The 118145-nt window shown below is 36.7% G+C and overlaps 6 protein-coding genes, 1 long non-coding RNA gene, 33 other non-coding genes and 1 pseudogene across 48 annotated transcripts in view; 38 read left to right on the plus strand and 3 right to left on the minus strand.

Moving 5' to 3' along the window:
• LOC114538525 overlaps positions 1-2282 on the plus strand; it is a 9029-nt gene extending 6747 nt beyond the window's left edge. The window contains exons 3-4 of the mRNA XM_028559695.1: positions 1194-1639; positions 1894-2282. Of these exons, the coding sequence (XP_028415496.1) occupies positions 1194-1639; positions 1894-2188 (741 nt within the window). The 3' untranslated portion in view covers positions 2189-2282. The remainder of the gene's footprint in view (positions 1-1193; positions 1640-1893) is intronic.
• Positions 2283-27070: 24788 nt separating this feature from the next.
• On the plus strand, positions 27071-27615 carry LOC114538526 (annotated as a pseudogene).
• A 15288-nt stretch (positions 27616-42903) lies between these two features.
• On the plus strand, positions 42904-44469 carry LOC114538527. The gene is made up of 5 exons (XM_028559696.1): positions 42904-42968; positions 43096-43646; positions 43729-43912; positions 44022-44237; positions 44458-44469. The coding sequence occupies exons 1-5, from the start codon at positions 42927-42929 to the stop codon at positions 44467-44469; spliced, it is 1005 nt and encodes a 334-aa protein (XP_028415497.1). The 5' UTR covers positions 42904-42926.
• On the minus strand, positions 44306-46451 carry LOC114538523. 2 transcript variants are annotated; one of them, XM_028559692.1, is made up of 4 exons: positions 46183-46451; positions 45724-45936; positions 45333-45618; positions 45121-45261 (listed from the first exon to the last, which is right to left on the minus strand). In XM_028559692.1, exons 1-4 carry the CDS (start codon positions 46397-46399, stop codon positions 45219-45221), a joined length of 759 nt encoding a protein of 252 aa, XP_028415493.1. In that variant the 5' UTR covers positions 46400-46451; the 3' UTR covers positions 45121-45218. The 2 variants fall into 2 exon arrangements, with proteins under 2 accessions (XP_028415492.1, XP_028415493.1); XM_028559691.1 differs by having other exon boundaries at positions 44306-45618.
• A 22228-nt stretch (positions 46452-68679) lies between these two features.
• Trnak-uuu lies at positions 68680-68752 on the plus strand. Its single transcript has one exon. It is a non-coding gene; the product is annotated as a tRNA-Lys (tRNA).
• A 279-nt stretch (positions 68753-69031) lies between these two features.
• On the minus strand, positions 69032-78744 carry LOC114538521. 7 transcript variants are annotated; one of them, XR_003688764.1, is made up of 10 exons: positions 78706-78744; positions 77562-77629; positions 74528-74595; positions 73765-73832; positions 73003-73070; positions 72241-72308; positions 71478-71545; positions 70714-70781; positions 69951-70018; positions 69032-69253 (listed from the first exon to the last, which is right to left on the minus strand). It is a non-coding gene; the product is annotated as an uncharacterized LOC114538521 (long non-coding RNA). The 7 variants fall into 7 exon arrangements; XR_003688765.1 differs by lacking the exon at positions 78706-78744 and adding an exon at positions 77906-77986; XR_003688766.1 differs by lacking the exons at positions 77562-77629; positions 78706-78744 and adding exons at positions 72585-72689; positions 76047-76080.
• On the plus strand, positions 69062-69134 carry Trnak-uuu. Its single transcript has one exon. It is a non-coding gene; the product is annotated as a tRNA-Lys (tRNA).
• On the plus strand, positions 69445-69517 carry Trnak-uuu. The gene has a single exon. It is a non-coding gene; the product is annotated as a tRNA-Lys (tRNA).
• On the plus strand, positions 69827-69899 carry Trnak-uuu. Its single transcript has one exon. It is a non-coding gene; the product is annotated as a tRNA-Lys (tRNA).
• Trnak-uuu lies at positions 70210-70282 on the plus strand. The gene has a single exon. It is a non-coding gene; the product is annotated as a tRNA-Lys (tRNA).
• On the plus strand, positions 70590-70662 carry Trnak-uuu. Its single transcript has one exon. It is a non-coding gene; the product is annotated as a tRNA-Lys (tRNA).
• Trnak-uuu lies at positions 70973-71045 on the plus strand. Its single transcript has one exon. It is a non-coding gene; the product is annotated as a tRNA-Lys (tRNA).
• Positions 71354-71426, plus strand: Trnak-uuu. Its single transcript has one exon. It is a non-coding gene; the product is annotated as a tRNA-Lys (tRNA).
• Positions 71737-71809, plus strand: Trnak-uuu. Its single transcript has one exon. It is a non-coding gene; the product is annotated as a tRNA-Lys (tRNA).
• On the plus strand, positions 72117-72189 carry Trnak-uuu. The gene has a single exon. It is a non-coding gene; the product is annotated as a tRNA-Lys (tRNA).
• On the plus strand, positions 72500-72572 carry Trnak-uuu. Its single transcript has one exon. It is a non-coding gene; the product is annotated as a tRNA-Lys (tRNA).
• On the plus strand, positions 72879-72951 carry Trnak-uuu. Its single transcript has one exon. It is a non-coding gene; the product is annotated as a tRNA-Lys (tRNA).
• On the plus strand, positions 73261-73333 carry Trnak-uuu. The gene has a single exon. It is a non-coding gene; the product is annotated as a tRNA-Lys (tRNA).
• Trnak-uuu lies at positions 73642-73714 on the plus strand. The gene has a single exon. It is a non-coding gene; the product is annotated as a tRNA-Lys (tRNA).
• Trnak-uuu lies at positions 74024-74096 on the plus strand. Its single transcript has one exon. It is a non-coding gene; the product is annotated as a tRNA-Lys (tRNA).
• Trnak-uuu lies at positions 74405-74477 on the plus strand. The gene has a single exon. It is a non-coding gene; the product is annotated as a tRNA-Lys (tRNA).
• On the plus strand, positions 74787-74859 carry Trnak-uuu. The gene has a single exon. It is a non-coding gene; the product is annotated as a tRNA-Lys (tRNA).
• On the plus strand, positions 75169-75241 carry Trnak-uuu. Its single transcript has one exon. It is a non-coding gene; the product is annotated as a tRNA-Lys (tRNA).
• On the plus strand, positions 76299-76374 carry Trnak-uuu. Its single transcript has one exon. It is a non-coding gene; the product is annotated as a tRNA-Lys (tRNA).
• Trnak-uuu lies at positions 76675-76747 on the plus strand. Its single transcript has one exon. It is a non-coding gene; the product is annotated as a tRNA-Lys (tRNA).
• Positions 77059-77131, plus strand: Trnak-uuu. Its single transcript has one exon. It is a non-coding gene; the product is annotated as a tRNA-Lys (tRNA).
• Trnak-uuu lies at positions 77438-77510 on the plus strand. The gene has a single exon. It is a non-coding gene; the product is annotated as a tRNA-Lys (tRNA).
• On the plus strand, positions 77821-77893 carry Trnak-uuu. The gene has a single exon. It is a non-coding gene; the product is annotated as a tRNA-Lys (tRNA).
• Trnak-uuu lies at positions 78204-78276 on the plus strand. The gene has a single exon. It is a non-coding gene; the product is annotated as a tRNA-Lys (tRNA).
• Positions 78583-78655, plus strand: Trnak-uuu. The gene has a single exon. It is a non-coding gene; the product is annotated as a tRNA-Lys (tRNA).
• A 212-nt stretch (positions 78745-78956) lies between the features above and the next one.
• Positions 78957-79029, plus strand: Trnak-uuu. The gene has a single exon. It is a non-coding gene; the product is annotated as a tRNA-Lys (tRNA).
• A 300-nt stretch (positions 79030-79329) lies between these two features.
• Positions 79330-79402, plus strand: Trnak-uuu. The gene has a single exon. It is a non-coding gene; the product is annotated as a tRNA-Lys (tRNA).
• Positions 79403-79703: 301 nt separating this feature from the next.
• Positions 79704-79776, plus strand: Trnak-uuu. The gene has a single exon. It is a non-coding gene; the product is annotated as a tRNA-Lys (tRNA).
• Positions 79777-80081: 305 nt separating this feature from the next.
• Trnak-uuu lies at positions 80082-80154 on the plus strand. Its single transcript has one exon. It is a non-coding gene; the product is annotated as a tRNA-Lys (tRNA).
• Positions 80155-80464: 310 nt separating this feature from the next.
• On the plus strand, positions 80465-80537 carry Trnak-uuu. The gene has a single exon. It is a non-coding gene; the product is annotated as a tRNA-Lys (tRNA).
• Positions 80538-80845: 308 nt separating this feature from the next.
• Trnak-cuu lies at positions 80846-80918 on the plus strand. Its single transcript has one exon. It is a non-coding gene; the product is annotated as a tRNA-Lys (tRNA).
• Positions 80919-83940: 3022 nt separating this feature from the next.
• LOC114538528 (cell wall protein DAN4-like) lies at positions 83941-85646 on the plus strand. Its single transcript, XM_028559697.1, has 2 exons — positions 83941-84456; positions 85105-85646. Exons 1-2 carry the CDS (start codon positions 84051-84053, stop codon positions 85644-85646), a joined length of 948 nt encoding a protein of 315 aa, XP_028415498.1. The 5' UTR covers positions 83941-84050.
• Positions 85647-92856: 7210 nt separating this feature from the next.
• On the minus strand, positions 92857-94851 carry LOC114538520. 2 transcript variants are annotated; one of them, XM_028559690.1, is made up of 4 exons: positions 94583-94851; positions 94124-94336; positions 93733-94018; positions 92879-93661 (listed from the first exon to the last, which is right to left on the minus strand). In XM_028559690.1, the coding sequence occupies exons 1-4, from the start codon at positions 94797-94799 to the stop codon at positions 93619-93621; spliced, it is 759 nt and encodes a 252-aa protein (XP_028415491.1). In that variant the 5' UTR covers positions 94800-94851; the 3' UTR covers positions 92879-93618. The 2 variants fall into 2 exon arrangements, with proteins under 2 accessions (XP_028415490.1, XP_028415491.1); XM_028559689.1 differs by having other exon boundaries at positions 92857-94018.
• Positions 94852-95720: 869 nt separating this feature from the next.
• Positions 95721-106370, plus strand: LOC114538529 (acetylcholinesterase-like). Its single transcript, XM_028559698.1, has 8 exons — positions 95721-95882; positions 98294-98366; positions 100225-100380; positions 100516-100589; positions 102643-102853; positions 103834-104669; positions 105586-105686; positions 105787-106370. The coding sequence occupies exons 1-8, from the start codon at positions 95862-95864 to the stop codon at positions 106082-106084; spliced, it is 1770 nt and encodes a 589-aa protein (XP_028415499.1). The 5' UTR covers positions 95721-95861; the 3' UTR covers positions 106085-106370.
• A 2857-nt stretch (positions 106371-109227) lies between these two features.
• LOC114538538 lies at positions 109228-109353 on the plus strand. The gene has a single exon (XR_003688770.1). It is a non-coding gene; the product is annotated as a U5 spliceosomal RNA (small nuclear RNA).
• Positions 109354-109599: 246 nt separating this feature from the next.
• Positions 109600-109721, plus strand: LOC114538537. Its single transcript, XR_003688769.1, has one exon. It is a non-coding gene; the product is annotated as a U5 spliceosomal RNA (small nuclear RNA).
• The last annotated feature ends 8424 nt before the right edge of the window (positions 109722-118145 follow it).

Here is a 118145-nt window from a genome sequence, read left to right on the forward strand (position 1 = left end):
CGGGCTGATCGAAAACCGCTTTTGCGTGTCTCGCTTTACTATCAATGGATTCACCGTTAAAATTATCGCAAATTATTGCCTGTCAAGACGATGGTATACTTGTCGAAATTGCTCTGGTTCTTCTGAGTTTAGTTCTTGAACAAGATATGCGTAAGCTCCTTGACGATGTCGTCTCATGATCCATCGCTTCGTCCACGTACGACGATTCAAAGCTCGTAATCGTTGACGACGGCAACGCAACAGCAACAAAAATAACAACACCTCTTTGTCTTCACTTTCATCCATAATCTTGTTTGTGGATGTTTACTTTCGTATATTTACGCATGCGCTTAAGACAATCCATAAGCAGATAGCTCTCATTTTGCCGCACACGGAAAGATTTTGGCACGCGAGGCAGAATTTATCATTTAACATGCGAGATATTTGCCGTAAGTGGCACGAATGACGAGAGTCGCCGGAAAAGTCACCCGCACACGAGAGCAACTGCCTTACGCCAAATGGCAACGAATGACTTTTTGGTATTAGAGCATAGCTCTAGTGTGCGCCGGCCTTTAAGATTAAGATGCGCGCGAGATTGGCAAAAACTTTAGTAACTGTAATTACTTTAACGTTCTCTGGTTCTTCCACCGTTTACGTGGTTCTTTTTGTGAATTAAATCAATTTTATGCATGCTCAGATGCTGCTCCACCTGCGAGAATGGTAGAAGATCTTGTTTTTAAAGATCTTGCGTTTGCCTATGCGTGCACCAAATGTTTTGAAACTTTGACAGCTTGTGCAACACAGTCCACTGATATTTTCACCCAGTGTGATTAAATTGTGTTTGCAATGAGTACTTTTTTTGCGCAAGCCCTATTTTGGGAGGCTCTTAATAAAAACGATTGAAAAAGCTGGATCTTAAAGAATTTTATAGTGCTAGGTGTGCCAGAGAACGTTAAAGTGTTAGGGTTACTAAAAGTTGTTGAGAAGAGTATACTTTTTTTATACAATGTCGTCCTAATACTTGTACATATATTATTTCATCATCATCTGATATCATCATCATTCTTCTGACGATGACTATAATTTAGTCGAAACGCAGAAATTTATATTTTTTCAACATGTTTTCTTTTTACAGTCACGGAGATTCTATTGTTTTATATTTTATCAAAACGTACAAACAATCAGGATTTTTGAAATATGGTTTAATTTTTAAGGCAATAACGTTAAGCCCTGGTATGACTTCGACAACCTACAAAAGGTCATGTCTTGAAATCAAAACAAGTGCACCCAATGCATTGAGTGGTCTTTATGACATTTTGGTGGATAACACGGTGATCGCAGTCTACTGCGAGATGGCGAGGGCTGGTGGAGGATATACCTTTATACCGCGCGAGGCTGTTAGGCGATCAAAACTTCCAAGCCTGATAAGACAAATTTTCAAAAAAAAGACAAAGGTCCTTTTTCGTTTTCAAAAGAAAGATGGCCTACAACCATTCACCGTCATAACCCAACTTTCACGCTATTCCAGACAGAAAATCGGGGTACTGATGCACAACTACGTCGGCTATACTCGTCCACTGAACGCTGGTCTTGGTGATTATATCTATGTTGGTATATTACCTGCATCCATAGCGCGAGCCAGGATTGTTCAAGGATTCAGGTATCATATACATGTAATTTCATTCCATACGTTTTAAAGGAAACAATAGTCAGTAGACCTAGAATTTATGCATTTCGTATCTTTACTGAGTTAGGAACTAACAGTACAAAACGAAAGGTAGCACTTGATCATTCACATATTATGCACTAGTGACGGTTACTCTAGGCATTTAAACAGTTATTCGAATTAATGTCAAAATAAAAAAGAGTTAATTCGAGGTTCTAAACTGCCTTTCTGAAAAATATCGCTTTTAGATCAAATGGCAGAAGTGTAAATTTCACAAGCTGTGGCTCTAGTCCAAACTCTTTTTTTGCGTTCTTCCCAAACCATCGCGAAATTCCCATTAACGGTTATCATAGTGGGAACCTTGTTTATGAACAACGTGGTGTCGCAGTAGACTGGCGTAACACTGGAATTCCCTCTTACGGTCACCGTCAGATGCCCAACAACTTTTTCTTCCTTACCGAGATTCATTTTGGAGGATGTGGCACGTACACCTCAAGTGATCGCTGGACAGATGCCTTTGGTACTGCAATTGGCCTTCGTTAAGGAAAGAACTCTCATTGTTCTAACCTTTATTTTTTCATAATCTTTTTCATCACTTATAAGGGGTAGATTAGAATTATTTTGGACGAGATTCTTCAGAAACATAAATCATTTATGTAATATTTTTGAAAAATACATCTGGCAAACAATTTACGGGATTATGTAGTAATATTTGGCTTTAGTTTTGGATCGAAAAGGAAGTCTGCCCTTTGCAAAGAAAATATGCGACGATGGGTAACTATACGCACCTATCTGCAAGAATGCTTAAAGTTAGACAATTTTCGTGCAGGTTGATCGATATGCGGAGTTGGGAAAAGGTGCAACTTCGTTTTTATTATTTATCTAGTTTCCTGTCATCTCACATTATACCATTAAATATCGATGGCTGAGGCCAATTGTACTTGATAAAACTCTTAACTATGTTTTAACTACTTAATCCGAAGGTAGTTAAATTCTAGTTAACTTTAATCACGTAGTCAAGCTGTTTGTGTATAAAAAGGTATTTACCGTTAACTGTAGCTAAAATTTTGTTAAAGGTGTCGTGACTATCCAAAAGGGCATAATTAACATTTTCAAAACATAGTTAAAAATGGCGTGTTGAGTCTTGAGCTGTGAGAAAACATTAAAATCAAGACATACCAAGCTTTTCAACAGTTATCGACTCAGAAAAGGCCCCCTCGAAGCTTAAACTTCATATGCTTTTATTTTTGTCATTTGGGCAGTGAAAAAAGATATTTTTCCTTCGGAAGACGTTTTGATCCTAGCAAAGATTAGTAATCTCCATTTTCATTTGCAACCTGTAGATTACTCAAAAGAACCTTTTCATATCAACAGCGCGTTTTTCAATTTTCAATTTTATTTTGAGACCGGAAAATGCATTTTTAATTAGAACCTTTTTTCGTTGTGTCTTGAAACTGGGGAAGTTTTTTACTTCCCATTTTAATTTGAACCACCGCGTATGGACTTACCAGGGCACGGCGGAAAACACGGATACAAGATAGCGGATACCGGACACCGGATACCGGATACTTAAATAAATTAGAGAGTAGTACAGAGATTATATTTGCAATTAATGTGCACCGATTTTAGTTTACAAAGAAGTTCTATGCTCCTTCATTGTTTCCGAAAAAGGAACCAGTCTTACACTTTTTCATTCACGGAAAAATATCTTTATATATAATTATAATCACAGGTTTGCCAGGTAGCAGGTTCATTAACTTGCCTTGAATTTACGTTTTAGTTATTCATTCGCCTGAAATTGCACTCTTTTTTACTTACAACGAACTTCTGTTCCTTCTCTTTATTTTCGAATTAAAAATCCTAGTCCTAGTCATTGCAAATCGAGGCTAAAAACAACGATTAATTAATTATGATTAATGGATTATGTCCTCAGTTGATTTACCCATTTGCATGGAAAAGATTTTTACCCTAAATATCTGATGAACAATATTGCTAAAATCACATTGGAGGAGTGTACATCTCAAAGTAGGAAAGATATTCTTCTGATAATTACATTGGCAGTGTCATTGTTGATTTAATAGCTTTCACAAGGTTCAATGATGTCTATTTTATCATAATGCAGAATTTTACCTAAATATTCAAAGAAATACTAGCATTAAATGGTCATTCATAATACAATGTTCTTCATGAAAACAAATTGGTAATTCCTAATACTGACAATCAAGGGCCAGTGCTTGTGTCACTACCTTTATTTTCTCAAGGTTTGTTTTATGATATTTGACCTCAGTTGATGTAACATTTTACTTCACCATGATTTTCTGAATGAATAATTGCCAAAACTCCTCATTCTCATTGCAGTGTACATCTCAAAATAGGAAAATATTCTTCCATAATCCATTACATTGAAGGTTTAATTGTTGATTCAGCAGTTTTCTCAAGGTTAATTAAATTATATTTGGCATCATTGAATGTAGAATTTCACCTCAAAATTCTAAGGCATTATTAGGCATATAGGCATAAAATGGTCGTTCAGAATACACTGTGCTTTACAAAAACAAACAGGTATTTTCCAGTAGTTTTAATGAAGGACCAATTCTTATTTATCTGCCTTTCTCAATGTTTGTTTAATGATATTTGTCCTTAGTTGATTTAGCCATTTGCATGGAAACGATTTTCACCCTAAATATCTGATGAACAATATTGCTAAAGTTCAACATTTAATAATTAGCCAAAGGCCATTTTCAAAAGGTGTTTTTAGCCTCGATTTGCAATTACTAGGACAGGACGTACATTACTAGGTATGTCGCGACGATTTATTACTAAAACTAATACGATTCAAAAGTAGAAACATCGAAATACATAAAACCCCCAATATCTCTAGAATAAATCGTAAAAATGCATTTTTTGAACGTGTCAAAGTGATGAACGATGGAATTTTTGAAAACTGTATTGAGCCACCTTAACCACTATAGGCCACCAGTGCGGGCGGTAAAAGACTGTTGTTTTTTTATATCACTTAATGGACAGAACCAAAGTTGTCTCGCAGATAAACCACCTTAATTACTCTTCTTTATACTCTTTTGATATTAAAATTTAATATAAATGTAATAGTAGTGGTTCTAGTTTCATTAGTGGGAACTGTTAAATAAAATTCGTTTAATTACATTTTGTCTCCTAAGCTAGTGTTAATGTTATTCTATTTAAGAATTAAATTTCGGCTACGCCTCGTGTTTTACAAGCTTCTCTCGTATTCTCCCAACATTCCCCCATCGTGCATTATTACACCATAAAGGCACGCGACGAGCTTTTTTAATTCTTTTATAATATAAGAAGAAATTATAGGGCAACAACAAAATTTATTTATTTGATCAATAATGAAATTCTCCTTACATGTTATTTAAGATGTTGCTTAGCAACAAAAACTTCAAAAGCCAGAAGCGTGCATTATGGCCTCACAATGCACGCGCGGTAGCCAATCAAATTGCTCGTTATATCATACTTATATTATAATTTAAATTAAATTAGTGCGGGACTATGATTTTTGATGTCACGGACAGGGAGGAGGTTACGTATAAAAATATGAATAAAAAATCTAAATTTTTCCTTTTAAAAAATTTACACAGAGTATTTGCTTGAAAACACGTGCAAAACTGACTGCTTGATATGCGCGTGCATATCTCATTGTGACTGCCTAGTGACGTAACTAATGACGTCGAGTTTCTCATGCACTTAATTTTTGAATTGTATCACAGGCAGCCCGGTCACTGCTGTTACGTCATGCTATTATATATGTATATAATTACAATAAGGCTGGCAACTCTCTCGCAAAAAATATAATACATACATTAATAACATTGCTTAAAACAAAAATACTACGCTAGTTTCTTAAAAAAAACTACATACAAAACACCTTGGATATGTTGACTATATTTATCTGTCATTTTTAGACTTGAAAAGAACTCTAAAATGCTGAAATTTTGCGAATTAAAAGTGTGTTTTCGTTGAAATTTTGCGAAACAGATGCGGGATGCAATTTACTCGACAAACGTCATCATCGGAGAATTCGTCGGCAAACTTCTGATTGGCTGTGGCAAGTTCGGAAAATTACGAAGATCTTTTTTCTTGATTGAGTTGACCTTCGTAATTTTCCGAACATGCCACAGCCAATCAGAAGTTTGCCGACGAATTCTCCGATGATGACGTTTGTCGAGTAAATTGCATCCCGCCTCTGTTTCGCAAAATTTCAACGAAAACACACTTTTAATTCGCAAAATTTGAGCATTTTAGAGTTTTTTTCAAGTCTAAAAACGACAGATAAATATTGTCAATATATCCAAGGTGTTTTTATGTAGTTTTTTTTTAAGAAACTAGCGTAGTATTTTTGTTTTAAGCAATGTTATTAATGTATGTATTATATTTTTTTGCGAGAGAGTTGCAAGCCTTATCGTAATTATATACATATATAATAGCATGACGTAACAGCAGTGACCGGGCTCCCTGTGATTGTATTCGTCATTCAAACCGGACACAAATAGCCTTTTCCTGTTGCAGCAAAACAGCTTTCATATCTATTTGTTTACTCCGAAATGCGTTTATGGAGTCAGATTCGATCTGGAAAAGTAATCTAGATTCTAATATTGTCATAACCAGTTTCACACCCTCGATATCTGAAGCAAAAAGTCTGTTTGCATAGCACATACCTCAGATGCTGCAGTGGGTCCTTCGGCACTTTTTTCAGTATTTGTATTGTTCGTTCTCGTGTTGTCATGCATATTGCTCTCCGTTGCATGTGTTCACTAAAGTTTTAAATTTGTTCTCAAAATAATGTTCATAATCTGCTTGAATTAAAAGTTTTTTAGATTTAAGGCCATACCACTTAAAAACAATTCCCAACTCGTCAGACTGAAATAACTTCACATCTCCCCCACGTGATTCCCATCTGCCTTCGGCATTCAGGGTTTCTTTCACAAAACACTTCAACTCAACCAGTGAAGCATTCTAGCGATACTCGCCATCGTACCTACGTCAGCATGCCGTTTCCCAATTGATGAAATAAGATTTGAATAATGACTTACTTTCGCTTTGAAGTAATATACCACAACATTTATAATATAATTATCAAAAAATAATAGGCATGGGCTGCATGATTAATCAGCCTATTAAATCAGTCTATTTAATAAGTGTTGATCAACCACTGAATGTTCAACAATTAATTGAGCTATAGCTAATAACAAATTTTAGTGCTCACAATTAATCTAAGTGACTAATCAACAATTTTAGTGATCAGGGGCTGGTTGTTTGAAGGCGTTTAAGTTGCTAACCACCGTTTAACTCGCTATCCACCGTGTAAAATTTAAACGCTTGAAAAATCGCGTTGTTCGTAGCCCGTTTAGCGCTATCCAGCGATTCGAGACCGTTTAAGTCGCTATACGGCGGATAAATTGTTGTGTTTTTAAGATTTATAAAAATTATTTATAAAATGGCGTTGTATAGATTACCAGGCATTTATATTTACGCCCTTCCAAGAGTAAATAGACACGCTGATAGGAATTTCTGACGTGAAATAGACGACGTACTATTGTATTATAATGATAATGAGTTACGACAACGCTACGCTTCGGTAGTGAAACCATTAGATATATATAACTCGTCTCGTAGAAGATGACATACAACCTCAAACAAACCGTAACCATCCTGTTTCCGCCATACGACAAGTGTTGATAACACTTAGATTCCCAGCCTCGGGAAGTTTCCAGCAAGTTACAGGGGACACAGTCGCCGGTTTAGATACGTCTACTGTGAGTAGAATTACTCGTCGGGTTACCGTAGCTTTGTCATGGAGAATAGATCAATTCATAAGATTTCCTAATTCGCAAGAAGAGCGCGATGCTACAAAGCAAGGCTTTTACGAGATCGCTAATTTTCCATGTGTGATCGGTTGTATTGACGCGACGCACATCCGAATAATTGCTCCTAGTGACAACGAATGGGATTTTGTTAATCGCAAGACATCTCTGACAAGTATAATATGGCTAACCATGATCGATCTTTAATTTATAATTTAATGATCCAATTTTAACATGAAATCACAAGCAGTGTATATGTCACTCAGTTATCTCAATTTTCTTTTGAAATAAAGCCACAAGATTTTCTACATTATAATATTATTACCTTTATGATTACATAAGGTGTGCTCAATATGAAAAAAATATTACCCTATATACTTAAGTATGAAATCAAGAATAAAACACAAACAACTAATAGTAATGAAGATTAACAATGATTTAATTTAAGGTGGCTCCCTAGAGTTTTAGAAAATAGTTGAATGCAGATTTGATGATGTAGATTTAAGCGCCAAAAACACTTAAAAGTTAATGTAGCATTGACATACAAGCGAATATATGTAGCTATATTGCCACAATGAAATTAGAAGTATTAGCGCTTTAAGCCTTTATATATATTTTCTAGTGTATTTAACAAGTTTCTATAGTAGGCCTTTATTGTAATACACACTTTGATAACTCAACGGTTTATTAGAATTTACTTTTCGCACTGTGTATTCTTATTCTATTATGCACATTTATTAGATTATTGGAACAACATACTCCTGCTCTCCCTTACTCGATTTTCTCCCTCCCGCTTTAATATTCTCCCATGCGCGCTATCGAGTGTTTAGGCCGCATAAAAAATTCCTTGATTCTCATCTTCGCCCTACCTTATTTTTTATAAATATATAAAAGTACCGCCCAACAGAAAATCTCCCGAAAACCATTATATTTTAACTCAATATATTTGATCAGTACAATAATTTCGGATTGGCATTTTGGAGTGTGAAGGGATTGTGTGTTCGCTAATTATTCTTGCTCTCTTTATACCCACGTTCGAATGACATTTTGCAGTATCTCTCAATACTGATCGCGTAAGCCAGACTAGGAACACAATTATATTTTAGAGGGATTGAGAATTCATTTATTACAGACCTTTACCAATATCACCGAGTAATAATCAAAATGCTATTATTGCCTTTTCATTGTTTGGAGGATTAAAATACAATTTTTGTAGCATGGTAACTACACGAAAAAGGCTTATAATTTTTATGGCCTTAATATGGCTTTGCAAAACAACTCCAGTCTCTGGAACTTAAGCATTATGCTGAATAAGTGTATATACATGCGGCCGAATAAGTGTATACTTTACAGTGAACTTCAAGCATGATTTTAGTTCTTCAAGAGACAAAATAATCGCACCTAAAAGCTTTTATTCATAGATTGCATGCAAAACCAAAATGGATTTAGAAAGCGTTTGTCGTTGTATTGTAGCTATCTCTAAATTGCTTTATGTACGGGTTACCCGTCTAAATAGAAAATTTTTTCTTCGTATCAGTCGCTTATTATCGTACTGTTTTTACTTACTGCGTTGCAGCGCTTTAGTCAGCGTTTCACTTTCCATGTATAGAAATTCGGCTCTGACCCGATGGGTGCTACTAATTCTAGCTCATCTGCGCAAGAACTTACTAAGGAAAGTTATATTCAGCGTTTTGGTGAAGAGAATTCGCAATGGCGAGGAGAGTAGCTACTTTTGTGAGGAGAACTCACAATGGGAAGGAGAATTCTCAAAATAGGCGCATGACAGGGCGGGCCGCGAAAGATCGTTATAAGACGAGTGGGGTATGTTAGCAGACCGTAAAGAAACTAAAGGAAACTAATAATGATGAACCTAAATATATTAATATAGTCGCCCGTACGCTTAACGATCTTCCTTCCGCGGCCACTAAAAGAGACACCTATTTTTTATTCTATGACGCACGTTTTAATTAAAGATGATGTAAAGTCCGTTCTGCGCGTATATTCTGCGCATGTTTGTTTACGTTGGTTATATAATCTTTACATGAAGTATGAATCGTTTTAAATTTCTTATTTTCTTCTCGCTCGACCGGCTGTGATGAATATGCTTATTTTATATTATATTTTGAAGAAAATGTTATATTTTGACGAAAATATAAGGCGAAGCTTGTAAATAAACCGGCCGTTATTTAAAACTTTATATATTTGTAATTGTAGGACAAGCGAGAAGGTAACGTCTGTAGCGACGACAAATAGCCTCACCATCTCGTGTCCTCATTCAACAAATAAATTCTTGGAGCATTCCTTTCAGCATAATATTGCTTTTTTCTAGCAACCTTATGATAAGATAAGTTATCTTCGTCACTCGTAATTCGAGCCTCTTCGCCTTGCGACATAAAATAAAATGATTGTGCTCCCGAACTGCCGTTTGTAATACAAGGCGCTAATATCGCAAATATCATTAACATTCCAAAAGTTTCTCCCCCACTGATGGAATGTGTTGCTGCGCGGAATATATGCACAGAACGGACTTTACCTCATCTTAAATAAACCGCTACGAGACATCGTGTTCGTGTCCCAGATCCAGGTGCGAGCTACTCATTCTTCAAATCTTTTTTTCTAGCCTATGTCATTTTTTTCACTTACTCAAAAGTGCATATTTTAAATATTACATCATGTGAATTTATAATGAGGACATACTTGTAATGCTCAGACAGTACACACTTGAACGTCAAGACCACACAGGTCACAAGTAATGAATTGAGAACGACTGAAGTATTGACCATGGAACTCAATATAGACACTTTATTCTAACATTGTCTTTACATCATTATAATAGTTTTCATTTTTCAATATTATCCGGTTATGACGAGAATGCTTCATACCCCTCCCATTGTTTTGAAGACTCTCCACACATTTTTAATGCCTGGCAACTACACAAAACATAAACCCTTGATATGACTTGTGATATAACAACAATGTCCAAAACATGAGATTGAAGAGCTAAATAGGTGTTTTTCAACAGAAAAAAATATTTGCAGCAAAAGGTATTTACTAGCTTGAGATTTAAAAAAAAATCGATTGAAGGAGAGGTTAAGGTTTCTGTTTTATTGGGCTTCAAAGTTTTTTGTCACAAACTAGAAGATTGAAAGCAATTGTTTTCTTTTCACTTAGTAACCCTAAGTGGATGTTTTCTATAAAAAATTATATCCAATCACGTTGAACTCGAACGATATTGAGTAGAACTTTCAAATACGGACAGTGATACAGCTATTTATTCCACCGACAAATCGTTTCGATAAGCAAAGACATAAACATTGACATCGTATCGGCATCTTGATCTTAGCTGGTGTTTATTCAAAATGAATTGGCTTTTGTTTCTTGTGGTTCTCTTTTCCGTCACTCATGCAAAAGGTATGCTAAAATATTAAATCTCGTGAATTCTTAATCTTTACAAAACAAAACAGCTTATACTTCATATTATTTCAATTTTAGGCGTAATGAAAAGCGCGCCAATTCATCGATATTTGACAAGTAAAGCGGTGATGAGTATGTTTCTTTTTTATTACCTTTAATCATAAATATACCGTATTCTTTATAGCCTTAATTTAGCGTACGTTTCTGCTTCAATAAAGACTGTTGCCAGTGCCCGACTATAAAGCTGATTGTAGCAACCAACATGCATGCACCAATGTAATGTTTTCTTTATTGTTATACTTTAAGTCATTTGTCATTTGATCATCGCTCTGCGGAAAGAGTGCTCGAACTTTTTCTACAAATACTATAGCCTGCATACGCTGGTATTCCCTGCATGTATGTGCATTTCTCTAATTAATGTTATACCATCTTTATATCTCTTCACTTTAGACTTCAAAGTGGATTGTGACAAATGTGTCAACGTCTGTTTCTTGAATTACCATTGTGAAATGTGTTTGGAAACAACTTGTTCTGACGAGAAATGTGCTTGTAACGCTGTGTTTAAGGGGGTTAGTATTTGTTTGTAGCCTCTTTTGTTCGTAACAAGTTTAATCGTCAGGAAAATCAATATTTTGAACACGATGTTTTTGAGTATTTTCAGTCTCAATCACGAGTTAATCAATCATACTATGAATTTCTTCCAGTGTGATAAAACGAGTGGTTGCAAAAGTGTCGTTTAATGGACAGAACCAAAGTTGTCTCGCAGATAAACCACCTTAATTACCCTTCTTTATACTCTTTTGATATTAAAATTTGATATGAATGTAATAGTAGTGGTTCTAGTTTCATTAGTGGGAACTTTTAAATGGTTAAATGGTTAAATTCGCTCAGTTATATTTTGTCTCCTAAGCTAGTATTAATGTTATTTTTCTTTAAATTAAACTAGTGCGGGATTATGATTTTTGATGTCACGGACAGGGACGAAAAACATCAGCACGAATTCCCCAATTTTTGCGCCGGATGGGGCGAGGATAGGTTATGAGAGACATAAAATTGGAAGCAAACTTCTCTTTGCTTTTGTTTCTCGCCTTTCTTCTGCCCTCCATCGCTTGACTCTCTTGCCAGCTGTTAACTTTTTGCACCTGCTGCCAGTGAACTCTATATATATTGAAGGCTCGCTCTAGTACATTGCGTATTCAAAAAGTGAAGCCAAACATGGCGGATCATGAGGGCTGCTTAGGTACCGAACCAGACCTCCACGCACGAGCTGTTAAAATTCAAAATGGCGGCAATGTGTAGGAGTTGAACTCGGTCAGTTTTGTAAACACAACACAAATATACGGCATAAGTTAACACTTTACAAAGAATAATATTGCCATGTAAGGTTGTAACAAATTGTATGTATTCATTTTTAAAAACTTCGTAATTTTAAAACTTTGTAACGTCCGAAATGTTTGCTTTTTGATTTTTCGTCATAGTTTTATAATTCGTGTTTTTAATTTCCACGCGCGGTTCGCGCATTTTATGCTTCGTGGGGGACTGGATTGGAACGATTTACAACAAAGCTGCATGGCTAGACTTCAAGAGAAAAGTGAGATGGCGATCTTTCTTTCATGGAAGAGAAATTACATCAACAGATGAAGCCAGTAATTTAGAAGCGCCTTATAAAAAGTCAGTAAAGGAACCACCGCCTTCGAAGATTCCTGCGATAGAGGTATTTCTGAGTAGTGTAGAGAAGGAGTTATTGGATGTGAAAAATGAGAAAAGAGTGACGGATAATTTAACGCGGTCCGAAAGAAATGCTTTGAATAAATTTCGTACTACAAAAGTCTCTGAACGAAATTTAATAGTGCGTATTCAAGACAAAAGCAATAACTTTGAAATTTCTAGAGCAGGAAATGGACGCTAGTAAAGTTAGGGAACAAATCGAGCGGGGGTCTTTTAAAATGTTGGAGCATGATATTTCGGCGGAGACTTGTTCTGTAATCTTAAAATGGACTGAAAAATGGAAATCCAAGGGTTTGTCTTACAGATGGATTGAATTTATTACTGATTTTAATAAGCCACACCCTGGTATTAATTATCCTTTAATCAAAACTCATAAAATTCACAGTCCAGCGCGTGTCATTACGTCTGGCTGTGGTACACCCACGGAAAATTTATCATTGTTTGTTGAAAAGTATTGTAAGAGCGTAGTTGATTCCATTTCTTGTCGAGTGCGAGATACTGCACATATGTTAGACATAATTGATGATTTAAATTTGGCGGGGGTTCAGGATGGGGATTTGCTGGTTAGTTTTGACATAACCAACATGTTCCCATCTATTAACAACCAGGGGCCGGTTGTATCAAGCTCTTTTAGCTTAAACGGTGGTTAAGTTCAAAATAGAAAGCAAGTCTATCGTCTTATTCAACAAGCAAACTAAATGTTTTTAACCTTAATACAAAGATACTGTTTACAACTACATATTCAGTGCATAATATTCAAGTTGACTCATTCAAGAGAGATGTAGGAGTGTTATTTAATTTTGACTTATCCACCGTTTAAGCTAAGCGGGCTTGATACAACTGGCCCCAGAGAGGTGTGGAGCGTGTTCGACGTAAATTGTGTGAGTATGCTAGTAATTTTGATATACCTGTCGAATGTATTATTGAGGCATTGGAAATTTGGTTGAATCGTAATTGTTCCACGTATTGTGGACAATTTTGGTTACAAGAGAACGGTACAGTTATGGGCCCTAAAAATGCCTGCTCATATGCGGATATTGTAGCGGAAGAAATTGATAAACAAGTTTTATGGTCGCAATCTATTTATTCCGAACTCAAATGCTGGTTTCGGTTTCGAGATGACACTATTGTTTTGTGGCGAGGTTCGGTGGAACGACTCCAAGCATTTTTTCATGACCTCAATACATTTGATAACCATCTTCAATTTACTATGGAAATCGGAGGAAAAAGTTTACATTTTCTGGATCTTTTGATTACTATAGTGGATAATAAGCTTTGTACATCTGTCTATAGTAAGCCCACGGATGTCCATTTATATCTCAATGCAAAGTCTTCGCATCCCAAATCTCAAATATTAGGGATTGCCAAACGGGTTGCATTGAGATTTCGTAGGATATGTTCCGATGAGGATGAATTTAAACAAAAATGTAAAGAGTACTATCAATATCTGATTGATTGTGGGCATGATGGTGAGCACGTTCGTAACGTATTTGAAGAAATTGGTGGTATGACACGTCAGGAAGCGCGCAGGAGTAAACGTAAGAACGAGGGTAGACCTTGCGTTTTATTAGCAAGTTCAATCCTCGAGCACCGGATATTTGCAAAATATTTCGTAGGCATAGAAATATTATTGAAAATGATGCAATTTCAAAGAGTTATTGGCTCCTTCTAATCCATTTAAAACTAAGGAGCTAATGGTTAAGGGTTGCTTTGCATGTGCGGCCAGGAGGTGTGATTGTTGTAAAAACTTCTTAGTCCCCAGTGTGTCTTTTCGTTCTACCATCACGGTAGGTCGTACAATATTTGTAAGTCGCTTACGTGTACCTCGCAGAATGTTGTTTATCTAGCCCATTGTGTGGCTTGTGATTTGCAGGGAGTTGGGTCTACAGCTAATTTTAAATTTAGACTGGCTAATTACAAGTCACATATTAAGCATAAGAAACGAACGTGTGGGATAGTGAATCACTTTATTGATTGTCATGGGGCAGGTCATTCGAGTCTTAAATTTATGTTGATAGATCAACATCATGAGAATGTTAGACAAAGGGAGAATTTTTGGATATAGGTACCTTAATTACCAACTTGAAAGGTTTGAATAGTAGCCACGATTTTGTACAACAATAGCATTTAGCCTTAGGTTTTCTTATTATTTATGCAAGTTTTTTACTATATAAACGTTAGCTGAATTTTGTATTAGGTCTTAGTTCTGATGAAGGTTGTGGAATACAATCGAAAATTTTATATAATTATAAGCTTTAATATTTATATTCAAATATACTTTGATTCGTAGTAGACTTTGTGTTTGATATATATATATATATATATATATATATATATATATATATATATATATATATATATATATATATATATATATAAATAAATATATATATATATATATATATATATATATATATATATATATATATATATATATATAAAACAAGCTACGATTAATAAGTTATCTTCTTGCTCAATTGTATTTGCAATTGATCATTGGAAGTCTTTCATTTAACTGTGTCTGAGGTAACTGAAGTATGCAATCCATGATGATGTACTCTTGAGGAAACAATGTTGTTGTATCGCGTGGCCGACCAAGACGGCAGGGTTTCACATCACCCGTGTTCAAAAACGTATTAAATGTTTGGTAGACAGTTCTCGGACTTACAAATAATTGTGACGCTATTTCTTCATGCTTTTTTCTAAAACACCCGCTGATATATCATTCGCCAGCGCAAGTCTTCCGAGTACGGTCTTGGCATTTTGAAAAATTTGACGACTCGCAAAAATCATGCACGTAAAACCCCACGCGAGTTGAAGCACAATTTGAAATCACGTGATTGATATTTAGATATTTAGTTATACTTGACATGACAATATCATTATAATGATTAATGATATTTCACAATATCATTATAATGCTAAATTAAATCGTCTGTCCTTAACTTAATTATTCCATTCTCACTGTTTTATTTTCCTTTCTTTGTACCTAAAAACAATATAGATGTAAAAGAGGTTGAACTTAATTAAAGATGATGTAAAGTCTGTTCTGCGCATATATTCTGCGCATAACAATGTTTGTTTACGTTGGTTATACAATCTTTACATGACGTATGTATCTGATTGTGTCGTTTTAATTTTCTGATTTTCTTCTCACTCGACCGGCGGTGATCTGTGATGAATATGCTTATTTTATATTATATTATATTCTAAAGAAAATATCATTATATTTTGAAGAAAATATAAAACGAAGCTTTATAAGGCGAATCTTGTAAATAAACCGGCCGTTATTTAAAACTTTATATATTTGTAATTGTAGGACAAGCGAGAAAGTAGCGTTATTAGATATTAGATACAGTAAAATATTACGTCTGGGTACCTTTGGGTGTATTCCATTTAGAGGGTTAATCCTAACACTGCTTACATTGTAAGCATCTGGCATTAGGTGGAATTGATTACTACAAAATAGTATGCAAGCTTTGACAAATTGTTCTGACTTACCCTCTCAAGAAAAAGAATGTCCCATTGTTTTCCATCAACATTATGTTTCACCAATACTTCAATTTGCCGTTTCTCTTTTTTCTATTTAACCCGGAAAATCCTAGTGATTGCAAGATATATGTGAGTTACTGGCCATGTAATTTCTTAAGAACAGTAGGTGCTTGTGATGATATTAGGAAGGCATTGATAAAAAATGTCTTAACATGGGATATATCTGTTGGATTTTGTCTGGGAAGATATAAAAAATTCCAACACATCAGGTGTCGCTATGAATAAAATTTTCCAGGTTTTTTAAAAACATGCCCCAAACGTTGAATTCACAAAAGTACGGTTATCCATTCCTACCATAGTATTATCAGTTTTTAATGATGGGATGTTGTATTTTTCCGGCCCACTATTAAACTCTTTCCTTACTCGTTTAAATACCCAACCAGCATGCTCTTTTATAGATTCACTCTCAATTTCTTCTTGGTGATAGTGGAACTGGAAGAACTAGAAAAATTCAATTCTTCACCCCGTTTATGTAGCTCATGCCATCCTGTTTTTAAAATTAAAGAACTCTAAAAGTGGTGTAGAACGTGATGCAACAGAACATATGTGCCACATTAGATGTTTGCAAACCATAAGAACCTAGAAGAGAAGACCACTTTTTAACTTATTAACGAATCATCACAAACTTCTTTCGAGGTTGGCCATTTTCCTATTTGGGCACTTTATTTGCTCGACGTTTTCATAACACACCAGAAAACTCGCTGGCAATTGCTTCAAAAAGCCAGTTAATTAGGACTTCATTCTGTTCAGTGTTTTGCTCGCTTTGTGGTGAAATTATTCTAGCAGCATTGAATATTTTCAATTATTTCGCACTCCGGTGTGTCCTCCGGTTTTGGAAAAAGAAAAAAGAAAAAACAAAAATTGAATAACCGCATTCAACTTTTGGTGATGAGAATAGCGTCTATAAATAAATTGTTTATGCATGTAACTATGTAGGTGCAGGACGCGTACATTTTGTGATCTTGCATATGATTGCATTAAAAATCTTTGACTGGTTGAAAAAGCTGACCAATGCATGCTTGCATTTTTTTTCCTTTTGTTTAAAATAGATGCAAAAATGACCTATCATGGATTCTCGGCTTCTAGACCCGGCCTCGAAAGGAAAACACCGATAAAAATGAGTCGGGTAATTTTTATAAAATTGCGAAAAAGTTAAAAACGTTATTTTGACCAATTTAGAAACGTTTGGCATGTGTTAAAAGAAACTATTTTAAAAGCTGCATTTAAAAAAATTCTTTGACAATTAGCGCAGTAAAAAATGCAAAGGGTTCAACTTTTAACCTTGGAAACAAACAACATCGTTTAGAGAGGCTATTGCGAATATCAAAAGTGGTTGTTCTCGATATGCAACACTCTTCTTTATGTTTGCACTGCTTGGAACATTGCGTAAGCAAAGGATACACCAGGAAAGTATGGCAACATTACGCCGGCCTTGAATCGTGTGAAGAGGACGTCCGCAACATACGCAGAAGTTCTAACAACATATGCTTTCAAACACCTTAAGCGTCAAGTTAAACTTGCCAAACGTTTAACCGTACAACAGGTTTTGCCCGAAAACAAGGATGTAATGAAAAGTTATAACCATGGTGAAGTAACAATATCAGCTGACACTTGCTAATGCATGTATCCTGTGAAAATGGGACTTCAATGTGGACACATCTTTAAACCCATAACTGCGTTTAACTTGTCTCGATTTGATCATTCGCATCTCTCGCCTGCAAGATCCTGGCCAAATCGGGGGAGTTCTTTACATGATCTTGCATGATTTACAGTAGCGTAGCCAACCTATCGATTTGTCCCGCTATGCTAATATTTTAGTGTTCACTGACTTAGAAAACAATAGATTTCTAAAGACATGATTTCTAAATAACTCGAAATTTACATAGCGGGACAAAATCGTCAGGCTGGCTACGCCACTGATGATTTAGATAAGATCTTACACATTGGCAGGTTTTTGTTAAAATCCTTTCATGCATATTGCTGTTGTACAACAACAAATTAAAAGAGAGCCATTTCAGGCATGTGATTAAGTGTAATTTATTTTAAATTATCATTTTACAATTGCGATAATTATTTCAATGCCCAGGAGCCTGGAAACGATCAGTGTGTGATTATCACTGAGCTATATTATAATTCCTGGAGGACTTGCTCTTGACCAGAAAGTGAAGCAAAAAACATATATTTTTTCGTATTTCCTCTAAAAAAAATAAAATTGTTTATCTTTTTCCAGAAGCGGCTTCTTGCTCTACATATGACGTTGTGAATGGCGTAATTCATATATCGGGAAAGCTATTTTTGCCTCAGGTGTAACCCTGGTTTACCCCCCTGCCTAAGTCATGATGTAGGAGTCGTGTATTATGATCTTGCTATTTTTCTAGATTATTTTGTTAAGGTAAAGAAGTGGTTTACCTATGCTATTTCAATAAAATAATTGTTAAATTCAAGTATAGAAGAAGTGATGCAAGTAATAAACAAAGCACTGTCATCAATGAACAAGGTAATAAGTTAGGTGGGCATGCAGTTAAAAACTGGTGACTTTTACGTCTTCTTCCAATCTTGGTAGGTTCAAAAATCATTGATAGCGCTGACCCAGTTTGGCAATTGACTCTGTTGCTTCGTACTATCGTAGAGCTGGTCTGTGCCCCTGAAATATCATTATCCCAAGTTGCCTATTTTCGGGTTATCATTGATGAGTATCTAGAGGAACGGTTTGAAATTAAGGCCAAAACGTCATTTTCTAGCACACTATCCAGGCTTGATTTTAAAGTTTGGGCCATTGATCAGAGTATGGACACTAAGGTTTGAAAGTAAACATTCTTATTTTAAAAGATGTGCCCGCCACAGTCAGAACTTTATTAACATTTGCCATACTATTGCGCAACGTCATTAATTATTACAAGCAAAAATGAGAAATGGTGCCCTTTTTGGAAGTACTGTTAATCTTGAGAATGGTATTGACTTTAATTAATCCTAACCTTTACAATGACAATATTAAAAATTCATTTATGATACACCATGCCTCATTTGAGGGAGTTATTAGCTCCATTAAGGGTGACCTGAATGGAGTTCATTATGAGAAAGGATTTTACATTGTCATTGGAAGTAGTAACGGTAAATTGCTTTTGGGAGAAATTGCAATGCTGCTTCAGCGCAATGCAACGGACGTTTGCTTTCTTGTGAAAAAAAGTGATGCTGAGTATAATGAAATGGGTTATTACAAGATATTAAATGATGGAAACCATGATTATGAGTGCCTATGTGCAACACGTCTTAAGACATACTCCTGTTTGCCACCTTACAGATTGTCTAGTAGCTGTAATGTTGTCGTTTTGAAGCATGCTATCTTGGATTCTTGAATGACAAGTGCATGTAACTATTTCTAAATAGCAATCTAGAATAGTGCTGTTAGTGCTATGTGTTCCAGGGCCGGGTAATATGTTGGATATTTTGTTAAAAACTATTGTATCTAAATGCATATATTAATTAATTATCTCAAATGATTGTCCAAAGCCTTGTTCTGTGTAAAATGAAAATCATTTATTGTATATATATTTGAACATTTTTACTATGCATTATTAACAGCTTTACGGCATTCAGATTATTAAAAAGTTAACATGGATGAAATATATGTTAAGATTGAAGAAGCTCTGCCTTATTTATCCTGCGAAATGGTGGAGAAAGTGAAGGAGAGACTATCAAGCCTTGGAGTTATGGATACGGGTGATCTCAAATTGGTTACAAAAGAAGACTTGTCTGTCGTCTTAAAACCCATTCAAGTTAGGAAGCTTTTGCAGCATATATATAAAGTTTTGTAACTTCTTTAACTCATTGTTTTTAGGATGGATGTATTGTTGTGCTATTATTTTACTTGTTAAAAATCAGCAGCTTCCTCCAGGGTATACTACACCGCTTATAGGTAAATAGGCAAATACCCAGGCCCAGAGGTTAATTATTGTCATGCAGTCACCCACCGAGAAGGACGGTTTGAGATTTCATGCATGGCTTTACCAGCCTTAAGTCCACGTTATTCTTAATCACCTCTGTGCACAAAATCATTGCACAAAGTTCCTGGATATTTCAATCGGGTGTCCCAAATCCTCAGTGGTTACAGCATTGTTATGTTTGTACCAAAGACTTCAGTTAATTGGTTCTATTCTTGGTTGGAATATTCAGAAGTCAATTTTTCGGCTTGCCAGTGTTTCTGTCCCATTTGAAATCACTATATAATTGTTTTAACTGTTGAATAATGAGAGTTTGAGAAAGTGAGGTTTTCCTAAATAACTTTTTTGATTGTTCAAAGATCTTGAAACCAAAATTTTAAAATTATAAGTTTCACAATCTATTGATCAAACTAAAATCACAACTTTCAATGGATGTTGTAACAAATATATCAGCATTTTAAGAGAATAATTATTTTTAATTCCAACAAGTTATTATTTGTTTTAGTTTGAGTATGATAATTTCGTATCTGCCACAAACATAACCAAGGTATCATTTACCTATAAGGGAATTGTATTCAAAGATCAGCATTGGTGAGTAAGCTGTGGCAACAGTTCAAACTGTTGTCATAGCTAACTTCGCCAATGATTGATAGCAAAGTCGTGTATGATATGATATGATCTTCAAATTACCCTGTGTAGTTCAGTGTTCGCAGTCACAAAAAGCGACTAGTAACTGTGATGTGTAGTGTCAGAGATTGACACATCCTCAGACTTCAAGATGCAGCACACCATTAAGTGACATGAATATACTCTCCACACAGACCAATATTACACCTTTAAGCAGTGGAAACAAATCAAATTGGTTGACAAACTTTTCCATTCCATGGAATAAATTCCCCAAACCTCTCCTTGACGCCTGTTCGAAAAAAATGAGACCTCGACCTAGTAATCGTCGTGAGATGATGCGTATCCTATGTAATCATATCCAACAACACTGCCAACGTCCTGGCAGCTAAAACGCTTTCGAAAATTGCCGAAATGGTGGCTGTCAAATACGACGATTCATTCTGCGATAACGTCGGGGGTACAGTTGTTGGAAGTAATTATGAATCATTGAGGAAACAGCTCGAAGAAAGACTTTACAATGTAAATAGAAAAGCCAAAGGGTCGGGCTCCCTCAACGACCAATTAAAGGCTGTCAGGAAACAGGATGGTGACACTGGTGGTGTTAAAGAAACGGGAAAAAGAACTTTAACATGTGATTCATATGGTTGCATAAATTGGCAACCGGGCTCCCTTCCTGACAAAGAATCTGAAGAAATTCAAAAACGCAAACAGGAGTAGCTAATTGAAGAGTTCCACAAAAACAATTATGACGAAGAAGAGGTTTATAAACTTATGAACGAGACATATGCATCACAACGTTTACTAATAAACCGAAGTAAACCAAACTCGCGGTCGATAATAGAAATCAAAGAAAAATGGCCGTACCTTTTCAAAAGGGATTTGATGTTACAGTACTTCAGTCAGTTGATGGGTTTCAAACTCATGGAAGTTTTGAAACAAAGTCTTGAAACCAAAGCAAAGGTCATATACAATTTGATGAGACAGGAGCGAAGGAACAAGAAGAAGGTGAACGAGTCCCTGTTGAAAATTGATCAAGCGATGAAGTTGGAAAATAGTGAAGTGCCGATTATGAACGTGTATCTGCTCCTTCTTGCTTACTTTGGTGAACCAAAAGATATGATGGTTAGGTTCTTTGAGGTGAGCACTTTGCCGTGAGATGGACCGCTTGATCCAGATTAAAATTGTTTTCTACTTCAGCCGTTCATAGTGAAACGTGCGGTATTTCTTGTTTCAATGTCATTAGTTCTTAGCCCGACTGACCACGAAACAAAGAAATACGCTATGTTTCGGAACGAAAGGCTAAAGTAGAAAACAGACCTAGGTTGTAATAGCGTAATATTAATATTCGACTTTGTTCCATTTCAGGAAACTGCTACTGAAGAGGATGTTATATCTGCTTCTGGTATTCCAGCAACACCTTTTATTGCCACTTTTGGTATGTGAAATTTGTTTCCAACTGCATCTCATGCATGGTTAAGTGAATTTGTTCACTTTTTATTATTTCTAACCCAGAATTGGCCCAGGCCATTTACCAAATTCATCATGGTTTGGCGTGCTTCATTGAGTTATTGAGCGCACGGGAGATTGGGCGAGCACGAAAAAGTTAGATAATCCCTAAGTTTGAAATGTTTTGGCAAATTTTGTAGAAATTTTTAAGGATAAAAACATCTTCAAAATTTCGCGCACTTTTTACTACGCACGCCAATTGATATTGAGCACGCACATCCACTCCTCAAAAACGTTCTTGCATACAGTTTATGTTATAATCAGGCTTAAAATATGTTTAATACACATTAACAATTGCATACTGCATCTTAAATAAATTAGAGGATGTCTTTGTTTGTGAAAGATGTGGTTTGGTGATTGATCAGGTCGTGGTGAACCCTTCTATAAACGGAATTGGCGAAGGAATTATGATGTTGTTTGCATCATAATTATTTCATCCTTAACATTGCTTACCCCAATGAAATTGGTGCGACACTGGAGTTCATTCAAAGGTAAATTAAAAAGATTACCAATGTGGAATAAACTGCATGCATGTATGCATTTTAAAGTGTCAATGGACCCTGTTGCAGGGCCCCACTTTAATATTTTACTCCTAATGCCAGACGATTTTACTTGTGAATGGGAGAGTTTGGTACGGTAATACACGCGCTCACCATAAAATACCATTTTGAATGAGTCTCTCTTTTTGGTCTTCCTAGATGTTTGGTAAATCTGAACCCAGACAAAGGGAGCAAAAAATCAAGAGTAAAGGGAAACACCAAGTTGTCAACCTAAAAGTACTTACATTGGTTAATGCATTGAAAGATTTTCAGAGTCAATAAGTATTATAATCTACCTTCGTAACGTTTTAAAATTTTAAGAACTTTTCCAAAAATTAACGTTGTTAGCGCACAGACCCGTCCTTCTTCTAATTCATATTAGAATTTATTAGGTTTAGATTTATGACACAAAGTTTTGCCCAGCTTCCTAAAAGAAGCATTGCAAAAACTTTATTTTATTGTTCTGTTGTATTCAATTTTCAATTTCATTGTCTCAGTCTAAGAATATAGACCTTTCTAAAAATTACGTCATATACGGAAAAATTGATATTACAAGAAATTTGATTTGTTGAGCATTTTTGCAGAGCCAATCAAATTTCATGTAACATAACTTTTCCGCATTTGACGTCATTTTTATAAAGGTCTATAGCCAATCAGAACAATGTATAGTTGTGATATACAGGGTGTATCAAAAAAGTAGACTCTTTCAAATTCAAACCAATCACAACCCATTTTACCAATTCCGTAAACAATGCACAAGGTTTTCTACTTAAGGGGAATAAGTGAATGTACGGTATTTCAATCCGTTACTTTTAAGTTCAATAAAATCGAGTGAAAAAACGCACCGCGCACGACAGCACAAAAAGAAAATAAAGTAACCTTGACTTGCGCATGCGCGTAATTATGCAATGAGCCCACATGTAATTGAAGTGCGTTTAAAAATTTAAAGTATGTTTGAACATATTTAAAGTGCGTTTGAAAAACTTTAAGTGTGTTAGAAAATTAATTTAAAGTGTGTTGGAAAATTTAAAGTGTGTTGGAAAACTTAAAGTGCGTTTAAAAATGTTTAAAGTGTGTTTGCACTTATTTAAAGTGCGTTTGAAAACTTGTGAAGTGCCTTCCGAAATATTTAAATTGTGTTTTGAATTTTTGTGGATTGGTATTTACGTATTTATATGGGTGGCCCCTGTGAGCCACCGTATTAATGTGTGTTAAAAAATTAATTTAAAGTGTGTTGGAAAATTTAAAGTGTGTTGGAAAACTTAAAGTGCGTTTAAAAATGTTTAAAGTGTGTTTGCACTTATTTAAAGTGCGTTTGAAAACATGTGAAGTGCCTTCCGAAATATTTAAATTGTGTTTTGAATTTTTGTGGATTGGTATTTACGTATTTATATGGGTGGCCCCTGTGAGCCACCGTATTAATGTGTGTTAGAAAATTAATTTAAAGTGTGTTGGAAAATTTAAAGTGTGTTGGAAAACTTAAAGTTCGTTTACAAATTTTTAAAGTGTGTTTGCACATATTTAAAGTGCGTTTGAAAACATGTGAAGTGCCTTTCGAAATATTTAAATTGTGTTTTGAATTTTTGTGGATTGGTATTTACGTATTTATATGGGTGGCCCCTGTGAGCCACCGTAAATTTGAATTGGAAAGGGTCTACTTTTTTATGACACGCCTTGCAGAGTGGTAATTGAACTGAGTGAAGTGTAATTTGGTCTTCTCTGAAACTAAACGTGTGATTGCAAAATCTTTTGATTTGTAATCACAAACTTGATTTTAGACTAAAATTGCTCAACATGATGTTTAATTTCCACTTTATTATATTCATTTTGAAGTCATACTCAGCAACTTTTGTTTACTCATGTTATATAGTTTAACAATTTTCTCATATTTTGAAAGTTGTCTTCAAAAACTGCGAGTATTCAAGTTAATCCATTTTCTTGTGAAAATTTAGTAAAATTTTGGGAAAATATTTATCTGAGCCTGAAGACTCAAGTTTTCTATTATTATTTTCCATCTGATTGGGTGTTTGAAGGAGGTGATTCCGGCACAATTTGCACTCCCTGGAGTGCGATTAGTGCTGAAATGGCACTACAAATAGCCCATCATATTGCATCCCACAACACAGATTTTAAAATGAATATAATGAATTATTATATTGAGTACTTGTATACTTTTATATGTATAGTGAGCGTTTTGCTTGATCATATCCCCGACTAAAGATATATGTACAGTTGTGTTGATGTTATGAATTAAATATACTAAGTCTTCTTAATCCTTGTATATCTAATCATTCACTGCATTACAACCGTCGGCAATTTCACTTTGTTTCATCAAAATCTTAAAGATTGATTGCTTAAATTAAAAAGACATTTTTACTGTCGTTTATGTAAAAATACGTGTATTTTTCCTGTCTGTAGATTTACAGTAATTTCTCTGCCGTCCCAGCTGCCAGTACATTTTACTGTATAATTACACATTATTTTTAACAGTGTAAAACATTAAATTTTAGAGGAGAGTGTGAGCGAAACAGTTTGAACTGGGTGGCCTGTGTCGTCAAGCCCGTGCGCGGGTTTAAAAACAACGTGGGAATATGGAAACGTAGTGTAAACGTCTTAGAGAGAGAGAGCGAGAATTGTGTATTGTTTTATGGTTTTACCTTATTACATAATATCAACAATAGCTTTTTAAGAGAATATTAGTGCACCGGCACGGGTTCGGTACAACATCAACTTGAGGAAAAATATCGAGAGAAGCTTTTATCTTTAGATATTAAGCGAGATGCAAAAGCATAATTCATTTGGGACGTTTTTGGAAGAAAAGTCGATTGTGTTCGTGAAAGGGGGCTGTCTGATGCAAAAGATGAGGACGGATTTTTTCTAATGTTTCTAATGTTCAAGTTTACACTCAAATGGCGAGGAGTTTCACTCCTGGTTTAAAGAAAAAAGGGTAAAGAGTTGAAAGTGTAATAAGTTCAGTCCGGCAACAAGCTGGTCTTGGATGTCCTCCGGGGAAATTTACGACGAATCATTCTGAAAGAACCAACCAATAGAGATGTCTGTCTTGGAAAAGGGGGAGTGCAGACTTCGCGACAAATATTCCCATATTCTTATTGATCCTAAACAGTTTTAACCAAAATAGCTGTTTCAGCAGAAGAATCAATGAAGCATGGATATGTTGCTGAGTTACCAGAAAAAGGCCACGACACAGTAGCCGTCCCATCTAAATTAAAACCCACGAATCCACGCGTTGTCAACCTATTTTCAAATGGCAAAGCTGAGTGCAAAGATTGCCCAGGAAATTCCTCGATGTCAATTCGCTCGCATGTTCTCTTAGCTTGCCAAAAGAAAGGACAACTTGCCAATTATCTGAAGTGGCTCGTTACTACCAAGCGAAAAACAGGAGGTGTTAATTACAGTAAAGCAATTACTCATGGAAGGGCCGGTAGAGGAGGACGCAATTACCGATCTTAACGTCCAGGTCTTCTTTCTAATTCACTCGACCGTGATATATGTCAGTGCCACCAGCTAGTACTATATCAGCTACCACATAGCCACTATTCTAATTAAACAAACGAGTCGCAAGAAGGGCATCTGCTACATCTTTTAATACACCACAGCAAACAAATTCAGTTGGTGTATATGACCGTACTCCACCATTTGTCAATGTCGCGACAAAGGTTTGTCTGATTATGGCCGTCACACCGCACTGATCGAGAGATTACAACATGCCACACAGAACTCCAACGAAGTCGAAACCCCAGCGACAAACGACGGCACAAGAACAGGCGAAAACGCTTGACGACAAAGAGAAATTCCAAGCGAAAAACCGCTCTTGACCGACGCGTAGTTGGCGCTAATCCAAAGCTTGATCGCCAATACTGTTCAACAGTCAGTCAACGAGATTTCCACTAACCCGGCCCAAGCAGCTGTCCAAGCGGTCACAAACACGCCTGTTTCTTCAAACATCCCCCTACCACAACCATCCTCCGACACGCTACGTCCCGATACCAGCTTTTCACTGATCGCTACACCGCCAGTTATCAAACAGACGCTGAACGATATATTCCACCAACGTAAACTCCAACCTCAAGCGCAAACAGCCTTCTATACGGACAGTCCTTTCACGACATCCGGACGACCAGACAGTCCTTTCACGACATCCGGGCAAACAGATTTTCAAGTTGTTTAAATTACTGCCAAAGAATTTGATTACGGATACGATCTTTCAAGTGTTGCTCAATGGCTTCACGACAACAAGCTCATTTGAACCTCGATAAAACAAAAGCAATGATAATAGGCAGTAATAGGAAGCTTAGTAATATTTCCTCGTTTTCATTATCTGTTTTTCATAATGATATCAATACCGTTTCTAGTTTTAAATACTTAGGAATAATGTTATCAACCAATTTTACTTGGACCGATCATGTTGAATATAATTCCTCCAAGATAAATAAAAACCTAGGTCTTTTACGCAGAATTAAACATTTGTTGCCACATGAGGCTCGTCTGCTATTTTACAATAGCTTAATTTTACCTATTTTCGACTACGGTGATCTATTTTGGGGCGACAAGGACAACATCGTTTTGATGAATGACCTTCAAAAATACTGCAGAACAAGGCTGCTAAGATAATATTAGACAGATCTTTGCATTCCTCAGCAAGTAATGCATTGTCAACATTGGGTTGGCTTAACCTAGAACAGCGTAGGATCTACCATCGTTGTATTTATACCTACAAGTGTGTTAATGGTCTTACAGAACATTCTTTGGATATTGTTACCCGTGGTCAGATTCATGGTTATTTTTTAACTCTGTAAATGAAGCAATCTGATTGGCTGAGAAGCGTTTCACAGCGGGCCGGAATTTTGCATCCGGCCCGCTGCAAAATGCATCCGGCCCGCTGTGAAAAATGCAAGAAAAACGACAAAACAAAAGCAACGTACGGCTAAAATGTGTGAAAACCTTTCGGGAAAAGGCTAAATGAATGTTAAAAATAAAAAACATACCCGAAAAACTTCTTTTTTTTGGATTTTTTACGCCTTTTTTCGCTTGTGAATACGTTGTTTTTTTAATCGATTCGCCGTGATTTAGTCGCTATGGTAACAATATTTGCCATTTCATTGGCTGTTTCCCGACTAGGATATCCTTATAAGGAGTTGTTGACGTATTAAAATTCTAAAATGGCTTGCAGAATTTAAAATTTTTATAGTTTATTCATTAATTTTTTGTGTTTTATTAAGTCAAAAAAGTCAAGGTTAAAAAATAAACACGAGACCTCCGGCACAGTTTTTTTGCATCCGGACCTCGCAGCCGGTAAATAACATATATATATCACACCAGAAACAAAGACACATTAAGACTACCTAAGATTAAACGTAATTGGGGGAAACAACGTACGAATTACCAAGCTGTTATTATAAGGACTGGAATGACATACACAATGATATTCGAAATGCTTCCTCATTATCAATTCTTAAGAGAAATTTATCTATATCTGTAAGAAATATTAAAGAGACTTTTTATCCAGTACATAGTTTTATATATTCTGTATAGTGATGTATATAATGTAGGACCTTTGTGAAAATCACTTTATAGTGACAAAGTTTTCCTGATTAAAGAATATAACCCTCACATAGGGAAAGTTCCTACCGTTTCCCCGTGTTTGGTATGTTCTGATCATTCCGCGGTTGTCGTGACTCCGCAGCGGCCAGTTAAGCCTGAGCCTGAGCGAAATGTTGTGTATTTTCGTGACGTCAGATATCACCGCAAAATAAGAATGGAGAAGAAACTAGAAGTACATGACTGGAGCCCGATTTACGATGCCAATATTGACGATGTCAATAAAGGAGTTGATTTGTTAAATGAAACTCTCTCTAATATGTTTAATGAGTGCTTTCCTTTGATCAAGGTTAAAATGTCGACTCGTGACCCACCGTTCATGTCTCCTCTTGTAAAGCATCTATGCAATTTACGGAATAGGGAACTCAAGAAAGGCGCGAATACTGAACTGCAGAAGAAGATAAATAAACTAATCCGAGGAAATCAAGTAAAAGCTATTCAAAATGTTAAAACTAAAGGCAAAGAAGGTTCTCGCAGATGGTCTGGAAGACGATCTAGGTCAGAAAATATCAGTAATATTACTGATCCAGAACAAATGAATTTACATTTTCAAGAAATAAATACTGAAAAAGAGTACGTGAGTCCTGTCCCATTGAGAATTCCTGAAGGAACTCGAATCCCAACTATTGATATAGAAGCTGCTAAAAATTTTATGAGGAGACAAACAAAACGTCAGCTGGTCCGGATGGTATTCCGTATTGAGTCTTGAGAGATTTTGCCTTTTATCTTGCACCAGTTATCGCAAATGTATTGAATTCATCTTTAAAACAGCAGTGCGTACCTACTATTTCGAAATTGACATATTTAAATCCACTGCCAAAGGAGTCTCCGTTAACTTCCGTTAAATCAGCTAAGACCGATATCATTAACTAACGATCTTTCGTAGTAATGATCTTTCTGATTATATATTGTATATCAGCCTTGTTGGATTTTAAACATTCCAAAATTTCATAATAATAATAATAGTAATAATAATAATAGTGGTGGTAATAATAATATAATAATAATCCAAGTTATACTGGTTGATAGATTAAATGGATTTTCTTGATGAATACATCAGTGTTAGGTTAAGCGTGTAACAGGAAGGGTCTTAATTGCTGCTTCATGGCTTAAAAAAGTACATATAATTTATATATATAGAAAATATTTTAACTTAGCCTCATTCAAGGCAAAGGAAAAGCTGCCAAATCTTCTAAGAGAAGGAGTTCTTGATTAATAGCTAGAAACTCAGATGGGATTCCCTATTTCAAAATATCCCACCACAAAGCACCCAAAGTGCTGCACCAATGTTAATGATGACACTAATCAAAGGGAGTGCTTCGGGTAGATTAATGGCATGCCAGATTGTTTAAATTTGAGATATCCAGTAGGTAACCAGATATTGTTACAGACATTAAAAATTTGATTTACACAAGGTGCAAAATAGAGTTTAAATAATTCAGTTTAGTAAACATAAACAATAGATTGATTATCTAGACTAAGAGATGTAAAAACACAACCCTGCAATTTATCAATAAAAAACTACAGTCCAGAACATTGATTTCACACTCAATATGTTAGTATTGGGTTTTAAAACAATATATATTTTACTTTGAGTGTATTAAAATCACCTTTAGCTTTGATTTTTATTAAAGTTTCCCATAGTCCGAACGGGCCAAATTACAAGCGAGCACAAAAGTACATACTATTAATGTAGCGAAATATGGCAGCAAATTTTCCATCAATACTTATATTTACGCTTCTACAGTAGTTTTGTTTCAATTAATGAAATGAATGAACATATCAACGACGAGACCAGAGATTTAAAAAATACAAGTGGAAACATTCTCGGGTAGGGAAGCGTTATCCCTGACATACTTCCCCCGGTAATTCTACATACCTCCCAAACAAGCCAACCAATTAGCATCTAGAAACCTATACGAATTAAGCGCTCTTCCTGGCTTTTCATATGTGTTTTTTTTACAAATGCTCGGTTCCTTGACAACTTTTCTTCAAAAAGACAAAGTTTTAAAGGCTTTTGATGGTTCGTGGATGTTTTTATGGAACAGAAGCTGGAAGAATGGAATCTTTCTTGTTTAAAAGCGACATTTCAAGGTGGGAACGATGTTTTAACATCACTTTTTTGTGTGTGTTTTTTTCTGGTAAAGAACATGACAGTGTAAAAAAATATATAGCTGAATTTGCTCGTGTTTTCAATACGTTTTCTTGTAAGGTTTGCTGCAATAAAAGAAAAACCTGGACTAATGTGTGTCGTTTCTTTGAGGTCTGAAAACATGTAAAATTAATCATGAAAATTCACGAAAATTTCAAGTGTTTTGTTATAAGAAAACGGGATTTATTAAGGCCATTGCACATAAGCGTTCATCGCCGTCATCGTCGCAGGAAATTGCGCATTTCTTGTTGACACATTGCTCAACGTTTATATCTGTAGTCATTTGTCGTAAAAACAATGAAAAAAATAATACTGCCGATAACGAAAAAGGTGCTTGTTGATAAATTGTTGAGAAAATGTATGGATAGTCTAAAGCCCTGGGCAAACTAGGAAACATTATTGCAGAAACATTTATGTTTCGCAATGTTTTCTTGCCCACCCTGGAAAACATTGTTGCGGAAGCAAAATTTGCTTCCGAAGCAAAAATGTTTCCTATCAAATTCAGAAACATTTCATGTTTCCCAAGTGTGATTTTGGTTGCGGAAACATTGTTTCCATAATTGCCCATATGTTTCCGCACTTTTTACCATATAGAGCATGCGCATAACACAAAAAAATGGCTAAAACAACACAAAAAATGGCTGAAAGTACAATAGCAGTTGTTGTAGACGAACATGGCAATAAAAAAAGGGTTAAAAGCGAACGAGTGTGGAAAGATACCGAAACAGAGAAACTGATAAGTTTGTACGAAGCAAACTATTTTGTTTGACATTGAATTTCATGCACAAGGAGCAGAGGTGTCTTTGACTGACCAGTTTGTTTATTGAGGAAAAAATCATCCAATCCCAGTACCTGCAGCAGTGACCATCAAAGCGATGACACAATTTCCAATTCTGATGAAAGTATGCAAATCATACAAGATCCTGAACCGTGTTGCAGTGAAGAAAGAAACGAAGAAATACTGATTTTTCCCCAATCCTCTCCCGAGATAACAGCAGAGTGGCCGGAGGGGAGTCAGACAACATAAATACATTTATTCAACAATCAAAGCGACCGTTGTCTAGATTTTAAACTTTAGAAAACGTTTCTATATTTGAGGGACTTAGCTACTTTAAGCGATTATACTAACGCTCGTAGTTACGTTTGTAAGGCACGACATAGCCAGCCGTCCCAGTTGTGTTTAAGTATGATTCAAGTTGCGCAAAAGATACTTGATGACGGTTTTTTGAAATTAAAAGATGCTTTTACAATGACAAGCCCTGGAATCAGTTACACTTCGTTGCATGCGCGCACGAAGTTACTTCAAATGCCGTTGGTTAGTATTGGAGTTGGAGACCGAGGAAAAGGCAATTATTGTATATATTTGGTCGAAAAACAAGCTACAGTACATTACAAAGTTTTAAGATCGCTTCTCAACAGTTTGATTCAATCTCAAATACACATGAACCAATTAATATAAGCAGGGGAACAGTAGACAGTTTGCTAAAACTTGCGGAGTCGGATGGAGAAAAGTGCGTCGAAATATGCGATTGTAAAAGCTACTGGTTTATCAAGTTCAAAGGCTAAAAACGTATTTGTTTCAATGACATGTCTTCCAGGTTGGTCAGGTTGAAAAAGCGCTGATCAGCTAGTTGTATTCGCGAGGCTATTGAGAATATCAAAAGTTAAAGATGAAGTTATTGCCCGTTCCCTTGGTATCAATGTTGCTACAACCGAAGTAGTAGCTCTGACAGTAGCGAAACTGACAGTAGGGAGGTTAAGATCTACTTCCACTACCAGTACCGATACGAAAATACATGACGTATTACAGTTTGGCAGCGCGGAAATTTTAAAGCGTTAAGATTGTGACTTCCGTAAGAAGTAAATAAACATGGCGGAGTATAGCGGCTGTATTCACATCAAAAACTCTAATCACAATCCTTCAGTCTCACCAAACAAAGCAGAAACATTATACAACTAAAACCTAAATAATATTATCAGAAAACTACTGCAGAAAATGACAATAATACAGTAAATATAATTCGGTACTTCGCCTACCTATCCACTTCCATTTTCAGCCCCAAAACGGTACTCGCGACTTCCAGTGTTGTCACGTTTTGGACGATTGTTACATCTGCGCATGCGCGTGACTGATTATTGGTATCGGTACTCGTAGCGGAAGCCGATCTTAACCTTCCTAGTGACTATTCCGAAGACGAATACAGAGTACCAAGTCAAACTAATCATAATGCTAAACCGTTGGGAAATATTGAAGGGTCAGTAGAGGGAAGTCAAATAGGCAATTGTTTAAATGATCAACAATTACTTACTGAGATCCTTTGCAGCTGTGACTTCAACTGGGTTGAATTTGTTCATATTGTATGTAATATTCTGCATTATGTATCACTTGGTGAAATTGAAACATTGGTCGATTGTTTTTCCCAAAGTTACCGAATATAAACATAAGTGAAGATCAACAGAATTTAGTAAATCAATCTAGACAAGCCTATTCAATACAACGAAGTCAAAAAGAAAAAGAAGATAACATAGATAATGGAATAATTCTGTCAGAATCAGATATAGAAGATCCCGATACATTGTGCCGAGTGCAAGATCCATTGGATGAAATAGGCAAAGCAGTCATTATGAAAAAGAGGGCATCCATACAACGAAAAGCTAAGAGAGAAATAAAGAAGCGTATTGCGGAAAGGCGGTTCCTACGAAGACAAAGAAGTAAAAAGATTGGAAAAATTCAAGCAGAATGCCCAGACATAGGAAATGCCATCGAGTTCGTGCGCAAGAGGGGAGTAGGCGCTGATTCGTGGCGCAGGACAGGAGTGTTAAAGTTTGATGGTAATAGGCGTGTTGGGAAGAAGGTAACATTCGTAGCATTCCAGCTCATCTGCAAGCTAAGTACAAACGAAATTTCAGTTATGGTACGGTAGTTCAATTGTGTGTTCCACTGAACAAGCGCTGAAAGTCCGCTGCAAGATACAAGGGACTTGCTCATGTTACCCAAAGGCGTGCGAGAAAGGGTTTTACACTGAAATTTAACCCAGACGATCATTGGAGTGCTGCACTATATAATGCTCTAGACGACATCCAGTACAGGGATGGTAAACGTATAATGAACGCTGGCCGTGACGACCAAGCGGGATTTCGCTTAGATACTATGACGACAAGCAAGCAACGTGGTACCCTTTGCCTGAATGATAATCCGCCGCTTACAACCAGGACTGATTACACTAACCCTTACCCATCAGTTCTGCAAACAACATGCTACAACTTCCCTGCTACATGTACTACCGGCGAGGTATGTGCTGGTGTAGTGAAAGCAAAACCGCTGTTTAACAAAAATCCTGCGCAGCATTTCTCAGATATGCTCATGCTTCAAGAAAAAGTGGAAATAAAGCCGGTGTTTACAAATGGAGACGAAGCTCAAAAAGAACGAGAAATCTTACTAGTATTCTTAAAAGGTACAAAAGAGGCGAAAGAGAAAGCGAAGTTGAAAAAACCTGATTTATACGGTGAAATCAAGAGAATATGGCAGTTGAAAAATAGACACATTGTCCAAGGATTGCCCATTCAGTACATCTTCTATTTCAAATGTTGCTATCAGCTTGGCTGTATACATCCTGTATGCAAAGCTGGGGCATACAAGAAGAATAATGACGTAATCGGCCTTATGGAAACAAAAGCTGTGAACAATGCACTGGCTCTTGCGCGGGCCACTACTTAAAGCCTTCCAAACTATTAAGTATTTTTGAAAGTGCATCAACGATCGCAAAAACTCCTGCAGGTTCTTTAAATGGGTTCCCGAAAAAGAAACAGATAACATGGTGCTCGGATTTCCAGACAGAAAACCAATCGGAAACAGCGCCTCTCTGTTTGCCAGCACCGCCGCAGAAAGGGGAATACACCAACAATCTTTTAAACGGCTAATAATAGATATTTTTACTTCATTTTAATATCTCTATTTAACTCATTTCGTTTAGGGGCCGTCGACAAATAGATTTCGTCCCGCATCGCGGACTTTGGCCGCGATTGTTCGAACCTCCTCCCTCCCCACCCCATCGCGGACCAGCAAAAAACGAAGGAGAAACGAAATATTTAATATGGTCCAAAATATAATTTGTCAAAAGTATTTTATAATTATACTGCAGTGGCTATTATAGGACCTATGGGCAAGAATATGTTGACCTTTAACAATACAATCAGCTTGTAATAAAAACTAATCTCCATATAGTTTGGTAGTTGAAAGAGACATAAATTTTAAATAAATACCTGATTTCTAGTCTATAAATGCAATATTTATTTCCCCGAAAGACTACGAACAGTTTATCATAAATTTCATAATAAGAAAAAGTCAACATGCAGTCAACTCATAATATTCGGCCGCGAATAATCATTTCATATTCCAGCGGCAACACATATGATCGGAATATAATCGGAATGGTTCGGGCATTCGTAAATTCGCGGGAAATTTTTTTACTCCTGGTACTCTGGTAATCCTGGATTTAAAAATCATTTTTATAATAAGCGATATTTTCCAAAATATGAGCAAACAGCTAACACTTTTTCGCACACGTGCCCCATGTAAAGCTCACATTATATATCGGTATTCGAAAGGCGAATACGAATGTTTCATCGAGCGTTACTGTTTACGTGTAAAAAAAGAACAAGGAAAAATAAATCACCAAAAAATTCACGCCGAGGCACAAACGACTTGGAGTATTTGGCTCTAAGGAACAATGAACGTCCATTTGTAAGGTACAGTTTGTATAAGATACCTTTTTAATAATTATTACACCTTGACCTAATCCTTGACCTTGTATTCCTTGTTTTACATAGCTATTGCAAATGATAGTAATATTATTCAAGAACATATTTGACTTTGCAGATTCGATCCATCTGGAAAAGCCATCATAAACGAAGGTGAGACACAGCCATCTCAAGTATTGCCATTGCCTGATTTTTTACGGCGGCAACCGCGGCGTCTGGATCAAAACTAGAACCGATTATCATAGAGGGACCAGGACCGGAAGAACCTACTTTAGCCGACAAAAAAGCAAGTCGAGAGGAACCAAGACGACGTGTCGAGACCAACCAAAGAGGGGCCAACTAGACGTCTCGGCCGGCAACCATTGTGGATAAAATTCCCGGAGATCACACAGACCGCAACAGACTTTCTCAAACAAGAATCCTTCGCAGCTCATAGCAGAAGACGCGAAAGTACCGGAACAGGCACCAGAGTGTCCCTTAAGGACTTACGTAAACATCTTTTGCATAACGTTCCTGGTCTTGTAAAGCATGGCATTTCGCTTGACACCATACACCACCTAATGGTGGCTCCGAAGAAGACCAGCAGTCGTGCGATCCGCTACAAAGGACTAATTGACACAAAAGTTGCTCCAAAGAAGAACAAATATCGAGAGAACTGTGAAAATCAGCATTTTTTGTTTGCTAGAGTTAATTGCCGCGAAAAGCTTTGTTCGAGGTTTCATGAAGAAGCACGGTTCTATTCTTCAGATGACATGAACCAGCTGCGTATGGGTCCTTCTCCAGCCGTTTCCAGATACCACCAACAGCCTCGTTTTTACATGCAAAACGACACACCAAATCTCTGGGACCACGATTTTTTTCATCCAGGCTACTTCATTACAACTTAATCAGGATACCAAATGCAGGTGAAGCAATCAGTATTTGTCAGCGAGCCTAACGAAGAAGTCGAACTGTACACGAGGATTGACCTAAATGATCAGTCGGAAGACCCCGATCCTGCCAATTTTCAAGAAAGTGCTGACAGTCTGGAAGGCAATAAAGATGGCATAGTACCAAATGACAAATTCAAAGACAAACTGAGTCGACTTCACTTTAAGAAAAACACCTATGGTCTCGCAGTGTTGGTTTTAAGAGCCGCTAAATTCACCTCATCTAGTGGACAAACTCATGCAAATGATCTTCTCCCCATTTTGGCCGCGCAAGTGAAAAAAGGGAAAACCGTAGCTTTTATCAAACGGTAGCGACTGGAATGTACGATCTGTCGTAAACTCGATCTATCTTTGCCGCTTGTGGAGGGATTCGGGCCTTGACATCCTAGGTGTTGTAAGTTACGCGGCTAAATACTCAGCTTATAACCAAATTGAACATTTATGGAGACCCATGAGTAAGAAGTTATCATCAGTTATTCTGCCATCGACACTGGAAGGAGAAGACAAAGCACCATACCAGCAAACCAATCTGGAAGAAGAAGAACGTCGCACTAAAGAAGGCGCAGTATTTGACAATGCTATGAAGCTTGTGAAAGATGTATATTGGAAGGGTGCAACTTTTAATGGAAGCGAAGTCACCACATTGGTCAAAGAGAGCTTGGTGAGGAGAGTCCATATCACGATTATAAAGATGTCCACAAGGTAAGCAAAAGTTGTCTCATATATTTTGATATAAATACACCCATTCGCTGCTTTACTCGTCTTGATTTGACCATTTAACAATTTGAATGTTTTATAGTCTAGACTATTTCAGGTCCAATTGGCCAATTCCGTATGAATAGACAAATGGTAACTGAAATGAGGTTTATGACTAAGCACATTGACCGAAAATCCAATGAGATCATTTTTGCAAAATGTGTTGAGCCATCCTGCCCATACTGCACTAAACATCTTGTTCGTGCATCAAAGATGTGGGATTACCTATTGCAAAGAAAGATGAAGTGGCCCAACCCAGTCCCAAGCATGTCCCACTCAGGTTATTTTATGACATATGACATTCTTGGAAATCTCTGAACTGGAGGAGAAGGCTCTTCCAACGGGCGAGGAGTTTGTCTCACTAAAGCTTGGTTTTATGAGATGTTATATCAAATTAGTATTTTTGATTTATATCTATTATATATATTATATATATATATATATATATATATATATATATATATATATATATAATATATAATATATTGTTGACCCAAGTTTGACGGAAAAACACACAAAAACACCAAATTTCATCACAACGAAATTTGGTTTGGTGTTTTTGCACACAAAAACACCAAACTTCATCACAACGGCACAAAAAAATATCCGGTTTTTGTTGGTCCAGTACTGATGCATCAACGAAAGGACTGGCAGGCCTAAACAAGGTTTTCCAACACTCTCATTGCGGAATGTCCAGCCCTCGAAGGAATTTTTGCGTCCGGCACGAATGGAGAGAAAGCCTTAATTAACGGTTAGCAACGTAACTTTCATTTTGCAGTGTTTTGTCATGTCAGAGGTAACATGAAACGTTAATTTGACAGTAGAGGCGTTTCGTCCGCTGCGAAGAAAAAGATCATGGATGAGATATTTGGAAAACAAGTACATGACGTAAAGTGTGAAGGATTGGTGGACTGCGACAACAGGATTAAGTTCCAAGCCAAACTGGAAGGGCGTTGAAACTCCTTGGAAGCCGAGTGTGGAAATTCCACTCGAGTTCGTACGTTCTACGAATGGTTTTGTGGGGAAAAGGTTTGTATACGGAAACTGAATTTAAAAGTTACTGGGTTTACCTTACAACCCTTTGAATAAAGTTGTAACCCTGAACACCTTCACGAAAAAAACATGCTCGAAAACAAAATTGCACCATCATGCTTTTGAAAATGCTGTTAAATTTATTTCGTTTTCTAGGCAGACGCGATGAACGAATCTATGATTAAAGCAATTCGGATCGAAGCAGGCCTTGGCTAGTCCACCTAAAGAGTACACCAACGACGATCCTGAAGCTGCCAACTTCATGATAAAACATGCCCTAAACTTCGATCCTAAGAAACCACACCAGGTTTATCTTATTTTGGGAAGAAGAATCGTATATAAAATAGACATCATCCTGGCAACTTTCTATTGGACTTGAACATGCACGCACCCAAAAGATTGGTCTAAGTATTTTGCCAATATATATATATTTAAAGACACTAACGTACCGGAACACATTAGTTTCCACTTTAAATCGGTAGTGGAGAAGTATAAGAGCTTTAAAGCTGAGATGCAGTAAATATTACCACTTGTGTGTGTATAGGTTTAACGTCTATGCTCATTATTGTTGCACATTTGGCATTTGAAAACAAATGTTCTGCTGCATGTATATTATACTTATGTTTTACTATAATTTTTTTATTCTATATTATGTAACACCTTATTAATATAATGTCTCTTAATTGGTTGGTAATGCGCTTATTATATCAAAATCAAGGGACTAAATTTGGACCTTGGTTATTTTTTTAATCATTAACGATTTGAACCTAAATGATAATCGATTGTATTATACGATTCAATTAGGCGCAAATAAACTAGAACAATGGGCGATGCAGAACACACTTGAGCTTAAAGTCTAAAGCCGTGGTCAAACGGCCGCAACATTTTGTTGCAACATCGTCCAACAATGTTGCAACAAAATGTTGCGGTAGTTTGACCATCCTTTTACAGAATGTTGCATGATGTTAGAACATGTTGCGTTGAGTTTGACTCCAGTCAAATTTTAACGCAACATTTTGTCACAATTTCTGGAGTTGCAATCGTGTGACCACTTGCAAACAACATTGTTGTCGTTGCGCATGCGCATCAGACGTTCTTGGCATGAAATTTGAATACAAGATAGCGGACGAACAAAATCTCGATACATTGATTTACGATGATAGCGAAGGTAACGTTCAGGGCGTTAATGATAATGCAGTTCAAAATCAACAGAGTACTGCAAAAACATCCAGAAAAAAGAAGCAAAAATCTAGGAAGTGGACAAGAAATGAAATAGACCGCTTATTAGCTTTGTTCGAGGAACGTGCATGTTTATGGGACTTCCAAGATACACAAGGCAGCAAAGCAACGTCGAATTTTTAAACGCCTGTTGTCCGCCATATTGCTCACCTAGGCAACATATGCCGGGATTGGCAACATATGCAGGGATTAGCAACATGCACTGTTAATTCTAGGGAGCAATTTTGACTACATCGTACGAGTTGAAATAACTCCCTCTTGGGGAGTAAAAAAATAGAGTATATTTCACTCCAAAACCGGAGTTAAATCTACTTCATTTCAGTTCATAACAAAACTTTTACTCTACTAAGAGTAAACATTACTCCACTGCAGGGTAAAAAATACTCCAGGAAAGGAGTAGAAATATCCGAGTACTTTTTACTCCTTTATTTGTACTCCAGGAGTAAATTTAACTCCAATTTACTACTCCGGGAGTCAATACAACTCTTATAAAGGAGTAAAATCTACTCTTGAAAAGAGATATAGACATATCGGAGTAATTACTGTATAATTACTCCATTATTTTCACTCCAAATATGCCTGAGTAAGTAGGGCATTTCTTGGAGTAACAGAACTCTCATTAGGAAGTAAAATCACTAAAATGTAACAGTAACCAATCCTTTATTCTTTGTGAAAGAAATAAAACGAATAGGACTGAATTCATGCGCAAATGAGGTTCCAAAGTGTTAAACTTTGTTGAAGAACAAGGTTGGCTAGTTGGGTATGGTCACAAGAGGCAATTTGGCCTTTGTCAAACGTTTGGGGTGCCAATTTTTTAAATGAATCCATGTATAGTCTTTCAGAGTAAAGAATAGGTTCGAAATAATTTCTAAAGGGGTTCTAAAATGTTCAGGAGGTCATCAAATGACTTGCTTCAATATATAGAAGACAAAAACAGACCATATTCACCAAAGCTGCCATTCACTTTCTTTTTTATATTATATTTGTAGGGTTCATGGGAACAAGCAATAAAACGAAGCACACCCGCAACCAGCTGCCCCGACAAAGTCAAGCCGAAGAAAATGAAAATGGGCAGTGGAAAATTACCAGAGTTAGCAGAAGGTGAGACAGAGGAAACCTGCAAAGAACATATCTCCCTGATGAAGAAAAAGATGAAAAAGTCAACAAATAGAAAAATGGCTTTGATAATGAATTTGATGGAGCTAACCTTTGCACATAGAAGGCAGTCCATTTTGTTGAAACCAACAGCAATTGATGCTCTGCTCAAAGAGTACCTTGCACTTGGTCTTGCATCTGAAGTAAGTATATTTCAATCATTGATATTGGTGATTAGTATGTGCCATCAATACCATGTTATCATACCTTTATTCATTTTATTGATGAATAAAAAATAAAAAAATGAAGTGTCAATTAAATAATGCGGAAACAACATTTTTATGTTTAGCTTAAAGCTGAATTTGACCAGGTGATGGCAAAGAATGGTTGTCTTAAGGATATGGTTGATCAATTCAGGGAAAACTGGTTGGAAAAGATCCTGAATTGGCCAACGAGAAATCGTGCTGTAAAGCAACCCTAGAGCAGCTAGAAGATGACGCGAATACAGATAACAATGTCATTGAATCAGGTATAATATGAATTGAAACGGTTTTATTTGGGGATGGAAAAACTGCAGTTGTTTATATAATATATACAATTACTTTAAAAGATGTGAGAGAAACTACGGCAGTGGTAGTTTTACTAATCCTAATGAAAGAGCAAGCAGCCACCACCGAACTATTGAAAATTTACCAGGTAAGTTCTAATATTTCTTTATTTTCTAAAAATTGTTGGCTTTTCAGTCTGCTTTCCCCAAAGAGATCTTCTGCCCAATGTTCACTTGTTGTAATATTTGATTAAACTGATTTGACTATAATTAAAATTTCAAACAAGAAGATGAATGCATTGATGACGAGATTAAGGCTTCGGTGACGCCAAGACTTGTTGGTGCGGGCCATGTTGGCAACATAAAGCCATTGTATATTGCTGGAGAGGGCAAAATCCTGATGCAATTAAATGGGTCAAGGACAATGGTAAATGCACTGGGCCTGCTTGTAAGTTGCTACTATGTCTTCAACATTTAGTACCCAGCCTCATGCAAGAACGTGTACCTATTTCTGGAAGCTGCTATGATGCAGAGGACCAGAGAAGCCAAGAAGAGGGTCGCTATCAATAAATTCTTGCAAGAACTGGAATGATATTTATTTAAATGAACTGAGCCTATGTCATTATGTAATTAACATTGGTAATACTGCTACCTTGACCCATTTGTACCTATGTATGATAAAATTGTTCATTAAGATTTTCTTCCTTTACAGTATTTGTTGTGTTTTACTATTTTTGCGTCCAACAATATTTCAGTAGTTTTCACCCCCCCCCCCATAAGAAATAAAATTTGCTCCACTTTTCGTACATTTTTTACTCCAAAATGAGAGTAAAATTGGCAAACTTAGAGTACTTTTCACCCTCGAAAGGAATACAATTTACTCCAGTTTTGGTATGTTTTTTACTCCTACATAAGAGTAAAATTAAACCAGAGTATTTTTAGCGCTTGTAATCGGTAAAATGTACTCCACTTTTGGGTTGATTTTTACTCCAAAATGAGAGTGAAGTTTTAAACTAGAGTGTTTTTTACTCTGGCAAAGGTAAATATTACTCCATTAATGAGGTAGAAACTACTCTAAGAATGGAGTTAAAATAATGGAGTAAAATTATACTCCCAAAACAGAGTGAACTGGTACCTTTATTTAACTTTTGCATATCATTATGAGTGTTGTAAATAGTAGTCCGAAGAGTGGTATATTCTTTGTTTGCAATCACGTGATCTACGGAAATTTGATTTTCATCTGACGGGCAAGTTTAGGCAAGTTAAATATGGCGGCTGCTCCAGAGTCAAGTCATTCGACATCTTCGACCACTTCCTCTTCTTTATCAGATTATTTCTACAAGTTAGAACCCAATGTAAAAGCGAGATACATTGAAAAGATCACATTATGTGATGGTATAGATCCCTATGCTATGAATAAAAACAGTTTTTCGACAGACTTCAAGGACCTACCGAATCTGGAATTTCCAGATATCTCGAATTATCTCGTTATCCAAACGTCCTTTTACTCAAAACAGCAGATGAAGGCTTTCAAGAGTCTTGAGGCGTACAACTTTTTTGTATGTGGATGGGTACACGGCACTGGTATAAAGAAATTAAAGAATGGGAACCAACTAATAATGGCAAGGGTACCGTACAGTTTTAAGTATTAAGGAATTTAATTTATATTGTATAATTTGGTTCATTTGCTCAAATTTTTTTTGTTTTGAACAGGTTAATCACTCCCAGAGATCTACAGAAACACCGTTAAAGACTTGGGTGATAATGAAGGAAGATGGTGAAGTACTGACAGGACATTGCAATTGCATGGCAGGGTTTGTAAAATCTATAAATTTCGTTTGCAAATTAGTGAGTTTGAAGTATCAGTAGTGTATTATTAAACACAAGGTTAAAACATTTGTTTCATATATAGATTGGCAGAGTCTTGCTCTCATGTAGGAGCAGTGCTATATTTCATTGAAACAGCCAGTGCGGACACGTGAAACTATTACCTGTACGATGGAAAAAAGCAAGTGGTTGATGCCAGCACCTATGAAAAAGGTTTGCTTCATAACAGCAATATTATTATTATAGTGTTAGAGAAGTGCATGTAGATTAAATAACAAATTGCCATTATATATGCAGTGCACATGAATAGTACTAAGCTGTATTGTATGTTTTTCTGCAGATCGAACCTGCATCAGTCAAAACAATGGACCTATCCTCAGCAAAGGCAAAAAAACAAAAGATGGATAATGCTATGTGTGGAAAGTCATCCCCTACAATACAACAACCAAAGCCACCATGCCCCACAGTTGCACATGGATCAATGGAATACCATGAGTTCTTTAAAACCCTGAATAAGAACTTTCCCAAAAGTGCCTGTTTAATGTCAAAACGACTCTATTATTCCTCATTTATACCTATGTCAGCCACTGAGGTATTACCAAAGCCTATTATGAGCTATGGATCAGAAGAATCATTAAAACTTGACCACAACCAATTAATGAATGAATGCCAGAAGCTAACATTAAAAATAACAGCAAAACAAGTAGCTGTCTTAGAAGCAGAAACCAGGAGGCAAAGCAACTCAAAACTATGGTTTACACATAGAGCTGGTCGAATCACAGCATCAAGACTTAAATCTGTTGTCCGAACAAATCCAGAAAAACCATCAAAGTCGTTGATTAAGTCTATATGCTATCCAGAAGCATATAGGTTTTCAAGTGAAGCTACCAGGTATAACTATTTGCAGAACAAGAATTTTTTATTGTAATGTATTGATTTTATATTTTGATAATTTTGCATTTTATTCCTTTAGATATGGTTGCAATCATGAGGGTATTGCAAGGAAAAAGTATGAAAGTGTCATGTGCCAACAACATGAAACATTTTCAGTATGTGAAAGTGGGTTAAGAGTGAACCTTAAATGGTCATTTATGGGTGCAACACCAGATGGGGTGGTCATGTGTGATTGTTGTGGTATTGGAGCATGTGAAATAAAGGTATACAACTCATTCTTTTAAAAGCTTATATACATTAGGGATGGTTGAATACATTGTAAGGTCACCCTCTCTAATGTAAATCACTCCAATCTTTTCACTCACTGTATAGTGTCCATTTTGCAAGAAGGAGAAGGAAAACCTGGTAGATTGTGCAGGTGACAAGGGATTCTGTCTGGTCAAAAGTGAAACTGGTATACAGCTGGACAAGAACCATGCCTATTACTTTCAAATTCAAGCACAAATTCACATTATGGAAATTGATTATTGTGATTTTATAGTATGGAATGAGAATGACATTTACATAGAACGAGTCCTACCAGATATTGTATTTTGGATAGTGTTGTACCTAAGGCAGAGTTGTTCTTTAGAAGTGTATCTGCCAGAAGTATTAGGGAGATTTTTCTCTAAACCATTTTCTGCCCTTGAGCTAAAAAATTCTGAGGAGTAAATATCACAATAACTTAAGATTTGTAATCATTTTGTACACAAATTTATAAATACAAATGTATGTTTAATATTCTTAAATAATTAAATTTAACTTACAGTATAACTCTTGAATATTTAAGTTATATCAACACTGCTAAATATTTTTAATATAATTATTTACATAAGGTAGATTTTCATTAATAATTCTTACTCCAATGGAACCACAGATTGACATAGGTTTGTCAGAGCACAACATACAACTCCAATCTTGTCAATCAATGAATGTTGTTCTCCAGGCTGTGTGTGCAAAAATTCGGTGGGCATTGCTCTACTTTGAAGGACTTGAAACTTGCGCCTTACTAACCCAATAACTCTTTCCACATGTATGCGGACATGAGCTATCTTTCGGGTTTCTTCCACTTCAAAAGGTGTTAGTTGTGACTTTCCTTTTGTGAAGGCTGGTATTTTAAGAGAGGCACAGTAGAGCCCAACATTCTCTTCAATGTTGAATCCACGATCTGCTAGTACAACATCACCTGGGAGAAGATTTTGAAGAATTTTGCTTTTCTCTGTTAGATGTTTGTCACTAACTCTTCCTCCCCAAGCATCTGATATGAAGGTAATATATCCTTGAGGTGCAATACCGATAAGAAATTTGACAGTATTGTGGTGCTTATAGTTTGACCAACTTTGAGCACGGGCTAATAAGTTAGATGGTCTCTCTACAAATACTTCGAAGCAATCTATTATTACAGCTATTTGGTTTCCAAAAGTGTTTCTGAAATCCATGGGCATTGTAGCCCTAAGTATTTCTCTCTCAGGCCATTCAATCAGAAACTGAAGTCTCAAGTGCAAAATAGATATCAATTTCTTGAAAACTCTAGATGCTGTCGCAGTGGATATTCCAAATCTGTATGCCAAGTCTTGGAGTGAAAGATTAAGTTTTAGTCTCATAAGAGTCAAGATAAGTTGTTCAAATTTAGTTAGTGCTGACCTGTCAGTGTGAGATATCCAAGCTTCACAAAGGTTAAACACCTGTAACAGTACCAAAAAGTTAGGTAGACCTGTATAAAATCTGGTCTTTGCTTCACTCTTTGCAAATTCCTCCTTCGAAAGTCCAGTAAGTGAGACCTTAGCCTGTAAGTCAAGTAGCTCAAGCTTTTTCTCAGCCAATTCTTTATCTCTTTCTTCCAACGACTCAGCAGTAACATATGTTTGGCATTCTTTCGTGCGTACAACAGTTGGGCCATCACGATCTGTGACATTTTCCAATGATTTATCTGTTCAAGTATACATTATGATATAAATTAGATACTCGTAGAAAATTAACAAAATCATAATGTAAAAATATTAATGTCATTTGCATTAACAGTATGTACCCATACTTGATAAGTCATTAACATCCTTTGGAAGTGGAGGATTCTGGAGAGACAGGAGAGCAAGGGCTGCCTGATTTTGTTGTCGCTTCTCTTCTCGTTCAACTGCTCTTTTCCGCCTTTTCAAAGCACATTCTGAAGTCGGTTTCACTTTTTGATGCCCAAGGTTAATTGTTGGTGCCCAATCAATATCTTCTTCATCAAATAGTTCACTTGGATAACCTGGAAAGGAGTGCTTTTGTAGCTTTTAGAATGCACTTGTCATTGGAAAACTTACAAAAAGGCTAATTCTCTACATTTCTCCAGGGTAGGGGGAGTAGGATTTCCAATGACAAGTACACATAATACAGTAACTATATATAAGTATTTTAATATACCTTCATTAAACATCAGATGAGAAGAGTTGTGTACAAGCAATTACACTAGTAAATATAACAACTGATGAACTAGATTTATGGGCTATAATACCTTTAACAAAATGGTCGCTGCATACACGAGCATGTCGAGACTCAACTCCTTTCGTCACCAACGACAGGTTGGCAAGCCATTTAGCTCGACGTCTTTTTGAAATATCTCTTGTTTTGTCTCCTCTGTGCGAGATTTCTTTAGGTATTCTGAAGAAGCGTTTATCCCTGTTCTTGTTCGAGCGGTTGGTACATAGATAAACCGAACAGCAATCCGGCATTTTGGATTTTAAAATATCTCCCAAAGCACACAACAGCCGCCATATTTGTTAAACTTGCCCGTCAGATGAAAATCAAATTTCCGTAGATCACGTGATTGCAAACAAAGAATTAAGTGATTAAATATATCATAAAGTCCGAATGGTGGACAGTTAATAAAATCGTTTTAAGTCTTTCCAGTAAATGGATCAGCAATCCTAACATCATGAATTATTAAACATTTTGCACACTCTTGGTAATATCATCACACTGAAAATTAGGGTCAATAGGCAACATCACTTTTTCTACCGCACAAGCGATCTGAACTAAAGCTGGTTTTAGATATCCATTTACTGTAATCCCGCGTTCTTGTAGATATTTTTTTAAAGTAGCGACGTTCATGGTACAAATTTTTTTGTCCATTTTTTCAGCCATATTTACTGTACGCAGTTGAAACAAAGAGCTCCAACCATTCGCGCTTTGTTTACAAATTTAGTCACGTGATAGCTACACGTGTTTCCGAGGGTTGAAGTCGAGAATAGGAAGAAAGGGAAACTTAACCAATGCCAAAATTGACGAATTGCAAAACTACTATGGGAAGAAATTGAGGAGATTTAGCTGCAATGAAAGCCGGCGTTGACACAAGCTTATTCCACTGTGCTTCTTCGAAAAAGCAAAAGCAATCCAGATAGTTGGTGTCGCTACAAGCAAGATAAAGCAAACAATACCAAGCTATACAAACTAGATGAAGGTCTTCCTGAAAACATTATTACTGGCATTTGGAGATATCGCCACAATCGTACGAATTTGTGGTTTTGCCCAACAAGGTCGGGAAAATGGTACGTTTGGGGAAGTGGCTCCACTGCGAAATACAGAAAATCACCGCTTAATTTAGTGGCAAAGCATGTTGACTGGAAACGAAAATGCGAGCGAACATGCGAAGACACTGAAACACTGGTGCTCAAAATGTGCCTGTCATGCTGCTGAAAAAATAGATGCGACCTCATCATTGGCAGAAAGATTACTACACAGTTGTAGAAGGCAAACCTGGAGGAAACAATGCTAGCTTTGTTGGCATGTTTTTACCTTTTTGCAGCAAACATTTTTACGGACACGATTGTTCCCAGTGATATCAACGCCTAATTTCAGTCGGCACTAACTGACGACAAGAAATTCAGATCCAACCACTTTAACTGACCACAAAAAATTCAGGACAATGCACCCTTCCCATGCGTGTACCCGCTGGTGTTATCTCTTAATATATCTGCAAGTACATATCATGTCTGTGCATTGATGCGAATGCTGTGTATATTTTAATTTGGAAAGCATTGCTGGTGTTTTTTTGTTTGTCAAGAAAATGTTCATGCACGAATGAATGCATGTATGTTTCCATGTTAAATTCTACATTAATCATTCTTATTTACGATGAAATAAGAAAAAAAATTTTATGATATACCAGAAGATAAAGTGCTGGATATAATTATTTAAGAAGATGATGATATACCATGCAGTAGATAAAGTGCTGGATATAATTATGATTTATTTTACTACAAGCAAACCTTGGTTGGGTGAAAGAGTTCTTCCATTCCTATGCACCCTTCCCATGCGTGTACCCGCTGGTGTTATCTCTTAATATATCTGCAAGTAAATATTATGTCTGTGCATTCATGCGAATGTTGAGTATATTTTAATTTGGAAAGCATTGCTGGTGTTTTTTTGTTTGTCAAGAAAATGTTTATGGACGAATGAGTACATGTATAAATGTTTCACATCAATCATTCTTATTTACGATGAAATAAGAAAAAAATCTTATGATATACCAGTAGATAAAGTGCTGGATATAATTATTTAAGAAGATGATGCCGCCATGAAAAATTTGTAAAGCTCTATTACATTTTTAGTTGTTTTGCACAGAAATAAGGGGAAAGATATTTATTGTTCGCTAAGAAAAATGATTAAAACGTTTTGCATATATTCATATATTGTACAGAACAGTACAATAAAACAATTCAACAATAGAAGAAGCTAATTGATCCCTACTTTTGCTCACTGTAAAACCGTAATTAATAAAACTTCTCGTTTAAATCTCGCGTTTTATATGTGCCAAAGGAAAGAGTTCAACGAAGTAATAATTAATAATTACCACTCAAATCGGGTCATTTTTGCATTCAATGAATAGGTTGACATGCATAAATGTCGAAATGGTTCACATTCATGCACTTTATAAAATCGCGGAAAAAAGAATATGTGACTACACTATTCATTGTTATTCTTTTTCACAAATGTAGATTCATTTCATTTTTAAAAAACTTCCCAAGGGGGATCAAAATTTACTGATGCCGGTGATGGGAATAATAAAAATAATCCAAATAATAAACTTACTCCATAATTTGTAAAAATGCGAGATCAAAAACTGACTCAAAACTCAAAAACTCTCTTTTTTAAACACATGCAAAATCCCAATATACCATTAAAATAAAAGAAGGTTCTGTGTATTTGGAAAATTTCACATTCCCATTCGAGTAGTTGGTTTAATCAGACAGATTGCACAGGACAGGAAAATGAAAGATTAGGATGATCTACAACAAAAAAGATACCAGATGCCTCATATTTGAAGCCGCTACGTCAACGAACGTACCACTGACCTTCACGCCGAACCTTGAAGTGATAGGAAACACAAGGTTCGATTCAGAAATCGAGAGAGATAGTAAAACAATCTCTGGCGTGAAATGAGGCCAAACATTACGGAACAGAGGAAGCACTTTCCGGGATTGCCTGCATTAGGATGTGATAACTTGCTACAAATTCAAAAAATAGATATGGTATGCAAATGCTCAATATTAAATAATGTTCCAGCCGTCTACTTGACATTTTTAGATTTGGTCCCTCTTTTGGACACTGATCGAGGTGTTCAAATATGAACATCTATCATCTTGTTCTTTATCAAATACAATATATTTGTCCGCTCGAATTTTTCAGGCGCAAGTATTAAACCTTTTAAAGATTTCCGTGCCAAGTTTCATCATATAACTCCAATCTATAGAATGGAGCTGTCTTTTTTATTTTAAACCTCGATCTTTATTTCCGATCTCCCAACTATCCGATTTTTATAATCGTCCTGATCATCCAAAAAATAATTAGTTTTTGATGAAACACAGAATACATAATTATCAGTTGTACATTGCACTCGGGCAATATATATTCGTGAATGGCTATAACGCACTTCCTACTGTGAATCAACTTCACCTAAAGGTTTAATTGTTTTCCGTCCCGTTTTTAAAATTCTGTACGAGAGGTGATTTCGCAACTCCTTTGGGCATCTCTTCAATAGCTATTGATTTTTCCGTCGTTTTCCAATTGCTTTCAGTCATCTGGAACTATTTGCGATTAGGGTTTGGTTTTTATGCCATAAACAGAGCGGAGATGAGGAATGTGGTTTGGTTAATGATGAATACGTAGGCAATTTTCCAAGAGCAAGTTTTCAGTATTATTTTATAGTACAAAATTCAAGTATCTCACTTTCAAATGCTGGCGATTAGCCGGAACTTTTGATTTACTCCTTCGTACAGAGTTTCCTGTTAATGAAAAGATACGTTGGTGGGATTGGGATTGACAACGAGGATTTGCATAGCGGATTTCAAATACAGGAAGTAGGATTTCATGGGACGAGAGCATTTCTTTTCGACGAAATAAATATATTGGAATAGAACGTTTGGTAGCTGGTAGAGTTTAATAGTTCTTTCCACGTAGCATTCTTCTTAGATTTTGCAGATGGTGTTACAATAATAGGTATGTAGTCCATGCGGGAAATGAATAGGTTTTTATTAATGTTCAAAGGAAACCGTTCTGAGCGCAGGATTCCGGAATTCCCGTTGCAGGGATAAAGTGGAACACGCGTGGCGTTATTGACAGTTGCCATCAAATATATTCCTAATAGTTTGATAGTTTTTAAACTCATTGATTCATCATTCTTTTCTTGTGGGATTCCTTTTGAGTGTTTTGAAGAGGAATTGGAAGCAATTTGTGCGGGGATAAATGTTTGTATCAGTTTGTATAGCTTCACAACCATGGAGTGGAATAAGGTCTTTCATCTCTATATTGTTCAATACAAGCAAGCAGGTGACTCAACTGCTTATGATGGATATTTACTGAATCTCGGACTAGGCAACGAATACCGTACATGACACAATTTCTACTTTTTGTAGAATTCTCCGTCAAAGTATAAGCAGTAGGGCCCTAGTCGCGGTACATGAAGTGTCCAATATTTTTATATTCCAAACATGAACCAATTCTCGTTCGTAATATCTTCCGCGAAAACGTAAATATCCACAACATCCATAATCTTTATAACCGTATAAGGCATGTCCATTTGGTACAAATATGCTAATTGAGTCTTTGACCAACATTTGAAGCGTAACAAATGCAAAAGTCTGTCAAGCAGAAAGCAAAAGTCCGTCAAGCAGCTCCAAATAAAAATAAAAATGCATTGCTTATGTGTGATTCTATAAGAGATATTATTCTAAACAAATAGATGCAAGGAAGTTAAGAGACGAGGTAAAGAATATTGCCTTTTAATACACTAATATGAAAACTTGGGTACGGTAAACTTATTATTTCCAAACAAATGTATACATGCAGGCAAAGACCAAACACAAACCAATGAATTACGTTGTGATAATTATTTAGGAAACTTGCATGTCAATGTCTGATCAAAACAACTATGAATAGGAAATTACGACGAAAAAGCGGAAAACGACAGTGCATGTGACCAGGTGGGAATTTTCCTTTCAATTTATAATACCAGGAATGAAAGGAATCTACATCAGTAAAATATATCACAACAACCCATCTAAAATATGGCAATATAAAATATGTATTTTCCTATAAAACTTCCATCGATGATATGAAATATTCAATTCACAGTAAAAATGACCCGATGAATGCGAAGTTGTAAATTTTGCTGAAGAGTCGAATTCAGATTTCGATTTTATAGATCAGGTCATATTATTAAAAAATAAGCTTATTCTGGTGTTTCAAAAATCAAGGACATAACGGTTTTAGTATAATTTTTGCATTGTTGGAAAGCTAATTGCAACCAATTGAACTCTACTTCGTTGTACTGTATTTCACATTATGTTTATAAATTTACTGGTCATTCAAAACTCAATTGAATTCCCTTTTACACAGTTTTGCTGATCCAGTTCAGGAGGCCGAAATAATGAACACCACTACAGAGAAGAAAATGACTGGCTCATTGATGGCTCTTTTGTTTGAAAGAAAAACCATAGATGAGTCATCCGTAACCGGGAAAGGAAAAGAAGGACGGCCTGCCTTGAATCAAGAGAACGTCTAGTTGATCATTTGTAAGTTGAAACAATTTGTAGCATATATTGACTGGCAATGCAAATATTTGCTACCGAAAGCTGCAAAATTAACTGACTTGCTTTCGGTTTTTTCTTAGCCCATGTGATTAAAAGGTTTCCAGGAGCTACATGCATCAGTGAAGGCTGCCATGGCCCAAAAGTGCAAGGATGAGATAATTGCGGAGAAGAGAAGAAGGAAAGTTGCAGAGGAGAATTAATTGCTAAGTTTGATACCTTCTTGTATATTATATGTATATGAATATTTATTTAGTTATAGCTTGTATTTATCTTGTATATTATTTATTAGTTCTATACTGGAAATTTTTAGAACTAACCACAAAAATATATTATTTAAACCTTCCATCTGCAAAGTTATATATAAAATTTTCATTGTTGAACCAGCTTCACATAATTTCACGAGTGGATTAGGAATATATGAAATCTCACATGTGAAATTTCACAGGTCCCTTCACATAACTTCACATGTGAAATTCCACAGGTTTCAATTCCACAAGGGAAATTTCACAGGTCCCATCACATAACTTCACATGTGAAATTCCACAGGTTCTAAATCAACAAGTGAAATTTCACAGGTCCCATCACATAACTTCACATGTGAAATTCCACAGGTTCTAAATCCACATGTGAGATTTCACATATGTGAAATCATGTGGATTTTTCGTATGGGATTTGCTGCTAAATACGAGCATAGAGGCAACCGTCAGACAAATATTTTAAGGGCCATTTCATAAACTCAATTTCGATGAAAAGAAAATATTAAAAGTCGTTTGAAAAAGCAGATTTTTCATTTTTATGATAGAACATACATCTACGTTTCCACATATAATGTTTAAATTGACAGAAATAAATTTTCCTAAGAAATATGCATCCCAATGGGATACTAGGAGTCAATAATTTTGAAACAGTGTTAGATTTCACACATTGATTTAATTCAGCCGTATTTCGATTACTGCTTCCCTTTGTGGGACACTTGTGATAACGTCTTAAAGGATAAATTGCAGGTACTCTAGAACCGTGCGGTTAAAGGGATTACTGTGCAAATTACGATGTCAGTCCCAGCATGATATTGCAAAAATTAAATTTAGACACTCTTAATGTCAGACGTGCTAAATTGAAGAGTGTTTTGTTGTATAAGGTCCTCAATGGACTTTCAGCTCCGGGCCTGACTAAGAATTTTATAAAACTCCGAGATTTGGAAGGCTGCTATCATCTGCGAAATTATGACACTGATTGAAAGTTACCAAAACCAGTAACCAGTTTTTTAAAATGCAGTTTCAATTACAGTGCGTCAAGTATGTGGAATATTCTTCCGATAGCGGCAAAAAAAGCTACCTTAGTTAGGCACCGCAAGCGTTCAATCTCAAGTCTTACATTTAATCTGTAATATAGAATAATTAATTAGTCTTTCATACTTTTATCTCTTTTTTTGTAAATATTGTACTATTTTCAATTTTTTTGTATTATTACACGCCACTCCTGGAAATCAGCTCTTTTTAGAATTGAGTGGGGATAGCATGCTTTAAATAAAGTAATGATGATGATGATTATAATGTTTGCTTATATGAAGTAAATGTATATAGATCACGTGTTAACAAATAGATTAAGGAAGGAACACAATAATGGCGACGAGAATGGTAAAATAAATACGAAGTTACAAATACGCAAACATGGCCACTGCACTTCCAGTTTTTCCAGAATTTAATCTACGAGACCCAAGCAACTTAGCTGCAAGATGGGAAAAATACTTAAAGAGATTTAACAACCTAATGACCGCTATGAACATCACAGATGCGGGTCGGAAACGTGCTTTGCTTTTACATTATGTTGGCGAGGAAGTCAATGACATCTTTGACACATTAGCAGATAAAGGAGACGACAACGAGTTCAAGGAGGCCTGCGATGCGTTAACAAAATATTTTACACCGACGAAGAATGTATCATTTGAAATATTTAAGTTTCGAAATTTGAAGCATGAATCACACGAAACCGTAGACGATTTTCATACACGACTACAGATTGCAGCAAAATATTGTGAATTTGGTGATAACAAGGATAAAGAGATCAAAGCGCAGATAGAGTTGGGAACAATAAATAAGAAACTACGTCGATATTCATTCCGCACACCTGCTCTTTCATTAACAGAAATATTAAATTATGCGAGAACACTTCATGAGACAGAGAAACAAGCTAAAGGAATCGAAGGAGTTCCTCGTAACTCTCCCAAATCGTGCTGCGATAACAGTGCAGACGATGTTCACAAAGTCCAGTCGGAAAGACCAAATCGTCAAGAGATGAGTTCAAATAAAAGATTTCAACAACCTCGTAAAGGTTCCTATACGCAGGTAAAACCACCTGTAACGCTCCAATCATCGAAACGATGTTTCCGTTGTGGATATTCGTGGCCCCATAATGGAGGAAAATGCCCAGCTGAGGGACAGAGATGCAGCAACTGCTTTAAGTACAATCATTTTGCAAGAGTATGCAATTCAAGAGACAAGAAACAAAATCAAAATTCTGCTAATGCTGTGCAAAACGATGCTCAAGATTTACAAAGCACCAAGGATGAGGACAGTACTGACAGTGAAGAATACAGTTTCAGCGTATATAAAGTCAAGGGACCTTGCGAGACCAGCACAAATAAACAAAACAAGCAGTTGTTTCATACCAAATTAAAATTGGGCAAGCCAACCATTAGATTTCAAATAGATAGTGGATCATCAGCCAACATCATTGATGAACACACCTTCTCCACCATCCAAAAAGAAAACCCGTCAATTAAACTGAAAAAGTCAAAAAAACGACTTTATGCTTTCGGCAGTACAGCACCACTTCCATTACTTGGACAGTTCTATTGTGTTTTGGAATCTAAGAAACGACTCGCTAGTGCAAAAATAATAGTTGTCAAGAATGCTACTGGTTGCCTTTTGAGTGGACAAACTTCTATTGATTTAAACTTCCTCAAAATCAATGTCAATAAGATAAACAAACCTACCTTCAGTAAATTGGCAACACACGCAAAGATTCCCGCTCGTTTAAAACCTACCATTACTCCATGGCATTGGAAAATTAACAGATTTCCACGCTCACCTTCACATTGACGAAGATGTCAAACCTGTTGTACAACCCACAAGACGAATTCCATTTGCTTTACGAAAGAAAGTTGAACACGAATTACACCAACTCCAAGCACACGACATCATTGAACCTGCAAGAGGACCATCACTTTGGGTGAGTCCAATAGTAGCATTTCCTAAACCTAACAACCCTGATAAAATTCGATTATGTGTAGACATGCGCCAGGCAAACACAGCAATTTTACGAGAAAGACACCCTCAACCAACTGCTGAAGACCTTCTTAATGATTTGAATGGAGCTCGATACTTCAGTAAACTAGATTTAACATCAGCCTATCACCAGTTAGAACTTGATGAACAATCCAGATACATTACAACTTTTACAACACATAAAGGGCTATTTCAATATAAACGTTTAAACTTTGGAACAAACAGTGCCAGCGAGATATTCCAAAACACTATTCAAAATGTGTTTAATGGCATTTCTGGTTGTCGAAACATTAGTGACGATCTCATCATTTTCGGTAGTAGTCAAACAGAGCATGACCAAGCCCTACGAAAAGTTTTACAAATTGCCAAAGAGAGGCATTTGAGATTTGGCTTTAACAAGTGTGAATTTGCAACAATTAGAATTCTTTGGCTATGTCTTTTCTGATAATGGTAACTCTCCCAGTGCAAGTAAAGCACGTGCAATAAAAGATGCACCAACGCCAAAAAATGCCTCTGAAGTACGATCATTCTTAGGGATGCTTCAAGTCAAGTATCGCCCGGGTCCCACCAACCCGTCTGACTACTTATCCAGACACCCTATACCTACGTGTGACGACAGGAACGAGCCTACAAAACGTAACCTGGCTGATGAACATGTTCGTTTTGTTGCGCGGAATGCCGTTCCTGTTGCCCTTAATATAGAACAGATTCGGGAAGCTGTCAAGCAAGATTCAACGATGCAGACACTCATTACTGTCTTGCAAAATAATACGTGGAAGTCATTGAAAACCGACAATAATGATAACACTGATATTGACGTTGCTGAACTTAAAGCCTTTGAAAAGGTACAACAAGAGTTGTCATTAACACCGGAAGCGGACTTAATTCTGCGGAGAAATAGACTAATCATTCCCAAACAATTACGTGAACATAAAATAAAACTAGCCCATGAAGGCCACCAAGGTCTTGTCAAGACAAAGAAACTACTCCGCGAAAAGGTATGGTTTCCAGGTATTGATGCTTTAGCGGAAAAAGCTGTGAAAGAATGCCTTGCATGTCAATCCGTTGGACAACCCGCGAAACCTGCTCCTTTACATACGATGGAAATCCCTCCGCAGACATGGGACACTGTATATGCTGATTTCCTTGGACCGTTGCCGAGCAAGGACCTGCTGCTCGTAGTGATTGATGGCCGCACCCGATTTCCCGAAGTCGAAGTTGTTCATAGCACTAATGGAAAATCGACAATAAAATGCTTTGATCGCATCTTTGCCACACATGGATTGCCGAGAACAATTGTATCAAACAATGGGCCACCATTTCAAAGTGACGAAATTCGTCAATATATGAGAACAAACGGTATAAAACATCGCAAAATCACGCCCTTATGGCCTCAGGCCAACGCTGAGGCTGAGACATTCATGAAACCACTAAAGAAATGTCTTCAAACTGCAGTGATTGAAAACAAAGACTGGAAACAAGAATTACAGAAATTCCTAATGAATTATCGGGCAACACCGCATTGTACGACTAAAATACCGCCTGCTACAGCGCTCTTTGGACGGACTATTCGCACGAAGATACCCCACCAAGAAGTGAACACTGATATGAAAGAGATAAACAAACGGATAAATGAAGCTGATGCTGAAACCAAAATTAAATCCAAAGCATACGCTGACAAACGTCGTGGGGCACAACATTCTAATTTCAAGATAGGAGATCAAGTTTTGGTTCGACAAGAAAAACGAAATAAACTAACATCAAGGTTCAATCACAAACCATATAAAATTACGGACATTAAAGGAACAATGATTACGGCACGTCGACATGACCACCAAATCACGAGAAATTGCTCCCACTTTAAGATATTTACTGGAAAGTCGTGGGAAGAGAGTTCAGATAGTGATAACGAAAGTGACGCAGTCATGCCAAGGGAAGTCGGTCAACAACCTGGTCAAGACGTTGAGGCACAAGGAAGAGAAGAAGAACCAGCAGAACATCAAGAAAGACAACGTAGATATCCACTAAGGATAAGACATAACCCTCTGTTCTATCGGGACGAGCAGAATGTATATTAAATAATAAGACAAGTAAACTTTTATTGATAATTTGTAAACGAGCACGTTATTTAGATACTTGCTGATAATTATCGTTGAGTTATTGTTAGACGCGTTGATGAAACTATAGTTTGAACTGAACGCGGATAGGGATATAATGTTTGCTTATATGAAGTAAATGTATATAGATCACGTGTTAACAAATAGATTAAGGAAGGAACACAATAATGATGATGATGATGATGATGATGATGATGATGATGATGATGATGATGATGATGATGATGATGATGATGATGATGATGATGATGATGATGATGACGACATGTCACACACGCATCATTTCATATTTTTATTTCATGCTACTTGCTACCAACTTATGAAAATGAGTAACTTCGCAGAATTTTTGTTTAAATTTTTTAGGTGAGAATATTTTTTTTCCCTGAGTCACACGCGTCATCACCAAGAATTCCTGAAAAAGCATTCTCAATGCTTACATGTAACCAAGTTTTGTCATGATAGCTTACTTGTAGGTGTACATCATATGTAAGCATAAAATCATCACTGCCATGTGAACTTTAGAGAGAATTTATTAGATTTTGTTCGCTGAATGTCTCTGAAGCGATCCTCGACTTGCACGGCAAAAGCTAAATTCGCTTTTGAGCAAGAGCTCATATCGATGTGGAATAATTGTGGATATACAAAACTGCGAAGTTACGTACTATATACTACACAGTTTACTCTCCATGTGGTTTTTTTCACTAACGGCTCAGTTTTGAAAATAAATTTGGTCATACGTTTATAGGTGATAAACTAGTTATTGCATTTTCGGTGCTGTCGAATTTGCTGGATACGAGGGGGGGAAAGACTAGTTATGAGCTAGTGACAATAATTGAGTTGTGATTTTGTAGATATATGTAAAATCACTTCGCATGCAAGGAAATTGATTATTATTAAAATTGCGCACCTTACACATATATTCCTGGTCAGTAGAGTAAATATTGCTATTTTTGCTGTGGTTGCATTTGGTTTGTGTCAATCTAGCTACCGGTACCGATATTTTTGTCGATATTTTTGTGGTCAAGTTTACAAAACAGATGTGTAAGAAAAATTTCCACAAACTTTTGTGTTGCTGTGGATGCATTTTCCTCGTGTAAATTTACCGATATTTTTAGTAATATTTAGTAATATTTACACATTCAATGTGCTCTCATATTAATGCAGTCATACTCATTCGTTTAGTTCAGAGAATACAAGCGCTTGGTACATTAGAACTTAAGTGGAGTGGAACTTGACTTCTTGGCATCAATTTGAAGTCAAGATCTATTTATGCCCATTTTGGGCTCTAAATGACAAATGACCGACTGATTACGTAACCAAGTAAAAACAAATTACACTGTATGTACTTACTCTACCGAGGTTGATGAACAACGTTTAATCGTGCAAAGGAGAACAGGCTTACGATCCAGCTTTTCGAAACACAGCCTTTAATTCCAGCGTCGTTTAATAATTTCCCTCCAATTCTTAGACGGTTGCCGGTAGCTGCATCTAAATACGTATGAGGAAAACGTGTAAAAGGATTTACGGATACGTGTGTCCTCGTCAAACAGAACGCTACGTGTAGCTGTTAAAAAAGACATGCCATTACAGAAACAAATACCTTTATTTGTAATATCATTTCAATTGAACCTGGATTGAAGGGTCACGGACGGGGATTTGGCACGTGACGCTTAATACAGGTCTTGTAGAAATTAACACGCGGCCTAAATATACCGTTTAATAAATAGGCTATAACTTAATTTGAAAAAATCAGAAATACATTGGATTCCACATATCAAGTAACCGATTAAAAAGTATATACATAAATCCAAAAAATGAGAAGGTCTGACACACTCTGGTAAAGTAATGAGCTATAGAAGGCAAGAGTCTTAACAAAGATTTGGGCAATAGAAATTCCGTCTGAGTATCATTTTTATAGCAATACATTTCTGTGTCAGTGGCTGAAAGGAAAGTTGACACAGGATAAAAGTCTTCAGTAAGATAGTCCCCCTAATATTGAGATATAAAATATTGGGTATGGAATGGTCCAAAAATACATGAAAACTCCAGAGCTGTATAGCCGTAGACAGGCCTGATAGGTTTTTGATGACAATTATATATTTGCACAATAGAGTTACAAAAATTTAGCCTCCTTTCAGCACATCTAATTCTTTGAAACATTTTTTTTGATTTTTCGATCTGCAAAGAAGTTGTGAAATTATTTAAAGATCTTTGATTCAATATGTAAATACTTCAACATATAAAATCTCAAGGGCATGGATTCTTCTAAATTTTTAACATTGACTTCAAAACAACATGAAGAAGCAAACATGGAACCAATATCCAACATATGACACAAGTGGCTGGCAATGATGTTCCCAATTGAGCATAGAGTATGGTCCAGTAACAAACATGTTAGGAAAAAGTGTTATATCATGGTTTGATCAAACATACTTTGGTAATTAGGTATTGAATATTGAATATGTGTAAAATGATATACAGTCTCAGAGTGTTTGATTGCGGACCAGTATGGTGAAAATTCAAAAATCTGATTCATTTGAAGATTTGAAACATTGTGAATGGCCATGTAGATATACTATTACTATACTATTAAACATATGGACAATTTAGATAAAAACTACATGTTTATGGATGTAAACAACAAGATGATGGCATTCCAGGATAGCAAGTTAGAAATCATGCCGAATGACCGGAATACAAATTAAGGGGATGACCTCCCCCAAAAAAGTGGTATTTGTTCTCTATGCATAAAATTCCTATGGGGTACCTTCTTTGAATGTTTACATCTTGAAATAATATATGTGGCAAGAGTTATGCATAGGAATCTTTCATCCAAGGAGTCAATTCTTGCTATATAATGTGTGACATTGCATACCCAGTAAAGTATAAATTAATAAATTTTAATATAAGTGCTCATTAAGTTCAAATATAAAACAAGTTTTAGCCAGAATTCCTTGATACAAATCTCTGATGCTGTACCAACAGGCAATCATTGGTATGTGTAAGTGGCTAATATATTCATTATGTGTTCCAAACAGACATGGCTGCATATGTTCTTAAAAAAAGTGCAATGCTCTAACTGCAAAAGATAACTAACTAAGCATAAATATGCATGTTGGCACAAATCAATTTTAAAAAAGTTTTGAGATTTTAGACAGATTCATAAGAATTTACTTTTTTGCTACAGTCATAGGCTACAGTCTTACAGAGTATTTTTACAAAATACATACAAAAAACAGTAACGCCAAAAAACATTTTGCAGCTTTGACGAATCTAGGTTTTGAGTTTTGACTATATTTTAGTCATTCTCAGGAAGAATTTGTCCACTGCATGCTCTCATTTGTTTCTTAAATTTATTTGTATCTTGGACGCAGTATAAAGCTGATCGCATAATTATCGAAAAATTGTTGTAGCCTTGTGTAGGTATACTCCAAATACTTTATGTCGTGGTTACGGATCTTATTGAGAATCGTTTGAATGCTACAATTACATCAATTTTGTCATCAATTTTGTCTGTGCTATGTTATGTGAAGTTGTAAACCGTAAACGGAGTATACAGTTTATATCCTGAGTCCTAAAAATAATCCTGGGGCCGGTTGTATCAAGCCCGTTTAGCTTAAACGGTGGATAAGTCAAAATTAAATAACACTCTTACATCTCTCTTGAATGAGTGAACTTGAATATTATTCACTGAATATGTAGTTGTAAACAGTATTTTTGTATTAAGGTTAAAAACATTTAGTTTGCTTGTTGAATAAAACCGTAGACTTGCTTTCTATTTTGAGCTTATCCACCGTTTAGGCTAAACGGGCTTGATACAACCGGCCCCTGTAAATTAATAACTTACCATCCGAGTCAGAAGAAGCTCAAGTCATGTAAATAACGCGAACATTAATTCTTAAACCAAAAAATAGCAAACAAGTTATGAAAGACTGGCAGAAATAGAGAATAACCTTAGGCTGGTTCGAAAGAATTTACTTCTCAGACTCAGTTCTCAGCACGTGTGACAAATCTTCTATTAATTGTGAACGGTGGTCACACTTCGGCATTCCGCATGCGCGCCCGCGATATTTTCCAGCGGTAAATGATGGTATACTTCATATAGATGCCCTCTGAAAATCTAGTTGTTTATTTTTAACGTTCAATAAAGCCGAATAAAGCTAGCGCAGTTTACTCATATTCAGCGGTGACTGTGGTCATAGACAATCCAGGACTGTCTTCTGGATTGTCTATGCTGTGGTGTAATAATGGAGTTTAGTAGTAATAGAATTTTCCCTCGCAATCGCGTAAATAAACGAAACAGCTGGACCTACTACATGTATGTTTGTGCCGTGTCTCGTTTTATTTCAGAGGTTTTATTTAACAATGAGTTTGGTTTTTGGTCGAGGGTAGTAAGTCGAGGGTCGAGAGTTAGGTCGAGGGTAAAGTCGAGGGTGAAGTCGAGGGTCGTTTTATGTCGCATTTTACAATCGGCAATGTCGAGGGTATATTTTCCGCCTTGTTGTCCGAAACTATTATAAGTGAATTGACAGTTGCATGTGAATAACGCATGCAGGCAGCTCACCCCTTCTGCAAACAGTTGCATGTTACAATGTTGTTTTGAATTCACTGAAAAGAGTAAAATAGCCATAGGAAGAATATGGTATATTTGTTACTTTCGCATTGCTATTTACGCGTTACGACTTGTGATGCTTGTTTTTCAAACTGAAATGCAGGCATAGTACAACCTTGCTTAATGACAATGCCATTCGAAGGGCGACTTCTTCGTCCTCGTGCTGAAATTCTCTTAGCCAGTTTGGCTGCCGGCTACTATTTGAATTTTCTGTCTTAATCTCGTTTTTACTACAACGCCCGGACACAATTTCGCTATACAATTTCTTCGGCATATTTATCTTTAGTCCAACAAAGATTCTAGTAGAAATATTCGCTGGCGGATAGAAAGCTGTATTTACTAAGCCAAGAGTTCAGTAAAGTGAAAACCAACACCACATGGCACATCGTCTCACCACTATGTCGGCAATTCGAGGTGACAACTCGGATATTATTAAGACACAGGAATTTTAACAAGTTTAACCCGTTTTGGAAGTCTGACTTGTAAAATATAATGCCCAAAGATTCATAATGCAATTTATGAATCTTTGGGCATTATATTTTACTGCTATCTGTATGTATACTTATACATATAATTTGTATAGCTTGCGCTGTATCGCATATTGCGTGGGAGAAAATATTAACAATAATAATATTAATAATATAATATTAATATTATTAACGATGTAATATTAATATAGGCAAATTGTGAATTTCTACAATTGACCCTTGACTTCACCCTCGACATTGCCGATTGTAAAATGCGATAAAAATCGACCCTCGACTTTACCCTCGACTTTACCCTCGACCTCACTCTCGACCCTCGACTTACTACCCTCGGCCCTCGACCAAAACCCAAACTCAATTATCATGTCATTAACACCTAAAATAGATGAAATCCGCACATTTGTCACTAACTCTGGAGGGGAAGTTGCCGACTTCATTGAGACATGGCTCAAAGTTCTATACCAAATTCTATCGTGGATATTCCGGGATATAGAACAATTCGAAAAGATAGACTCTAGAAAGAATACATGGAGGAGTATGTGTATATGTTAAAAATGAAATGAAAGTCTCTGTTTTGCATGATTTGGAGAATCCTGAATTCAAAGTGCTTTGGGTACACTTAATACCTAGTATTAACCACGTGATCTATCTTCAATTGTCGTAGGAGCGCTGTATCATCCCTCAGGTTCAGACGATAAATCTATGCTAAAGTATCTTGCTGATAGTCTGATTAGTGTAGAACCATTGTATACTGAGAACTGTGGAAAATCCCAAATATGTCGAGACAGTTTAAGTTAAAACCACTAGTAAAGTTTAATACAAGAGGACGAAGAACCCTAGATTTGATATTAACGAGCATATCTCATTTTTTTGACAGCGTTAACAAACATCCACCGTTTGGCTTATCTGATCACCTCACAGTTTCAGTCGCTCCAAAAATCAGAGAATCCTACGGCAATAAACCGAAAATGATTAAAATACGTGACACCAGGCGTAGTAACAAGAGAGCCTTGGGGAATATTCTATCACAAGTGAATTCGTCGTGTCTCGAACGAATTGATGGATGTGAAGATAAACTGATGTGTTTTTTTAACACAATGGTATCAGGTATCCAACACCCTAAATCTAATAATGCCAGTTAAAGAGAAAATATCCATAACAACGAAGCTCCCTGGATGTCTGATAAACTTAAACAAGCAATCAAGAACCGTGAACAAGCCCTGAAAGACGGAAATATAAGGTGCTTCAATTACTATCGCAATTTAGTAAATTCCGTACGGAAAAAATGCAGTTCCTCGTATTATAACAACAAGATCGAGAATCTTATGTTAGGAATTGAGGTCTAAATCGAACATATAACCGTATTTATTCATGATTAATAACGCTATACAAAGATATACAAGACAAAAAGCTTAGCGAAGCATAAATCTATATAAACACATGCTATGCAATCACGTGACTAATCTAACCAATGACATGCTCTAAATATGAATATATCATGTGTGATTAATTATATGTTTAACATCTTAAACATGTTAAACCTAAAGGTTGGTCGAATGAGATTAAGAAAATCAGTGCTATGATCCCTGCAAGTAAACCTGATTTCTAGTCCACCCTATACAAGTAGACGAGTTAGAACACTTGACCAATACCCAAATGGCTAACAAAATTAATAACAGCTTTTTCGAGCCTCTCCAAGAATTTCAGCCTCTGAGGTGTGCGACTAAACTGTCGACGCAACCTTAAAAGTTATTACGGTCAGTGATCTTGAAGTGTACAGATGCCTAAAATCTCTTAATCCCTCCAAAGCAAGTGCTCCGATGACATTCCTCCTTGGCTGCTTAAAGAAAATGCGGTTCTTTTGGCGTTACCTGTCACAAAAATACTGAACTGCTCATTTAAGAAGAACCAACTTCCAATGATTTGGAAACTAGCCAACGTAGTCCCAATTCCAAAATCGACACCAGTTGAGCACATAAAACAACAACTCCGCCCCATCTCTCTTACGCCGATCCTCTCAAAACTGCAGGGGCGCCTTGGCCGGGGGGGCCAGAGGGGGCCATGGCCCCCCCCAGGATTAAAACCTGTCGGAAATTTACGAACATTGCATGTTGTCGGAGTATATCAATCATAACAGAGACTAAGTTATTTTTGCATTTGTGGCTGTGTTATGCTGAACAACTCAAAAGTATTTGAACTATCAGAAAATAGACGCGGTTACTTCTAATATTATACGGTACAACACTACCCCAATTTTTTATTATGCTGTTGTCGCGCAGGCTAAACTAGCTGTTTCTTCCGAACGTTTCCGGTTTCCGAAAAACATATTTTCTATTAATATAACATTACGCAAGGAATGTAATTTTCGAAATGTCGGAGATTGGCGCGATAAAATCATGAATGGCGATGTATCTTCGACCGCATTTATTGTTCAGTGAGTTTATACAGTTTATTGCATTATATGGTGACCGTCTAAAGAAACACCAGCATGTTCCGTATCAGAATGCTGGAGCTACAGCAAATCCTTTTCAAGTTAGTACTTTAAGTCAAACGCTTCCTGAAGTTTATACAAAGATAAGGTACCACGATAGTACAGCGGAAGAACTAAACTGATGAGAGGATTGAAGCAATTGCGAATATGTTTATATTTGTATTATGTTTACAAATGTTGCGTATAGAATACGCTGTATGCTCATCCACTAAGATTACAAAGCTGTAATAGAGTATCCTGAAATAACGTATCGCGTTATTTGTTAATGCACGTGGATTAGAAATCTCTGTAATACAGTTTTCCCACAAACAGTTAACTGTATCAAAAATTATTCAACTATTCAATTGAAAAGCGTATGTAAAACGTGAATATTTATCTGTCATATTCATTGTGCATGAAGCGTCAATTTAAATTAGTAGACGTAGCTCGTGATCTTTGTCATAGCAACTGCATGCGCGTCCTTGCCCAAAACCCCCTGTCAGTTTTATCAATATTCGTTACTTTTTTCTTATAAAGATGTCGGAAAAAAACGTGCTGGTCGGAATAATGTTGCCTTTGGCCACCCCTACATTAGCACACCCACGGCGCCCCTGCGGAAACGGTTTCCTGACCAACAGACAACAACGATTTAAACTTGGAGAAGACTTTGAGCTTTTCAGAATGGGGGAATGAATGTCCCTGTTGATGTTCCGCAGGGAACAAAACTTGGTCCCTGCATGGCTTTTTGTTCTAATTATCAATGACCAAAGTACCACCAGTGTTGATGATCAATTCAAATTTGTAGACGATTTTACAATATCAGGATCCGTGCAGAAATTCGCACCAAGTAAAATCAACAATGCAGTCACGGATATTCAAAATTGGTGTGAGGCAATCATATTTAGCTGTGCCGTGGTAAGAAATTGGGTCCAAGAAACCCGCTAACCGCAGTCTACCATATAAATGATATACAGAGTGCATGTAACTTGATTTGCAACTTTTACAAGGGAATAAACTGATTTCAGCTAGTTGAAGGTAAAATTTTGAAAGGTTTCTTCTTACTAAAACTTTCAAATTAACAACAGAATGACAGAAAACATTGTCAAATCGCCTAAAAAGAAACTGAATGTCTAAATGAACAATTGTAAACGACTGAGTTGGCATTGTTTTTTATAGACATTTCCCCTTTTTAGCTTTCAAGCGCGCAATGCGTGACGGTAGTTGATTATCAAGCAACTTTGAGTAGCGATATCACTCTGCTTAGCAGCGATTTTTTTGTAAGAAAACGTTGGCGGTTCTTTTTGCTTCTTTTCGGCGACAAAACAACGCTCCTGATCATGGCGAAATCACAACTCAAATTGACATTGAGAATGAACTACCGTCGGCATCGCGCGTTTGAAAGCTAAAAGGGGAAAGGTCTATTGGTGTCGTTCCTAACTAATTTCACCACAGCCGTGCCGTGCTGGACCAATAATCATTGATCTAGTGTAATGAAAACCGGGCTTTGAATTGCAAAATAATTTCTTAAATAAAAGTATATTGCTAAACTCGGGTTACTTCTAATAATTTCACTTCGAATAATTTTAATATAGTTTTCTCGTATATTTTAATTAAATTGAAAGTGAATATGATCAGCCTGGTACAAACCCAGGCGCTTTTTAGGAAAACAAAGGTTATAAAGATCTCTACATAGCTGAATGCAAACTATATGAACTACCTTCGTTTTTGATAAATGCGCATGGGTGCGAGACTGGAATATGATCGCATTCGTAGTCCTAAACAATATCGTTGTATTGGTGTCGAAAAACACAAGTTCTCTTCCTAGTCTGAGCACGGACCTACGTTTCGCCCATTCCTTGCGTCTACCCACAAATTTTAGGAAAGGTCCGCGCGCTTTGTTTTTTAACGCCCGTGACGATCCCATGAGCAGAATTTCAAAGGCCGAAACGCCCGCACGGGTAAAGCGAACGGTAATGGAGAATAACCTTTTCGAACCTATATTCAAAGTTATATAACGTAAATTCACTAAACGCAATTCGTAAAACTAGGCTCAGGTTTGCGCGGCCCTCCTCCAGCTATTGTGGCAAGTAACTAGCTATATAGTCCTCTTAGAAAAATAAGTGAAAACAAGTTTTGGGTTTTTACATTTCAGTTGCAATATATGATATTATTAAATTCTTGACATACCCCTAAAGCGAGGGAAACCCGTGGCTGTGGCTTCGCTGGTGTCCTTCCGCGAGACACAAACACAATTATATTAAAACAAAAACATGCGCCGGAGACAGAGCTGCATCTGGGACCGGTTGTAAAAATTTTGGGTATGGCTACAAAATTGCCCGTTGTCCGCTGTAATTTTGATTACACTTAGTATTTATAATTTGGGATTGTCTTTCATAATTTTAGGTCCCAAGCTGTAGTTTTATAATTTATTGTTTTTCAGAGTTTTTCTTCACAGTGAAAAATCACATTCCGAAAGATTATACAATCAACATGTTATTATATTCGGGCAAAAAATCATGCATAAAAAAGCGCGCGTGCCAAAAAAAACGTGCATCGATGTAGTCGTGGCCGAATGGTTAAGGCGACAGATTAGAGATCTGGAGCCGGTGTCAAGCGAAATTCATGACCATTACGAAATACATGACCACGCGAGACGAGTCACGAATTTAGCGGCTTACTCGAGCGAAAAACATGACGATTGCGAAATCTATGATTCAGCGGCCGAGTGCGACAAACGGTTTTGGCTAATTTTGATCAAAACTTCAGTAAGTTTCGGTAGTTAATCGAGAATAAGTGTAAAGCAAAGATTTACTAGGACAGATAAAACATCATTGAAGGCTATTTAAATAGCTAAAATACTATTGATTATCGACCCAAGCCATTCTTCACCATCATCTTTCTTGCAAATTATCAGATTCACTATTGAATGTGTACATAAAGGGTAAATATATATATAAACTAAATGAATATTAAGAGCTATAAAAGCAAAATGAATAATAAGAGCTATAAAAGCCAAATGAATAATAAGAGCTGTAAAACAAATAACAATAATAAAATTTATAAGATCATATCACATATTATTATGATGCGATGCCTCAATGCGAAGTTATTAAACGGCTAGACATACCTTCATATTTAAAGTTTCTCGAGAATTGAGACAGCGTGTGGATATTTTTTCCTTGCGACTTTGTCAAGAGTGGCAACATGAGTAGGCTCCTGGCATCCTGATTTTAGGAAGTGCAGCACTTCTTCCACTTAAAAACTTCGAAAAATCTTCCTTTGAGACAAGTCAGAGAATACGTGTTGAACAGTAAATAACTTGCGAAATTTATGAACAGAATGTAACTTATGCGCGCATTAGCGCATGCCCAGAACTGCGACACTCATATAATTCGCAAGTCATAAATTTCGGGTGACACCTGTCGCATCAAGCCCGTTTAGATTAAAACGGTGCATGGTTAAGTTTAAGAATAGGTGAGGGTAAATCCATTTTAGCACTTCACTGGATGTAGGTAAATTCTAGAGGTCTAAAGGGTCTTAATTTCGAGTGAAATTATACACAATTCAACTTCAAGCCATGCAGGAACAGTTGCAATACAAAAATGAGTCAACAAACGGACCACTGGCAGGAATCAAACCTACGCTTTTGCGATTCGGCTGCCGTGCTATTCCCATTCAGTCATTGTATATAGTGTCCCAGAAAAAGCTCAGTTGGAAGAGCATCAGACTCTTAATCTGCGGACCATCGGTCTGAGCCCCATATCGGGCTGGTTTCGATTACCTGTTTGATTAAACGGGAAATTCAGTAAAAAAATGCGTGTCTTAAAATATTTTTTGCTAAATCTCCTAAAGAGAAAGTTACTTTTGACCAGCTTGCATTTTCGTTGAATGAAAAATTATTTTTACGATAAACATTACTGGTTGGTTAATTTCCCAACGAAAGCACTAGCTGCCCGGTTAGCTCAGTTGGTAGAGCATCAGACTTTTATTCTGAGTGCCATGGGTTCGAGTCCCATATCGCGCTGATTTTGATTACCTGTTAAATGAAACGGGAAATTCAGTAAAGAATACTTATTTCAATAATTGAACGGTGAGCAGAAATAAACACTTTCACAAATATATAAGACTCTACAGCTTGGCGCTAAAAGAGAAATTATTTTTAGGAGATTAGAAGGAATGTGCAATTTTCAAAAAAATACGTAGCTAAAAATATTTTTTTTTAAATCTCCTAACGAGAAAGTTACTTTCGACCTGCTTCCATTGTCGTTGAATCAAAATTTATTTTTAGGATAAAAAATATTGATTGGTTAATTTCCCAACGAAAGCATTAGCTGCCCGGTTAGCTCAGTTGGTAGAGCATCAGACTTTTAATCTGAGGGCCATGGGTTCGAGTCCCATATCGGGCTTGTTTTGATTACCTGTTTGATTAAACGGGAAATTCAGTAAAGAATACTTACTTCAATAATTGAATGCGTGAGCAGAAATAAACACTTTGAAAAATATATCGGACTTGACAGCTTTGTCGCTGAAAGATAAATTATTTTTAAGAGATTAGAAGGCATGTGAAATTTTCAAAAAAATACGGTCGTAAAAATATTTTTTAATCAATCTCCTAACGAGAAGGTTACTTTCGACCTGCTTCCATTGTCGTTGAATCAAAAATTATTCATAGGATAAAAAACATTGATTCGTTAATTTCACAACACTTGCATAGGTGCCCGGTTAGCTCAGTTGGTAGAGCATCAGACTTTTAATCTGAGGGCCATGGGTTCGAGTCCCATATCGGGCTGGTTTTGATTACCTGTATATTAAACTGGAAATTCAGTAAAGAATGCTTATTTGAATAATTGAATAGTGATCATAAATAAACACTTTGACAAATATGTAAGACTTGACAGTTTTGTCACTGAAAGAGAAATTATTTTTAGGAGATTAGAAGGCATGTGCAATTTTCAATAAAAAAAAGTTGCTAAAAATTTTTTCGCTGAATCTCCTAACGAGAGAGTTACTTTCGACCTGCTTCCATTTTCGTTGAATCAAAAATTATTTTTAGGATAAAAAATATTGATTGGTTAATTTCCCAACGAAAGCATTAGCTGCCCGGTTAGCTCAGTTGGTAGAGCATCAGACTTTTAATCTGAGGGCCATGGGTTCGAGTCCCATATCGGGCTTGTTTTGATTACCTGTTTGATTAAACGGGAAATTCAGTAAAGAATACTTACTTCAATAATTGAATGCGTGAGCAGAAATAAACACTTTGAAAAATATATCGGACTTGACAGCTTTGTCGCTGAAAGATAAATTATTTTTAAGAGATTAGAAGGCATGTGAAATTTTCAAAAAAATACGGTCGTAAAAATATTTTTTAATCAATCTCCTAACGAGAAGGTTACTTTCGACCTGCTTCCATTGTCGTTGAATCAAAAATTATTCATAGGATAAAAAACATTGATTCGTTAATTTCACAACACTTGCATAGGTGCCCGGTTAGCTCAGTTGGTAGAGCATCAGACTTTTAATCTGAGGGCCATGGGTTCGAGTCCCATATCGGGCTGGTTTTGATTACCTGTATATTAAACTGGAAATTCAGTAAAGAATGCTTATTTGAATAATTGAATAGTGATCATAAATAAACACTTTGACAAATATGTAAGACTTGACAGTTTTGTCACTGAAAGAGAAATTATTTTTAAGATTAGAAGGCATGTGCAATTTTCAATAAAAAAAAGTTGCTAAAAATTTTTTCGCTGAATCTCCTAACGAGAAAGTTACTTTCGACCTGCTTCCATTGTCGTTGAATCAAAATTTATTTTTAGGATAAAAAATATTGATTGGTTAATTTCCCAACGAAAGCATTAGCTGCCCGGTTAGCTCAGTTGGTAGAGCATCAGACTTTTAATCTGAGGGCCATGGGTTCGAGTCCCATATCGGGCTTGTTTTGGTTACCTGTTTGATTAAACGGGAAATTCAGTAAAGAATACTTACTTCAATAATTGAATGCGTGAGCAGAAATAAACACTTTGAAAAATATATCGGACTTGACAGCTTTGTCGCTGAAAGATAAATTATTTTTAAGAGATTAGAAGGCATGTGAAATTTTCAAAAAAATACGTCCGTAAAAATATTTTTTAATCAATCTCCTAACGAGAAGGTTACTTTCGACCTGCTTCCATTGTCGTTGAATCAAAAATTATTTATAGGATAAAAAACATTGATTCGTTAATTTCACAACGCTTGCATAGGTGCCCGGTTAGCTCAGTTGGTAGAGCATCAGACTTTTAATCTGAGGGCCATGGGTTCGAGTCCCATATCGGGCTGGTTTTGATTACCTGTATACTAAACTGGAAATTCAGTAAAGAATGCTTATTTGAAAACTTGAATAGTGATCATAAATAAACACTTTGACAAATATATAAGACTTGACAGTTTTGTCACGAAAAGAGAAATTATTTTTAGGAGATTAGAAGGCATGTGCAATTTTCAATAAAAAAAAGTTGCTAAAAATTTTTTTGCTGAATCTCCTAACGAGAAAGTTACTTTCGACCTGCTTCCATTGTCGTTGAATCAAAAATTATTTTTAGGATAAAAAATATTGATTGGTTAATTTCCAACGAAAGCACAAGCTGCCCGGTTAGCTCAGTTGGTAGAGCATCAGACTTTTAATCTGAGGGCCTTGGGTTCGAGTCCAATATCGGGCTTGTTTTGGTTACCTGTTTGACTAAACGGGAAATTCAGTAAAGAATACTTACTTCAATAATTGAATGCGTGAGCAGAAATAAACACTTTGAAAAACATATCGGACTTGACAGCTTTGTCGCTGAAAGATAAATTATTTTTAAGAGATTAGAAGGCATGTGAAATTTTCAAAAAAATACGTTCGTAAAAATATTTTTTAATCAATCTCCTAACGAGAAGGTTACTTTCGACCTGCTTCCATTGTCGTTGAATCAAAAATTATTCATAGGATAAAAAACATTGTTTGGTTAATTTCACAACACTTGCATAGGTGCCCGGTTAGCTCAGTTGGTAGAGCATCAGACTTTTAATCTGAGGGCCATGGGTTCGAGTCCCATATCGGGCTGGTTTTGATTACCTGTATATTAAACTGGAAATTCAGTAAAGAATGCTTATTTGAAATACTTGAATATGATCATAAATAAACACTTTGAAATATATAAGAGTTGACAGTTTTGTCACTGAAAGAGAAATTATTTTTAGGAGATTAGAAGGCATGTGCAATTTTCAATAAAAAAAAGTTGCTAAAAAATTTTTTGCTGAATCTCCTAACGAGAAAGTTACTTTCGACCTGCTTCCATTGTCGTTGAATCAAAAATTATTTTTAGGATAAAAAATATTGATTGGTTAATTTCCCAACGAAAGCACTAGCTGCCCGGTTAGCTCAGTTGGTAGAGCATCAGACTTTTAATCTGAGGGCCATGGGTTCGAGTCCCATATCGGGCTTGTTTTGGTTACCTGTTTGATTAAACGGGAAATTCAGTAAAGAATACTTACTTCAATAATTGAATGCGTGAGCAGAAATAAACACTTTGAAAAACATATCGGACTTGACAGCTTTGTCGCTGAAAGATAAATTATTTTTAAGAGATTAGAAGGCATGTGAAATTTTCAAAAAAATACGTTCGTAAAAATATTTTTTAATCAATCTCCTAACGAGAAGGTTACTTTCGACCTGCTTCCATTGTCGTTGAATCAAAAATTATTCATAGGATAAAAAACATTGATTCGTTAATTTCACAACACTTGCATAGGTGCCCGGTTAGCTCAGTTGGTAGAGCATCAGACTTTTAATCTGAGGGCCATGGGTTCGAGTCCCATATCGGGCTGGTTTTGATTACCTGTATATTAAACTGGAAATTCAGTAAAGAATGCTTATTTGAATACTTGAATAGTGATCATAAATAAACACTTTGACAAATATATAAGACTTGACAGTTTTGTCACTGAAAGAGAAATTATTTTTAGGAGATTAGAAGGCATGTGCAATTTTCAAAAAAAAGTTGCTAAAAATTTTTTTGCTGAATCTCCTAACGAGAAAGTTACTTTCGACCTGCTTCCATTGTCGTTGAATCAAAAATTATTTTTAGGATAAAAAATATTGATTGGTTAATTTCCCAACGAAAGCATTAGCTGCCCGGTTAGCTCAGTTGGTAGAGCATCAGACTTTTAATCTGAGGGCCATGGGTTCGAGTCCCATATCGGGCTTGTTTTGATTACCTGTTTGATTAAACGGGAAATTCAGTAAAGAATACTTACTTCAATAATTGAATGCGTGAGCAGAAATAAACACTTTGAAAAATATATCGGACTTGACAGCTTTGTCGCTGAAAGATAAATTATTTTTAAGAGATTAGAAGGCATGTGAAATTTTCAAAAAAATACGTTCGTAAAAATATTTTTTAATCATCTCCTAACGAGAAGGTTACTTTCGACCTGCTTCCATTGTCGTTGAATCAAAAATTATTCATAGGATAAAAAACATTGATTCGTTAATTTCACAACACTTGCATAGGTGCCCGGTTAGCTCAGTTGGTAGAGCATCAGACTTTTAATCTGAGGGCCATGGGTTCGAGTCCCATATCGGGCTGGTTTTGATTACCTGTATATTAAACTGGAAATTCAGTAAAGAATGCTTATTTGAATACTTGAATAGTGATCATAAATAAACACTTTGACAAATATATAAGACTTGACAGTTTTGTCACTGAAAGAGAAATTATTTTTAGGAGATTAGAAGGCATGTGCAATTTTCAATAAAAAAAAGTTGCTAAAAATTTTTTTGCTGAATCTCCTAACGAGAAAGTTACTTTCGACCTGCTTCCATTGTCGTTGAATCAAAAATTATTTTTAGGATAAAAAATATTGATTGGTTAATTTCCAACGAAAGCACTAGCTGCCCGGTTAGCTCAGTTGGTAGAGCATCAGACTTTTAATCTGAGGGCCATGGGTTCGAGTCCCATATCGGGCTTGTTTTGTTACCTGTTTGATTAAACGGGAAATTCAGTAAAGAATACTTACTTCAATAATTGAATGCGTGAGCAGAAATAAACACTTTGAAAAATATATCGGACTTGACAGCTTTGTCGCTGAAAGATAAATTATTTTTAAGAGATTAGAAGGCATGTGAAATTTTCAAAAAAATACGTTCGTAAAAATATTTTTTAATCAATCTCCTAACGAGAAGGTTACTTTCGACCTGCTTCCATTGTCGTTGAATCAAAAATTATTCATAGGATAAAAAACATTGATTCGTTAATTTCACAACACTTGCATAGGTTCCCGGTTAGCTCAGTTGGTAGAGCATCAGACTTTTAATCTGAGGGCCATGGGTTCGAGTCCCATATCGGGCTGGTTTTGATTACCTGTATATTAAACTGGAAATTCAGTAAAGAATGCTTATTTGAAAACTTGAATAGTGATCATAAATAAACACTTTGACAAATATATAAGACTTGACAGTTTTGTCACTGAAAGAGAAATTATTTTTAGGAGATTAGAAGGCATGTGCAATTTTCAATAAAAAAAAGTTGCTAAAAATTTTTTTGCTGAATCTCCTAACGAGAAAGTTACTTTCGACCTGCTTCCATTGTCGTTGAATCAAAAATTATTTTTAGGATAAAAAATATCGATTGGTTAATTTCCAACGAAAGCACTAGCTGCCCGGTTAGCTCAGTTGGTAGAGCATCAGACTTTTAATCTGAGGGCCTTGGGTTCGAGTCCCATATCGGGCTTGTTTTGTTACCTGTTTGATTAAACGGGAAATTCAGTAAAGAATACTTACTTCAATAATTGAATGCGTGAGCAGAAATAAACACTTTGAAAAACATATCGGACTTGACAGCTTTGTCGCTGAAAGATAAATTATTTTTAAGAGATTAGAAGGCATGTGAAATTTTCAAAAAAATACGTTCGTAAAAATATTTTTTAATCAATCTCCTAACGAGAAGTTTACTTTCGACCTGCTTCCACTGTCGTTGAATCAAAAATTATTCATACGATAAAAAACATTGATTGGTTAATTTCACAACACTTGCATAGGTGCCCGGTTAGCTCAGTTGGTAGAACATCAGACTTTTAATCTGAGGGCCATGGGTTCGAGTCCCATATCGGGCTGGTTTTGATTACCTGTATATTAAACTGGAAATTCAGTAAAGAATGCTTATTTGAATACTTGAATATGATCATAAATAAACACTTTGACAAATATATAAGACTTGACAGTTTTGTCACTGAAAGAGAAATTATTTTTAGGAGATTAGAAGGCATGTGCAATTTTCAAAAAAATACGTTGCTAAAAATTTTTTTTTGCTGAATCTCCTAACGAGAAAGTTACTTTCGACCTGCTTCCATTGTCGTTGAATCAAAAATTATTTTTAGGATAAAAAATATTGATTGGTTAATTTCCCAACGAAAGCATTAGCTGCCCGGTTAGCTCAGTTGGTAGAGCATCAGACTTTTAATCTCAGGGCCATGGGTTCGAGTCCCATATCGGGCTTTTTTGATTACCTGTTTGATTAAAACGGGAAATTCAGTAAAGAATACTTACTTCAATAATTGAATGCGCTGAGCAGAAATAAACACTTTGAAACATATCGGACTTGACAGCTTTGTCGCTGAAAGATAAATTATTTTTAAGAGATTAGAAGGCATGTGAAATTTTCAAAAAAATACGTTCGTAAAAATATTTTTAATCAATCTCCTAACGAGAAGGTTACTTTCGACCTGCTTCCATGTCGTTGAATCAAAAATTATTCATAGGATAAAAACATTGATTCGTTAATTTCACAACACTTGCATAGGTGCCGTTAGCTCAGTTGGTAGAGCATCAGACTTTTTAATCTGAGGCCATGGGTTCGAGTCCCATATCGGGCTGGTTTTGATTACCTGTATATTAAACTGGAAATTCAGTAAAGAATGCTTATTTGAAATACTTGAATAGTGATCAATAAATAACACTTTGACAAATATATAAGACTTGACAGTTTTGTCACTGAAAAGAAATTATTTTTAGGAGATTAGAAGGCATGTGCAATTTTCAATAAAAAAAAGTTGCTAAAAATTTTTTCGCTGAATCTCCTAACGAGAAAGTTACTTTCGACCTGCTTCCATTGTCGTTGAATCAAAAATTATTTTTAGGATAAAAAATATTGATTGGTTAATTTCCCAAAAAAGCACTAGCTGCCCGGTTAGCTCAGTTGTTAGAGCATCAGGCTTTTATCTGAGGGCCATGGGTTCGAGTCCATATCGGGCTTTTTTGATTACCTGTTTGATTAAACGGGAATTCAGTAAAGAATACTTACTTCAATAATTGAATGCGTGAGCAGAAATAAACACCTTGAAAAATATCGGACTTGACAGCTTTGTCGCTGAAAAGATAAATTATTTTTAAGAGATTAGAAGGCATGTGAAATTTCAAAAAAAACGTGCTAAAATATTTTTTTAATCAATCTCCTAAAGAGAAGTTACTTTCGACCTGCTTCCATTGTCGTTGAATCAAAAAATTTTCATAGGATAAAAAATATTGATTGGTTTAATTTCAACAAAGCATAGGTGCCCGGTTAGCTCAGTTGGTTAGAGCATCAGACTTTTAATCTGAGGGCCATGGGTTTTCGAGTCCCATATCGGGCTGGTTTTGATTACCTGTGTATTAAACTGGAAATTCAGTAAAGAATGCTTATTTGAATACTTGAATAGTGATCAATAAATAAACACTTGACAATAATATAAGACTGACAGTTTTGTCACTGAAGAGAAATTTTTAGAGAGATTAGAAGGCATGTGCAATTTTCAATAAAAAAAGTTGCTAAAAATTTTTTTGCTGAATCTCCTAACGAGAAAGTTACTTTCGACCTGCTTCCATGTCGTTGAATCAAAAATTATTTTTAGGATAAAAAATTGATTGGTTAATTTCCAACGAAAGCACTAGCTGCCCGGTTAGCTCAGTTGGTAGAGCATCAGACTTTTAATCTGAGGGCCATGGGTTCGAGTCCCATATCGGGCTTTTTTGGTTACCTGTTTGATTAATACGGGAAATTCAGTAAAGATACTTACTTCAATAATTGAATGCGTGAGGCAGAAATAAACACTTTGAAAAAACATATTCGGACTTGACAGCTTTGTCGCTGAAAGATAAATTATTTTTAAGAGATTAGAAGGCATGTGAAATTTTCAAAAAAATACGTTCGTAAAAAATTTTTTAATCAATCTCCTAACGAGAAGGTTACTTTCGACCTGCTTCCATTGTCGTTGAATCAAAAATTATTCATAGGATAAAAAACATTGATTCGTTAATTTCACAACACTTGCATAGGTGCCCGGTTAGCTCAGTTGGTAGAGCATCAGACTTTTAATCTGAGGGCCATGGGTTCGAGTCCCATATCGGGAGGTTTTGATTACCTGTATATTAAACTGGAAATTCAGTAAAGAATGCTTATTTGAATACTTGAATAGTGATCATAAATAAACACTTTGACAAATATATAAGACTTGACAGTTTTGTCACTGAAAGAGAAATTAATTTTAGGAGATTAGAAGGCATGTGCAATTTTCAATAAAAAAAAGTTGCTAAAAATTTTTTTGCTGAATCTCCTAACGAGAAAGTTACTTTCGACCTGCTTCCATTGTCGTTGAATCAAAAATTATTTTTAGGATAAAAATATCGATTGGTTAATTTCCAACGAAAGCACTAGCTGCCCGGTTAGCTCAGTTGGTAGAGCATCAGACTTTTAATCTGAGGGCCTTGGGTTCGAGTCCCATATCGGGCTTGTTTTGGTTACCTGTTTGACTAAACGGGAAATTCAGTAAAGAATACTTACTTCAATAATTGAATGCGTGAGCAGAAATAAACACTTTGAAAAACATATCGGACTTGACAGCTTTGTCGCTGAAAGATAAATTATTTTTAAGAGATTAGAAGGCATGTGAAATTTTCAAAAAAATACGTTCGTAAAAATATTTTTTAATCAATCTCCTAACGAGAAGGTTACTTTCGACCTGCTTCCATTGTCGTTGAATCAAAAATTATTCATAGAATAAAAAACATTGATTCGTTAATTTCACAACACTTGCATAGGTGCCCGGTTAGCTCAGTTGGTAGAGCATCAGACTTTTAATCTGAGGGCCATGGGTTCGAGTCCCATATCGGGCTGGTTTTGATTACCTGTATATTAAACTGGAAATTCGGTAAAGAATGCTTATTTGAAAACTTGAATAGTGATCATAAATAAACACTTTGACAAATATATAAGACTTGACAGTTTTGTCACTGAAAGAGAAATTATTTTTAGGAGATTAGAAGGCATGTGCAATTTTCAATAAAAAAAAGTTGCTAAAAATTTTTTTTGCTGAATCTCCTAACGAGAAAGTTACTTTCGACCTGCTTCCATTGTCGTTGAATCAAAAATTATTTTTAGGATAAAAAATATTGATTGGTTAATTTCCCAACGAAAGCATTAGCTGCCCGGTTAGCTCAGTTGGTAGAGCATCAGACTTTTAATCTGAGGGCCATGGGTTCGAGTCCCATATCGGGCTTGTTTTGATTACCTGTTTGATTAAACGGGAAATTCAGTAAAGAATACTTACTTCAATAATTGAATGCGTGAGCAAATAAACACTTTGAAAAACATATCGGACTTGACAGCTTTGTCGCTGAAAGATAAATTATTTTTAAGAGATTAGAAGGCATGTGAAATTTTCAAAAAAATACGTTCGTAAAAATATTTTTTTCAATCTCCTAACGAGAAGGTTACTTTCGACCTGCTTCCATTGTCGTTGAATCAAAAATTATTCATAGGATAAAAAACATTGATTCGTTAATTTCACAACACTTGCATAGGTGCCCGGTTAGCTCAGTTGGTAGAGCATCAGACTTTTAATCTGAGGGCCATGGGTTCGAGTCCCATATCGGGCTGTTTTGGTTACCTGTTTGATTAAACGGGAAATTCAGTAAAGAATACTTACTTCAATAATTGAATGTGTGAGCAGAAATAAACACTTTGAAAAATATATCGGACTTGACAGTTTGTCGCTGAAAGATAAATTATTTTTAAGAGATTAGAAGGCATGTGAAATTTTCAAAAAAATACGTTCGTAAAAATTTTTTAATCAATCTCCTAACGAGAAGTTACTTTCGACCTGCTTCCATTGTCGTTGAATCAAAAATTATTTAGGAAAAAACATTGATTGGTTAATTTCAACAAAGCTTGCTAGCTGCCCGGTTAGCTCAGTTGGTAGAGCATCAGACTTTTAATCTGAGGGCCATGGGTTCGAGTCCCATATCGGGCTGTTTTGATTACCTGTATATTAAACTGGAAATTCAGTAAAGAACTTTTTGAATAATTGAATAGTGAGCAAATAAACACTTTGAAAATATATAAGACTTGACAGTTTTGTCGCTGAAAGAGAAATTATTTTTAGGAGATTAGAAGGCATGTGCAATTTTCAAAAAAATACGTTGCTAAAAATTTTTTTTGCTGAATCTCCTAACGAGAAAGTTACTTTCGACCTGCTTCCATTGTCGTTGAATCAAAAATTATTTTAGGATAAAAAAATTTGATCGGTTAATTTCCAACGAAAGCACTAGCTGCCCGGTTAGCTCAGTTGGTAGAGCATCAGACTTTTAATCTGAGGGCCATGGGTTCGAGTCCCATATCGGGCTGTTTTGGTTACCTGTTTGATTAAACTGGAAATTCAGTAAAGAATACTTATTTCAATAATTGAATAGTGAGCAAAATAAACACTTTGAAAATATATCGGACTTGACAGCTTTGTCGCTGAAAGATAAATTATTTTTAGAGATTAGAAGGCATGTGCAATTTTCAAAAAATACGTTCGTAAAATATTTTTTAATCAATCTCCTAACGAGAAGTTACTTTCGACCTGCTTCCATTGTCGTTGAATCAAAAATTATTCATAGGATAAAAACATTGATTGGTTAATTTCACAACACTTGCATAGGTGCCCGGTTAGCTCAGTTGGTAGAGCATCAGACTTTTAATCTGAGGGCCATGGGTTCGAGTCCCATATCGGGCTTGGTTTTGATTACCTGTATATTAAACTGGAAATTCAGTAAAGAATGCTTATTTGAATAATTGAATAGTGATCATAAATAAACACTTTGACAAATATATAGACTTGACAGTTTTGTCACTGAAAGAGAAATTATTTTTAGGAGATTAGAAGGCATGTGCAATTTTCAATAAAAAAGTTGCTAAAAATTTTTTTGCTGAATCTCCTAACGAGAAAGTTACTTTTGACCTGCTTCCATTGTCGTTGAATCAAAAATTATTTTTAGGATAAAAATATTGATTGGTTAATTTCCCAACGAAAGCCTAGCTGCCCGGTTAGCTCAGTTGGTAGAGCATCAGACTTTTAATCTGAGGGCCATGGGTTCGAGTCCCATATCGGGCTTGTTTTGGTTACCTGTTTGATTAAACGGGAAATTCAGTAAAGAATACTTACTTCAATAATTGAAGGCGTGAGCAGAAATAAACACTTTGAAAAATATATCGGACTTGACAGCTTTGTCGCTGAAAGATAAATTATTTTTAGGAGATTAGAAGGCATGTGAAATTTTCAAAAAAATACGTTCGTAAAAATATTTTTTAATCAATCTCCTAACGAGAAGGTTACTTTCGACCTGCTTCCATTGTCGTTGAATCAAAAATTATTCATAGGATAAAAAACATTGATTCGTTAATTTCACAACGCTTGCATAGGTGCCCGGTTAGCTCAGTTGGTAGAGCATCAGACTTTTAATCTGAGGGCCATGGGTTCGAGTCCCATATCGGGCTGGTTTTGATTACCTGTATATTAAACTGGAAATTCAGTAAAGAATGCTTATTTGAATAATTGAATGGTGAGCAGAAATAAACACTTTGACAAATGTATAAGACTTGACAGCTTTGTCGCTAAAAGAGAAATTTTTTTTAGGAGATTAGAAGGCATGTGCAATTTTCAAAAAAATACGTTGCTAAAAATATTTTTTGCTAAATCTCCTAACGAAAAAGTTACTTTCGACCTACTTGCATTGTCGTTGAATGAAAAATTTTTTTTAGGATAAAAAATATTGATTGGTTAATTTCCCAAAAAAGCACTAGCTGCCCGGTTAGCTCAGTTGTTAGAGCATCAGACTCTTAATCTGATGGCCATTGGTTCGAGTCCCATATCGGGCTGGTTTTGATTACTTGTTTGATTAAACAGGAAATTCAGTAAAGAATGCTTATTTCAATAATCGAATGGTTGAGTAGAAATAAACACCTTGACGAATATTTCGGGCTTGACTGCTTTGTCGCTGAAAGAGAAATTATTTTTACTTGATTCGACGGCATGTGAACTTTTCAAAAAAATACGTTGCTAAAAATATTTCTTGCTAAATCTCCTAGCGAGAAAGTTACTTTTGACCTGGTTGCATTGTCGTTGAATGACAAATTATTTTTAGGATAAAAAATGTTTTTGATTACCTGTTTGACTAAACGGGAAATTCAGTAAAGAATGCTTACTTTAATAATTGAATGCTTGAGGGGAAATAAACATCTTCAAGACGACGACGTGGCTGAAAGAGGTTTGTCGCTGGGTAAGTTTCTTTTAGTCTTTTGTTTAGCTCTCCTATTCACAGACACACTCTAAAAATTTTAGACGAAAGCATGAAGTATTGGCGTTGTAAAAATGTCCCGAAGTTGAAGTCGCGTATCTGAGAAAAACAACGTTAAATTTTTGCATCATTATAATGACTTATTTAATTAGAACAATACAATACAACAAAATGCAATTGAAAGGAAGAACAATACTCAATAGAACCAACGATTCGCAAAGCCATGGTTTTACCCAGAGACATGGAAAACATACGAAAGATGCTTTGTTGAAGGCATATTTTTGTGTTTGAAAGTGCAGGCATGTTATTAAGGACACCATAAAATTATGTAACTTATATCGTTTTACAGAAAATGAAAAGTAGCGCAAAATTTTGCCCTAAACCACCTTAGTAGTTTGTTACCTGCAGATTACATGCAGGTTATATTTCAAAAGTTTCATAATAATGAACTATGTCGTAAACCTTTTTTTCTCCCAACCAGAATAGTTTCATGGTGTCTTTTCTTCATGTATCTATTAACAAAGTAAACCATGAATGCCCCATGGCTTTGGATGTGTATTTTAGAGATAGAACGACAGAGAATGATCTATTATAGGTATCCATTAACCTTGTTTGTGACACCCGTCGTAATATAATAACGACAATTATTCAAAAATTATTTTTTTGTACTAGACCACCTTAACAGTGTTATATAATTGTTGAAGGTATATCAAAGTTATGAAATAATACTACGCTAGCTACAGAGTATTAACTTGCATACAGAGAGGTAATTTCCCGAAAAAACCGTAAGGTGTTTTTGTCAGCCGCCATGTTCTTAGCTAGTACCTGCACATGCGCAGTCTATGTAAATAATCTATGCTTTCAAAATGGAAAATAAACGATTTTTTCTTCTCTTTCTGAAAGTTTATTGCAACCACCATATTTTTGAAAGTTGAAAGTTCGAGTTTAAAGAAGAGTCTGACAAGTCTTTCACGGAGTGTAGTTATTACTCTGTGATACGTCTACAGACGTCTATATTCTTTATCTAGAGAATATTCTCGGCAAATTTCATCGACACCGTGATATTCAACAGTTTTTGAGATACAATCAATGCTAGAAGTTACATAACCTTGCGAAAATTTACTTGGGGAAAATACTGTAAAAGTTTTAGCATAAATTAGAATAATACCAAAAGAACAAAGCCATTAAAATGGAGAATGGTAAGATAAACCAATTGCGTGCAACAACTGTCTACATTTTTTCTCATTTTTTTTCAGTTTTTAACCCTTTACTCTGGGAAGTTAAATGTAGACATTGGGGGCGAAAATTTCGGCACTTAGAAAATCTATACGTCTTTGCCCCATAATTAAGCAACGACTTAATACTTCAACGAAGCTTAACCCTACTGTGCAAAATGTTTGGTTTTATATACATTCTACCTTTGTTATTAAGACCATAAAAACTTGGAACATCGAAAATGGAGAAGTTTTCAATACTTTTAAAGTAACCAATATGTAGCTTTAGGTGCTCGGTAAAATTTACTTACAGGAAAATGGTAATAAAAATTTCTCTTTTAATTCTCATTTAAAAGAATTTATCAATAGTTCCAAAATTCTGTTACAGATTTTCACTAACTTTCTAATTTTCTGAGTAATTTGCGAACAAAAACACAAAGTAATATTGATTCGCCATTGGGATGGACTAGTGCAGCCTATTGAGGCAGGAAAAAAGTAGTTGGATGATATCTCTGGGTTAGAACCTGTTGCGCTTCTGGCAAAAGGTGATAGGTATTGTTTAACATTAAATTTTTGGTTAAGTGTGGACAATTTAGGCATTTTTCGAAACGTTGAATTCGCTTTATTTACTCTCTATATGTGCGCCTAATAACACAACCTTACTGCAGAGCAACGAAATACTGGGTAGAAATACCAAATTACTGGGTAATATACTGGAAATTGAAACTACAGAGGTCCAAAAACAACTATTGCATATTCCAATATGTCCAATTACTGTTTCGTCACAAACGGAAATAGATTTTCACGAAAACCAGCAGTTATCTCTTAGAGGCAGATTACATGGAACAGGCTAGCCTGCTTTCCTGGGCTAGCCTTGCTGAGAGAAATAATTTCTAAAATTCAAGTATATGAGGCACATGATATCCCGAGGGTAAACCGGTCTGGCAAAAAGTTACTAATTTTCCCAATTGGTTTTCGCAACATAATCTCATTCACGCGTTCACCATCTTACTATTTAATATATCGAAATAATTTATCCATTTCCTTTACCACTCGATGCATTTGCAGCTTATTGATCAGTTTCTTTGTCAAATCGCTTATCAAAACGCACAAAATGGCTTTGCAGGAACAAGGGATTCCTAAATTTTTAAGCGCATGGCCCAGACCTCACGCGCATCATGCTTCTAAAGGCGGATTTCCACTTACAGCGAAATCGTTCGCTAGCGAAATATTTGCATATTTTCTTTTGAATTCGGAACAGTCAAGTCGAACTAATTGATTTATGCTGTTAAAATTCAAAAGAAAATATGCAAATATTTCGCTAGCGAACGATTTCGCTGTAAGTGGAAATCCGCCTTAAGAGGATCGCACATACATATTTTTCAATTGTATTGTGCGTGGCGTGTCTCTGGTATATAGTATTTTACGTATCACCACAGACATTCGTTTCGCTCTTGCTCTGCTCTTTGTTTATTCCTTAGTTCTTGCTATACGGAATTATGCCTGCTACCACTACCAGAGCGAGTAAACGAGTGAAAAGGCGAACGCAACCAACCCGACCCGGCCGTCCGCGACGATCGTCCCGCTCCGGTCCACTCACGGCTCCCAGTACATCGGTGAATACCTTGCCGCAGTCATTGTCCGCGCCAACTACTGCACCAACAACAGACAACACCTCTGCGGGGTCTACCAACCATTTTACCCTCTCAGAAGCTACTCTTGCCCGAATAATTTCGGAAACAACGCAGGCGGTCATGGCCAACCTCCAGTCACACACCATCCCATCTACACCGCCCGAGTTCTCGACGGAGACGCGTGAATTGCCAGTGGTTGCTTCGGGTGTGTTGGGTACGGCAGACGCCACGATGCAGGGGCCGGTGGCGTCTGCTTTACTCAATATATCAGGTGAGCCTAACTTAGTGCCGGTATCGCGGTCCCCAACGCCAAGCTCCAAATTTAATTCCATCAGTTTGCCTATCGGAGCAAACGTTAGTGCCAAATTGAAGTCGAAAATTTGGGCCAATGAATTTTTAGATTTCAGCCTATTGCTTGGTTCTGGGGCTTGTGATACTCGTTATCAGCTGTCGGTGGGGCCTCAAGAAGGCTCCAATGTTCCGCTTTTATCTTTGGAACCAACACACAAAGTGAAGTCCATCCCTAATATCGAGGCATGGACTTCAGCGTTTCAAATTTTTGTCGGGGTGTACACAACTAAATTCCCCATGGAGGCATGGCGCGCTTTTTGGTTTTGAGTGGTGTTACGGTGCCTGGCCCGACAATTGGAAAACTTTTAACATAACCATTTTGGAATTCTACCCAATCGTATTAAGCGTTCTTCTGTGGGGAGACCAGATGCGTAACCAGCGTATAACTTTTTTCACCGATAATGCGGCATTGGTTGATATTATAAATAAGGCTACTTCTCGTGATGTGACTGTTATGGTGTTTGTTCGACGCCTGGTGCTGGCTTGTTTGCAATTTAATATTCTCTTTCGCGCTCGCCATGTAGCGGGGGTTACAAATGTTTTGGCTGACTCCTTATCTCGCTTGCAGGTTTCGAAGTTCAAACGGCTAGCTCCGGTGGGCGTTCGGCCAACACCGACAGTCATACCGCCTCACCTTCTCCCACACAATTGGCCGCTATTACCTCGCGGTTAATTCAATCTAGTTTGCAGCCTTCGTCAATCCCTACCTATCGCAGGGCATGGAAACTCTACAATCAGTTTTCTTCTGCAGTTTTTCAATCTGCTTCAGTCAAACTGCCCATATCGCCTTCAGACTTGGGTTTATTTATCGCATTCATGTTTCAGCGCAATTATGCAGCCTCGACCGCGAATACATATGTTTCTGCATTAGGTTATTGTCACCGTTTAACGGGCGTGCATGACCCTACAAAGGTATTTTGGGTTCTCGAAATGTTGAAAGGATATGGTAAGCTTGGCTCCGGTGTTGATGCACGCCTTCCAATCACTATTTCTATCCTCCGCACAATTTTACAACAGACTTCTCTCGTTGCATCTAGTGAATATCGCGCACTTTTATTTAGGGCAATGTGTACGACAGCCTTTTTTGCCTTTTGCGGGTTGGTGAAATAACGACTTGCCCACGGTCTCCCGGCGTGCTTCAATTATCTCAAGTGGTTCAGCTTGTTGATAATTTGGGCAATATTTCCGGTTTGAAAATCAATTTTGCGAACTTTAAACATTCCTACAATCAACCTCGTGTTTCTCTTACACTTCACCGCCGTTCCGATATTTGCCCTGTGCAGACATTACTCGACTATTTTGCGCGTCGCGGTTTATCCGATGGCCCACTTTTTCGCACTCTCGATGGGCGCGCAGTAACACGCAAACTATTTACTGAGCATTTGGCTTGATTTTTCGTGCATGTGGTCTTGACCCTACTAAGTATAAGGGGCACAGTTTTCGAATTGGTGCAGCTACTTTCGCTGCGGAATGCGGTTTTTCTGACGCTCAAATCAGAGTAATGGGTAGGTGGAAATCCGACGCATTCCGCAAGTACATTCGTAGTCCAAACTTATCTTCGCGACCTATTTCGCATCATATGTCGACATGAGTAATTTATTGCCGTGCCTGGCGGGGGTTGACCTTGGCTGCACACCTCTTAGTTCGTACTTATTTCGTTATATCCCATATTCGTTGCAACTACGATAACTACGATGAGACTCATTGGTAATCGGGCGCAATGCTGATACAGGGGTAAAGCTAGCGCTCCTCTACCTCATATCACTATTTTCATATTGGCGACTCAGGTTGCAGATACTCGGCCGGTCAATGCAGGGGCACGACTGGTTGGAGATCTGTACCTTTTCCTTGCTGCGATTCTTATATGTGGGTTTCTTATATGCATGTTTTATATATTATTTGTTTTGCTGATTTTACAAGTCTGTCTGTGGATACCTTGTCATGACGGGGTGGGGTTTGTCTCCTTTACCCAAGGAGCCTTGTGGCGTTTAAATTAGCCCCACCTTTTCTGTGCAAATTGTTTAGTAATTGAATTTATTGTTTGTTGATTAATAATTAATTTGTTGTTAAGTAAAAATTAATAAATCGGCATGTGCGTTAGACAATTACGCACATTGCCAAAATTATTCCAACTCTGTGTCTGAGTTGTTTTTGTACGAGATCTAGAACACAGAAAACAGAGCTCGTCATGACAAGGTATCTTTTAGATATGAAGGGAAGCGATAAAGGAATTATTGGCATACCAATAAAGAATTTATTGCTTCCTGCACTTGAGACTTTATAATAAAGTAGATTAAATACTTTAGTTTGACGCGCAGGTAATTTCCCTGGAATTCTGATGACATATAGGTAACGTGTGGGAAAGCGGAGATGAGGGTCAGTATAGATAAAGAGCAGAATGTGCTGCCAATTCATTCTGCTCCTCGCTTCGACAAGGTCATTACAGATCAAATTTGAACCCGCCCTCCTCCCCGTTTTCTCACGCGAGCTTAATGTAAAGGTATATTAGTATATTCGGTAGGGCGTTTAAATTAGCCCCACCTTTTCTGTGCAAATTGTTTAGTAATTGAATTTATTGTTTGTTGATTAATAATTAATTTGTTGTTAAGTAAAAATTAATAAATCGGCATGTGCGTTAGACAATTACGCACATTGCCAAAATTATTCCAACTCTGTGTCTGAGTTGTTTTTGTACGAGATCTAGAACACAGAAAACAGAGCTCGTCATGACAAGGTATCTTTTAGATATGAAGGGAAGCGATAAATACAAATTACCAGCGGTAATGTGCGATCCAGGGGGCGCCAAATTACCAGCTATAGTAACTGCGCCAGCATGCATGAAATCAGCCCTTGCCCCTTAGGGTCTGTCTACATGAGACGGTGAGTTAGTCACGCCCGAAAATGATTCCTTCGCTCTATTCCTTCAGACTGTTTAAACTAAGGCCAATGCAATTTGTTTAAAACAAAAATATTGCAATTAAGTTGCAATTACATGTCAGAAGGGTGCAACTCGGTTGCGCAAACTGAAATTATTTTATTCGTCCGCAAAAGTTCATCCTGTTCGCAAGCTAGTCTGTAGTGTTAAACTGCTTTTGCCTAATTTTTCAACTATTACGAGACTAGTTGCAGTTGGGGGTGTCAGACGCTACAGTTAACTTTCATACAATTTGCAATGCAACTATTAATTGGATCGAAAGTTGCAAACTAGGGGTGACCGTGTTCGACAACACAATCTGTTTTGGAACTTGCAACGCAAGCCATTAAGGAATTTAATATTATATTCTTGTGATATTAAGGGTGTATATTCATAAATTCACATTCCGATACTTTAAAAACAATCGCTTTCAAAAAAAATCAGTCGGGCACAAGATGAATATATTTTAAAATTGCTCCCCAAATTATTTAGCACCTAGTTAGGGGTCTGATTCTTATGTATGTATGTACCGATTCGTATACTGAGATACAGTAAAACTGTTATAAAATAGTATTATGTGGTAGATCAAAATATTATTTTTATACTGTATATGTAAATAGATCTGAATAAATTTATGCATGATGACAGTTAAGGTCGTTAAGGGTAATTGCCATTTAGTGCAAATGACTGGCGCGATCGATTATTTGCTTTCTTTTGAAATACAGGGTGTATCAAAAAAATTCGAATCGAAATTTTGCGTGTAATAATGCAAAATATATATGACAAATTTGGTTGATTTTTACCCCTTTGTTAAGTTCATTTATTTCTCTTTCAAATGACACGTTGTACGTGTAATTTAGTTGAAAAATGAAGAAGTACTGGTTCGACAAAAAAGTTCATGAAAATCACAATTTTTCCGCCGATGGGAACTGGACGTTTGTTTTATTGAAAATTAGTCCCAAAGTGGTTTAAAATCTAATCATTACTGTAAACTAAAACGCAAATTTATCGCAAAAATTTTGCTTATTCAATGTTCAACGATAGAAGTTTGAAGAACACAATGCCTTCATTAATTAAATTTGCATTTTCTTTTGTCTGGAGGTCTTATTTCGAATTCCCATCGGCGGAAAAATTTGATTTCGAGCAACAATTTTTAAAAGACGATAACTCGGCCAGTTTTGGTCGTGTCGATATAAGAACGGGCTAATCTTTGTTGCCATAAGCCATATAAAAATTATATCGTTTTCTTTAGTATTTATACACAGCAGGTTGTCAAAATTTGGATTCGAATTTTTTATACACACAGTACAGTCTGTACACTAAATTACACGTACAACGTGTCATTTGAAAGAGAAATGAATGAACTTAACAATAGCGTAAAAATCAACCAAATTTGCGTCAAATATATTTTGCATTATTACACGCAAAACTTCGATTCGAATTTTTTTTTATACACCCTGTATAGTTGATCGACCTCTGTACAGTGATATATATCAAATATAGATTTTACTTTTGACATGACTTAGTTACGCTATGAAAAACTATATTTCATGAAAAAGAATCAATAACTGATCTTTTGAGTTTTGGTTATGCTGTTTTTTCAATAGAACTCTTATGGGATTTGAAAATGTCATGCACTGGAGCTTTCACTGATATTTAATGCCAATTCAGAGTATTTTCAGTCAAACAATTACGATGAATCAATATTCAATCCTCCCAGTGAATCTATACTAGTCTCTCTATTGATCCTTTCTAGTCTATTTTAGATTAATTTAAAACATTAAACATGATGACTGACATGACTGTGTTGAGTGCTGATACAAAATATTTTACTGTTAGATTTTCAACAGTGGTTGTTAAAAGTCTAGTATGTTATCTTGTTTGCCTTGTCAAATGCAAAGTCAATAATCATAGATTAATAGACTTCTTGGCATCTTGCACCTTGTTGATCAAGCTACATTCTACAAGCTTGATTCAAGCTTGTTAATTTGCAATGGTTTTCACTCCCCTCTGGCTGACTGGCTCTGTCCTCTGGGTGTATTGAGTACAGTTAAACTTGGTCTGATCTCTCTTTTTTAGGATAATAAAGATGCTATTAAATTTAGGGATGGCTTTTTTGCAAATTACTGGAGCATTCCTCTGAATATTGACAATATTGCTCATTTTTAGACTTTGTTCTTTGTGTTTTGTTTGCGTTTTTCCTGATCGGAAGCAAAATGTCTGGGACATTTTATACACTTTCTCATACTGTATTTTACTTCCGTAAATGAGTTTGCGGTATGCATTTCATTTAGGACAGATTATCTCAACTGTTTTAGGGTAAAATGACCATGGCGGTCAAGTACATGGCATATGTGCCAAAATCTGAATCCAGGATGAAAGTCCTGAAAATGACCACACCCAGAAATGGCATATTCGACATAGCCACAAATCCTGAATTATATTTAAGCTACAGTCTTTCTGAATTGTTTATATGGTTCAGAATGATTGCTTTTAGGGGTGGTCACTGGAGGGTGAAATTAGCCTAAGTTTCATATTTAACAAGAAAATGAATGTTTACCATTCCAGGTCAACTGCTAATTATGCATAAAATTAAAGATTCACCTAGGAAAAGTCTAATTACTCTGGCGTCAGCGACGGAGTTGAAAATTCGCCTCGGTTTTGTTTTTTTCAGTATTTTTTTTTGTTACTTTTCGTCGTCGCAAGTCTGTAATGGCGCAAAATATACTAGTATTTGAAATGTGTATGTGATGGGATTTATCTGTCCCAGTCTTGTCTCCCAAGAGTTGTGGTGCACAGCTTTGGCTAATTTTCCGATGCGCAATTCGATTTCGTTCGCATGATACGGCAATTTGCACAACGCAGTTTGCACAGGATTGAAAATTTATTAATATAACTATATAAGCACGAATTCCAAAGGCAAAGTGTAAGACAAAGTGAATGTATCTGGCGGTTTATTTACATTTTTGAGCAATTGAACTTCTATACTTTTTAAAGAACGATGTGCTTCTGAATTTCGCGATCGAACAACATTTAGGTTCGCAAGGCATCTAAATGAATATGAACTGTATTCTTTGTTTGCAATCACGTGATCTACGGAAATTTGATTTTCATCTGACGGGCAAGTTTAGGCAAGTTAAATATGGCGGCTGCTCCAGAGTCAAGTCATTCGACATCTTCGACCACTTCCTCTTCTTTATCAGATTATTTCTACAAGTTAGAACCCAATGTAAAAGCGAGATACATTGAAAAGATCACATTATGTGATGGTATAGATCCCTATGCTATGAATAAAAACAGTTTTTCGACAGACTTCAAGGACCTACCGAATCTGGAATTTCCAGATATCTCGAATTATCTCGTTATCCAAACGTCCTTTTACTCAAAACAGCAGATGAAGGCTTTCAAGAGTCTTGAGGCGTACAACTTTTTTGTATGTGGATGGGTACACGGCACTGGTATAAAGAAATTAAAGAATGGGAACCAACTAATAATGGCAAGGGTACCGTACAGTTTTAAGTATTAAGGAATTTAATTTATATTGTATAATTTGGTTCATTTGCTCAAATTTTTTTTTGTTTTGAACAGGTTAATCACTCCCAGAGATCTACAGAAACACCGTTAAAGACTTGGGTGATAATGAAGGAAGATGGTGAAGTACTGACAGGACATTGCAATTGCATGGCAGGGTTTGTAAAATCTATAAATTTCGTTTGCAAATTAGTGAGTTTGAAGTATCAGTAGTGTATTATTAAACACAAGGTTAAAACATTTGTTTCATATATAGATTGGCAGAGTCTTGCTCTCATGTAGGAGCAGTGCTATATTTCATTGAAACAGCAGTGCGGACACGTGAAACTATTACCTGTACGATGGAAAAAAGCAAGTGGTTGATGCCAGCACCTATGAAAAAGGTTTGCTTCATAACAGCAATATTATTATTATAGTGTTAGAGAAGTGCATGTAGATTAAATAACAAATTGCCATTATATATGCAGTGCACATGAATAGTACTAAGCTGTATTGTATGTTTTTCTGCAGATCGAACCTGCATCAGTCAAAACAATGGACCTATCCTCAGCAAAGGCAAAAAAACAAAAGATGGATAATGCTATGTGTGGAAAGTCATCCCCTACAATACAACAACCAAAGCCACCATGCCCCACAGTTGCACATGGATCAATGGAATACCATGAGTTCTTTAAAACCCTGAATAAGAACTTTCCCAAAAGTGCCTGTTTAATGTCAAAACGACTCTATTATTCCTCATTTATACCTATGTCAGCCACTGAGGTATTACCAAAGCCTATTATGAGCTATGGATCAGAAGAATCATTAAAACTTGACCACAACCAATTAATGAATGAATGCCAGAAGCTAACATTAAAAATAACAGCAAAACAAGTAGCTGTCTTAGAAGCAGAAACCAGGAGGCAAAGCAACTCAAAACTATGGTTTACACATAGAGCTGGTCGAATCACAGCATCAAGACTTAAATCTGTTGTCCGAACAAATCCAGAAAAACCATCAAAGTCGTTGATTAAGTCTATATGCTATCCAGAAGCATATAGGTTTTCAAGTGAAGCTACCAGGTATAACTATTTGCAGAACAAGAATTTTTTATTGTAATGTATTGATTTTATATTTTGATAATTTTGCATTTTATTCCTTTAGATATGGTTGCAATCATGAGGGTATTGCAAGGAAAAAGTATGAAAGTGTCATGTGCCAACAACATGAAACATTTTCAGTATGTGAAAGTGGGTTAAGAGTGAACCTTAAATGGTCATTTATGGGTGCAACACCAGATGGGGTGGTCAATGTGTGATTGTTGTGGTATTGGAGCATGTGAAATAAAGGTATACAACTCATTCTTTTAAAAGCTTATATACATTAGGGATGGTTGAATACATTGTAAGGTCACCCTCTCTAATGTAAATCACTCCAATCTTTTCACTCACTGTATAGTGTCCATTTTGCAAGAAGGAGAAGGAAAACCTGGTAGATTGTGCAGGTGACAAGGGATTCTGTCTGGTCAAAAGTGAAACTGGTATACAGCTGGACAAGAACCATGCCTATTACTTTCAAATTCAAGCACAAATTCACATTATGGAAATTGATTATTGTGATTTTATAGTATGGAATGAGAATGACATTTACATAGAACGAGTCCTACCAGATATTGTATTTTGGGATAGTGTTGTACCTAAGGCAGAGTTGTTCTTTAGAAAGTGTATCCTGCCAGAAGTATTAGGGAGATTTTTCTCTAAACCATTTTCTGCCCTTGAGCTAAAAAATTCTGAGGAGTAAATATCACAATAACTTAAGATTTGTAATCATTTTGTACACAAATTTATAAATACAAATGTATGTTTAATATTCTTAAATAATTAAATTTAACTTACAGTATAACTCTTGAATATTTAAGTTATATCAACACTGCTAAATATTTTTAATATAATTATTTACATAAGGTAGATTTTCATTAATAATTCTTACTCCAATGGAACCACAGATTGACATAGGTTTGTCAGAGCACAACATACAACTCCAATCTTGTCAATCAATGAATGTTGTTCTCCAGGCTGTGTGTGCAAAAATTCGGTGGGCATTGCTCTACTTTGAAGGACTTGAAACTTGCGCCTTACTAACCCAATAACTCTTTCCACATGTATGCGGACATGAGCTATCTTTCGGGTTTCTTCCACTTCAAAAGGTGTTAGTTGTGACTTTCCTTTTGTGAAGGCTGGTATTTTAAGAGAGGCACAGTAGAGCCCAACATTCTCTTCAATGTTGAATCCACGATCTGCTAGTACAACATCACCTGGGAGAAGATTTTGAAGAATTTTGCTTTTCTCTGTTAGATGTTTGTCACTAACTCTTCCTCCCCAAGCATCTGATATGAAGGTAATATATCCTTGAGGTGCAATACCGATAAGAAATTTGACAGTATTGTGGTGCTTATAGTTTGACCAACTTTGAGCACGGGCTAATAAGTTAGATGGTCTCTCTACAAATACTTCGAAGCAATCTATTATTACAGCTATTTGGTTTCCAAAAGTGTTTCTGAAATCCATGGGCATTGTAGCCCTAAGTATTTCTCTCTCAGGCCATTCAATCAGAAACTGAAGTCTCAAGTGCAAAATAGATATCAATTTCTTGAAAACTCTAGATGCTGTCGCAGTGGATATTCCAAATCTGTATGCCAAGTCTTGGAGTGAAAGATTAAGTTTTAGTCTCATAAGAGTCAAGATAAGTTGTTCAAATTTAGTTAGTGCTGACCTGTCAGTGTGAGATATCCAAGCTTCACAAAGGTTAAACACCTGTAACAGTACCAAAAAGTTAGGTAGACCTGTATAAAATCTGGTCTTTGCTTCACTCTTTGCAAATTCCTCCTTCGAAAGTCCAGTAAGTGAGACCTTAGCCTGTAAGTCAAGTAGCTCAAGCTTTTTCTCAGCCAATTCTTTATCTCTTTCTTCCAACGACTCAGCAGTAACATATGTTTGGCATTCTTTCGTGCGTACAACAGTTGGGCCATCACGATCTGTGACATTTTCCAATGATTTATCTGTTCAAGTATACATTATGATATAAATTAGATACTCGTAGAAAATTAACAAAATCATAATGTAAAAATATTAATGTCATTTGCATTAACAGTATGTACCCATACTTGATAAGTCATTAACATCCTTTGGAAGTGGAGGATTCTGGAGAGACAGGAGAGCAAGGGCTGCCTGATTTTGTTGTCGCTTCTCTTCTCGTTCAACTGCTCTTTTCCGCCTTTTCAAAGCACATTCTGAAGTCGGTTTCACTTTTTGATGCCCAAGGTTAATTGTTGGTGCCCAATCAATATCTTCTTCATCAAATAGTTCACTTGGATAACCTGGAAAGGAGTGCTTTTGTAGCTTTTAGAATGCACTTGTCATTGGAAAACTTACAAAAAGGCTAATTCTCTACATTTCTCCAGGGTAGGGGGAGTAGGATTTCCAATGACAAGTACACATAATACAGTAACTATATATAAGTATTTTAATATACCTTCATTAAACATCAGATGAGAAGAGTTGTGTACAAGCAATTACACTAGTAAATATAACAACTGATGAACTAGATTTATGGGCTATAATACCTTTAACAAAATGGTCGCTGCATACACGAGCATGTCGAGACTCAACTCCTTTCGTCACCAACGACAGGTTGGCAAGCCATTTAGCTCGACGTCTTTTTGAAATATCTCTTGTTTTGTCTCCTCTGTGCGAGATTTCTTTAGGTATTCTGAAGAAGCGTTTATCCCTGTTCTTGTTCGAGCGGTTGGTACATAGATAAACCGAACAGCAATCCGGCATTTTGGATTTTAAAATATCTCCCAAAGCACACAACAGCCGCCATATTTGTTAAACTTGCCCGTCAGATGAAAATCAAATTTCCGTAGATCACGTGATTGCAAACAAAGAATTGTTTATGTTTAGAAGCTTTATATTGAAGACTGGCACGTGCGCGCCACGCCGGAGTTAACGCCAGAACAGCCTGAACAGCCAGAACAGGCGTCTTGTTTTCCCTATTTTCTAAAAATTTTTGCCATATGATGAAAAAACATGCTTATTTTAATATATTTATTATAAATTTCCTACGAAATAACAATGTTTTGTTGCGATACGACATATTTCATTTCACTTACCCGCCCCGCCAGAACACGATTTCAGGCTTCAGCATATTTCGCAAATTTGATCGCCGTTTTTCACCGTTCGTCGCAAGCACCATCCAAATACTGTACTTTAGCACGATTCTAATGGACTAAAGAATTATTCAACCAAGTTTCGATGGGTTTTGAAGTAGTGCCATGTAATATTTTTTCATTTTTGTGTCCCTTGACATTTCATCAATCGTCGTCTTTCTACACGATATAAAATGCCACTTCTTGATCCCCAGCTGTATTTTTTCACAGCATCGATAAATAATTGATAGTACAATAGCAGCCATATAGCTATCCAAAATTTAAAAGCATTTGTCCCACTTTTGAAGTAAAAAACCCCCTTTAACGGGAATGAAATTCAAGTGCGAAAGGTTCAAAGTAATTTGAAAGTCTCGCGCAAAGACTAGAAGCCTTAGTGCCCTACAAGAACAAGCCTACAAGCCTTACAAGCCTAAGCCTTACAACCTTATTAGTTTCTATTACCACACGGAAGGCCGCTGGATAAACGCGCGCGGTTCCCAATTTTCATGCAGATATCCGCTGTACAAGGCAGGCGCATGTCCCTGCAGTCCCTCATTTGTGGCAATGCCCAAGGCGACCATAATTTACAGCCGACGTATAGAAGTTTACTGCAGTAAATTACTGACTTATAGTGCTGATTATTCTACAGCGAGGTTGCTGGTGTAACTAAACAGCTGATTTTTTCAGAAAAGAGATGAATGCTAAGAGTAAAATGGTAAGTTTCAAGATATAATGGCCGTTCATTTGTTCGAACGAAGCCCACATTGTTTGTCTATTAAATTTATTCGCGTCATCGCGTGCACTTAATTTCGCAAAGTTTTCGTTCCAATCCAAACCTTACTTTTACCATTTTAATAGGAAAAATAGATTGAAACATATTTCTCTTCAGAAGATTAGCTTAAAGACTAATAAAGTATATATATAAGAATGCTGAAAATTACTGAACAACGGCACAATGAGTTCTTCGACTGCCTAAAATAGACAAGAAAACATCTCGAGGTTTCGATCTATAAGGGACTATTGCTATTCGTACTGCATTCGAAATGTTTCTTTCAAATGTCGCAATAATAAAGGTTTTTATCGACTCTTGTTATCGTACCTTTATAAAGGGACAGTAAGCGATTGCAACAAACGTTATTTTCGTATCGGAAATCGATGTTTGAATCCACGGCATACCGTACGGCGTACGGCCGAATGAGATTGATTAGATTTGTAAAATTTTCATATTTTTGTTTTTATTGGTGTGGTCACACGCGGCGCGCGAGCGGGCGCGGCCACGCGCGGGAGGACCACGTGCATGAACAGGCGCCCGTACGCGTGAATTAGGCCTTCGATAATTGTTTTCGCGTTTTATTCTGGGTTCCTTCTGCTGATTTTTTCAATTTTAATTTCTTTCGTATGAACTTTATTATAAGGTTAGCCATAATCTCATCTCTGGCTAAAGTTTTCACTGTTGTTAAATCAGCACCCTACATTTGTTTAAATGAATGAGTCATTTTAGCATCAGTAAATTGGTGCTTAAGAAATGTAAATTCTTAGCTTGGTTGGTGGATCTGGGTATATGAGGCAAAGCAGAGGAAAATAAAACTAAGCTTTGGCAAGCAGTTGGCGAAGCATATGATGTGCTAAAGTACAGCAAACCGACAAAACAGAATTTGATCAAATATTCGCGATGCCATACTTGCAATTGATGACCGTATACTCTAGGCAGAAAGGAACTACTTTAGCAAATTGCTTAGAATATTTCTTAGACTATATCTTTTGTATTTGTGAAATGAAATACTCCATGTAGGAATAGTCAAGTTTTTTAAAAAAAAATCATACCATATTAAAATTATAAAATACCTGTTGGCTGGTAGGTCTCCGTGAACGAGCAGAAGAAATTTGTGAATTAAAATATTCAGTGTAAAAGTAAAAAAATTGTTGTATTGTTTAAATTTTATAACATATTTAAATACTTGTAAGTGATCTCATTTACACTCTAAATGCATCTTACTGTACACATGTTCAATGATCCCAATGCACTTGATGAAAAATCTCCATCCCACATGATCTATGATCCCTGTTCACTATGCCTCATGGTCATTGTCCAAGTGAATCATGACTTCTTTGTTCACATGATAAATGACTCATGCCTCACGGCACCCTTTCATGTCTATTTGGGGGGGGGTTATCTTCTAACATCCAATCTTTACAGCACCGTAGGATTTTAAGAACGAAAATTGCAAAAGTTTTCCTGCTATTCATGATGTTATAGAGCAAAAATCACATTCTCCGACAGGATTTTATTATTTTTGTTCACTAGGTTACATGCAAATAAAATACCTTCTGCTATTGGTATAAACACTTGATATAACTGACTACAAAGGGGGTTTACAGTGTAATCCAAGTACAATTTTCATCAGGTTCATACCGAACACATCATGGTTGGGAGTGGCGGGAAGCAGATAAAAAATGAAAAATTTCCGAATCGGGATCCTATTGAATATATATAAAACTCCTCAAAATAATACAATACGCCATAGACCTCTAGCTAACTTGAATGAATTCAGGATATTGGGCTGAAAATTGTACCCAAGGCGCAAGAAAATTTTGAAATATTGGGTTCTGGAAATAATATTATTTCCTGCATATATGGTTCAGAATATTATATATGATTCAGAATATTATAAGGGTCGTAATATACACGAATAAGAGTGGGAATTTCAGCATTTTGCTTTTTGTAAGTATTGACAGCGTTGGATTAATATTTTCTTCTTTGATGATTTTCAATTTTATATTGCATATGCTTTGGAACGACGTAAACTAGTATAATAGCTTTACAATATAAAGGGTGTTTCAAATAAATAAGTCAATGCAGTTTTTCTGCATATTATAATTCTTGTTCGGAAAATTAAGTTCGTATACGTACGTATTTTTACTAAATGTTTAGAATGATTCTGACAGCGAAAGATTCTGACTATTATAAATTCAGAATTTTGCAACCATTGTCCCCAATACCACTCTCCTTCGCTACGGCCCTGATTTTCACACAGCGGAAAAATGAACGCTTTTCTAAAAGGATTCAATCTTGGAAAGGTTCTTGTATTTTGACTGTAAGGTTTGAGCAATTTAATTTCATTTTAGCACGGTATTGCATTGGCGCAAGTTATTGTCGTGGTGCTGTTAGAATGTGTTGCTGCAGTAGAAGATGAGTCAGGTGTGGTTATATTAATAATATATGTTTAATATTTATTACCAGGAACTTGCCTAAGAAAATTCAGTATTTCACTATAGATATATATTTTATTCATACTATATGCATGGTTACACATATTTTTAGCGTATATAATTAAGACGCTCTCACTGACAACCTGACACAAAGTATAGGAAAAATCTATACAATACCCTGTATTTTAGAAGAAGCCTGCATCATGTGTGACCACATTTACCCCACAAAACATATACAACCCTCAATACATACATAGCCCGCAATAAACACAGACCGCAATACATACAAAGACCTCAATACATACACATTTCGCAGTAATTACCCAGCCCCCAATACATACACAGTCCGCAATACATGCACAGTTCGCACTATATACAGAGCTCAATACATACAGTGGCCTCAATACTGAACACTCAATACATGCGTAGCTCGCAATTCAGAGACCACTATACATACACAGCCCTCATAGATTAACAGCTCGCAATCATACACGGCCCGTAAACATACACAGCCGTCAATACCAACAGAACTCTCAATACATACACAACCCACAATATCATACACAGCTCATACCCTTACAGATATGCAATAGTCGCAGAGAGTAATGGAGGTCCCAGCCAACATTTTTAATTTCTTGTAGCATCTATAATTTCGACGGCATATCTCTATCAAAAGTAATTTTATGACAGTATTTTCGTGAGGGTGACTTTTGGTTCACACTGTATAGTGATACTGACAAACCCGAAATTGACTTGAAACAATTTTACTTCCTTCATTCTTCGACACGATTAACGCTGTCGTTACATGTCAAAGCTAACAAGGGAATTAGAAAAAAGGTTCATGCTTACTGTAAACCGCGATTTCAACGCCATCTTTGTAAATACAACCGTCAAGCATTGAAACTTTGTAGTTTACCCATGCATATAGTTCATTGAAAATTCTAACAAAAACCGTTAGAAAGTCGATTTAGGGACCAGTCATGAAGTATTTACTATGGGGTGTGGAGAATATTAGGGGGGGGAGAGCTGAAAAAACCCCAAGAATCTCTAGGGGGTACCAAAATTATAGTGGTCATTTCTTACAAAGTATTCAGCACCTGAGGAGCTTTCAATAAAGCGAAAACGTTTGTGCAAAATGATTAAATTTAGTGTTGTTTGATATCCTTTGTCTGATCTTCATTGCTTCCAAGACGAACTGAACTAAACGCAAGACAATTTTAAAACAGAAGTAATGGGAGAAAGGGAGGGGGGGTTTGAAAAATTTACCTTACATGAAAGGGGGTAACGAAAATTTTGTCCATGCATGAGTTTTTGGGAGAGTATGAAAACATGTACTTGAAATTTCGTTTATCCTCCACCCTCCTCTAGTAAATACTTTATGACCCGTCCCTTGAAATGAGTAATCAACATTAACCTTTTACTCCCATAATATTCCATTATTTTCATTTAAAGCAAGGATTCCTTTTGTTTGTCACTCTGTATGAAAGAATTTGTAACTTGAGCTCAACAACTGCACTTTGTAGCTGAGTTGTTAATTGAAAGGCTGCATCGCAGTGCAGCAGGTTTGATTCCTGCAGAAAGACTTATGGCTGCGTTTCTTGAACCTGCTCATGGCTCGGATATTCCACATCGGGAAAATTTTAACAATAGATTTTTCTCCATTCGCTCTCTGATAACCCCACAGCATAGGTAAAAACACGCCAGAATGATGGCGGACGAAATAATACCGCGGCGTGAGGACACCAACTAAACAAACTTGTTCTACTGTTTATTACCTATGCTAGCTGTAGAACATCTTGAACATGCAGAGTTTTCCTTAAAGTGCTCTATACATAATTTATGTTTAGTCGTTGTTGAGATTCTGGCTGGAAAAGTTGGCGGGAAGATTGAAGAAACAAGATTGGATGGTCTGTATGTCCAAAAATTCCTCAATATCTATTACGCAGAAGCTCCAGTAGGGAAGTTAAGATTCGTGAAGCCTCAACCTAAAAAGCCATGGAACGGTACGGAGGAGTTTTAATCTACTTACATTATTTTTCTAGTTCTTATTGATCGGGTATCGTTTTTGTGTTCGAGCACTCTTTTTAAGCAAATGATTCATTGACAGAGCTCTCACATTCTAAGGAAACCTCCTTAAGAAAGTCTGGCTATACCAGGGGATGGAGGAATGTTTATAATGTTCCTAGCTTTTCTAAATGATCCTCCCCCCTCTGTAAAAGCATGCATATTACAATTGTGAGAACACAGTTCATTGAAGAACTTATACTTGAATAACGTTTGTTATACATAACGAAAAAGATGGCGGATGTACATCTTACCAGAACGCATTGCGTCAGAAATCGCTCAAAGATGCGAATTGAGGTTTCTTCCAGGACAGGCATGAGAAATGAGGCTGTGTTAAAGTTTCATGCCATTCGGTGTTTGTCTTCTCATCTTTTTAGTCATTTATGTTTGATATTGCAATGCATTGTGGTAAACTGTACATTCTTCCACCTTTACGTTATCATCAATTTACTATTTCGGACAACTCGCGCGCATGTTTACTTTCGTTTCTCTGCACAAAGGCATATATACGAAAAATGTAACCGAAGCATCAGAATTATATGTATGAGCGAAAACTCTATTTCATAATTCTGCTACTTATAGATACTTTTGTGCTATTCTACGCTAACATTAACAACAAGATTCTTTTCAAACGTCGAACTTTTCATGCGCCAAATAAATTAAAAAGAAAGAAGGCATTTCATTTATTATCTATTTTGTTAATGTATATTCGGCACGTTTAAAGTTCATCGGACAAATGAGACGCACAACTCATTACTCATTGTTCGTAATGCGTATGTCACATGAGTGTCAAAGTCTGAAACCGGTCCTTTGCATGAAAATGTTTTCAGAACAACAGAGAATGATATATTTCAATTGTATCCAAGCTACCGTTATTGAATACCCCAAACGGTGAATAGAGCATCTTGTTTTACGCAACTTGCTATTTTTACAGGACTGTGGAAAGCCCGAGGATAAGCCGATATCGTGCCCGCAAGGTGTTAAAGTTCCCTTACATAATGTCTGAAGATTGCCTCGTTCTGAATGTCTGGACACCACACCCAAGGACCAAAATCTGCTACGGTTATGGTAGGATGCTATATTGTATAAAATATTCATAAAAAGCCGATTGGTACATTTGTCCAATATTTATCTGAGCGGAACCACATGGTAAAACCTTAAAATAAATGGTGACAAAGGCCGGAGTCGAATCCCCGAATTGTGGTTTGCTATATATGGAGCTCTATACCAACTAATCCTCGTCGGAAGTTTATAGCACATCGCAGGTTTATAGCGGTATTTTAATAACTGGATCCGAAATCATGTTTTTAAGAAGACTGGACCTTGTAGCTCAGTAGGTAGAAAATTGCGCCAGAAAACCACGTGGTCAACACTCCTTTGATCGCAATTACTGCGTCTTCGATCTGCACGATCCGCGACATCTGCACGATCTGCACGATATGCACAATCCGCACCACCTGCACGATCTGCAGCACCTCCACGATCTGCACCACCTCCATCATCTGCACGATCTCCACCATCTGTATCATCTGCACGATCTAGACGATCTGCACCATTTACACCATATGCACCTTCCGCACGATCTGCACCATCCGCACGATCTGCACCATTCGCGCGATATGTACGATCTTCACCATCCGCACGATCTGCACCATTCGCACGATCTGCCCTATTCGCACGAGATGCACCAATCTGCACGATCTGCACCATTCGCACGATCTGCACCATTCCACGATCTGCACCATTCGCACGATCTGCACCATTCGCACGATCTGCACCATTCGCACGATCTGCACCATTCGCACGATCTGCACCATTCGCACGATCTGCACCATTCGCACGATCTACACCATTCGCACGATCTGCACCATTCGCACGATCTGCACCATTCGCATGATCTGCACCATCCGCACGATCTGCACCATTCGCACGATCTGCACCATTCGCACGTATGCACCATCCGCACGATCTGCACCATTCGCACGATCTGCACCATTCGCACGGATCTGCACCATGCGCACGATCTGCATCATCTGACGATCTCCACGAACTGAACGTCCGCACCATCTGCGCTATCCGCACCATGTGCGACACCTGCAACAACTGCAACATCTGCATCATCTGCACCTTCCGTACCTTCTGCACCACAATGCCACACATTTCATGACAACCATCTGAAAGCACCTGAAACCATCTGAAAGCATCTGTTAACCGATCACTACACTGGACATACCTCATTTATTTTACACTTTCAGATATATGTTCATGGAGGTGGATATACGCGAGGTACATCAGGAAGCTTTCATGGACATTCATTTGTCGCAGCTGCGGGTGGTGACGTCATTCTTGTTACAATAAATTATCGATTATTTGATCTTGGATTCTTGGTGACTCGTGATGAGAGTGTCAGAGGTAATATCTCGGAAAGAATACACTTAGCTCCTGTGTATATGGGTCGTGGAGATAATAAACTGTAAATAAACCGGAACGATAATTTGGTCGTAATCTTCAAGGCCAAATAGAAAATCGTAAAGCTATTGCACGCGCGGAGTCGAAAATTATAACACTTGGAAACATCAAGTTTAATAATTTTTCACATTCTACGGCAATTACAAGTAACGAATAAAACCTAAAAATAGACTGTATAACTTGAATTGTGCTCTGAAGAGTTTTTGAAACCGTTGATTGTTATAAAGTAACTTTTTTCTCAAGTTAAAAAGCGCAGTTTGTTCGGGACATCCATATTTTTTCCGTATACAAAACTGCTACCTCTTGAATTTTTACTGATAATACAGTGAAGACTACCCGGCGAATATGGACTGGTTTTTCTTAATTAATTGATCCTTTCCGATAAAAAAAGGAGCCCTCCCCCATTTTTTCACCAAGCAAGCTTTTAATTGAATTTCGCATACGCCGATACTTTCCCTAGTTTTTGTCAGAGGTCGCGCTGTAAAAGTGCTTGTCTTATCATCTGAGTAAAAGCCAACTTTCGAAATTTGAAGCTTTCCTATAGACTTGCTACAAGTCGACTCTTAAACCCACACGCGAGCTTGAGCGACCTCGCTACGCTCGGTCACGAAAGCGAGGAAAGGGAAGGGAACGAGGGAAGCGAGGGAAGGGAACGCGCGGAAGACAAGTCTAGCTTTTCTACAAAGCTTCTTGCTGTACAATCGCTTATATTTTACAAAGATTTGACCGCTCCGTCGCACATCCCTTTATTTCCAGCTGTTCATAGCTAGCGCGTACCAGGCGTATCTTCAGGACAAATTTTAAACGTAAATTTTTTTAAAATACGATCCAAGCCTGTAGGCTGTACTTTGATAATTGTCCTCAATAATCAAAACGTTTGATCCAAATGCAGTGTCAAATCAATTATCTTCGTGTGTTGACAGGGAATTTTGCATTGTTTGATCAGAGGTTGGCTTTTAAATGGGTTCATGAGAACATTGAGCGATTTGGTGGTGATCCTGATAAGGTGACGATATTCGGAGAAAGCGCGGGAGCTGGATCCACTTCCTCTCATTTCTTTTCCGAAGATAGTTGGCCATACTTCCAACGAAGTATTTTACAAAGTGGAAGCATCACTTTTCCCATGGGAGTAGTCGATATGAATTACGCGAAGAACATGTCAGAAGAATTTCTTGGCCAAGTAGGATGTAAGAACGATGAAAAGGTTTTGGAATGTCTTCAGAATCTTAGCACTGAGGAAATTATGGAACATTATCGCACTACAGAATACTCCATGACTAAAGATTTCATGTTGCCTGTCCTTGATGGTGATTTCTTTAAAAAACTGCCGGCCAAAATGCTTGAAGAAGGACAGCACAAACATGTAGACTTGATGATTGGCGTATGTGAACACGAAGCATTCCTTTGGCATTTTAGTAATCTCCAAAATAACCAAACAACCGAGTTTTACATTAACTATTTTAAACAAAATCTTCAATTTGAATTAAAAGATTTCTCTGGTGATGTACACAAGAAGGCTTTAGAGCTCTACGAACCAAAATGCTATCCAAATTACGTTGAAGCACTCAGGCCAACGATTGACTTTCAAACAGACAAGTACTGGAGTTGCGAGACAACCAAACTTGCAAAAACGTGGTCCGATCAGTCGATTGGTAAAAATGTTTATGTTTTCCGATTTTCCTATGCACCACCTCTGGATATATTGGTGTACTATCCTCAAGGCACTTTTGGTTTTGCTGCACATGCTTCAGATCTCATGGTGAGTGTAAAAACCTGCAGAAATTCCGGGGGCTCGATCAAAACATAGTTTATAGACGGCAGGCTATGCCAATGGCATTAAGCACTAATTAAAGTGAAAAATAATCACTTAATAATAGGAATTTTTCATATAGGCGAAATTTCTATAAACTCGTTCCGATAGTTCCTAATTCGATAAATGCTTCATTGTGCAGAATGTATGAACTCCTAGTGGTTTAGCGTCGCAAAATTTAGGTCTACCCGTGGGTAGTAGTAGATTCACAATAATGAATCTCTAGCAAAATCGCTCCAAACTATAGATTATTGTAATATTGAAGTAATTGCACACAGTTTTCACTATATGTTGAATGTAAGGGAAACCGTTAAAGGAGTCAGTGTCGTTAATTTGGGAAAATGCCGAAGGCCTATATTATAGAACGATGAGTTTTTCGCAAGGTATTACCCTTTTAACTAAGAGAAAACAGCAAGAAGCACATGCCGCCAATAAACGAAAATTATTGAGAAACAACGCCTTTAGTCGATCATAATGTGCTTGTCGAATGTGATGTGTGTTTGATCACAGTTCATTAGAATATACATGGTTTGGAGACTAGGTGGAAGTACAAAACAGCTTATTAAGTGTGTTATTGTCCAGGTTTATGCAAAAAATGGTTCCTATCTCGACACGTGTCTATTGTATTTTTTGCTCAACTAAGCAATAGCATTGTTTTGGCTTAGCTCCTCAACCGTGATTTGAACAAAATTTTAATTCAAACATTACAGTCCTACCGCTCAAAATACAATAGACACGTGACGAGATAAGAGTGATTTTTAGCATAAACGTACCCCTCAGACTTAATAGTCAGCCAATTGAATGGATAGTTTTTCCATGGACGTTCAAAAATATTAAATCCAATGTTTCTTTGAAATTGCTTCAGGGGACGTTTGGTATGCCTATTAACCATCGACTTTTCCCAGAAGAAGACAGGGTTATGTCATCGCGAATGGTTACCTATTGGACAAACTTTGCCAAAAATGGGTGAGTATACAGGCCTTCGAGTGTTTAATATGATGTCATTTTCTACTAGAGTAATAGAAAGATCAATTCATTATAAATTTTTGCCATTTATTGCTTTCAGTGATCCAAATGTTGGGATAACAAATATCACTTATAACGCAAAAGAGTTCCAGAAATTACCCAATTGGCCCAAGTTTACTGATTCTAGCCAAAAATATTTGCAGTTCAATGGGCTACACGATGTGATGAATGGTGAAAATTTACGCCAAATGTACTGTGATTTTTGGGATGATCCTGAAAGTTTCACCTTAAAAAATCCAGTTGCTCCTGGTCCATGGAATATTTGGCTAGTTATTTGTATTACTGCTGTCGTTGTAATCATCCTTGACGCATTTCTGAGGCATCTCTTTGAGAAATGAACAGGAAAATGGCTTTTTTACTCGTACTGAACTTTTCATTCTTATAATTTAAAGTGTTTGCATGCTTGTCAGGGTTTGCACCAATCCAGGGAAATTGTTGAAATGTTTTGCTTCTTTCTCAATCTTGTTTCCGTTAGTTTTAAATGGCAAAATAAATCGGCAGTTGAAGTTTTGAAGTAAATTTTTAGCAATTCTTAATCTCAAAACTCTTGTGATGCTGGGAAAAGACGATTATTTTTACCCTAATCGCATGCTAGTCCCCAAGCATGAGCGGCGACGGGCGATTACTAATCCCGTCTATTTACTCGCGGTTAAGGTGGTTCATGCTGTTTTTTGGCAACAGGGAAATTTATAATTTAGGGTGGAAATTTTGAACACTTGTGACTTGTTAAAAAGAAAGTGGTATCACGTTGTAAAGTTTACTATCTAAAGATTATAAAATTTTACTAGAAATGCATACATACAGAAGCCTATCGCCTCAGTTGAGCAAAATTAGCTGTGCAAAGGATCGTTATCGACTGGGATTTCTGGAATGGAAACAAAATTTCGGGCTTGAAAACAAAAGTGGGTTTCTAGAAATTTATATTGGAAAGAAGGGATGAACATATTATTTCAGGAGTTGGAAACACTGTAGTCATAAGCATTTCACGGAATATTGATGATATACCAGAATCTCACTTCTTGAAATTTACGTTCGCCATCAAAGGTAAGCCAAAACGCAAGCACTACGGTTAATTGCCCACAAACAATTCTCTTTCACGCCACGCACGGAGCTTTGTACCCCATCAAAAAGTTCCGTACACACCCCAGGATGATGTAGAAAAGCGTTCTTCAATGACGTGCGCTTCGCAAAATTTTGGACACGAAAACTTAGGAGAAATGACTAGAGGTTACTATTGCAAGGTGAAGTGCTACCTCAGACATGTTACCTATAAGGCAACACGTAGTTTTGAGGCAGCGCAATATTTCCTGGCAATGGGAACATTTTTATGTGTGGCATTTTCTTGCAATAAACTGTTCCGAGTTAAAAAAAAAGTCAATCAGAAACCAGAACCTCGACAAAATCAAGTTGTCATTTCCTTCATTTCTTATAACTTCTGTACCTGAAAGTTTTCAATAATTCTATTATTTTCATACGAAAAGGTTTTATTTTTCAGCCAATTATATATTGGAAATTGACATAAGAATAAATCCAATGATAATTCCACGCCCTATCAGCTGAGAAAACAACGGATAAATCCGATGAGAGGGAGCGACGTTAATCATCGAAATTTAAACGTTAGTTTGTTTTTGTTAAATAGACAGTACCAATAAAATCGATATACAGCGTTTGAACCTTTCAAATTAACTGTAACGTTTTGTAGTAATGTTGCAGCACTATAAATTCCTCGTCGAATAAGATGCGAAAATTAAAACACAACTTACAAGAAACAATTGTTATTAGAGCTGTCAAATTACTACGATACGTCAGTGCCACATTAACCACAGGGCCAGCAATTTGGAGGCCCAAAATTTTGAGTTTGGTAATGAGAACAAACTAAAAGTCAAAACACAGCTTTCCAATGCCAACACAATTGCTATACAGTCTTTTCTTCCTGATTATACAGACTACTTTATGTTTCTTAATCTGTATTTATTTGTAGGGGGGGGGTACATACATAACATAAACTTTATTTTCACTCGAATTTACCGAGTAGCTCTAACAAAGAGCTAATATCTTCGAGCAGATGGAGTGGGCACAATGGAGGTTAAATCTGGGGGCGGCTCACTTGTCGTGCGACAAAGTTTGTAAATCAAATTGAAAATTAATCGCCATCGCTTATAATCTATATTGATGACTTTCCATCAAGTACATCAATTTTATTAAAACAAGCCGCTTATTATTTTTCGAATGAAGACTCAACTGAAGCTGGATGCGCTGCCTCCACACTACCCTGCGAAAAATCAGATGACCATGCAGGCCTGACATAGAGGCCAGAAGGGCTCCATGCGGCACAGCAATACGTTTGTTGAAAGGTTCAGTTTTCTTGAACACACTGTACAGGGTGTACTAAAAAAACACAAATTATTGAAATCGCCTATTGTTAGAGTTTCAATAATCTAACGCTGAGCTAAACGCCAATATGCATCAAATAGTGAAATAATTACCTGCAATAAGATTTTATTTTCAATGCTGTGTTTGCACATCCATGGGTACTTTTATGCGCTTGTGGATTCAGCAGAATGTCGAGGCATCAAATTCTGATAGTAGATTATTTTCAATAGTTTGCATCTTTTTGGTACATCCGGTATGACAGAGAATTTCATGCCGATTCGAACATGAATGGTTTTGTGTATGATCCACAGGCCCGTTAAGAGGGTGGTTGGGGGGCCGGTATTTTCCACGGGGCCCCTCCTAAAGGGCCCTCAAAACGACAGTAAGAACCCCAAACGAAGCTTTTTCTTCGGAACCCACTCAACCTCTCGGCTTCCCTGCACATGCATCAAGAGATATAACACTTTTACTCGAGCTTTACTAATCGACCATTCTTGGTTTCAATCAATCAACTTTATTTAACGAGGGTAAACACTGAACAGTATATCAACTGACTAACAAGTGGCCCTCTAAAAATTGTTCCTCGTCAAATAAGATGCGAGAATCGCCGAACAAAGTATTCAGAAGTCATCAATTTGCCATTGAAAAAATTAATGAAATAACTTGAAACTATAAAACAACGCTTTGCGTTCAGCTTTCTAGGCCCTCGTGACATTTCACTTGCCGAGTCAAATAGAATGCCAATATGCCATACCCCATTTTGATGCTCGAGACGTCGTCGGACAAAAAATTGCTTCCGTTGTACTCAGTCGTTTAACCTGAGTATCAATTTCAACGACAGTCAAGAATCTCGCCCGAGTTGAGAATATGATAGTTACCTCGATCATAGTTAATAGAGGAGAGGGTTTGGAAGCTGGGGGTGTGGCCAAAATATGTTATTGTTCTATGTCACATGACAGTACGAGTGCAATTTTTTCACAAAAAAATCTCTCGCCTTTTGCTAAAGATTTCCGTGGAGAACAACACAATGGGCCTCAGGGTATTTTTGTCGCCCGCTGGATTTTCCAGTCGGGTGTTTATCAAAAGTGTACGAGATCAACAGCTAGAGTAATCCGGATTCCCAATCATTTACACGAAAAAGTCTCTCGCCTTTTACTAAAGATTTCCGTGGAGGAGAACAACACAATGGGCCTAAGGGTATTTTTTGTCGCCCGCCGGATTTTCCAGTCGGGTGTTTATCAAAAGTGTACGAGATCAACAGCTAGAGTAATCCGGATTCCCAAAGCTCCTCTTCCTGGCAGAAGGCTATGGGTCATGCCAAGATATCCATCGACATCCCGAAATCGATTAAGCACTTGCTGATTAAAAAAGCAATTATATTCGTCACAATTGATAACATTGCGCGCGCACTTCCGTGACTACCGTGTTCCAAAAGTGAAACTATTTCGTTTATACAGCCCTGACAAGCACCGAAGTTTCCAAGCCTTTGTTTTCCTTCATTTTCACGAAAAAGTCTTTCGCCTTTTACTAAAGATTTCCGTGGAGGAGAACAAAACAATGGGCCTAAGGATATTTTTTTCGCCTGTCGGATTTTCTAGGCGGGTGTTTGTCAAAAGTTTACCGAGATCAACAGCTGGCGTAATCCGGATTCCCAATAATACTCTTCTGGCAGAAGGCTATGGGTCACGCCAAAAAAAGTCAAACGACATCCGGCAATCGATTGAGCTCTTGTTGATTAGCAAAACAATTAATATGTTCGTCACAGTTGATAGAATTGCGCCTGCACTTCAGTGACTACCGTTTTCCAAATTTTGCTAAGCAAGGGATTGTAAGAGCAAGCACACTTGTCATAAAAGTGGAGGTCAACATCATATTTCAAAATTATGTGATACGAAACTAGTAAAAAAACATGCAGGTGTATGTAGGTGGCAACAGGTGAATCTACAGTAATTTATTGGTTGATGGAATTAAATGTAGAGCACTACTAGACTCAGGCTCAGGGAGCTCATATGCGTCATACACAAGGAACCTACTCATACTGAGCATAAGCAAATTGAGATGATGGTCTGTTCAACCACCCAAAAGGTCAACAGCTACGAGGTGAACGAATCGAGTGTCAATGCCGGACAAATTTGGAATGTCAACAATGCTGAATGAACTAGATAAAAGTGTACTTCTGACAGCTTCTGAAACGATACAACCATTTGGAGGGAGTGGTGATGGATGACAACCATCAGAAGAGTGAATTGCCTGTTCAAGTATTACTAGGGGCCAGTGATTATTCGAGAGGAATGGAAACGAAACCAAGAATTGAAACGAAAGAATTAAAATGGAAACGAAACCAAGAATTAGTCAACCACTGGAACCAATAGCCGAGTTGACAACGTTAGGAGGGACGGTGAAGTCTTCTGGCAGTGAGTCTAATTTGTCAAATGTTTATGCAACCAGAACATCATCTGCCAATTACCAAGAGTTATGTAGCTTGGATGTGTTGGGTATGGAAGACCGACAAGAAGGAAATCAACAAGTCATTTATGAGAGTTCACAGCTGACCCAAAATAAGGACGGTCGTTACGAGACAAGTATGCTATAGAAATCCGGACATGTCCTCTTGCCAACAAATGAACATGGAAGCCTAAAACGGTTGGAAAACTTGGTAAGGAAACTAGGAAGTGATCCAATCCAGTTAGACAAGTATGACGCCATCATTCAGGAGCAATTAGCGGAAGGTATTAGGGAGAGAGCTGTCAATGAACCGCAAGGAAGGGAATTTAATATTCCCCGTAAGCCGATGATCAGGGAAACAGCTGAAACAACCAAAATGAATTATGAATTATGTTTGATGCATCTGCGAGTGAAAGTGAGAAAAGCCCATCTCTGAATGATTGCCTGGAGACAGGCCCATCTCTACAAAACCTCCTATGGAATGTCTTGGTCCGGAACCGACTAAAGCTCGCTTTCTCTACCGATCTGAAAAAAGCATTCCTGTAGGTGCTTAAAGAGTGGAGGACAGAGACGCCTTACGCTTCCACTGGATCAAGAACAAGGACCCCAGGGACATTGAAATTTTAAGATTTACGCGAGCATTATTTGGGTTAGTCCAATCCCCTTTCGTTTTGGCTGCAACACTAAAGCAACATTTGAATCAGAAAAGAGAGAGAGATATCCAAAAGAATTCAAAGAGATAAAGAGATTCTTGTACGTCGATGACATTATCACTGGTGTATCCACGGAAGAAGAAGCCCTGAGTTTGAAGGGAACTGCCATATTTGTGTTCGAGGAAGCTGCTTTTGAACCTTATTGGGGAAGATCATATTTCGTGAGGTTTCCGACCAACACCTTCTACAGGATGAAAAACTGTCTGACAATCTTGGACAGCAGTGGCTGAAGTTCCTGCGATGCCTTCCAGAGAAAGTTTATTTGACCCCTTGTGTAGAGTGTAGAGGTCGCATACAAGGGAGTTACCCCGTATATTTACCGCCTAAGGTCGTCCTGTCGAAAAAGATGGTGCGGATGCTCATGAATTAACTCTGCACGGGGGAGTTAGCCTTACCATGGCACTCGTTCGCCGCGATTACTGGATATCACGCCTGCGACAGCTTGCACGAAGTGTCAACACTCGCTGTTATCGATGCAAGAAATTTCATGCGTCAGCTTTCCACAGCCATCCCCCCGGAAACCTACCGATCGAACGTACCGAAGGCTCAAGTCATTCGCGTGGATTACTCGGGTCCGATAGTCTACAAGTATTCCAAGAAGAGAGAAGCATTCTTTAGTATCTGTTCAACTTCCGCTTCGGTTAAAACCACTTGCTGCAGGAGGTCACTCTTTTTCGGAACTTTAATTACGCTCGTCATAACCCAAATAACATGTTTGCATGGAATTGAGGTTCTGCGTACGGAACGTTGATCGAAGATAGGGCCACTACAAGTGGGCTAGCTTGCTACAAATAGTTACAGTGTATTGTATACTGTTCCAGCCCTTCCCCTCAACACAAATTTCGTAACCTTTGGGAAGGTCGAAATGACCTCTAAAAGTGCAAAATGCTTTCCATCCTCTTCAGCTTTCTTAAAAGATTTTAAAAAAGCCATGCTCCTGACTTTCACGAGAAAATTAGCCGTTAGAGAGTGAAAGTTCATTTGACATTTTTCTGCCATTTTCACATGAAATTTTGGCTGCGAGGTTTGTATGAATGTACTTTACGTCTCGCCTGCTGAGAATAGTGAATACTAACAGCAAGAAGAGTCAAGACGATCATTCTTCGAATTTTCTAATGAATCCATACACTTACTTGTAAATCCTTTCTAATTGCTTTCTGTCCAGTTTTTTCCAGTCTTGGCCAGAAAGCCGACACACCTCTGATATTGGGCGTAAGCGTCTAACGCTTGTTGCACACATTTCGTCTACACACAGTAGAAACGTCATAGTTTCCCCGAGAAACGTGTACATTTCCAGCGTGAAACAAACGCGCTCGGAATACAGTGTAAAACAAAGATATACTAGGATAGATAAAACACTGTTAAAGCTATTCATATTTACATCGTTGAAATACTATAGATTCTTATTATCGATGTTGAATAAGAACTTGACATGTTTTTAGCAAAATCTCAGTTACACAAGATCCTGCTATACTAGAGTGGTTGGACACTACAGTTGGGTAGGTAATAGTAGTTAGGTAATAGTGTTCCCAGCTCGGACTTTTTTTTAAGGGTGGATACAGCTCAATGCAGGAGAATGTAAAACATTCAGTATTTGAAAGTATTTGAATAAAACTATCGAAGAAATTTAACAGTTTGAAAGGTTGTAACTGTAGGCATTCTACAGAAACAAAATATGCTTAAAGTTTAACAAACATGTATTGCAAACGAAAATGTCAACAGTTATCATTTGGTATAATATTCATATTTATCCAGATATCAATATACACCAAGTCACCAATGAAATGAAATACCAGCATGAGCTGTGACTTTAAGCAGTGTTTACACCACAAGGCTAGGCCTGCTCTATATTTAGCTTTTAACTTGATTTTTGTAGTCAAAATGCATTTTAATTGGTGAAGTCTTGCTTAGGAAATCTGCAACCAAAATAGGAGGTGATTCAGACTTCCTGATCCAGGAGAGGCTGAAATGTTCTTTATTAAAATTACAAAAACCTAGTCCAAAGGTACACCTAGTGTTGTAGTGTAAACACTGCTTTAGTCATATAACCATAACATTTTCAGTTATTTAACCAAATATTTACATAACCACCAATGAAACAAAATATTAACATTAGTTACGATTTTAGTGCAATAAGTATCCAAATATTATCATACACAAGTTATGTAAGTTATGTAAGTCCTATAGTTAAGCCCTTGGCTCCAAGTTGGAGCATGGGCTATCAACAAAAAGCTTCCAAAGACGTCTCTTTTCTGCCAACTGCTGCAGCTCCTTCCAGTTCTTCCCGTGTACCTCCATCTCTTCTTCCCTATCCCTCCTCCAGGTATTCTTGGCGGCCCCTCTTTCACTTCCCCTGCGGATTCCAATGTAGAGCTTGCCTTGTAATACTGCATGTTTGAAGGTCTTCTCAACGTGTGGCCTACCGACGTCCATTTTCTCTTCCTCACTTGCTTGACCATTGGTATTTGACCTGTCCGGTCCCAGAGCTCTTCATTTGTGATCTTGTCCATTGTGACCAGGTTTTCTGAAGGGCAATTACCAAATTAGGTGATATAAATTACTATACCAGGCAAAAAATTACTACGCATGCAAACATTTATCCCGCATTATCATTGGTAGTTCCAAATCTTCCAAAATATCCCTACTTTACCCTAACAGAAACGTATAAATAATTATTGTTTTGCTGTGGAAATGACCTAGGACACGACAAACAGGGGCTGCTTATGGGAAACGGGATAGGGCCTATCGACATGATAGGGATTTTTTCAACCTTGTAAGAATGCTTGAAAAGTAATAAAGCTTTCTGTAATTTTAAGAAAAATTACTGTAGTAATCATTAAACATTTCCATTTACTACAATCATCCGAAAAATTACTAAAAATTACCAAAAGTAATTAAAATTACTAATTCTGGTCACACTGATCTTGTCTGTCCACCGTATCTTCAGGATTCGACGCAAACAATGATTAACATCTGATTGTAACTTTCTTGTCGTTTTGACTGTCATCCTCCACGTCTCTACCCCATATAACAGCACAGATTTTACATTAGAGTTGAAAATTTTGTTTGAAATGTTAGTCCTATAACTATAACCAATTTTTATAGTTATTTATCCAAATTTTAATACCCCAATGGACGCTTTATGAATTAATTCCTTTTTTGCACTATCCCTTAATCCCCACATTGTCCCACAGGGTTAAGGCCTTTTGACTGTGCAGTCCAATCCATTTTTATCACTCCCTCTTCCTGAAACTATTGTTTGACTATATCTTGGAAGTGTGGCAGGTTGAATTACATTATTGAAATATTGCTTGGAATAAGAGAATTATCCAAAATGCCTATGAAGCTCTGTCCCAAATTCGCTTCTTTTTTATGAATTTGTATCTGAACAGTTCTTTTTGACCGCTAGTGTACAATAAAAGATTGATTGTTACGATTCCTGTTACATACGATAATAGCAACATTTGAGCAGTTCTTTTTGACGTACCGCCAGTGTACAACAATTCTAAAACTGAAACTGACATTTCCTGCCGTGTTTCAACACTATCCACGGATTCCAATTGTGACCTAAGGCTATATTCACTACATTCTTTTCGAGCAACACTGGTAATTTAACTCCTGCCCATTATTGAAGCGATATGAACATGACCCTAACTGTGTAACGTTGTATTGACATTATATTCTGTCTCATTTCATTAATACTTTTCACCTGTCATATAATGTGGACTACAAAGGATAATCCTATCAGCAATGGTATTCAGGGTGTGGACAGTAGCGTAGCCAGCCTGACGATTTTGTCCCGCTATGTAAATTTCGAGTTATTATATGTACAGGGTGTCCCCAAAAAACGAAAACTATTGAAATCACTCATTGTTAAAATTTGAATGCCGTGTTCACGAATTACAGCCCGTAGGGATTTAATGCAACTTATAAATTGCTAAATGCTTTGTGTTGCTAGAGAAAGGGGACTTGTCGAAGGTCATGGTCCTTGAGATGCACATTTAAATAATGTTATCCATAATTGTAAATTGTAAATATTGTTAATAAATATCATTTTGCGAACAAGCAAATTTTATTGCATCATATATGCATGCATAAAAATGAGTACCGTAATTACTCGAATAAACGCCTCCCTCGAATAAACGCCGCCCTCGAATTAACGCCGCAGGTACAAGCAAAAATATCATTAAACGCCGCCCTCAAATAAACGCCGCAACCTTTTCGTCATTGCGGCGTTTATTCGAAGTATTTATTTATAACCACGGTTCAATTTTCATATATAATGATATAAATAGAAAAGACACATAACTTTTATACTTAGTTTTTTTGGGGACTAATTGTATTGGTTGAATTGACGTTTGAATTACACAATAAATTCAGAGTTGTTACGAGTTTGCAATAAACGCCTCCCTTGAATAAACGCCGCCCTCGAATAAACGCCGCATGTTATTTGCTAAAAATTTAATAAACGCCGCGGCGTTTATTCGAATAATTACGGTATACATGGCAAACATTTATACACCTATGGGTCCCAACAGAGTGCTTAGGCATTCAAACTCTAACAATTGCATTGTTATGGGTGATTTCAATAGTTTTCGGTTTTTTTGGACACCCTGTACAGGGTGTATAAAAAAAACGCAACCACTTAATATTCATGAATATCCTCTTTGTTCTACAACACAAAAGACGTTTGGCCCCTGGAATGCGAGAAAGCTTGTAATCATATTTTAGCGGCACAATCGTCGGTAACAAAGTCGGGTGCGTAAACCAACGAGCTGAATTGAAAGTATTTAACGAGTAAAATTTTATTTATAATTTATATTACAAAGTCGACAGTTAGCATTCAAGTTATCATGCACGACGTTGTTCGGTTGTTAGCTGCACCATTATTAGTTTAGCTTATTCGACGATTAGCAGTTGAACTGTACGATTAGAAGCCATTTTAAAATCCCAGGGGCATAAAATCTATTGAGCTTATGAACAATATGAATTTTAGAATATTAAGTGGTTGCGTTTTTTTTGATACACTCTGTATACTGTACAGGGTGTCCCAAAAAAACGCAACCACTTAAATATGCAAGAATATTAATATTGTTCGGGTTTGCACCATAGTTCAGCTAAAATGACTTTTAGCATTGTAAATGAAGGATTAAGAGCCATTTTCAATTCCCAGAGGTGCTTATCTATTGCGCTTTAGAGCTGTATTAATGTTCTGCATATTTAAGTGGTTGCTTTTTTTTTGGGACACCCTGTATATTCATGTCTTTAGAAATCTATTGTTTTCACAGTCAGTGAACACTAAAATATTAGCATAGCGGGACAAATCGACAGGCTGGCTACGCTACTGGGTGTGGATCCAGCCACCAGTGCACTATTTGCATGACACAAGAAAACTGCTAAAAATAACCACTTTGCTTTGTAAATTGGTGCACTACAGGGTGTATCAAAAAAAAGGAGACCTTTAGAAATCAAGCTATTGTTAAAATTTGAATGCCTTTTCAATTGCATTTGCACATATGCTGAACCGTAGTGCGTGCCGAAATATTGATGGCATGCATGCATACATTAGAAAATGAATTGACGTTTGTACACAAGATTGTCTGCTCCTGGGAATTTGAAAATAACTTTAATGGCATAAGGAAACTGAATAACGACCCAAAAATATTCAAATGACTAAGCACACTACCAGTACAAAAATGGTTCAACTGACTTCGGAGCAAAAAGTTTTTGTAGTCTTTATACCCAGCCTGCCGTCATCAGAAAAGCAGTTCGCGATATGCACAAGCGCGTACGGAAGTTTGTGTTGAGAGAAATGGGGGCCACGTTTGAGGTCATGGTCCATGACATTCAGTTCTTTTGATGTTCAATTTATCAGTAATTTTCAATTTGGATCGAAATGTTAAGTGAATCTGTGTCAGATCAAGTTGTAATTCATTCCTGACACATGTAAACATTTTAATAATAGCCAGGGTTTGTAAAATGGGATGCTGAGCCATTCCGGATTCAAAGTCAATCTAACTCATTTGAACAGCCCTAATACTCGCGCGCAGTGTTAAAAATTAATGAACAAATATTTGTTCATGTTTTGAAGGAACAGCTAAAACAATCTACCACGCATGCTGTTATTGCTTTTGTGCTTAGTCGTTTGTGCTTAGTCATTTGAATATTTTTGGGTCGTTATTTTTCCTTATGCTATTAAAGTTATTTTCAAATTCCCAGGAGCAGACAATCTTGTGTACAAACGTCAATTCATTTTCTAAAGGTCTCCTTTTTCTAATGTATGCATGCATGCCATCAATATTTCACGCACTACGGTTTAGCATATGTGCAAATGCAATTGAAAAGGCATTCAAATTTTAACAATAGCTTGATTTCTAAAGGTCTCCTTTTTTTTGATACACCCTGTATAGCGCTGGATCCACCCCTGATGGTATATTGGTATGGATTACCTCATGGTGGTATAAAATTATTCTAAAAAGTGACTAATGAAATTCACTTGTTATATATTGTTGGCACTAATTATATGTGGAATAAATTCGCTTCGCGCGAAAATTATCGCTAATGGAAAATCAGCTTGCTATGTCTTGAAACGCAGACGTCGTACACAAGACGTGAAAACCTGAAAGTGAAAGACGTAAAAACATATTAAACTCTCGTACGTCTTTAATTATTTGTATCTTTCTAGCGACCCATTGCATTGATAGCCGCCATCTTGTGTGCCGTGTTTCCGTCCTATACGTACAGTAGCGTAGCCAGCTTGACGATTTGTCCCGCTACGCTAATATTTTGGTGTTCATTGACTGTGAAAACAATAAATTTCTAAGGAAATGAATAATCATAATAACTCGAAATTTACATAACGAGGCAA

The sequence above is a fragment of the Dendronephthya gigantea genome, unplaced genomic scaffold (genome assembly GCF_004324835.1).
Source record: "Dendronephthya gigantea isolate DGI-Jeju-01 unplaced genomic scaffold, DenGig_1.0 000187F, whole genome shotgun sequence".
Classification (NCBI taxonomy): Eukaryota; Metazoa; Cnidaria; class Anthozoa; order Malacalcyonacea; family Nephtheidae; genus Dendronephthya; species Dendronephthya gigantea.

What these genes read in the sequence shown, in the direction of transcription:
- LOC114538529 (XM_028559698.1), top strand. Translation starts at nt 95,862, where the DNA reads ATGAATGCTAAGAGTAAAATG. An exon ending in TGCAGTAGAAGATGAGTCAG is followed by an intron (nt 98,367 to 100,224) that starts GTGTGGTTATAT and finishes ATTTATGTTTAG; the next exon opens with TCGTTGTTGAGATTCTGGCT. An exon ending in ACCTAAAAAGCCATGGAACG is followed by an intron (nt 100,381 to 100,515) that starts GTACGGAGGAGT and finishes AACCTCCTTAAG; the next exon opens with AAAGTCTGGCTATACCAGGG.
- LOC114538523 (XM_028559691.1), bottom strand. Translation starts at nt 46,399, where the DNA reads ATGCCGGATTGCTGTTCGGTTTATCTATGTACCAACCGCTCGAACAAG. An exon ending in CAGCGACCATTTTGTTAAAG is followed by an intron (nt 45,937 to 46,182) that starts GTATTATAGCCC and finishes ACTCCTTTCCAG; the next exon opens with GTTATCCAAGTGAACTATTT. An exon ending in GGATGTTAATGACTTATCAA is followed by an intron (nt 45,619 to 45,723) that starts GTATGGGTACAT and finishes ATACTTGAACAG; the next exon opens with ATAAATCATTGGAAAATGTC.
- LOC114538520 (XM_028559689.1), bottom strand. Translation starts at nt 94,799, where the DNA reads ATGCCGGATTGCTGTTCGGTTTATCTATGTACCAACCGCTCGAACAAG. An exon ending in CAGCGACCATTTTGTTAAAG is followed by an intron (nt 94,337 to 94,582) that starts GTATTATAGCCC and finishes ACTCCTTTCCAG; the next exon opens with GTTATCCAAGTGAACTATTT. An exon ending in GGATGTTAATGACTTATCAA is followed by an intron (nt 94,019 to 94,123) that starts GTATGGGTACAT and finishes ATACTTGAACAG; the next exon opens with ATAAATCATTGGAAAATGTC.
- LOC114538527 (XM_028559696.1), top strand. Translation starts at nt 42,927, where the DNA reads ATGGAAAAAAGCAAGTGGTTGATGCCAGCACCTATGAAAAAG. An exon ending in TTTTCAAGTGAAGCTACCAG is followed by an intron (nt 43,647 to 43,728) that starts GTATAACTATTT and finishes TTATTCCTTTAG; the next exon opens with ATATGGTTGCAATCATGAGG. An exon ending in TTGGAGCATGTGAAATAAAG is followed by an intron (nt 43,913 to 44,021) that starts GTATACAACTCA and finishes CTCACTGTATAG; the next exon opens with TGTCCATTTTGCAAGAAGGA.
- LOC114538528 (XM_028559697.1), top strand. Translation starts at nt 84,051, where the DNA reads ATGCCTGCTACCACTACCAGAGCGAGTAAACGAGTGAAAAGGCGAACG. An exon ending in TGCTTTACTCAATATATCAG is followed by an intron (nt 84,457 to 85,104) that starts GTGAGCCTAACT and finishes TCTCGCTTGCAG; the next exon opens with GTTTCGAAGTTCAAACGGCT.